Source organism: Hoplias malabaricus, unplaced genomic scaffold (genome assembly GCF_029633855.1).
Source record: "Hoplias malabaricus isolate fHopMal1 unplaced genomic scaffold, fHopMal1.hap1 H_5, whole genome shotgun sequence".
Classification (NCBI taxonomy): Eukaryota; Metazoa; Chordata; class Actinopteri; order Characiformes; family Erythrinidae; genus Hoplias; species Hoplias malabaricus.
The window spans coordinates 61410-203244 of NW_027101328.1; the positions used below are offsets into that span (position 1 = coordinate 61410).

At 42.2% G+C, this 141835-nt stretch overlaps 5 protein-coding genes across 8 annotated transcripts in view; 3 read left to right on the plus strand and 2 right to left on the minus strand.

Moving 5' to 3' along the window:
* The window catches only part of LOC136686076 (rho GTPase-activating protein 20-like), a 16954-nt gene extending 14236 nt beyond the window's left edge, over positions 1-2718 (plus strand). Inside the window, exon 15 of one of the 2 annotated variants that reach the window (XM_066659572.1) lies at positions 623-2718. In XM_066659572.1, coding sequence (XP_066515669.1) covers positions 623-1914 — 1292 coding nt within the window. In that variant the 3' untranslated portion in view covers positions 1915-2718. The remainder of the gene's footprint in view (positions 1-622) is intronic. The other variant, XM_066659573.1, reaches the window with a different exon arrangement.
* Positions 2719-9664: 6946 nt separating this feature from the next.
* LOC136686073 (dnaJ homolog subfamily C member 3-like) lies at positions 9665-18104 on the plus strand. Its single transcript, XM_066659566.1, has 12 exons — positions 9665-9788; positions 10804-10914; positions 12193-12317; positions 12409-12483; positions 13677-13829; positions 14071-14252; positions 14434-14553; positions 15025-15130; positions 15271-15391; positions 15850-15982; positions 16075-16223; positions 17261-18104. Exons 1-12 carry the CDS (start codon positions 9707-9709, stop codon positions 17416-17418), a joined length of 1515 nt encoding a protein of 504 aa, XP_066515663.1. The 5' UTR covers positions 9665-9706; the 3' UTR covers positions 17419-18104.
* A 1025-nt stretch (positions 18105-19129) lies between these two features.
* Positions 19130-56722, minus strand: LOC136686074 (UDP-glucose:glycoprotein glucosyltransferase 2-like). Of its 3 annotated transcripts, none has more exons than XM_066659567.1 (41): positions 56626-56722; positions 55490-55620; positions 55194-55276; positions 54100-54230; positions 53619-53731; positions 53051-53228; positions 52821-52917; positions 52650-52722; positions 51857-51957; positions 48981-49080; positions 47901-47961; positions 47125-47216; positions 46333-46483; positions 45725-45844; positions 45279-45364; positions 44427-44562; positions 43634-43765; positions 41902-42066; positions 41678-41801; positions 41325-41423; positions 40807-40901; positions 40268-40477; positions 38328-38459; positions 34592-34722; positions 34231-34326; positions 33723-33825; positions 31967-32046; positions 31055-31244; positions 30470-30628; positions 30297-30382; positions 29466-29550; positions 28565-28647; positions 28047-28070; positions 25996-26097; positions 25828-25912; positions 25523-25705; positions 24666-24826; positions 24125-24239; positions 23914-24030; positions 21255-21405; positions 19130-20518 (listed from the first exon to the last, which is right to left on the minus strand). In XM_066659567.1, exons 1-41 carry the CDS (start codon positions 56647-56649, stop codon positions 20493-20495), a joined length of 4611 nt encoding a protein of 1536 aa, XP_066515664.1. In that variant the 5' UTR covers positions 56650-56722; the 3' UTR covers positions 19130-20492. The 3 variants fall into 3 exon arrangements, with proteins under 3 accessions (XP_066515664.1, XP_066515666.1, XP_066515665.1); XM_066659569.1 differs by having other exon boundaries at positions 56615-56697; XM_066659568.1 differs by lacking the exon at positions 28047-28070.
* Positions 56723-58232: 1510 nt separating this feature from the next.
* Positions 58233-118628, plus strand: LOC136686075 (heparan-sulfate 6-O-sulfotransferase 3-B-like). Its single transcript, XM_066659570.1, has 2 exons — positions 58233-58768; positions 117917-118628. Exons 1-2 carry the CDS (start codon positions 58233-58235, stop codon positions 118626-118628), a joined length of 1248 nt encoding a protein of 415 aa, XP_066515667.1.
* Positions 118629-126607: 7979 nt separating this feature from the next.
* Positions 126608-128873, minus strand: LOC136686069 (2-oxoglutarate receptor 1-like). Its single transcript, XM_066659558.1, has 2 exons — positions 128846-128873; positions 126608-127617 (listed from the first exon to the last, which is right to left on the minus strand). The coding sequence occupies exons 1-2, from the start codon at positions 128871-128873 to the stop codon at positions 126608-126610; spliced, it is 1038 nt and encodes a 345-aa protein (XP_066515655.1).
* Positions 128874-141835: the final 12962 nt, after the last annotated feature.

Sequence of the window (141835 nt, forward strand, 5' to 3'; positions counted from 1 at the left end):
AGAATGATGTTAAAAGCATCTTTTTCTCCTTTGAGAGAAAATAAAACCCAGGCCCAGTAATGAGCTTAATGTAAAGCAAACTTCCAAACAAAAGTCTATTAAAGCTAACCAGCTTCAGGAGTAAAACTCTGGAGCCACGTGCTTTCACATAAGGGCTCTCGGGTTAAGAAAATAATCTCCCTTTCTAAGAAAAGCATTTGTGCATATGTGGTTAACTTAAAGTTAAAATAAAATGCATTAAAATAAGAGTAATTGTGCCTCAATTTGACCGTAAAATGCCGCCAGCTGCCCGCCATTCAACAATATTTTGCAATATTTTTCTATGTTTGAGATATACATCATTTGATTTAATATCTAATATGAATATATTTTATTGCCACAGCACCTTCCTCACTTTTATAAAAATCTTCATTGATTATATGTATGCTTTCTAATAATTTAATTATATTCTTCAAAATATTTTTGAAAAACAGATTTCAAAAGTGGTTCATCAAAGGGGGGGATGAACAGATACATACCATCCATCTCTATGGTCTTTATTTATGTAAGAATATGCTGATAAATCATTTTAAACTAGTGATTTTAAATTAATTTCTTTCTGTGTTTAATTCATAATTCCTAGTGGGATCTTTGCGGTATGTACCCGACTCCTGTTACGACAGTCTGGATTATGAGCTGAACACTGAACCTCAGGACACACCCTCGACCCACCTTCTCAAGGAAAACTCACTGAGCCAGGATTCGCTCACCTCCTTGAGTGATGGTGACCTCGACCAATCAGAGCTGGAGGCAGAACCTGATGTTCCCCGACCACTCGCTCGAATCCGGACTTTTACGCCAGCTGTACGTCAGTCTCGGCCTCAGAAAATCCGCCGCTGTTCTGAGCCGAGTTTGGTTGGCGATGGACCCTCAAACCTGGACGTACGGAAGGCGAGCTTTGATAGCAGCACCATGAGAGATGAGGACGTGTTCCTGGAGCATGGCTTTGAGAATCTGAGGCTGACGTATAGAGGTGGTGGAATCATACACCAGAGAAAACTATACCAGGGGAACAGGCGAATGGACACTTCTGGGTCCAGTTGGTCATCTTCGGCCACTTCATCCTCATCAGTGAGCTCAATGGACATCTCTTCAGACAGTGTTTTTTCTCAAAGTGGGGACCAGCCTGGCCCCTGTCCAGATGCCTTTGCTTCACCCCAAGGTTTATTTGCCAAGAGGGAGCCTGAAGAACATCTGCAGAAGAATTTTCAAGAATTGACCAAAGGGAATCTATCGCAAGAGTCAAGCAGCACTCACGTAAATGAAGGTTGTGTTAAGCATCTTTCTTGCAGGGCCAGCAAGCCTCCATCTTACCAGGAGGCTTTACAGTACCTTAACAAATGTTCACCACAACTAACTCCAGAAAATAGACTCATCAACTCATTCCCTACCCAAACCACATCTACTCTGCTCTTCCAAGAAGGGAAAAGCCTTTTCTACAGAGGACCAACACAATACCCAACCTTGGAAGCCAGTAATCCCTCAAATCCTCAAGCTCCCAACTCTAACAACTTCATGGCTCACATTCGGTCAACCAATGGCACTTCAAATCCAGACCCTCACACAGACAACGAGGTCATTCTACCTCAGAGTGTGTTTTTCGGACAAAGCTGCAGGCTTACGATGCAAAAATCCAGCCTTCGTTCTCAGGGTATTATACCTGGTATTCCTGACCCTTTCCCAGGGAAGGCCAAAGGCCTTGATTCACGTCATTCCAGCAGACACAATGGTCAGAACTGCTTTATAAAGTCTGTTTCTAACAGACTGGGTGTGGTCAGGAAGTTAGAGGATGTGGTCGAGCGTCTGGAACAAGGCAGTGGTCAATGGGTTGAAGAGCTGGAGCATGGATTTCACAAAGAGGAATCGTATGTTTGAAGAATACTGGTCATTCTGACAATTTCGAGTATTGAGTAGTATTTTCTAATAGCAACAAGAAAATAATAAGAAAAACACAGGTGTTTGAACTGATTGTGATTTGATGTACGGAGTGATTTAAAAGTTACACATAAATAAGTTTCTATTTCAATTAATAATCTGTTGCAGTATTTCCTTGTATATATATATTTGTTTGTTTTTTTGTTTGTTTATATGTTGGCATTTGAATCAGTGTAAGATGCAGTATGCAACTAACTGTCTTCTAAATATATCTGTAACGCCACATCATAATGCCATGGCAACAAGGACACACAGTGCCTTTCATACAAAGCTCTGAATAGTAGCCCCTTGTGGAGCAGCTGCTAAATGTGAGTGAGTATGTTATTGAGCGAGTGAGTGAGTTACAAGCCAGATATATTTAAATATTACATTAATTGATTTTATGTATTTATTTTCCAACCCACAAACTTAGTCTTAAGCAAATACACGATCACAAACATGAACACTAACATTATTTCTAGTCACATAATCTTGTCTATTAAACAATATTTTACACATACATTTTTTGAAACTTTTATTTTGTAATGTGCTTGTTATAATACAGATTGTCTCTAAGTCAGCGAGTTATTTTAACATACACTTGAAAATAAGTGAACAAATGTACAGTTTACTTTGTCTGACCCTTGAGTCCACACGTTCTGTAACTGAACACCTCAATAATTTAATTATTACACTACACTGTATATGTAACATGCAAATATTAAATGGATTATAATCGACTTTTGTGGATCTATGGACAATTTTTCCATGGTCTTTTATATTCCCATTGGGACCTAATAAAGTATAGACTGTATTATTTATATAACTGTTAAGAGTGTTAATATCAGAGGCATATTCTCTGCTAGAGTGAGTGGAGCCTCAGGAGGCTGAGTCTTGCTCATTGTTTTTTCTCGCATCACTCACAGCGTCGGGCACTCGCACAGTCACCCCGTCCAAAGCTTGACTCACGCACACCTGGCAACCTAGCCGAGACCTGAGAACACACACCAAGTGTCAGTGGGTTAACCATAGGTGAAAAGGTGAAGAGTAAATATGGGACAGTGGTCATTAAAATGGAAATAACTGGCTGTCACTCACGTGGCTGTGAGACCGTAGGCCAAGTCCAGCATGTCCATCTCCTCATCTGATATTGAGTCTTCAGCCTGGAGCTTATTGTAGACCTTCTCCTCAAAAATCAGATGACAAGTAGAGCAGGCTAACGTTCCTTCACAGGCCCCTAGAAACACACACACACACATATTTATTGACATTTTACATGTTTGATCTGAAAAGCACTCATGATGACCACAACTTACCAAATCCTTCAAAGTCTAAGTTGTGGTTGATCACAACGTCAAGCAGCGAGACTCCAGTTGTAGTGTTTACTGAGATTCTCTTGCCATCGCGGTTTATGAAGCGAATAGTTGCCCTCTCTGCCCTGTGAAAAGTAGTCATTTAATCCCATAGTTATCAAAATTAAAATGAAATAACAACAGAGGAACTATCATTTAACACGATGGACCCTATATATATAGCTATTTTGCTGTTCCGTTTGTTTGTCAGTGCCTCTTTCAGTTGCATTTAAACAGTAATTATGTGACATAGCCATATTCCATATGTTGTTTTATTTTCTAAAGAACCTTAGCTACTCAAATATGTAATCACTTGAGGTTTTCATGCTGACCGATAAATCAATTTTTCTATAAATTTGTCATGTTTTGACCAAAAATTTTACCTAGCGCCTGCTTTTTTTTTCATATTTCTCAATGTACAGCCTTGAAATCATATTCCCACATCGGATATCTTGACACAGATTGTTAGTGTGAGGTGTCTTTTAGTTGAAAACATAAGCATTTTTGATGTTAATTTATTACATGTCATATTACTGTGATAAAATAAATTTGTAGCATCAGACGGACATATTTTTCTTGATATTCTGAGCTCTGGGATGTATGACTGATAAAGTTCTGACAGTCACAGCAGGCCCAGACTTTCAGGAATTTAGTTCAGGGCAAATATGGACAATATCCCAACAAATAAAAAACATTTTGGTACTTTGGCAGTTTTCTCAGATGCTGATAATATTTACAATTATTATTATTATTATAATCTTTTTAAAAAATGATGAAATAATACTTGTTTATTTAGAAAACACACAATAAATAATTATTTAAGCTTTTTAGTTTATATTTGTTGATCTAATGCAGTGTTATTTGATGTGAAACTAAAAAAAAACCTTGAAAAACTATAAATCAATAGTAGAAATATGTTTTTGCTGATGACTCATATTTTTCTGCCCAGAGACAGCGTGGGTTGACGTTATGTGAGTCAAAACGAAACTGAAAGTAAACAGCATCTTTCTTGTCCCTTTGCAGCGTCTTTTTTCATGTTTTTAGCGCCTATCATTAGAATCTTTCATGACAAGGACATAAGACAAACATTTTGAAGGAGCGCCTTGATTTTTAGGTGGTTTTTCACACTGGATTACTCCCAGAGGCTTCACAGCACCGCGATGAGAGCGCTATTTTTAGAAACGGTAGGATCTGTGCTTTCTAACGGTATACGGAGCTCACAGACGCATTCAGACATTCAAGACTTACAAAGCTTATTATATAAGGTGTGTTTCTACCCCGCAAAATGCGGGGTTCGGGTTCAAAAGATAAATAAACCCAAATCACCCATCAACTTTAGTGAATTTAAGGTTAGGTCAGGCCTGTTTGTCTAATGAAGGACAGGTGCCTCCTCCAGGGGGTGGAATTCCCACCTTGGGCCCAGTGACTTTATAGACTCCAGACCTACCCTCACCCTGAAGTGGATAAGCGCTTACAGACAATGAATGAATGTTTGTTTCATGGTAAATTGTGTCAATGAAGAAAATAAATCCAGGATGAAGTTCTTACAATAACATGCTAGAGAAAGAATTACAAGAAAAAAAACATTAAAAAAACAAAAAACAAATCCCCTATAATTCCCCAGCCCTGAACTTAACCTGCAGGAAGAATGTCATATGAATGTCATTTACTTATATACTTACATATACGCATACACACACACACACACAGAATGTTAAAACTGAAATTACAGATACAAATTAAGTTTGTATCTGTAATTTCTGTCACAGATGAAAGCTTTAAGTGCTGTTTGTGTAACAGGGAGCATTACAGTGCTCCCTGTTACACAACAGTACCAGAGCTGAGCGAGAATCCTATTGGACAGTTCTTAAAACTGGGCTTCATTTAGCCAACTAACTGAGAAATCCTGCCCCCAGCTCTTGTTTAGTTGTTCTGAGTTCCATCTTCTCTATCTTTTTTATTTTTCTTAACTCCAAATTTATATACTTTCCTTACTTCTATTTAACATGTCTTCTACACTAAATATCCACTAAAACTGTGTGTGTGTGTGTGTGTGAGAGAGAGAGAGAGAGAGAGAGAGAGAGAGAGAGAGAGAGAGAGAGAGAGAGAGAGAACCCCACAGACCTGGGAAATAAAAGGAAAATGAAGCCCTATTCTGTTGCTTGTTGAGCTTGTGGTGGTGGGTGGGTGTGGGGGGTGGTGCTAGGAAACTGGGCAAAAAGCTGCATTAAGAACCTAATCCTAATCCAGATCCAGATCCAGGAAAAACTCTTTCTTTCAGCGTGAGCAGAAAACAAACCCTTTGTCTGTAGGATGATTTGTAGAAATGAATAAAACTCTTTATAACCCTGGGTAAAGAGGAGGGAATGGTTATTTTCACTCAGGTCCATGAAAGGAATTCATTTGAAAAGGTCCAAAGTCTTTAACATGGAATAAAATGCCTTTTTAGTTTTTTTTTTTTTACATTTAGACCAGTGGTACTATGACTTTGACTTTACTGTGGGCTGCTCACTGCATCTCTGTGATTTTTATTTATGTTTTTGTTGCATATTTTGACATATGTTTACATTATATAATGTAAAAAGTTCACTATAGTGTACATATAAAATACTAGCATTAAGAGTATACAGTCTAAATGACCTGGGTTTAAGCCTCACTGCATTTACTCTTTTTTTAAAGGTTCCATTCATTTTCTATTACACTTTTTTAAAAATCCAAAGTCTCTGACAATATTTAACAGCAGTTATTCCCTTTTAAAACACAATATCAGTGACAGTAGTTCAGACTACACAAGCAATTCTCTTGTATTTTCTCAGTGCATCTCCTACTAAATCTGATTAAATATAACAGTGACGTTTGCAAGAAGTTTAAATACAATGTCTTGAAATAACCCACAGAACATCGGTGTGTGTGTGTGTGTGTGTGTGTGTGTGTGTGTGTGTATACCTGAGTGCTGGACTTGTGCTCACTCTTCTTGTGTCTCTGAAAGCACAGCCGGCTCGTGGCGCGTATAATACACATGTCGCTCGGACAGTGCTCAGTCCCAGGAGCAGCCTGGAGGGCAGAAAAGATACAGACATCATGCACATACACACACATACACACACTGATCTAACAAGCATACACACAAACACACACATACAAACACACACTCCACTGCCAAGAGATGTTAGAGAGGGTAATGAAATGATTTGGGCTTTCTAGGCATTATTATGCTCCTCCTTCTCCACATCACATGCAGCTCTCTCTCTCTCTCTCTCTCTCTCTCTCTCTCTCTCTCTCTCTCTCTCTCTCTCTCGCTCTCTCTATTTTTCACTTTAGCTTCACTTTCTCTCCTTTTGTCTCATTATATTTATGAATATGTAACTCATTCCCTTTCTCTTATACATTGGCTCACACTCACTCACCCATTCATTCCTTAGTTTCTTTATCTCTCTCTTCATAAGGTAATTTATCAACTTTGGTTTGTTTTTATTTACTTTTTAATCATTTAATTTGATTTGCAGATCTCTGGAATGGTAGATAAAATAGTGGAATTGTGATAAAGTCAGGTAACATATACATTTCAGAGATGTGTCTAGCCAAAGTGGGATATGTCGGTTGCACTAATGCTCTAATTAGCGTCTGCTGAATACACTCTGGGGGCAGCACGGTGGTGCAGCAGGTAGTGTCACAGTCACACAGCTCCAGGGACCTGGAGGTTGTAGGTTTGAGTCCTGCTCTGTCTGACTCTGACTGTCTGTGAGTGTGTTTTCCCTGTGTCTGCGTGGGTTTCCTCCGGGTGACTGTCTGTGAGGAGTGTGGTGTGTTTTCCCTGTGTCTGCGTGGGTTTCCTCCGGGTGACTGTCTGTGAGGGGTTTGGTGTGTTCTCCCTGTGTCTGCGAGTGGCTTCCTCCGGGTGACTATCTGTGAGGAGTTGGTGTGTTCTCCCTGTGTCTGTGTGGGTTTCCTCCAGGTGCTCCAGTTTCCTCCCACAGTTCAAAAACACAGGTGTAATCCCACCTTGCGCCCAATGATTCCAGGTAGGCTCTGGACCCACTGCGACCCTGAACTGGATAAGGGGTTACAGATAATGAATGAATGAATATACACTTTCTTCTGTGCTCTACAGTCCTGTAGGGGATGTAGGCCAGCTGCAGATTACTGAGCTGAAGTTGTTCACTGGGTTACTGCCTCATGCCAAACAGTGAAACCTAAGACTTTTAAATTGATCCTGGGGTGGCACCAGGAATGTTGACCCACTTCCAGAAGTTTACAGGCTTAATTCAGGTCAGTTTTACTGTTGTTATATCAGAACATACCAGAATGTACATGCAACTCCAGGAAAAGTGTAGTGTAGACCTATGGCAAAACTTCATGATGATTTTAGAAAATGTACACTTTTTTATGGTTGTGGGGTTAAATAACTTACAAAGGATGAGTAAAATTGATACATATTAACATATCATGAAACGGGAAACCCCGGTTTCTTCCCATGTCTGCGTGGGTTTCCTCTGGGTGCTCTCCCTTAGCCCAAAAAAACATGTTGGTAGGTGGACTGGGTGCTTAGAAGTGTCCATAGGTGTGAGTGTGAGAGTGAATGTGTGAGTGTGTGCTGCCCTGCGAAGGACTGGTGCCCCCTCCAGGGTGTGTTCCTGCTTTGCGCCCAGGGATTCTGGATAGGCTCCAGACCTACGCGACCCAGAACTGGATATATTGTTACGTAAATTAATGAAAATTAATGTTATGAAACAATCACTGCCACCTGGCCTGGATTTATCAGGGTGTCTGTAATGTACTAAACATGATCACCATTTTGCAAACATGAGAAATTCAGTGTTAAATCTACTCTAAACATGATCACCCCCTTGTGGCAAAGAAAGAAACAGGGTTAAACCTGTGCTAAATGGGGACCAACTCTACGGAACCTGTACTACCAATCAATGTGATTAGTGCATTTTACAGATCAAAATGTAAATGAATAATGATCAGAAATATGATTTATTTTGGTAAAGGCAGCAGGTAGGTGTCGCAGTCACACAGCTCCAGGGACCTGGTGGTTGTGGGTTCGATTCCCGCTCTGGGTGACTGTCTGTGAGTTTGATGTGTTCTCCCTGTGTCTTTGTGGGTTTCCTCCAGGTGCTCCAGTTTCCTCCCACAGTCCAAAACAAAGTGTCAATAGGTGTGAGTGTGAGTGTGTGAGTGAATGTGTGAGTATGTGTTGCCTTGTGAAGGACTGGCGCCCCCTCCAGGGTGTATTCCTGCCTTGCGCCCAATGATTTCAGGTAGGCTCTGGACCCACTGTGACCCTGAACTGGATAAGCGCTTACAGATAATGAGTGAATGAATGTTAACTTGTGAACCTTTCGAAGGATAGGAGTTTAGTTTTGTCCAGAGTGTCTGACACTGGCCCTGGGTGTAATCTTTGAGATAGTAGAGGATAGACGTGTCATATGTTTATCTCGCAATAAAAGGGCTGCTTAATCAAACAGCACAGAAAATAACACAGAATGAAAAAGGCTTTCCATATTCACTTGTAAGGAAAAAATACATCTGCTTGGCTATTAGTGCCAGATTAAATCTGACACTGCTGATGGAAAAGAGTCAAAACCTTTTATGCCCTTTTAAATCAGCTACTGATGCTGCCTAGTGCTTCAGAGACTGTTTACAGTTTAAAATTTAATGAACAGACCAATAATCTGCCATAAAAATAAATACGGTTATTCTTGTAACTGACACTAAAAAGCTGCAGGCCAAGAGCAAGTGAGGACTAATTGCATGAATAAATTATTTTGAATAACATAATTTAATTTTGGCATTCCTACACTCCGGTAAAGTGGTTTCATATTCACATTTTCAGATTTCGTTCTTCAGTAGCTCTCAAACGGTGCATGCAAATGAGTTAACACTTGCAAAGTATTGTTTTGGGGATCCAAGACAAGAAGCTACAGCTCAGTTTATGTCAGAAATGTTTGCCATTTTACGAACACGAAATATATTGTTTTCTAAGATATCTTGTATGTGTTTGTGGTTATATTTGATTATTTTAATAAAGAGATAAAATGCTCAGGTTAGAATGTATTCTTGAAGGCCACAATAAATGTTCATTTTTAGCTGTACATGTGTTTATATACTCCAACACAAGCCCTGATTGCTATAGTAACAACGTGCACGTGCGTCGCGTAAGCACACGCTCGCGCCCGGAACGCTGCCGTGGCCGCTCTCAGTTGACCCGGAGATAGGGGGCGGGGCTTATGGAGGAGGGATAGGGTAAGACAAGGCGTGGACCAATCAGAGCACCACACGAACGAACGGAAGGCGGAGCGTTTGGCGAATGAAGAGTAGGAGGCGTGCATTTCAGCGCCACTGAGAAGGAGAGAGAGAGAGAGGTAAAGGGTTATTTAGATAAAATAGAAAGAAACATGCTCATATTAAGTCCGCTGTCGCAAAAATTATTAAGTTACCTCCCTTTTCTTCTGGTCCTGCTCGACCTGCGGTATGAAGGTAAGCGCGTCCCAGTGTCTGAGCTGTGTTTACGGGGGATTTAATAGAAGTAAATTTGAGTTAGCTTAGCTTAGCTTAGACATTCATATGAATAACTGGGCTTTAGCCTAGCCTAGCTTAGCATAACTACATGAGACGTGTCTGTTCCAGACATTCAAGCTGTCAGTGAGACACAAACAGGCTCGAACTCACAGAGTGTTATATTTATAATGTTCAACGATTTATATCATGAATTGGTGTATTATCACCACTTTATTGTATTTAAAGATACATTTTACAGCAGTGTCAATTGTAGTAAACTACAACATATTAAGCACATTATCTCTGTAGTAAAAAAAAAAGACTGATACATATCAACAAATGCATTCATTTACACATCCAAGCTATTTTAAGGCCGTTATTTTAGTGGCAGTATATTTATAATACATTTAGAAGTGTTGTTTTTGGAAAATATCCCAACTAAAAATATATATTCTGAAGAGTAGCTTTTATTAGGCCATGTACCAACATTTAAAAAAGCTTATTCCAACAAGAATAACGGTCGTAAACACTGCTTATGTCCCTTTTACCTTAAAGTCTATTATTTGTGACATGACACACTTATTATCCCACATTTGTTCTCATATCACTTTCTAGGGTAGCCTTGTCTAAAACATATTTAATGACAGCAGACTCTTGCTGGAATAGCCTTTCTGAATGTTTATAAGTATATCATGTATATGTCAGTGGTCTTTTAGCATCATTAGTGCTGCCTTACAGAAACGTGTTACCGCTAATCCTTGAGACACTGAACACATCTTATTTGTAGTGTTTTTAAATGACACGACTTGGACTAGATAACCGGTGTGACCACATTCTTTGCCGAGTTGGTTTCAGTTTGAGGAGTCAGATTAGACTTGTAGGGTTGTCTTGCACAGCAGCTGATAATTATGTGGAATAAAAAATGATATTTATATTCTTAGATAATTGGTAGGAGTCTATGTATTTCTCATTTTTATTACTCTTGTTTTTACAGGGGTGGTGTGTGGGAAGGACAACAGCATTGAGCAGCATCTGGAAATGGGGAAGAAGCTGCTTGCTGCTGGACAGCTGGCTGATGCCCTCTCCCATTTCCATGCAGCTGTTGGTGAGTTGGTGAGGCTTTGCAGAAAGACAGCAAAGTCTGAGTTTTTTTGTATTTGTTACACACTTAATAAAAATATTATGGTCTAGAGATAATATGGCCTTGTGTATTTTGAGGCCTGAATGTTTTGATCAGACTAAAAGATATTCATTCATTCATTGTCTGTAAGTGCTTATCCAGTTCAGGGTTGTGGTGGGTCCAGAGCCTACCTGGAATCATTGGGCGCAAGGCATGAATACACCCTGGAGGGGGCGCCAGTCCTTCACAGGGCAAAACAGACACACACACACACACACATTCACACCTACGGACGCTTTTGAGTCGTCAATCCACCTACCAACGTGTGTTTTTGGACTGTGGGAGGAAACTGGTGCACCCAGAGGAAACCCACGCAGACACAGAGAGAACACACCAACTCCTCACAGAACAGTCACCCGGAGGAAACCCACACAGACACAGGGAGAACACACCACACTCCTCACAGACAGTCACCCGGAGGAAACCCACGCAGACACAGGGAGAACACACCACACTCCTCACAGACAGTCACCTGGAGGAAACCCACGCAGACACAGGGAGAACACACCACACTCCTCACAGACAGTCACCCGGAGGAAACCCACGCAGACACAGGGAGAACACACCACACTCCTCACAGACAGTCACCTGGAGGAAACCCACGCAGACACAGGGAGAACACACCACACTCCTCACAGACAGTCACCCGGAGGAAACCCACGCAGACACAGGGAGAACACACCACACTCCTCACAGACAGTCACCCGGAGGAAACCCACGCAGACACAGGGAGAACACACCACACTCCTCACAGACAGTCACCCGGAGGAAACCCACGCAGACACAGGGAGAACACATCACATTCCTCACAGACAGTCACCCGGAGGAAACCCACGCAGACACAGGGAGAACACATCACATTCCTCACAGACAGTCACCCGGAGGAAACCCACGCAGACACAGGGAGAACACACCAAACTCCTCACAAACAGGTCCCTGGAGCTGTGCGACACCACCGTGCCGCATTAAAAGACATTTATTTTTTATATTACACAGTGTGTTTCTTACAGCTTGGGATCAAGGACATTGCTATTTTATGGAATAGGGTGCTATTATTGATGTAGTGCTTGATATTGATCAGTGAAACCGTACAAACAAGCATTATTGCAGAACACCAGAAACAGCATAGCATTAGAGACACTGTATAACCCAACACTGTCGTTAAGCATGTATACATTATTGCCTCTTGTCTTCTGTGTCCAGACGGAGATCCCAAAAACTACTTGGCCTACTATAGAAGAGCCACTGTTTATCTGGCCATGGGAAAGTCCAAATCTGCTCTGCCGGACCTGAGCAAAGTTATTGAGCTTAAGCCTGATTTCACATCTGTAAGCTTTGCTTCACTCTGATACAAATTTGTAGAAAATATAGTGAAATGATAAATGTTCACCACGACTTGTGCTTTGTTTCGGCTCAAAGGCCAGACTTCAGAGGGGGAACCTACTCTTGAAGCAGGGGAAGCTCGATGAAGCAGAAAGTGATTTCAAGAAAGTGGTGAGTTTTAACCCTTAAACCTCCTCATTCCATTCTCTGCTTAACATTACCTGCCCATTGTACCAGGTCCAGTACCCCCAAGTAATTAAGCAAAATCTGTTTAGCGCTCTGCTGGGATAATACTATGTCTGACTATGTCTGTTAAAACCTCATGCATGTGTGATGTAGTTAAGTGTGCTGATGATCTTTTTCTAGATACTGTATACAAAGTAAAAAACACTGATAAAGAAACTCGTAATACCTGTCTAATGTTTATGTTGTTGTAGGGAATATGTGCAATGCTACAGCCTCTAGTTTTTTAGCCTTGACATTTTCCTGCGATGGAACAGACTTTTAAAGGGTTTCTGAAGAATACCCCTTTGTTTGTGTTATATTTTTTGTAATACTTGTAGCGTACTTCGTTCATATGACACTACAGTTATTCTTTGGGTCTAACCAGCGTATGTATGTATTATCTCACACTGTGTGTGGCACCATAGAAACTTATTTGGTGGGGATGTGCTTATCCCAGTCCACTTTAGTTTTGGTTAATGTACAATATCTTGTCCTGATCCAATAGATGTGTTTCCCTAGAATACCGTTGCACAGTTCAGACCACAATTATTAATATCAATCCAATTTATATGCTTCACCTCTGAATAGCTCTGCAGTGCCTTAAGGTAAACAGCTGCTGTTTAATGTTTTTATTATTATTTTATTTTTACAAAATCACAAAATGAAAGTGTCATTATAAATAGCTCATAAAATTACACTTAGTGCATACTTCAGACATTTTAGCCGCAGCCTCCCACACACTGCACTCTCTGTTTATGACCCCCATGTGAACACTGATGTAAAACTAATGATTGTTTGTGCTCAATAAAGCGAACACCAATCAGTTAAAACTACCTTGATCGGCTGTAATCTGATCAGGACAGCCCTAATATTTGGTGTTTGTTTTTCAGGATCATTTTAGGAGTAGACCTGCGTTCCTCAAAGTACAAGAATAGTTTGTAGCTGAATAGTTGTATGTCATTGAACAAAAACACACTGAGCAAAACCCATATCCTTCAAATTGCTTCACCGTTTGTTTGTTTCCTCCAAAAGTAGAAGTGATGACTGTGGGTTTTTTTTTTTAAAGAAAAATTGCATAAGATGTTTCCTGTCTCCAGAATGATTGGTCAAATTACATAAGTCTTTACTGTGTTCTCCAGCTGAAATCCAGCCCCAGCAGCCGAGAGGAGCAGGAAGCCCAGAGTCAGCTGAAGAAATCAGATGAAATCCAAAGACTTGTGACCCAGGCCCGGAGCGATTTTGAGCGCAAGGATTACAACACAGCAACAACACACCTGGACATAATAATTGATGTGAGTTACCTGCTGCACTTTCTGCTCAATTTCTGTGCTCTGCGACTTGTTGGGGCTTGACTGTCCACACCAGTTCTCTGACACCATGCGTTATCAACAAACAAAAAGTGATAAATGTCTATCCACTTCAGAGCAACTTGCTTGATTAACTTGCTAACCACGTAGAGAAGAAAGCATACAGCTCTGGATAAGATTAAATACAATGTCAAAATGTTTCTGCTTATGCCTTTGATTCTATCAGACGTGTGTGTGGGATGTAGACTCCAGGGAACTGCGAGCCGAATGCTTCATCGAAATGGGCGAGATGGGTAAAGCCATAAGTGACCTCAAAGCAGCCTCCAAACTGAGGAACGACAACACACAGGCCTTCTACAAGCTCAGCACCATCTATTATAACCTGGGAGACCATGAGATGTCCCTCAAGTAAGCATCTATAGAATTCAGACAAATCACATTGTGTGCTAAATAACCACAGCAATATTTAAATTGTACTCAGTGTGTCGAGTCCTTTTCCACAGTTTCTTTCTTCTATTAAAAACACAAACATTTGATCAGATAAGGGGCTGTGAACTGATAGAGGCTTCTCTGGTATTTCCATCTGCAGCGAGGTGCGTGAGTGTCTAAAATTAGATCCTGACCACAAGCAGTGTTTCAGCCACTACAAACAGGTGAAGAAGCTCAACAAACAGATCATGTCGGCTGAGGAGCTGATACAGCAGCAGAGGTACGTCACACGTTAGAGGAACACTATGTAATATTTTTACCTTAAAATTACAGCTTCAAAATCATTGTGATGATTCGCTGACCTGTAATAGGGAGAACAGTGCTTTTGTCACGACTACTCTACGCTCAGCACTGCAGAAACTGCATTATGTAACTTTTGGAGGAGGGTAGGAAACCACCCTTCCTTCCCTCACCCAGCCCTTTGACTTTAATACAGTGCTGTAAAAATGAGTTGCAATATAGGGAGCCCCAGAAGCACAAAACCCAAATATTGCCTAGTGTCTCTGCTGCCCTGGGCTCAGCACTACAGAGACTGCACTATGTAACTTTAGGAGGCAGGCAGGAAGCTTTGAAGTTGTTTCCATTCGTGAATAGACAACTGTAAACCCAGTCTGTAATTCACATCATTACCATTGGTCCATGGCTAGACTTGTAGAACTTGTACAGCTCTAATGACCATGCTCTCAAATAGGTACGGAGATGCAGTGAGTAAATACGAGTCTGTTATGAAGACGGAACCAAACGTGCCTCAGTATTCGCTTCATGCAAAAGAGCGCATCTGCCACTGTCTGTCGAAGGTGAGTGCAGTTCCTCTGCTGACCACCAGGAGTCTCTGTCTGCCTGAATAACAAAAGTCTCTCAGGCATAAATCCCCCAGTCAAGCGAAGTGACTAAGTCTGCAGTAAGGGAATGTTCTTCTTGTGTGTTGTGGTCGCAGGATCAGCAAGGTGCCAGAGCCATCCCAGTCTGCAGTGAGGTTCTCCAGTCAGACCCACAGAATGTAAACGCTCTGAAAGACAGGGCCGAAGCCTACCTCCAAGATGAGCAGTATGAAGAAGGTAACACTGTATTGAGAGTATAGCTCCAGGTTCTGTTTGATGGCTCTCATTTATCAGCAAAGAGCGAGAGTCACGTGACATATGAGAGAGGCTGTAGACACTGTTATGGCCTTCCTTTAGCTCTTCATGAGATAAAGTTGTTGGTATTCGCTGGTGTTACTATGCAGTGTTGAGATTGATGCACTACATATGAAATATCACGTTCATCACTGAATATAGTAATACATTGTGTTTCATGTTGTGACTGTGTTGTTTTAACTTGGAGCATTAGCTTCAGACACTATCCTATTATTATTAGTAGTATTATTATCAAACAGTAAATTGAAACAAAGAACTAATCATACAAATATACCGCAGTACTCTTTTGCAGCTTGGTCTCAAACCTCAGGAAATTGTGATGCATTATCAGGTATTGTAACATCACAAACCCTTCTTTAAATCATCTTCTCTCGCTTCAGCCATAAAGGACTTTGAGAGCGCGAAGGAGCACAGCGATAATGACCGGCAGATAAAGGAAGGGCTGGAGAGAGCCCAGCGGCTCCTCAAACAGTCACAGAAGAGAGATTACTACAAGATCCTGGGGGTAAAGAGGTGAGCTACAATGTAAGCTGAGAGTTAACACACTCCACAGCTGGATATTAAAGCCTGGCAGGAGTAACTCTTCTCTTAAATGAACTCTCTAGGACAGCCCAGAAGAAGGAGATCATCAAAGCCTACAGGAAGCTGGCACAACAGTGGCATCCAGACAACTTCCAGGACCCCGAAGATAAGAAAAAGGCTGAGAAGAAGTTTATAGACATCGCACAGGCCAAGGAAGTGCTCACTGATCCAGGTAAACACTAACACTATGGTCAGCAAACATGAGATAAGACATTAAGTTAGAATTGCACTGCCTCTTCGTCCGAGTCTTTCCAATCACAGTGCTGGACCCACGTTTATGGTTAAAACCAGAGCCTCTGCTCCTCACTGCTGTGCACTCAGGGTGAGGGTGAACAGTGAGTGGCTCATTATCATTTAAAGGTACAGGTGCTGAAACTGGCCATTCTGAGCAGAGCTGTTTAGACAGGAAGAAAGCTACTGTGGTGTTTGATCCCTGTGGTGATTTAACCAAAGCAGGTCACAGATATTTAATTAAGACTCCAGAAATATGTTCCCTTCTAAAGATAATGAAGAAGCAGTTTATACAGGGTGGGCCATTTATATGGATACTGGAAGCCTATGCTAGCATTTCTCCTGCGGTGTTGCTCTCAGTGTGTGAAGAGTGTGAGAAGAGGGTTGCATTGACAATCCAACACAATGGGCAGCACTTTGAACACATTTTATAAGTGGTCAGAAACTTGTAAATAACTCATGAAAGAATAAAGTTACGTTAAAACCAAGCACACCATTGTTTTTCTTGTGAAATTCCCATTAAGTTTGAGTTGTCACATGACCCTCTTCCCATTGAAAAAACAAAAGTTGGATCCAAAATGGCTGACTTCAAAATGGCCACCATGGTCACCACCCATCTTGAAAAGTTTCCCCCCTCCCATATACTGTGCCACAAATAGGAAGTTAATATCACCAACCATTCCCATTTTATTAAGGTGTATCCATATAAATGGCCCACCCTGTATTTTAAATATAAAAAATATTAAAACATGTCCCAATGAATTTGATTTGAACTTGGACATGAGGTAAACAATTTCTCTTTTTATTTCACATTGACTTTACCAGGCTTTATCTTTGAGAGACATATTTAAATGGCCTATGTTTTGATTGGCTGATTGAGATGGCCCCTTAAAAAAAAAAATCCATTAAAACAAATTAAAGGCCATCTTTGCCACTTTCTAACAGCCATTCAACTTCAACATTCAATTTCTTCTGCAGAAATGAGGAGCAAGTTTGACCAGGGTGAGGACCCTCTGGACCCCGAGAGTCAGCAAGGAGGAGGACATCACCATCACTTCCACAGCGGCTGGGATAGCTTCCAAGGCTTTAATCCTTTTGGCTCTGGACCCTTTAACTTCAAATTCAGCTTCAACTGAGGCGTAGCAGGAGGACAGTTATTATTGACTCTGGTCTGGACCCTGTGTGCTCAGCCGTGGGACCTGCTGACACTAATTGACCCTAACAGGCCGGAGACACGGCTGCAGACGCTCTCATGGTATTTAAGAAGTGTCCAATGCTGTTTAAACTATCCACTTTAGTGGGGGTGGACGCCCATCTAAACTACTAAAAGTGGTCCCAAACTGTATTATTTGAAGCATCTCTGCCTTATCAGGAATCGTCTGATGTGAAAGAGTGTGGTTCATTCCAAAGCAAGCACTATGCACAGTGATATTTTCATCCATTCCTACAGGACTCATGCTCAGCGGAGACGGCACTACCTATTTTTCTATAAATGAGCTGATGCTACAGTGTAAATAGAGAAATAAAAGAGATCATGGCTTATTTAATTAACAGGAAACCCAGGGATTGTTTTTTTTTTTACACTCAGAAGCTATTAATAAAAATACCATCAGCTACAACAGCCCCCAGAAGAATAGCTACGACCTCAGAAAAGTATTTAGTGGCATTTTGAGGCCATTGCTATGTGAAAGAATGAAGAGGGAAATCAGGCAGAACATGAAATAATTATCACCAGAGACGCACAGATGTGTGAATCGTGGGCTGATGTTGACATCATATTTTCCTGCACGTATCTGCGGATACAGAGCTAATTAAATGTTTAGAAAATGTTAATCCTTAAAAAGACCTCATTATTTATTCATTCATTATCTGTAACCCTTATCCAGTTCAGGGTCGCGGTGGGTCCAGAGCCTACCTGGAATCATTGGGCGCAAGGTAGGAATACACCCTGGAGGGGGCACCAGTCCTTCACAAGGCAGCGCACATACTCATGCATTCACTCACACCTACGGATACTTTTGAGTCGCCAATCCACCTACCAAGGTGTGTTTTTGGACTGTGGGAGGAAACCGGAGCACCTGGAGGAAACCCACGCCGACACTGGGAGAACACACCACACTCCTCACAGAGAGTCACCTGGAGGAAACCCATGCAAACACAGGGAGAACACACCACACTCCTCACAGACACGGAGAACACACCACACAGACAGTCACCCGGAGGAAACCCACACAGACATAGGGAGAACACACCAACCCCTCACAGACAGTCACCCGGAGGAAACCCACACAGACACAGGGAGAACACACCACACTCCTCACAGACAGTCACCCGGAGGAAACCCATGCAGACACAGGGAGAACACACCACACTCCTCACAGACAGTCACCCGGAAGAAACCCATGCAGACACAGGGAGAACACACCACGCTCCTCACAAACAGTCACCCGGAGGAAACCCACGCAGACACAGGGAGAACACACCACACTCCTCACAGTCACCTGGAGCAGGAATCGAACCCACAACCTCCAGGTCCCTGGAGCTGTGACTGCGACACACCTGCTGCCCCACTGTGCCACCCAAGACCTCATTGTTTCTTCAGTTAATGTGTAATTTGTCAGCTCCACTGATCATACCGGAGCATTTTGAAGTTCTATGATTAAAGACTGTAGTCCAGCTGTTGCTGTGCATACTTTGTTGCTCAGGAGCCCCCATAGGACCACCACAAATGCAGCAACTGCTGCATCTGAGCCACTCCTACCAGCACAACACACCACCACCACCACGACAGTATCACTGCAGTGCTGAGAATGATCCTCCTCCTGTGGGGGTCCTGATCATTGAAGAACAGGTTGAAAGGGGGCTAAAAAAGGATGCAGAACAACAGATGGACTACAGTTTGTAATTACAGGAGGGCAAAGTGCAGTTGAGCTGGCTCATTTTAATGTTTTGGCTGATAAGTGTATAAGATTGAAAACATGAATCCCACATGAGTATATATTATGATGATGGTGATGATGATATCAGAGGAATGATATTCCATTTGATTTTATTCCTGAGAAAATCCACATCCTCCCAACATCAAGGCTTCATAACAAAAATCCAAAAAGAGCGTGTACTTCTTTAACATCAAACAGAATCCCGCACTTCCATTTTCCAACAGCTTGAAAACACAGGGCAAATGGAATGGGAATGTCGTGGCGGCTTTTCATGTGAATTCCTCTTATAGAAAAAACATTTTGTTTTATTTTTTATTTAAAACTGACCCACAGCTTTCACTGAGTTCATTTTTTCCCTTCATATTAAATATATAAACTACACCAAAAGTCTTTGGACACATTTCTGTGTGGATTTGATAAAGTTTGGACACACACTTAACGTCTCTGTCCAGAATTGGTGCATATTATAGCAGCTGAATTTTGTATTGACACTGTATCAAGAGTCAATGTGTGTATTTTCCAGCAGAAACAACTTGTATTCTCATGTTTTTCTTCTCTTTCAATCAATCTCAAAGTAACAGATGTGGAGAATTAGGGCAGACACAATTTCCCTTAAAGGTCCCTTTTTTAAACATGAAAACACAAGCCGAAGAGATTATCACGTGCTTGGAATGATTTACAAAAATATGTCCAAGACCTCACCTCTTCACGTAAAACTGATCCCATCCAGAGCTTTACTGAGGAATGTGGCGGACACCAGTGCAATCCTTATCCTTTTTTACAAAAACAAATACCTGACCACAAGGAGACGACAAACACTTCTTTAACCCACTCTTTCCTTCTGCCGTTTCTAAAGACGCGAACAGTGGAGAAGACATCAAAGAAAGAGAGGGTTAAATGTACAATAACTAATAATAAGTCTGAATCATGATGCTAGGAGTTGTTCTCAATCACTGATGAAAAAACAGGCCTCCTTTTATCTGTGTGTGTGCTTTCTCTTGTCACACGTACATGTGAAATTCTACCTATTGTGCCTTTAAAGTAGGGGCTCCATCCGCCACCATCAATAAATAGAAAAACACTTTGCTTTTAGTTCTTTTTTTTTCTTTCTATATATAAAACGAGTCTTAGTGTTCCCATATATACGCAGTCTCTGTAAGGCTGAGGTCCTGGTTCGGTTTCATGGAGAATGCCCTTCTCTGCGCAGTCGCCTTGCACCAGCTGCGCAGTCGCATGAGATGCAGGCATCTCCATCTACTCCTGGGCAGCTGCTAGAGTTCATCACGCTGTGAACTTGCTGCGAGAAACAAGACAAAGAGAATGTCATATCAGTGTCTTTAATGTTCACTACAGCCGATGACCAAAAGTATGTGGACGCAGCCAACGTATAGGTATATACACTTAATGCTTGAACATTTCTGTGAGAATCTGGCTGCAGGATCACAGTGTTAGTCAAACAGTTCTGGATCACAAATGCCACTCCAACTTATCCCAACGGTATTAAATTTAACTCTTATCTGCTCTACAGACGAAAATGCTGTGATACTGTACTCATGTGCAGCAGCTCCTGGGCGTCCCAGTTTCAAGGCAATGCTTTGCAACAGATATTATACACATTATGTGAGAGCAACAGAACATTTGGAGCCCTTAAGAGCATATGGTGACGTGTCACAAACCCTTTACAAGGTTTGGAAAGTTCCCTACGCAGCTTTATCCTTCACTTTAAAGTGACAATGACTGAACATCCATTTATAGAAGGAGGTGTTTGATGAGGACACAGAGACCATAGAAACGGGATGCCCTGGAGCACACGAGTATCACAGTGCCCAATGCCAAGCACTAGCTGGAGTGATATAAGACCCCCAGCATTCGTCTGTAGAGCAGATGGAGTTAGATTTTTGCTTCTAAAAAGTGCGTTCCACCTTTTTTTGTCTCTTGTTTACATTTCATTAATTGAAATTGATTTTATAGTGAACTGAGTCTGGGCTCTTATGGGTTAAAATAGCTGCGTATTGGTCAGTACACACACTGACCTGTGCTGTGCGTTGGTGTGCGTCCTGTGTCCTCACTCCGGTCAGGAAGTTGTTCCAGAAACTTCTTGATCTCGTTGTCGTAGCTCGACCACTCGGACACGATGCGCACGGCGGCGCTCAGCTTGGGTTCTTTAGTCTTGGGGTTGTTGCACTGCAGAGGATCAGCACACACACAGTTGTAGACACCTCATACAACATTAATCAGAAGTTTGCTGCACTGACATCTTCTTGTTTTCTGGTAAGGGCTTCACCTAGATAATAGAACATTGCTGTGGAGCCACAAGTGCATTACAGAGGTCAGGTCCTGATGTTAGATAATAAGTTCTGGCACACCAGCTCATCCAAGAGCTATTGGATGGAGCTCCATTATAGCGCCACTGCTCTGTAGCCTGATGCTGGGAGGCTTTATACCCTTCTAATCCACAATTAGCCTTGAGTATGTTGACATTATGCTCATGTGCAGCTGCTCCAATATCCCATTTGCTGTACTGCTTCTATGTGGATTATGCTGTCTCACTAAAATCCCTATAGATTCTAGTGAGTGTGGGCTTTCTGTTCCTCCCGCCGGACCCATCGCTGGAGAAAGATGTTTAATGTCTGGATTATGCTCATCTCTCATGTAGTGTGTGTATCACCTTCCACCAACTGACCTACAAGCCTGGGCTTTTACTTAAAGACTAGGTAAGACTAGGTAAGAATGTTGGAGGGAGAAGGAAGGGGTGGTTAGCTGCCCTCCTCCAAAAGTTACATAGTGCAGTTTCTGCAGTGCTGAGCCCAGAACAGCAAAGACAGAGGCTCCTTTCTGCCCATCAGAGGTCAGCGAAGCATCACAATTTTTTTGAAGATGTGATTTCAAGTAACAAATACAGGAGGTCCTCGGGTTACGACAGTCCTAAGTTACGATGTTTCGTGGTTACGACACATCTCCCATTTACTGTATAAAGCCTTGTTTCGACTTAAGTGTTTTGCGTTGTAAACGTCGTAATGCGAACTTCGTGTTTGGTGTGCACTGCGGAAGAATACACGGTTACGCGGCTCGGGACCGAGGAGGATAGGTGTTAGGATAGGATAAGTGCTTACAGTATGTTATTTACGTACAGTATGTACGTATGTTCCGACTGAAAAACGGTTTACGACGTGACGTAGGAACGGATCAACGTCATAAGTCGAGGACCCCCTGTATTACACAGTGTTCCTTTAAAGCAGCACCAAGCAGTATTTGTAAAATTACAGCAAAAATCATTGTGATGTTCCACTGAGCTGTAATAGAATAGCCTCTGCTACTCTGGATTCAGCACTTCAGAAACTGCACTACGTAAATTTTGGAGGTGGGTAGGCGAACACCTCCCACACAGATCCCCTTTGCTCCCCCTGAATTTACAGATTTTCCGGCTATGCACCAGACCCACCAGGACCCTCACCTGGAGTAAGTGGTTACTGAATATTAATGAATTAATGCGTAAATTAATGAATTAATGCGTAAATGTATTTACTAGTTTAGGAACTAGGGCTGAAACACAATAACAGAACGGTTAGAGTACTAGCTCTGTGCAAAGTAGGCTGATTTTTGTATTCACTCCTGTAGGAACAGTAAATTAAACAATATGAAAAATTGGGCACTGAAAAGAGAGTAAACATAGAAATAAAAAATGAACAGCTCCGTGTGGTGAAAATGAAGAGAAGGTAAAGTAAGTCTAGCCCATTTATCTGACGCTAATCATCAGAGTGTGGCATTGTCTAATGAGACATTTCCCCCACAGCCTCTGAGCGGGAGTGTAAATGAGAGAGCTATTCTGGTCTCGTAAGAAACCACTGATTTCAAGTCATTGCTGTGAAATGAAATCACACTATGCAACAGTAGGAGAGTCCAGGGGTAAAAATACCCAATCTTACCTAGTGTTTCTTTAAAGCTTCATAACCCCTAAGGGTCATTCATAGAATAGTAAGATAAGGTTTTTAGAACATGGCACTGCTGCCAACTTATCAAACCTTAGAGAAACTAAATGCTAAGGATCTAGAAAAGACCTTATAATTTTGGAATTATACATTTTTGCCACATATCTGAGATTTAAGGAAACAAAAGGTGTTTCTTTAGTTGCTTAGCTCCAAATAACTTGATGAGCCACTCCAATGATCATCAGCTGCTTCACAAGTTTAACCTGAATCCCTTCCATAATTTATTTGTAATTCCACTCTTGTAGAAGAGCTAACTGTAGAATAAACTCGTAAATCCCTGTGGTTTCTAAAAAAATCTCAGCGTAACTGGGGCCAGCAGCTCATTATTGATGCCTAGAAGCATCCTCCAGTCCATAGCGACCTTCCTAAAGGCCATAGTGGTGGACGTGTGTGTGAAATATGCACGCCAGTGCAGAAATGTAGAGAACGGTCCTTTGTTCTGCATTCTCTGCTGCAGAAATGACCACAGCCAATATCCTCACTGTTATCAGGAACTGCTTTGACATGGGCTGCTTCCACTGTATTTCTATGAAACGTAATCACTTCCACTTTCTCCACTGTCTTTCTGGTTTGTGATGCGTCAATCCAACTTTCTCTCCCAATATATCAGTGTTGATATGGGATAGGTTTCAGAATGGAGATGGTTATACACTGTGCATACTTTGTGGGAGGAGAGGAGGATCTTTAGCAGAAGGACACATACCAGGTCGATGGTCTTGGCCGTAGCTTTGGATGCATCATCACACCAGGTCTCGCACCACATCCACTCCTGAGGAAGAGACTTGATGGCCACCTGATGGATCATGTTATTGGGGAGGTCCTGTCAAACACAAAGGAGGAGTCCTCAGTAACCGAGTTCAGACAAAGAGCACATATTTGGCATTCAGCCTGCGAGCCCAAATAAGAGTGCTGACCTGGTCCAGATTGGAAAGACTGTTAGGATCCTGGCTCAAGGCTTGGTACTGTCCTCGTAAACGGTCGCCTGCTGCAATCTTCCGGAACTTCTTCAGATCCACCACATACAGAGCACTGAGAAGGAGGGGAGAGATTTATAACAATATGAAAGGGTACAGCACAATTCTTTGGATAGACGTAGTCTGAGACCAACACAATGAGCTTCTCGTTCATCAGTAGAAGGAAAAATATCTAGGCAGCAAATCACAGGCACCTCCTACTTTAGCCGATGCTTGCTCTGCCTCCAGTGGCTTAAAATCAGTGGCTCTCATTGAAAATTAATGAGTATTGTCCTCTTTGTCACATGTCGCTCAGGTGTGAACGCAGTGTTCCTGAGACTGTATCCCTACCCAAGCTGGTTATGGAACACCCATCTGTGCGGTAGGTAGTGGAGTTGTGAATTACTCGCCAAACGTTTAGCTCATGCACGTATCCACAGCTTATCCTAACTGTCACTGAGGGTAAAGTTAAGTAGTTTTAAGTCATGCTTCTTAGACTAACCTTATGTGATATTTCCTGTGACCTAGATGCGAGGCCCAGTAACCGGTTTTCCAGAAGCGGTATCCTTCCATCTCTTTGCGGCTGTCGCAGAATGGAGTGTATCCATAAGGGGCACCTTCCAGGTCCAGATCCCTCAGCTCCTTCAAATCCGCTCGGACAATCTGAGAGAAAAAAAAGGAGGGATTCTGTAAACAAAGTGTGTGTGTGTGCGCAAAAGCTCTTTCTGAAGAGCCAGTCAAGGGAGCTACAGCCTGTACATGCACAATCAGAACTATTTGAGTGTACAAAGTGTTCCTTGCCCAGGCAAAGCCTCCTTCACCCAAGTAAAACTACCCTCACAGGTGAGGAGCACTACTCTTGTGCACAAGGCAAATTGCACCAACACTGGACTGCCTACGTCTGGTCAGTATGAAACTTCTGCCAATGCTACTGACACATTTATATCTGATAGTTGTGGGTGGATTCCAGCTGTAACCTGAGGTATGAGAGTTTTCGCTCACTCACAAATTAAGATTAAATCGATGCCATAGATTTAGTTATTCACCCCATCACTGCATAGAGTAGCCCAGCATTTAAATGAAAAGTGGAATATAAGGAAAGATCTCTATTCATCTGTCATTACTAGTAAACACAGCCTTAAATACAGTTCAGGTTAGGCCAAGGATATTCAGTCCCAGCCCTGGAGGGATGAGCTCCTACAGAACTGGCTGATCTTCTAAAACACAAAGTACCTTTCACTTTAATGAGTGAATTCAGCTCCTTTAAAAGAACCTTTTGGTATTTTTGCCTTTTGGTATTTTTGGTATCTCCTGGGCTCCCCCTACTGAATGCCATCAAACCTTCACAGAAATGTTTACCTGGTCAGCGTCCACAAAGATGATCTTGTCCACAGCCAGAGGGAAAAGGACATCCAGGAAGAGGATCTTGTAGCCCCAGATAATGCGCTGCTTCTCCGTCTGCTGATGGAGCCAGCGGGGCCATTTATACTGAACCAATTCATACTGGAAACCATACGCCTTGGCCATGTGTGGAATCGACTCCTATACATGGGTAAAACACACACACACACACACAAACAAATCAGATGAGCCCATGTATCATATAGAAAACTTTTTTTTTATTATTATTATTTTGTACATGGAAATTCACACAGTGGTTTCACCTTAAAGGAGGGGGAGAGGTAGTTCTTCAGGAACCAGAACTTGATGGGGGTTTTGGTGTGTTGCAGGACGGACAGCATCATTATCCTGAAAAGAAAATAAAGTGAGGGATAACGGAAGGTGTGGAGAGGAGGGGGAGTTTGTGTGTGTACAGTGTGTGGGCATCTGACCTGAGGAAGCGTTCGTACAGGTGACCAGACGCCACTGAGAAGATGTTGAGAACGTTTTCCTTCTTTTTCTCTCCTTCTTCTGCGCTGGAGCCGCCTGTGAAACTGACACATGCACATGTACACACACACACACACACACACACACACACACACACACAAAGAGTAAGCATCGTTCATCTGCAGCAAGAGTATACCAGTGTTTATAGCTACAATCACATTACAGGGTTAAATGTAATATTACAATCTTCCTCTGAGATTTGTGAAAGCACAACATCTCAACACACTTGGAGGACAACACTAACCGGCCAGATCCACATTCCGCTTGTGATCAGGCTCAATCCACACATGACAGCTCCAAGATACATATCCAATAAATGGCCTCAAGAACAGGCAAAAGCCTGAAACAAAATGGGATGCTCTGGAGCAGCTGCACATGAGCCTCAACCGTCAGCTAGCAGGGTTTAAAGCCCCCAGTGATAGGATGTGGAACAGTGTAATATATCATTTAAAGAGAGAAAATAGATGGGATGTAATGTGAACATAGCCTAAATATTTGGACAGAATACAACACTGACACCCGCAAGCAAGCACAAACAGACACACACACACAAACACAATTTTAATAATGCTCTCTATTTTCCGCAACAGATCCCATCCTCTTGTTAAATGTCTGAAATGACCCGACTCAGAGAGCCAAATACCTGCTCAGGAGCTTTCAGCTCATAAACTGAAAAATGAAAAAATACAGGCAGCATAGGCCACAGGGCGGCTGGGGGGCAGCAGTACACCGCTTCAGGCCATTTCAAGACACTGCGCTTTGGAGCTTTAAATGATAGAAAACATGTACTGAACTCTTATTAGGATATAAACTGCGCTGAGCGTAATTTATGACTGAGGTTATATATAGTCATGTCTGACTCATAAACAAAGTGAGACCTCACAGGCTACAGAAAAGCTTAAACTGTAACCTTCCAGCAGGGGGCGGCGATGGGAAATGCCTGTACCAGTAGCATTATTACAGATTCTGTTTAACTATTTAATATCTACTATGTGCTTATGGTGAGAATCCCTGAATGGTGCATCCTTACTGTGTAGCTCTTAAGTGCATATGAGTGAGTGAGTTATAAGGGAGTTAAGGCAAAAATCTGAGATAACCGATGTGAAGGAGCAACGATGTAAAAAACAGAACGCTCCTATTATAATCAATACAGCTGGCTGCTAGTGTCAGTGCCAGGTTTGACCGACCTGTTTTTATCTCTGATGCATCACGCCACAAGGACTTTAGGCAAAGCTTCAAGCTGTTTTCTGATTGGTCAATAGTTGTTTAAAGTCTAACTTGATGCTAGTGGCGTAAACATACTGAAGGCTTTGTGATGCAACGTGATACACTAAAAACGCTCGCTGGCAGTGAGAACCCTGTTTCAGTGTTGCCTCAAGTGGATCCCAATTTGAGAAATCAAATGTGCACAAGTTTTTCCTCAAGTGTATCTGATTAGCCACAATACACATTAATATTTAATGAGATCAATACAAACAGATAAAGCCATACGCAATTTGAATGTTTCAGATGGCTATGTTTCTGTTGGATGGCTTTATGGTTATAGACAATATATTTAGGTCCATTTTTATAGAAAACAGTGCTATATTCAGAGCTGGAAAGTGAGTTTCCCTAAATGTACCAAACGAATTCTACATAATAATTCAGCAGTTGAGATGTAAACAAAGTCAGAGTGGGTTGTTATGAAATGGTTCACTGTGGACAGTGACGTAGCTTACAGTGGTGGTGATAGGAGTCAGGGCTCGTAAGGTGTAGAGCTGAACAGAGATGAGCTATTTTAGCAGCAAATTTAAAAAAAGCAAATCTCATTTCTTTAATCTGTATTGTTCAATTCTGATTGGTTCAGAAACTGCAGGGGTACCACTATTCGTGCTCCCGACAGGGGATACACAACAACACAAGGGAAAGTACACTCTGTACCCAAGAGTGCTTTCCATATTTATTGGGTTGTTTAAGGGTGGTATGTGATAGAGTTAAAGTTTTAGCTCCCTACCTTTTCTCCAAAGAACTCCACATACTTCACAAAGACAGCGGTGAGCGAGGAGACAGATCACAAAGTTAACACAGTTGTTCATTAAACCAAACACACAGACACAGACACACACAACTTGTGATCACACAGTCAGAGTGTTTGTGTGCTAAAAGACTTCAGCAGGATACAAACACCCCAAACACACACACAAGCAGCTTAAAAGAGCATGCACAGATCTCTGTGTTAATTAAAAGGACAATTAGTCATTTTCTTCAATGGCTCCTATTCATATTATGAAACAGCCACTGTACTAACAAGTAGTGGCTGAATATGGCCGCCATCCACGTGGGGCCCCACTCTAACGATCATTCAGGAGCTACCAAGTGGTTTTCTTTTTTATTATTATTTTTCCCCCCTCTGGTTGGAAACAACATGTCCCCAAGTCCAAGAATCCAGCACAAATCTGATTTCTCTCTCACCCTCTCTCTCTCACACACACACACACACACACACACAAAAGCTGTCTCTGTTGGACTCACCTTGTAATGGAATCCCACAAGCCTTTGCTCTCAGCAGCCTCGCTCAGAAGGTCTTCGTTAAGTTTGTCTGGCTTTTTCTGAACCTGAAAATCAGAGAAGTCTGAGATTCTGCTTCTTATGAAATTCCGAACTACAGACATGAGCTAGAAAATATCGCAAGACTGTGACTGATTATTTTAAAGTTCTAACGTATAAAACATTATATTGAATATCCATTTATTCTATGAGATACAAAAAGCCCAACGAATGCTTCTCCTTCATAATCACATAAAAAAGACCCTTTTTTGCTTTTTTGTCGTCACAAAAATGTTTTACCAATTTTATTACTATTTTTATTACTATATTGCATAAAAGCTATTTATTTAATAAAGTTAATAGCTTGATATTACTATATAACTAAAATATAACGTACTACATTTAGGGAAAGCTACAACAGTATGGAACACAATACAGGGGGTCCTCGACTTACGACGTTGATACGTTCCTACGTTGCGTCGTAAACCGATTTTCGGTGTAAGTCGGAACATACGTACATACTGTATGTAAATAACATACCGTAAGCACTTATCCTATCCTAACACCTATCCTCCTCTGTCCCAAGCCGCGTAACTGTGTATTCTTCCGCCGCGCACACCACACACGAAGTTCGCATTACGACGCAAAACCACTTAAGTCGAAACAAGGCTTTATACAGTAAATGTGAGATGTGTCGTAACCACTAAACATCGTAACTCGGGACTGAAGTAACCCGAGGACCTCCTGTATTACAAAAGAGATACACAAAAATACTTGGACACTAGTTCTGTCAGTAATATTGCTGCATTGTAATCACTGGCCGTGTATACACACAAATACAACAGGCACATTTCATTAATTCATTCATCAATGGGTAAATACTCACTCGAACTTTGATGATCTTGCTGTGGAAGCTGTTGAGCACCACTATCACATCTCCAGCATCTGTAGGTGAGTCCGTTCCATCATGTCTGGAGCATAAAAACAGCCGCTTTAACAAACACATACTGCATTACCATCTATAAAACTAAGCTTGCAGTCCAGAAACTCTATGATAATTACAATGATGTTACAGTGTTCTCTCTCTCTCTCTCTCTCTTTCCCTCTCTCCCTCCCAGGCGGGACATATATTAAACAGATGAACAATGGCACTGCCTGGGTGAAAAACGATATCACTTTCAGCTTTACCCAGAGAAGTTGGGGAATAAATCTTAGTATCTGGGATCATTTTAAAGCATTTTAGTTCCAAACACCTGAAGAAACCTGGAGCAGTGTACCTTGTAACTTTTAATGTGCTTTAAACACTCCGCATTTTTCACACTGTATTTATTACCAGGTTTCACCTACCCGTGATGTGCTTAAAGTGGATATCCATCATATTTAGAGTCTTATGTGGGTGGCTGTAAAATGTAACAGGAGGAAATAAACTTCTATTTGAATCAGCTGCTCTTTTAATCTGTTCATATTTTTCTTTTATTACATGTGTGGGTTTATTTATTTATTTATTATTTGAAGCAAAAAGCAAGAATCTTTCTTTTTTACGAGACCATTTTCTAACTGTTTTGATCTGGTAGGATATAGTAGTTTTGGTGATACAAAATTGATTATGACATATGTAAATGAGCTTGATTCCGATTGGACATGTGAAAATTGTGCACACGCCATGTTTGAAACTATCATAATATATATATATATATAATCAATACCAAATACTTACGCTTGTATCTGATAGATGTCCTCAGAGCGACCCTTACGCAGTCTCAGGATCCAGGCCCCAGGGTTGGCCTTTAGCTGGAAGTAACCCTTCAGAACACAAAAGGAACAAACCACAAACGTCAGAACTTTGAATGTGCACACATACAGTTACTTTACAGCACGATTGGGGCTCACCAGGTTGGCCATGACGATAGTGTCCTGCATGAGAGGGTCCTGCTTCATGCCCAGAGTGAACTGCAGTCCCCTGGGAGGCTGACCATTCGACAGGTCAAAGCAGTGCCCCTCCAGCAACAGATACTCCAGCTCATATTCCGCATTCACCACTCCACTGACCTGAGATCAGACGACAAATCATATGTCAGACTGGTATTTATTCTTCTAGAGTGAAGCAGCTGATCTGGGGTAAGCTTTTTGTCTTTACTATCCAACAGAACCTAACGATATGGACTGTGAGAGCTCCTTCCCTCCTCTAAAAGTTACACAGTGCGGTTTCTGCAGTGCTGAGCCCTGAGTGGCAATGAAAGAGGCTCTATTCTCCCTTAAACAGGTCAGGGGAATATCACAATGATTTTGATTCTGTAATTTTAAGGTAAAAATATTATGTAGTGTTCCTTTAAATAGGAAGAGAATAGTAATGGACAGGTTTCTTAGAATGTGTCTTTTTATTTCTATAGATTTGACGAATGCCTCTTTCAAACTGAGATGTAATTATTGGTCAAAAAAAAGTAGAAACACACATTTTGCTGAATGTATAGGTACCTCTTGTAGATGAATGTTGTCCAGGTCGTACGAACTCCGAACTGCTTGCACCATCCAGCTCTCCGGAGTGATCATGTTCAGAGTGAGCAGAGGGGATTCTGGGATTTCTGTGAAGCGGGCCACAGGACCTGGTGACATGGTATCATTCCCCAGGAAAGACACCTCCGCCTCCAGCACAAAACGATAGAAACTGAAGAAAACACAGCAGAATATATCACCTCCACCTGTCATGTCTTTATATTTATTTTAGTAGTTCAAATATAAAATTCCTGGTCAAATGACATGCTTTAATGACCTTCTAAATGAAAAGAAATGGAAGAAGCAGTCTGCAGAGAACATACCTTCACACATTTTAATGCACAATTTAACAAACTGGGAAAACAAAGCATGAAAATTAAGCAAAATTTTGGGTACATCTTAATATTTTATGTTTGATATTTCCAGTGTGTTAAACCAAGTGAGTAATAAGATACTGTGCACTGAAAGTTTCCCTAATTCATTATTTAAAGGGGATGGTTGAGTGAGGGTTAAGATAAATTTCTGGCAACATTAAATGTCCTCAAAAACTCATTTTATTTCAGTAAAATTCATCAAAATGGAGCCAATGTGGTCAGTAAATGCACACAGTATAAAAATACAATCAACTGTTTTCTTTGTGATGTTTCATCTGAAAAATCAACAGCAAAGTAAGTGTAAACCGTGTGTTTTTAACGTCTCATTAATTATAAGACTTGATATCAAAAATGTAACATTTTATTGAACTCCAGTCGCTGTGTAGAGTTCCAGAATCACTTATGGAGAAAACCAAGTGGCCTCTGGTGATAAGGCCTGCATCTGAGCAGGTGGTATGCTGCTGTGTGGGCTTTGTGAATGTGTTTGTGTAATGTAATGTAATTAGCCGCCGTGTCTCACCTCTTCAGGGGCATCTCGGAGAGCTTGGCTCGGCAGTTCATAAACACCTGCACTCTCATATTGACCACTTGACCAAGCACCTGTGGGAAATCAAGGAGAGCGCTGCCATGTATTAAAAAAAAATTATATATATATATATACACACACGTGACTCATTTTAGTACAGTGAGCTCATGTACGTGTTTGTTTTTCTTGGCTTTTAACACAGTTAGGACTTTTAAAGTCCCAAAATTGAACTGAAACTACAAGGTATAAGTAGATTCACAAAGAGATCTCAACCCAAATCTTCAAAATGTCACTAAGTAGCTCTCTCCACTCCCTTATTTCCAATTCTTTCTGAATCTGGAGAACAAATGCCCCACAGAACATGGAGTGGGCAGAAACTAAACCACCATCAGCAGCTCATCACGATTAGAGCACACTGTAAACTTACTTTTGTGAGTTGCTCTGGATATTTGTAAATGTTGTAAATGTACATGGAGCAGAATAAACTACACACTACACACACACACACACACCATGTTTCATATGATATCAGAATGTGGAATCATACCGACGTCACATATCTGTAACTCATTTCTTTCAGGGAACTTTAAGTGTTATTATATATCGCAGCTGTTCAATGAAAAATGTGTCTCCATTTTTGTGGATTTTCAATTTATTACATCATTTGAACAGAGCGGCCGTCGTGTGAAAAACACTGTGTGAAAATTTAATGATTAACGGACCAATAGAAGTGCTCCAAAATTACCTGGAATAAAACAGTTCACATTAACTTCCATTGACAGTTAAGGTTTTTTCTTTCTCCTATAAAGTTACTATTATTCGTTCATTCATTCATTATCTGTAACCGCTTATCCAGTTCAGGGTCGCGGTGGATCCAGAGCCTACCTGGAATCATTGGGCACAAGGCGGGAATACACCCTGGAGGGGGCGCCAGCCCTTCACAGGGCAACACACACACACAATCTGCAATATCTCACTCTCTCTCACTTACACACACACACACACACACACACACACACACACACACACACACACACACACACCCACCCTACGGACACTTGAGTCATCAATCCACCTCCCAACGTGTGTTTTTTGACTGTGGGAGGAAACCAGAGCACCCGGAGGAAACCCACGCGGACACAGGGAGAACACACCAACTCCTCACAGACAGTCACCCGGAGCGGGAATAAAACCCACAACCTCCAGGCCCCTGGAGCTGTGTGACTGCGACACTACCTGCTGCACCACCGTGCCGCCCAGTTACTATTATGTAGATAAATAATTTGCAATAACACTAAACGTTTCCTAAAAGAAACAAAGGGAAACATCCAGCCAATGGTGTCTTGTGTCTACTGATGAAGGACTGGAGGACGATCAACACAAACTGGGAAAACCGATGAGCTACTGTCTCTGACTTTACATCTGCAAGGTGGACCAACTAGATCAATGTGTCTGATACAGTGGCCAATGAGTGGGACAGTGGCTCATCTGAAACAAGGTCATTTTAATGTTTTGGCTGATTGATGTGTGCAAGTGTATGTATGTATTGACATTCCATCATTCCATATGTATTATATAAATCAATACCTGAATATAATACCTTGTTTATAAGATTAAGCTTAGTCCTACAGTGAATAAATAAACACTTTTTGTTCTTCTGGTCATTTTTTTCTTTGTGCTGGTCATGGACATATGAAAATGCCTGTAAACACACACAGACACACACACACACACACACACACAAGCTTACGATCAATATTGGAGCCAGCTTCTGAGCATCTCTTGTGAGCGGGTCTACGATTGCAACCACATCATAGAACACCTCATCTTCCCTCGGAGCAAGGTGCAAAACACTGCGGACGCAGGAATAAAACAGACACAAAAAAATCAACCACAGTAAGGAAACTGAAGAAGCGTATAAAGAGCACTTCAGTTAATTCCGTTAGCTGCAACACTCTGTTTACTAAAGACACAGTTTAAAGTTACCTTCAGATGTAAGACAGTGTTCTAAACTAGAACGTCATTAGAAAAAGCCTAGTGTTAAAACCAAAGTGTATGAAAACAATGCAACTGGAAAATATACAATTGCAACAGAATATGGTACACTTCCTTTCTATAAAAATAAAAGCAGAAAGACGGATCCTTCGGGGGACCATCACAGTGACGGGGAAGGCACTCAGTCTTTCTGAGAGTGTAGTACGAATATAACTGGAACGATGTGGGTAATGATGTGCAAATGCTATCGGATGGGAATTCACCTGTGTTTGTCTTTTGCAAATTTGACATCCTTCCGAGCCTCTGCTTTGGGAGCAGCTGAGAGAAGAGCATCCACTTTCATAATGAGATCAGAGGCTCTAGAAAGGAAGCACACACTTGATTCATCACTGAGATTCCCCACACGCTCTGTTCATATTTGTTTGATTGGATAAAAATATGCCAGACAAATCCTGAACAGACTACATTACACTGAGGATGGTAATGAGGGCTGTTAATGAATGTTTACTTTCCCAGTTATTGGTCAATAATACATTGGTCACCAGTAGAGAGTGCTTTTAATTAACCCCAGCTTCATGTTTGATGAATATCAACAGAATGGAAATTATTTGAAAGACTGCATACTTTTTAGGAGTCAGGCTCATTTGCTTGACTTTAGCTTTGATCTTCTCGGCCGAGGTGCTCACTGTGATCTTCTCCAGGAGGTGGAAATCATCTGCACTGAAGTCCTCCTCTTCTTCAAATGGACCCAGGATCTAGTTGAGGATGGGAAGTGGGGAGAATCAAATATAAAAGCTCACATAACATCATTCAGAGAAACTTTCTATTAAAGTGATTTTAGAAATGCAGGATTTTAAGAAAACTAGACTTCAGCTTTGTTTGTGTCACGTGGGGTTTGAAGGAAGAAGGAAGTATGGACAGAGACCAACACCATCTAGAAACAAGTAATCACTATAACAGTAATACTGAGTAATACTGAGTCACAGATATGAGAAGGTTACAGGTCTAAAGACCTAAGACCTAACTTCACAGGACTACAGTATGGTGATAAATGATCAGTAAATAGAGGAAACACATGAGAACTAATATAACATACATATGCACAAGATACTAGAAAACACTTAAGGAGAAGCACAACAGAATATAAACTTACATCTACACAAGATACATGAAAATGTCTACAAGAGAGGGATACTTCTGAATAACTACAAAAGAGATTAACATCAAAGGGTAATAGAGAAGGAGACACACAAACACCAGAAACACCTGTGATAGTCATGAGACTCAAGGAAGGGGGTGTGGCTACAAGATTTCTAAGACGTTGAAACCTTACAGTTTAAGACAACTGAGTTACATCAATCACAGACTAGGAACTGCCTGCTTTGATAAAACCCACCTCTAGAATCTGCCTAACTGTAGATGAGTAACAGAGCTAACTGGAACAACACTGCAGGGGTATCAGTGGCGCTGCTAAGACTGAAGAACACCCAATCATTGTGTATTGGCCCCTGTGGCAATTTTAGCCATTAAAGTGTCTATGTAGCTGTGGTGGTGAATCTGGGCCTAGGCTAGGAATAGTCCAGTCTGCTTATAGTGTGAGCTCCACATAGTGCTTCTCAAGGACTTTTGTTCCTCTGCTAACAGAAGCTTCCCACCACAAATGACACCATGAAAAGCCAGTTGCCAGTCCCTCTCCAGAACACAGAGATGGTCATCTGTATGCAGGGCTGTTGTAGATGGTTTATAATGCTAATCAGGAGGAGGGAGACTCTCTCTCTGCCTCTCCCAGATGGCTGTTCTGCATAGCTATATATCCACTGTATCAAGAGATGTTTGAGGCCACTCCAAGAGTATTACCAGCAATGTGTTCTTGCCTTAATTGTTGTCTCAGGATAGTGTCCTTGGATTAATGTAGGTCTTTAAAAACATCCAGAGCAAAACCCCGCTCGGCATAATGTACTGCTAGGTCTCCATTTTGGACCATTCTGCAGATTTCTCCACATGGAATAAAACCTGGCAACCCTCTCTGCATATTCTTGGCATTCAGAGCCCTAAAGCCATTAACCTCAAATACCTTGAGTATTAATAGCAGTAACAAAAAATTCAAAATGGTTCTAACATTTAAAAGCCTGAGAAGTGCAGCTCAGAATGGAATCCCTCTGAGGAAATAACAAAATGTTCTTAAAAATAACAGAAAGCCCTTTAAAACACAAACCCATGGGCAGCTAATTATTTTCCACAAGCATCTATAAGAAAATTGTATAGATGAGTGATTCTTATATTAGGTGGTGCACAGTAAGGCAAATAAATATATAACACATATACAATTCATGTCTCTTTTAATAATTAGACTGTAAACGGGATGTCACTTTGTAAGTTTTGCTCAATAAGACGGAGAATTACAGTGCTTAGATTATATTCCAGTGGAGTTTGGAGTGGTGGGTGGCCTTTCAAGTATTATTTTGTACCAAAGGAGAGGGTGGGGTGGGGTTATAAGGTATGCTTATTTACCTCTGTAGTATCTTAAGAGTACTTCCATAAAGAGTTCTGGTTACGTCTTTCTCTAATGTTTATAGTTATCAGTAACTCTCACATGGCTGATTCGGTTTAGGTATTCTTGAGACGGATTACAATAAATTCTTCCACCTAAAAATGAATCAAATCTCTGTAAATTATCCTGATTAACAAGTTCATTAGCATATATCCGACTGAAAAAAAAATCCTAAAGGTTCCTCCTAGTGTGTGGGACCAACACATGCAGGGAATAACATCCAAATTACCACCTGTGGTGACCCAACATACTTTACTGACGCAGCAGATACAGAGGAGGTTGAAAACTGCTGGGGTGTTCCTTTAAGGCTGCTGTAAATGGAGAGTGACAGCCAGTGTCAGAGTTTCTCAAGCTCTAGGCTGTTCATGGCTTCTCTGCTGAGGCTTCAGTTGCCCCACCTGTGACCCTCACATAATCGGCCTCCAGCTGAGTGAGCAGTACAGAGGATTGGGACACAGCCCTCAAGTCCATAGGGCTATGGATCAACATTAAAATGTTGAGTCACCACACACAGGACCACAGCTCAGAGACTGGACTGTGTTTGAATGTAAAACAATTCAATATCTGTGAGTTTCTGTGGCCATGACAAGTTTCTATATTCTCATGAGTCAAGCAATAAAATCAGTGGTGGGTACGGAAACTTATATATTGGAAGGCTTATTTTACTAATTCTGATGCAAATAAAACACAGTTTTGAGTTTACCCTTGCTTTCCCATGAGAGTGCATATTTAGACATATTTCAAATTCAAATCCAAAAACGCGTATTTGCATTTCTGTGTACAATGGCTGCCAAAGTTAAAATGAAAAGGTAATAACAATCTCCTACTTGCGATTGCATTTCCTCACCATTGCGCTACAGCTCTCTCAAAACGAATGTTATTGCATTTCTACTGTCAACAAGGCCATCCTGCCAATCAGTGGGACAGTGGGAGGGACATCAAGAGGGATTTACTGCTCGAAGACACTAACAATAAGTGGTTATGAGGCAGTGTGTGTGTGAGTGAATGAGGGGTGTGAGTAATTGCGTGAGAAAGTGATTGACTGACTTGGTTGCTATGTGAGTGAATAGTGTGTGTATGAGTGAGTGACTGCTTTGCTTTCACTCTAATGAATGAACGAGTGTTTTTGAGTGAGTGAATGATTGGACTGTGAGAAGTTTGGTGTGTTCTCCGTGTCTGCGTCGGTTTCCTCTGGGTGACTGTCTGTCAGGAGTTTGGTGTGTTTGGTTTCCTCCCACAGTCCAAAAACACACTTTGGTGGGTGGATTGGTGACTCAAAAGTGTCTGAGAGTGTGAGTAAATGTGTGAGTGTGTGTTGCCCTGTGAAGGATTGGCACCCCCTCCAGGGTGTGTTCCCGCCTTGCGCCCAATGATTCCAGGTAAGCTCTGGACCCACCTCGACCCTGAACTGGACAAGCGCTTACAGATAACGGATGAATGAATGAATGTATGAATGAATGATTGGAGTGTGAGTGAATGAGTAAGAGAATGACTGACTGAGTGATTGCACGATTGGGTAGGTGAGAATGAGTGAGTGCGTAACTGCAAAAAAGACCATAATTGCATCAGCGGGTGAGTGAGATCACCGCTGAGTGAATGAGTGAGTGATTGTATACATGTGAGTGAGTAATTGAGTGAGTGATCAAATGTGACTGTGTGAGTTACCGCACTGAGTGAGAGTTACTGAGTCTTTTTGGATTAAGTGAGTGAGCTTTTTAAATGGGAAAAGTGGACCTAAGCTGTTGGACCGAAGGTGCCCTGAGGTCCAGAACACAGAGTGAACACGTCAATCCAGAAGCAGTGTCTCACCCGGCCGTTGCTGACCACAGCTCTCTGTCCAGTTTTCAGCTTCAGCACGTCCTGACAGAAGCTCTGCTGGCTGCGCAGAAAGCCCACCTCCAGCGTGTTGAACTTCTTCTCAAAAGCATCCTGGTCCATTCCCTGGAGCATAGCGAAACGTACACAGTTAAAGGGGAAAATCAACCCAATTTTAAAAATTAAACCTTATCGCAATCACACAGCTCGAGAACTGAGCAAAAATGGCTAAAAACCTCGCTCCTCATTGCTGTGTGCTTGGGTCAGGGTGAACTGCGAACAGCTCATTATCATATCGTTTTTTTTTTTTATCCTTGTGGTGTTTTGATCAAAGCCACAACATTTCATTAAGACCCCAGAACGGTTTTCACCAGTGGCAGAAGGGTTGAATGCGTGTAAGGTCCATTTATTATGGTTATGTGGTTCATAACTGCTTAATCACAGGTAAATCTGCTGAAGACTGTATCGACTGTTATTTTTAAAGGAACACTAGCTAGTATTTTTTTACCTTATATTTAAGGCTTCAAAATAAATGTGATTCTCCACTGTGCTGTATAAGTGTTTCCTTATAGTCTAAGCACCAGCTCTATGAAAGTGTCAAACAAATAAATACAGTGGAATTTGAGTTCCTAACTTGTGTTTATTGATAGTCAGAAAACATGTTATTTCTTACTAATTCAAGGAATAAGGTTTAAAAGACCGTTGGTTCTCCCCACAAACGGTGTTCGGAAACTCTAATAGGCGTCTTGCCTGTGACGTAGATGGTGGACAACAACTCTAGAAGCTGCACTTAATTTAATGCAAAATGATGAAAAGGTGTGTTGTTTTTGGCTGCAATCATTCAATGTACAGTGGGACATCTGTGCACAAATGGCCCAAAGATCCCAAAATATCCAGAAAATGGACTTAATTTGTCAACTTTAAATGGGCACTTTGGAAAGGACCATCCGCTCACTCCGTTATCTGTAGCTCATTTCACTGGCGCTTTTCCAACAATATGGACATGTAAGGACACCAACGAAAGGTGATCAAGAGCCTCTGTAACATGGAGGTAAACAGGGTAAGGACACTCACTTCGCCTGTTTTAGTTGGTGTTAGTTAACGTTAGCTTGACTTGCTAAACTCGGTGGCTCAGATTATACTCGGCTACGTAGCTGCATTACGGAGGTTTATAGTGTCGGATGAATTCGAGTTCGACTTCGATCACATTTACAAGAATAACGGTACCTCTACATTTGAGTTTAGCTTATTGCTAGGCTATTGTCATGAATAATGTTGGTTATTTAGCTAGCTAGATACTGTCATAACAGTGTTTTACCGCGGCGTTGTTCAGCTGTTGTCCACCAGTGACGTCACTGTTGCGTTCAAGAATTTCCGTAGCGAGCTCTGGTTTTTCCATCAATTTAATAAAATTGTCAGTTTTAAAGCAAATTAAGCTGCTATTTTCATTTTAATTCATACTTATATATGTCAGTAACTAAAATAATGTTAAATATTCATGGAGGTCCATTAAGTGGTAATTAGCCTTTAAAAGAGTTGATTTAAGGCATCAAAAACATTTAAAACCTTTCACAGCAAATGTGCTCTTTAAGATGATGTCAAACAGACAGATGCTCATAGAGAACACTTACTGGCTCCATACCTTATCGCGTTTGGGTCAAAGTGTTCACACCGAGTGAATATGTGTTGAGTGCTGCATGGCCACTTAAAGGTACCGGAGGGAAGGCAGGAACAAAATCAATATAGTGAACATGCAAAAGACGCCAGAGTCTATAACACTGAAATGTACTCAAGATGAAAAGAATAAACCATGGTCTTTGGAGAAGTATGTGATTCAAAGGCATAAGCAGGGATGAGAAATACAACACGGCCAGGCAAAGCGTAGCACTTAGTGCTGGTATATGGCCAGCGTCAGTGTTTTATGCACCACTAACCTGCAAGATCAGATCTTTAATCTTGGTACCCTGTGAGAGGAGATGAATGCTCTCCTCTTCAAGGAGTTTGAGGGTGAATTCCAGTGTGTTTTTGGAGGTCTGGGTGAGTAAGGAGGCCCAGATGGCTCTGTATAGGCTGCTGTTTTCCTCTGTGGGCTTTCCGCTGGGGTGATTAATCACACCAACACGGCTACTGGAACCACCGGACTTCTGCGGCACAAAAACTAAGGGTTACAGATTTGCAGAAACAGCAAGAGCCTGCAGACATTTTTCACACGATAAAGCATAATTATTTTAAGAGGAATCCGCAACGTACCATAAAATAAATAAACAAACAAACAAACGTCCTTTCGAAGGCATGACTCGGCAGAACGTTCTTGCTTGTTCATTACCAGTGCCACAAAAGTGTACCCAGGGAGGGGTTCCGGTGATAAATTGTTCTCAAATTAATTACTGAGGAGCCTACGCCTCGTGCTCTCTGAAGATTATATGTTTCTTGTGGCTACAACTAATTGGAAATAAAAACAGCAGCAGCTCACCATATGTTTCAAGGCATTCAGCAACATCTGCCTCCCGGGGGCCTGCTCAATATCCGCAATAATCCAAATGGTCACTCCGAGCACCGTCTCCTCTTCTGCAGGAAAACAATTACTTATTCAAAGTGCTGCGGTGCTCACCGGAAAAGGCCATGCAGTGTATTTCTGCAGCCATAAATAAAATGAGTAGTCTCTGCAAGATCTTTAAAAAAAAAAACAGAGCTCAAAGCATGCATCAATGTCACAAAATCTGCAAAGAGGAAAAATAAATATGCCGGCAAACATCGCGGGTAAATATTGAACGATCCGCAAACTGTGACAGTGGCTTCGCAAACGGAACAACAAGCAGGAGTAACAAAACAAACAAATCAATTTGTAGGTGTTTTATTCATGAAGGAAAATCAGAAGCAAACAACAAATCAGCTTCATGATTTCATCAGGGAATTTCTCTTCGAAGCACAACACAAAAAAAAAATGCTTCGCGCTCTTTGAAAAGCAAAGGTTTTTTCTCAGATGCTCACCGTGCTTGGTTAAATACTTCATTCTCTTGGAAACAACTGCAGTCTTGTCCTTGGAGTCCAGGAACGAAAACATTGTTGAGTCATCCCAGTCATCAGCAACTGTCAGTTTAACACAAAAACAAGAGGCAGTCAAGCAGTAGCGCGGAGACACTGACGTGAGCGCTGCGAGTTCACCTTAAGCCTTAAAATCCAGCTTTATAAAAAGACTCACTCTGTCACACACACTGAGAAACGTTGGGGGGTTGCACATTAACTGAGTACCAAATTAATAACAACAACCATAGCCATGACCACAGACAAGACATTAAGGGTAAAGTTTGTGTAATATCGTATTCTCTGACTTGGATTTTTACCTGGGGACGCAGTGAAGTCCAGATATCTCCGCTCAGGACTCAGAATCATGGGATTGATACGTGGCACTACGTTAGCCTGCTCCATTAAAAAATCCACCACATCCACACCTTCAGAAATCTGACCCTGTGATTTGAGGCGCAGATTCACCAGTAACATTACAAATGTTTTTCAGTCTTCAGCATGAAAAAGATGCAAATGAAGGACATGAAAAACCCAAGTCTACCATGAAGACAGCTCTCTGGAAGAAGTTGGTTGCATCCATGATGCGCTGGAGGAGGATGGTCTCCAGCTCGTCCGGATCCATCTCCTCTTTGCTGAGAGGGACCCCATTAAACAGAGCCAAGGGGAGCGGATCCAGGCCACTCTTCCTGTAGAACACTCCTCCAGTCTGAAAACATCACAACAGATTAGCAATACAATTAAACCAGAGCATTCTTTACTTAATGACCCCAGGCTTGTGAAAATAACACACACATAAAACATTATTAACTGGGACAATGGCTTTGTAAGTCCAAAAGCAGTTGTTTGGGTGGATGAATGGATGACTTGAGATGTACAGAGGTATGCATAATCAATGAGTAAGTTACATCCTCAGAGAAGTACACTGACCAGAATAGGTACATATCAGTACATTTTAAGCTGGTAAACTGTAAGAACAAAATGAAGTGTTGATAAAGTGATTGTGCACTGTCGACTGGACCAATAAGACCAAGTCACATTCACTGATTAAATGATGACAAAGTTACCTGAGAATATATAAGACAGCACATTTTAAGCTAAGCTGTTAGTTGAATTATGTACCAAAGAAGTGTCTGTATACAGGGGGTCCTCAACTTACGACGTTGATCCGTTCCTACGTCACGTCGTAAACCGATTTTCGGTGCAAGTCAGAACATACGTACATACTGTACGTAAATAACATACTGTAAGCACTTATCCCATCCTTACACCTATCCTCCTCGGTCCCGAGCCGCGTAACCGCGCACACCAAACACGAAGTTCACGTTACGACGCAAAACCACTTAAGTCGAAACAAGGTTTTATACAGTAAATGGGAGATGTGTCGTAACCACGAAACATCGTAACTCGGGACTGACGTAACCCGAGGACCTCCTTTATAGCAAACAGTACCACCCACATGTTTTGACACATCTTTCAGTGCTTTTCTGCACACACATGGGATAAAATAAGTTTTACTATCAAAATCGCAATCTGAGTGCAATTTTCAAATTCAATTCTAGCCTACATTACCTAGAGCAAAGCTTTCAAAAATGAAAAATGGAGACAGTTGAGGCCAAAAAAGTTGATGATCTTCATGTTTATAAAAACATGCCTTGTTCCTAACTTTGAGAAAATAACTGCAAGTTGAATTACAATAACAAAATTGTTCCAACATATATGCAAATCATTACTTTCCGCTAATCTTTCAGCCCTTGACATATACCTGTTATTCAATAATAATAATTAGAGAGAAATACACTAAGCTAGACACCTGAATGTACTTTATGTTTGCATGTAATACCACAAATGATAAGTAATTTTTCTATTAATAGGGCTGCACTCTTTACCCTCGGACTTAAGAAAACATTGTCAATATGCTGGAAACACTGCATTGCATTCCATAATTTACACAGAATATTTTACCTCCGTATGTGTTATTCCCTTCAGAAATGTATTCATGGACTCCACCCCTCCTCAGACAACATGAGTGTGTGCTGCATTACAATCAGTTTACACTTTACTGTCAAAGGCTGCTGATCACACTGTGCTTCCAGAAGTTAATCTCACAAAATATGATTAAATAACTCTTAACCCATATGATATACAAGCTACCAGTACTAAATATATAGAACTTCATGTCTTGGACTGGAGTAAAAGAAAGCCAGCACATTTTCTTATCTCTATGTAACACCCAGAATCATCATTCTTTATTCAAAATAAATTAAATTGAATACCTTTCGATTGTCATCATATTCTGAGTCTGGCCCGAGAATTCTCGCAACGTTCGCTTTTGGAAATTTCTTCTTCAGGTAGGAGGTCACTTTGTCGACTGATAAGGAATCTCCAACATTGACTTTGTTATAGATCTGCAGAAGCATAAAAGACATTTGGATGTCATTATCATTGTCCATTGCTTCTAGAACTTCGAGAACTTACATTTACGTTTCGGCATAGCTGCTCGAGATGAGGGTAGGTACATGAGCTTTGCCTGACGTAAACAAGGACTACTGACGTGCAGACTGACCAATTACATGTTTACAGAGAAGGTTATCGACCAATAATGGTAGCATCCAGAGTTTGGTTTGTGAGAGACGAAAAAGCAAAGCAGCTGATGGTAGTCTCAGAGCAAAGTATTAAACACCCAAGAGCACTGTCTTGTCACAAAGATGTATGTGTGTTTATTAAGTGGAAGGTGAAAGACAGAAGCTGCAACCAACTTCTCAGACTGAACACTGGAGAAGCGGCTTCAGATTTCTTTGATAGGAAATCAAGTTTCCAAAAAATCAATGGAAGGAGTTTTAAAAAGGCAAAGATTGGACATAATTAATGTTGTAGAAAAAGATTTAGTAGTTGAGACTTTTCTGTTAAATATATGCCTTCTTCCCTGTTTCTTACACTAAAAATAAAAATATAATTTACTTATTAGCCGTTTAAATGAGAGCGTTTTAAATAAAACACTGAAACCAAAGAAACAAAACCACAAACTACATTTCTGCCAAAATCAAAATGAATCCTATGTCCACTTACAGAAACCATGGATAAGAAAGCCTGAGTTATATCATATTCTTCTGCGATGTAGTTCAAAACTCTGAAGAAAGCAACTCCAGCATCTTCAAACCCATCTACTTTGTCATCCACATTCACAACAAAGACAAATCCAATCCTAAAAGAAAGAAAGAAAGAAAAAACAAGCGCATTTACTTTAAAATGTTTTGCTCTGACAACAAATAAAATCCCATTAAACAGTTACAGCAGCAATTAAGTGATTAGTGGCACATTCCCACAATCAGAGTGATTAGCGATAACAGACCTGCATTGTTTCAAATCACTTTCACATATGCTTTAAATCAGAGTTTCCCCCATCTCCAGTGCTTTAAGAGTTTTCCTGATCATTAGCTCATCATTAGCTTTGTTTACTTTATGCAAATTAAAGCCCCATTAGATAAGGCTGAAGATTTTCTTGTTGTCCTGTGATTTCATTTTAGCCATTTATTAGTAGATGCACAGCAATACACTATTTTTATTACTATATTTACTTGTCTTTTAGTCTTAATGTATTATTGTTTGAATTCCCTACGTCTCTTATAGGCTCAATGTCCACGTACACACTTTAAATTACATTTATGTAAGACATTTCCCATTATCTGTTCATTTAATTTAATTGGACCTGAGCATTGGATAATGTATCAGATACAAAGTGTGTCATAATATTATTAAAGGTAGGTAATTTTGCTCCTGGGCTCCCCCTAGATTTGCAGAGAGTAATTCACTTTTACAGCACTCACCTGGAATCCTGGGGTGTGTGGTAATAGGTAGTTCCTATTACAGCTCAACTACCCAGGGTCCTTTAAAGTGATTATTATTTACATGGGTTCTCACCTGAGGGGAATCTTATGCTTGTAAAAGAGCTCGGCCAGTTTGACCAGCTCAATGCTGTCCTCCTGAGCTGGGTCCAGAAACAGAACCTGGAAAACATTTATGTGATAACATTTAAACATCCACAGCAGATAGACAGAAAAGGAAAACATACAACAGAAGAAAGACATAATCTTGAGCCTGATTTACGCTTTCTAGTCCTTTCCAATTCAACCCACTAGTTACGTCTCACCCAATCACACCATGCTACGCAGCTGGGAGAGAAAAAGCAAGCTCAGGCAACATGACTGGAGCAGAACAGTAAGAGCACGTTCTGTTTCCCATATGGCCAATGATTACACGGAGTGATGGGAGATGAACCGTTCTACCAATCCAGAGAGTGTGGGAGATAGATAGGGAAAAAAGTAAATAACGCAAAATTATAAATAACGTTGAAATAAAATGCTAACCAAATTAAAGAAGTTTCTTCGAATTTGACGAATGACTCCAGGAAACGTGGCTCTGAGGAGCTCCTGCAGACTTGAGGGCCAGGTCCGATAGGTCGAGTCCCTCTCAATATCGTTGATCCACTGGAACAGAAAATTAAAACATGTTAAGCCTTAGTATTTATGTAGTATTTACTAATAAATACTTTTTTTTCCCAATTGCTATCCGTTTCAAATACAGGGACTATTAAAGGACCATCCGGATGTGTAACAACATGTACAAATTCAGTATCACAAAATTATGCAGGACATTTGCATGCCTAAGAAATAGGCATTAATCTCTCACTGTGAAATTTGAATGTGCACATAGTAATGGGACGCAAAACATGCAAATATATTTTTAGTTCATTACTTTACATATACACCCCCCTGGCAAATTTACATGAAATCACAATCTCTGCAGGTTCCTTTTCATTTAATTTTCCACAGTATGATCATTCCGAAACAAATCAGATATGTAAAATAATCACTTATTTTCATTTTAAATATAATAATTTAAAAAAATCTGTAAATTACTGTAAATACAAATATAAATTTCCTGCAAGTGTTACCACTAAAATGATCACTCTCACCATTATAGCCGAGTGCCTGATGTCCAGAGCGTAACTGTCCTCCACAGTGGTCAGAGGTAAACGCAGGAACTTGCTCATGCTGTTTCCCTTTATGCCCAGGTTGTGAAGCCCCTCCAGGAGCTTGGCCTCTCCTCGGATACTGTCCAGGATGCTTTTCGAAGAAAGAGAGAGAAAAGTACTTTATCTTAGTGAGGAAAAGTACAATTATTATTGAGGGTGTAAATATTTTAATATAAAAATCACAAAATCAAAGAAGAATTTTTTTTTGCATTAATATGTTGTAGCAGCATATATTTGTAATGCTGTTTACACATCTTTGAACTGTTCCTCTTGTAAACAATACCATAATTTTAGGCTAACATTATACCAAGTGGGTGTTTGTTATAAATATGGAGTAAACAATTTGGTGCATATGAATCAGAACCAAAGAAGGTGAGGTCAGCTCTTTCCTAATTGGCAAAATGCAATGAACCTCTGGCACACCCTGGCTCCTTCTGGTTTGTGTGCATTCGATTATTTACAGCTAGGGCTGTAGCCTTTGAATCCACTCCCTTTTTTAACAATTCATCGCTGTATTTATAAAATATTATAATATTGCTCCATTTTACTACATGCACATAGTTTTTTTCAAAGACATTTCTACAATTCTTTTATTTAGCACTGAATATTTCTCACAGTGAGCCACATAAAACTCTTCTTCTCAGTGTGTGAACAGCCCTGGTTCTCACAACGCCAACCGCATAAAGCACTTGTGGGTGCTGAAGAATGGCAACTGACTAAAAGAGCTTTCACCTGAAAGGGTTATGAAGGTCCAGATCAATGTGGATCCCATTAATGAAAAGACCAGCATCTCCAGGGTGAATTCCCATTGTCTCACTTAGTCTCTACAAAACAAGAAAGAGCTGTCATCGACCTTTGTTTCCGTAGTTTAACATTTATGTGGGAAAACTCCCAACCTCCGATGTGCAAAATAATTCAATGAAACCACTCTTCATTATTTTAACAGCCAGGCAACATGGCCTTCACGTGTTTATTAGTTTATTAGAACTGTCACTCTTTTTGAGAGAGTTGCTATGATATTTTAAAACAAATGTACAGTGGGTTGTTCGACACCTACAGCTTTCTTTCTGTCCATGATGCAAGTAATCAAAATAGACCACAAAATCGATAAGCAGCGAAGGTCCAGTGCAAGCACTTTTCATATTGTTTTATTGCATCAATATAAATATTGCATCGTATTTGTTAGGCATCCCAGTTCTTCTAAATCTTTCAATATATTTTGCAAACATCTGACTTTCACCATTTTCCTTTGGCTTTCCAACATTACTACACAATAATGAATGAATCTATTTTAAAAAAATGAATCTAATATCGAATATCCCCAGAGAAATCTCTTTAAAATGACTTCACGGCCAAAAGAAAAGCATGGCGTCTGGCTTTCTCACCCTGCTGTAAATTATGTCATATCAGTTTCTATCTAAAGCTGAACAGCCACACAGCTCATGAACTTTAGGATCTGTCTCATACGCAGCTGTGTATCAAAAAAAGAAGAAGAAGAAAAAACACACCTTTTGGTTCTCCTCGATTTCCTTCCTCATTTCTGGGTTTACAGCCACTCTAGTCAGTGATCTGTGTGACAATAAAACATGCACAGTCACTATCATCTACTTCCATAGGCCCGGACCAGTCGTAAAAAGACATTTTAATCTCCCAAACCTGCGCATCTTTAAGATGTTATATCTGCTGAGCTGACTCAGTGTAAACTCCCAAAAGCCAGCACTGACTCAGCATTTTTCTCTCACACACACATAAAACTGTCTGGAGTTCCGCTAGCTCAATATCCCACATTAAAAACAAGCCAAATTTACTTCATAAGCAAGCTTCCTGAAATGTTATCTGAGTGCAAAGAAAGATGTGCTCATTAAGATGTGTTCCAATAAGTGAATGTATTTCTCTATTTCAAAGAGCATTTTATGGAGTTATTCAGCATAAAATGTACCAAACAGTTTGTAATTTGCGTTAAACATTACGTCCTTTCATCCTTTTTCAAGCTTAAAACACAAACGTGGAAATATTACAAATTATTATTAATAATAATACATTTGTACAGCACTTTTCATGAACCCAATGTGATTACAAAATGGTACACAGAGCCAAGAACATCAAAAAATAGCTTCAACACTAAGCATGCACAGCAGACAGCAGTGATGATAGCAGGAAGACCAAGAATGGCCTATCCAGACCTGAAACCTCACATATTCCTCATTAATTAATGGTTATATTAATCACGAATGATCATAAAATGGCATGTGAAATACATTGTCCCTTTTCTCCTGTGATTTTTAAACTAAATACCTTTTTTTTATATCCTAGTCTCCGCAATACTTCCATTTACCAAATTCGAAGAGCCACAAATATGGACGTCAAGAACTTCTTTTCCCAATCTAGTTCCCTTTCTTTACCAGAGGAGCCAACGATATGTTTCACTGGATCATCATTGGCCCACAATTCCCATACTGGTGCATCCCTTATAAAGGGGATTTCATTTAACTGTATTTATGGATGTAAACAGGTCTAATTTCTGTATCTCCTCACCGCTGTGCTGCAACAACATTCACCCTCTGAAAGGCTGAAAGAAATGTATTTACCTGGCTCTGCTGGGGAAGTTCTGGCTGAGGTCCCGCATCAGTTTGAGGGAATCAAATTTTGGCACCGACATGATCCGAGCGGCCGCCTGGAAGCTCAGGTCTGTTTAATGCAGAGAACATTCCAGAACACACTTCAGAAACTCCAGACTGTTAAGGCTTATCAAAGCAATTCATTATGAAGACGAGCGCTCCAAATAAAGCAATCAGGTTACCAGCCACTTATTTCATTTCATAATGGCATAATGGAAGGTACATGAATATACAGCTTTCAAATATTCACTCTGCGCCTTTCAGGGGGAGGGAATGAGGAAATAATTGGTACGTTGGAGAGGAAGAGGAGGACGTAATGAGACTTTATGACTGGTTTTGATGTAAAAGTCAGAGTGGAATAATAGATCCTTTCAGCACTCAATGTGGTGATAATGTGTTATGAATAATGGGCCTGGGTTCCTAATAGACTTTATAGACTTATACAAAAGTTCTGATTTAATGGCATGTTTTGTTGATTGTCTAAGTGCAGAAAGAAGTTAACACACATTGTATGTTTCTAATATATTTGATACAACATATAAAACGGAAAATGCACCCTGGTTTATGTTATTTTATTCCAGCTACATGAGGCAACAAGTAGAGTCACCGCCACACAGCTGCAGTGCACCGAGGTTCTGGGTTCAATCCCCCACCCCCGGGTAGGTCACGGACCCACCGTAACACTGAACAGGCGAATGGATAAATGGATGAATGAATGCTAAATTCAGCTAATGTTATATGGGCATTAAAATATTCTCCGTAGACAATGGGCCTGTCCCAAAACCTACTGAGCTGTCTAACTAGAGAGCATTTTACATCATAGTGTGCACGCTCCCAACACGTAGACTGTCCCAATTCATAAAAACTTCATTATGCTCTCTACTAGAAAATAATCTGGCTGAATTTTCAGGCAGCATCCAGCACTTCCTCAGCAGTGAAGGCAATCCCATGACACAACGTCTGTATCGCTCTTTAAATATAAAAAATATTTAAAACCGCAATAGAAATGTGAAGATTAGAATCCACCACTCAGAAACGCTGAGGTAAAACACCGGTTGAGTGCGGTGGGCGGGAACAAGCAGTGACCCAGTCGCTCTCTAACTAAAGGGTCTCAGTAATCTTCCTCATGAGGACAGACGGCCGTTAGAACGATGCCAACTTAAAGGCTAAGCACCAGCTCTATGAAAGTGTCAAACAAATAAATACAGTGGAATTTGAGTTCCTAACTTGTGTTTATTGATAGTCAGAAAACATGTTATTTCTTATTAATTCAAGGAATAAGGTTTAAAAGACCGTTGGTCCGCCCCCCTCCCCCAACGGTGTTCGGAAACTCTAATAGGCGTCTTGCCTGTGACGTAGACGGTGGACAACAACTCTAGAAGCTGCACTTAATTTAATGCAAAATGATGAAAAGGTGTGTTGTTTTTGGCTGCAATTACAATGTACAGTGGGACATCTGTGAACAAATGGCCCAAAGATCCCAAAATATCCAGAAAATGGACTAAATTTGTCCACTTTAAACGGGCACTTTGGAAAGGACCATCCGCTCACTCCGTTATCTGTAGCTCATTTCACTGGCGCTTTTCCAACACTATGGACATGTAAGGACACCAACGAAAGGTGTTTAAGAGCCTCTGTAACATGGAGGTAAACAGGGTAAGGACACTCACTTCGCCTGTTTTAGTTGGTGTTAGTTAACGTTAGCTTGACTCCCTAAACTCGGTGTCTCGGATTATACTCGGCTACGTAGCTGCATTACGGAGGTTTATAGTGTCGGATGAATTCAAGTTCGACTTCGATCACATTTACAAGAATAACGGTAAATTTGAGTTTAGCTTATTTCTAGGCTATTGTCATGAATAATGTTGGTTATTTAGCTAGATACTGTCATAACAGTCAGTCATAACGGTGTTTTACCGCGGCGTTGTTCAGCTGTTGTCCACCAGTGACGTCACGGTTGCGTTCAAGAATTTCCGTAGCGAGCTCGGGCTTTTCCATCAATTTAATAAAATTGTCAGCTTTAAAGCAAATTAAGCTGCTATTTTCATTTTAATTCATACTTATATATGTCAGTAACTAAAATAATGTGAAATATTCATGGAGGTCCATTAAATGGTGCTTAGCCTTTAAACAGCTGTCTATGCAGTCAGTGCCTAGGCAGCTCACTAGGTTTTGGGACAGATCTAAACTGTGCTTATTTCACCTGAAAATGAAACAGGCCTATATTTGTGGACACTTGAAATTGGAAGGCACTTAATTGTGCACACATAGTTTGTATAATCACCATATAAAAGCTTTGCAAGTGGCATGGGATGCTCTGGGACCAATTGAACATGAGCTTTAAGGCACCGTGCCATGGGACTGTGCTCTCTGGGGTGGTGGAGCTCTATCCAATACCTTTGGGATGAGCTGGAAATAAACCAAAACTCATCATTCAACATAAATAGTTGACTTCACTATTGTTCTCTTGGCTGCCTCCAAATCTTAACATAAATGTTTCTACATCTCGTCTAAAACCTCAGTAGATGTACCAAATGTGGAGGAACAGGTGTTCACAAACTATCAAAATATTGGCAGAAAACTTTATGCGCCCCTAGTCGACTTACAGAACAGTCTCCCACCCTCAAAGAGCAGGTAAAAGCCAGTAAACTTGGCTCTGGCCATTAGCATCTGTTCAGCAGTCAGAGCATGGAAGCAGAACAGATCGCTGTACCAGAGATGGGCGGAAAACACCACATTTCCACCCCCTCTCCATTCATCATCCAGACACCTTTCTGCAGAAGCTCCTCACACCCACAAAGAGCCTGGGATTCTGAGTCTAACACAGAGCCATTAATAAAAGCTACCTTGCAGCTCCCACACTTTCAGAGGGGCCATGTCGTTGGTGCTCTCCAGTAGATGCCTCCTCAGCTCCACTAACTGCTCCCTCAGTTCTGGATGAGACTCCCTGAACAAGGCAGATAATGGGTGTTATGACACTGCATGAAAATTCATGAGGAAAAGACCAGTAGAAATGCATCAAAATTATCTGGAATAAAATTTATTTTACACTGCCTTCCACTGAAAATCAAGAAGGTTTTTTCCTTCACCTGTAAAGTTACTATTTTGGGAGATACATGTTTTTAATTAGACAGTGATGATATGTATCTTTTATGATGTTTATGTCAAGACAAGCAGCTGGGTCGAGTAAAATGAACTTAAATAAAAGAAACAAGTTATACGTTCTCTAAGATGGCAGCAGTGAGCGATGTTTGTTTATTTGAATTTTTGTCAATTACTCCTTTAGAGAGCCGCGATGTCTGTTCAATTGATGTTTATTAGGAACACCAGTAGAGGGCAGTGGTGATTAATGTTTGTTTATATGATTTTTGTTGATAACATCTTTAGAGGATGGCAACGAGCGATGATTATTTATTTGATATTTATTAATGGCTTCTTTAGAGGGCGGTAGTGAGCAATGTTTGTTTATTTGATGTTTGTTAATAAAATTTTTGTTTGTTTGATTAGTTTTTGTTTGCTTTTATTTCTGTTTATGTTCACTATTGTCACTGTCAATAAAGCTGTGAGGCTGGACAAGCTTTGTGAACTATTTCCTATGAAACAACAGACATTTAATGAACATATCGTGAATGTGCTTACTTTAATTTTCCAAACAAGAAGCCCTGGACCTCATCAGTGTCATCTTCCTCATAGGATGTGGATGACTTGGAATCTAAAGAAGAGAAGCAAATAAAAAGATCTCTAATCATCGACTCATGATTAAGAACAACCCAAAGCATGTATCTATCAATTTTCTGCCACAATACACACCTTTAACTTTGGTGTCATCCACTGCTTTGTATTCTGTACTTTTAATAGCGAGCTCGACTCCATAACCTGACAAAAATATGCTCTGCTTCTTTGGCTCCTGTGGTGATAAAAAGCACCAGTTAATTTATATGTAACCACATATAAAATGTAATACTTCATCAATACTCTGAATGGGGTAAAGAGGAAGCATATAAAGGAATTACTGACCAAACAAGCCTCGAGATACTCACAGCCACGAAATGACGCAGCACATAGACCAGCTTCCCTAGTTCAGCCTTCTCAGAAAGAACCTTATGGAATGTGTTGAACTTTTTGGTGCCGATCTCAGCATAGAGGATTACCACAGGAAGATCTGTCCCATTGGCCCCTGGGTACTTGTGATCATTCTTGTAAAGGTATGGCTTTGGCCTGTAAATATAAAACTGAATGCACATTCCTAGCTAAATACTGGACGACACAATACTGTATTTACACTGCGGGATTAGTCAGCATCTTTAAATCAGCTATTCCAGCTCACATCAAAGAATCCAGTAACCAGAGCACAAGCATGGTCTACTTTTAATCAACTCTTAATGAAAACTTGGCTAAAGCTATTGATCACGGCTCTTCTGGAGAGATGGGACTCCTGCCTGAGACTTGAGCAAGGAGCAGATTCAGCAAAGCATGGACTAATATAATTTCCGAATAAAGAAGCTTAATATCCAGGGCAACTGCGGAGTTAAAACCCCAATATACAAAAGCGCTCACAAAGAAGAAACAAGTCCTGGTGTAAATGCCTTGCGGATGAGAGTGTGTTACCTGCCTGCAGCTGTCTTCAGGAGTTTCTTCATGTCCTTGGTGCTGCAGGCAAGCTCACCGTGAACAGAAACAAACGCAGAACAGGCCTCGGGTGGAGGCTCATCACTGGCAATCTACAGAGGATCATACAGAGGAATGAAGAAATAGATCAGTCTATTTCTATTAAAGAAATACAGCAATGGAAATGTTTAAGGATGCACAAATACAAAAATATTAGTAAGAAATTACCGATAATCAACATTTTGAGCATTTTGAAAGAGTTTCAAACAAGGTACTAATATTTTTGTTGAACTTTTTGAAAGCTACAATTTCAATATCAGTCATTTAACAATTCACTCTTTCATTCACACTCCACAGTAAAAGAAATTAAGTGGGTGCCTATTTAGAACCTGTAATTTAAAACATAAGTCTTTGAATCAACTGTGAAAACCTGACACAATCTATTACACTGTACATTGTGTGTATATGGAGAGTGCCTCACCTGTTGGAATGCATGTACAGCAGGTGAGTAGGCCCTGAGAGACAGAGCAAGCTTCAGCAAACTGACCTGGAGACCAGTGAAGAACTGACCAGCCTTTTTTATGATCAGGTTATAGTACGATCTGACAGATTCTGTTGGGCAAATGAAAATAAACGGATTCATTTCCAAAGTTATTTCAATCTCACACAGAACTGACCCCCACTACTGGCCACTGATGTGGTCAAAACTGGCTAAAATGATGCAACATTGAAAATATTCTTTGGAAGGGTACATTCACAAGTATCACAAGTAAATCCCAGTACCAGCTCATAAGTCTGCAGAGTCGGCAGAAATTTTTAAATTGGCACCACGTAAGAAGCTCCTCTGCTTGCTGTTGTGTTGTGCCATTACTCCTTTTCACCAGAGAAGCCTCCAAAGACAACCTAGTCACAACTGCTAGAAGGAACTAACGGCCTTTTCCACTGCATGGACCCTACCCGACTCGGCTTGGCTCTTTTGCTTTTCCACTGCTCAAATCTGGTACATGGTCCTTCTAACCAGGCACTTTTTCAGCTCCTGCTTTGTTACAGTTCCAACCGAGAGGAGTAGGTACTAAACCGTGATGTGTAAACCCTACAGAGTGCTGACTGGCCAGAGGGACCTGTCAAACACCACAAAATGTAGAGCTCCAGCATAAACTCACCACTTGTAAAATCCCTGAAGTCACAGCAGCTTTCGCATTTATTTTTATTCAACTCACAATGGAGGCTCGTAACATTCCCCTGAGGTTTTTGGGCCAATGGCCGACGGAAATCTCCAGCAAAGATCAAAAGTGCAACAAGAAAACCTGATAAGTGAGAACTGTTCAGTTCAGAAAAATAAAAATAAAAAAAACACACTCGAATACACATCTAGTAAACAGCGCCTAACTTTACAGCGAGTGTTGTTGAGGTTTTCAAGGCTGCAATTCCCTTTAGGGACTGCTTTTCTTGAGGGAGCTGTGCTAGTGGAAAATAAATAAGTTCAATGTGAGCCGAGTCGATCCCACGCAGTGGAAAAGCACCATAAATTGTCCTGCAACAGAAATCCAGAACGAATGAGTTCCTTACACTCACCTCCATGTTTATACACTGTCAGCTCCTTCACCGTATCGACAAACTGCCAAAACTTCTCATCTCCACTTTCACTGAAGAATTCACTAGAGATCACAGAAAGAATCATATCAGTTTGTTTCTGTGAGAACAGACAAGCAGCTGAAACACTGGAGTCATGACTTTTAAGATTAGAACCATTTCCTAAAGTCAATCTGAGAAACAATTAATTCACAACAAAGTCAGATATCTATTATATCTATTACAAATCTCTGACATGGCACTTTGGCTTTGAGATATTTTCTGTGACTGCAGTTTACCTGGTCTCCAGTAGAAGCGGAGTTTGGGGCCATTTAGCTTTCAGACTGGCGGTCACTCCTTTCTGTGCGGCGTGAACGTAATGAAGCTGAATCAGAATCAGCAGCAGCCAGTGGATGCTCATGTTCTTACACTGAGAACAAGCACAAAGCAACAGTTGACCATAACTAATAAGCGGAAATTGCTGCTTCTACAACTCCAACAGTTCTCATGTTTTTCAACATGTTTTCTCAAGTTTTGTTTTAGGATTCTTTTGTTTTTTGGTTCACTCAATTTATTTAAACAATGTGCATTTGTCTTTTTAAAGTAAACAGATAAGGTGAATAACTTATATAATTATGGCCACAAAAAATAGAACCCCTGAACTGAAAGTATAGTGTTTAACATTATTAGCAAGACTGTGTGGTGCTGTTAAAAATATATACATATATATTCGGTGGCATGTGTTCCAAAAGCAATCTCAAAAACCTAGTTTCAGACAGCCTGTGTTTCTTACATCACAAACCTAAAGAACCAATATCCTGAACTTGCAAGGGGGGCTTTCAATCTGCAGGAAAGGGATTTTTTTCTTGAAAATAACTTCTAAATCTGATTCTGACGAACAGAGCTGAGATTGTAGGTGTCTGATGATGGGAGGAAGACTTTAATAAAATGTGTACATATATTCCTGGTTTTTCCATTGAAAATGAATAAAAGCAAACGTTTCTCAACAAAAACGACGAAAATAAAATATAATGGAGATCATGTAGTCTGTCCTGGTGTTAGGAGTTTTTATGTAAACGGTGCTAAGTTAACACTGGTGCCACGTAGCTGGTCTAATGTTAACGAGTCAAATAAACATTTCCACAGTTAGGTGTATGTCCTCACATAAAAACGACCGTTGAAAATATAACAAAGAACAATACAGTGTACCAAAACAGGTAAATGTAGTAAAAGCTTCTATAACAGAGTAAGAAGGTAATTCTACAATTAAAACCAGACTGAAGTCTATTGAATCGTCTGTGTTTATATGAATTATAGCTAACATTGTTCACTATCATCGACAGAAACATAAGCGACTGTGGTTTTCTCATTATCGTAAATAAAGGCTTCTTTACTCAATAAAAACCCACAGACCGACAGTTTACCGTTATCTTACCCCGGTTTCCCTGCGAGCCGCCATTAAACGGGTCCTGCTTCTTTAACTCCTTCTCAGCACTAATAACACCCAGAAAACATTAAATCGCACAGTATTCACATAACAAACACATAAACCCCCAGATGAACTGTATTTATATGATATTTATATTGATATCTGCTTATATAAACTTAATGAAAAAAACAACAATATGATTTCCAGGCACTTTCCAGGACAACTATCCTCTGAAATCCACGAGTCGATTCCTTTTCCCATTAGAGTAATGGGAATCGATTCCTACTCCAAATTCACGTGATCAAAGTCGATTAAAAGAGTCAACTCCTTTCACAATTAAAGTGGAAAGAGTCGATTCCAGACATTAAAGAGATGCAGTAGAACTATATAATTCAAATAAACCAAGTGAAGTATTTAATTTAATATTTTTTATGTGATATGCACTGATCAGTCAAAACATTAAAACCTTCTTCCTGTCATTTTTGTCAGCTACCACTGACTGGTTAGGATCTACAAACAGCTCTGTTGCTGTGCATATTTTGTTGTGTACACACTTTATCATGGATCAGACACAGCAGTGATGCTGGAGTAACGTTTCACCAATAAACAAACGAACGAACGAACAACTAACAAATAAAAAAGGAGCGTCCTGTGTCAGCAATAAATAAATTTCACATCCTTTCAGAATAACTTTGTTTAAATTTTAACGATTTAATTAAGCATGGGTTTTGATAAATCTATGTAAATTCCACAACGCGTTATGTCAATATAAATGTTCATTTATCACTGTAGTTACTTGGTTGTTTATGAATTTAAGCGCCCATTCCTATAGGTGTAAACGCTACAGTATTCATTCAGCACCATCGATGACTCCGCACATAAACCCCGCCCTCTTGCGCCTTGATTGGCTGACATCTTCCCTCCAGCGCTAGGATTGGCTGATCATTTAAACCCTAAGTTCTAAACCTTAGTTCTAGATCCTGCAGATGGTTTCTGAGTTCTAGATGGCGGTGGCATGTCAGAATTCTACAACGTGATTCCTTTTGAGACAAAATACATGACAGTGATCTGTACTAGCCAATCGTTGCACGGCAAGGGCGGAGCTTGTGACAGCGCAGCTCATGAATGGACGAGGAGTTCCTGCATGTGTGAACTTCTAAGCCAATCAGAGCTCGAGACGGCGTTTGAGGGCCGGGATACAAAATAAATAAATAAAAACGAATAAATGTATAAATAAATAAATAAATATATAGACGAACGAATGAATAAATAAATTAAATAAATAAATAAGTAAAACGCCAGTGAGTGCTCGGGGCTGGTGCGCGCGCTCAGCTCAGAATGGAGCACGCGGGATGTGAGGTTGTTTTTCTCACATTTTCTTGAGTTGTTTATTTGCTTTTTGTAGTTGTTTTTTTCGTTTTCCGGGAAAGAAACGTCAACTCCAGCGTTCGTTTACACGTTTGCACATATTTACTGCGAGGAAACCATGCGTTTTTACCAGCTTTCGGCTGCGGTTTGTAAACTTTGCCAACTCCCCCCTGACTGAAGCGAATGGAGAGAATGATAGGCGCGTACCAAGGCACGGACTCCGCGTGTGTTCTCCGCTTGTGAGAATGAACGAGAGACCGAACAAGCTGCTGCTCGTGCCCGTGCTCGTGCTGCTGTTCGTTATGATCGGTTATCAGTACCTGTGTCCGGCCGGGGGTCAGTCGTGTTCTCTGGGCGGCGGGGAACGGCTGAGGGGCTTCTCCACAGCTGATGACCAGGACCAGGATAGGGACCCTGACACGGACTCCGACACCCCCGCCGTATCCGCCTCCCGGTTCGGCTTCACGGAACGGGACGTGTCGCGGCGCGTGGACTTCGACATGCACGGCGGTGACGTGATCGTGTTCCTGCACATACAGAAGACCGGCGGCACCACGTTCGGCCGCCACCTCGTGCGGAACCTGCGGCTCGAGCGGCCGTGCGACTGCAGCCCGGGGCTGAAGCGCTGCAGCTGCCGCCGCCCGGGCGCCGACGAGTCGTGGCTTTTCTCTCGCTTCTCCACGGGCTGGAGCTGCGGGCTGCACGCGGACTGGACCGAGCTCACCAGCTGCGTGCCGCTCATCATGGACAAGAAGCAGCAGCGGGAGAGCGCGCGCAAACGGTGAGTTAACGGAGCTGTGAAGTGCGGCTCGTGGACGCGTTGAGTGAGGCTGAAAAGAGGGAGTGTTTCCATTTGTTTGTAGAAAGTGGGAATCTTTTAAAGCGCGTGAGCTGCATCCCTTGCACTGTTAACAACAAAAGTTCAGTCTGCCAGACGGGTTTAACTTTGACTGGGATGCCAGCTGTTCCTTTAGAAAGCATACTCATGTATGACGTAGTAGCATATGATAATGGTTTATTAGGCCATAGACAAGACGTATTTCATAAATATGATGTAGTGTCTAAGAAACATACGAGTGTCTCATATTCATTATTAACTATCTCATAGTTATGACAAAGTATCTTCTACTAATTACTAATTCATGTGTCACCTAGTATCTCCTGATCATGACTTGCTATCTCATACGCATTATAGTTTATTAAAATGAGGACTTATCAAATATATGACAAATGACTTAATATCTCAGTATGTTGTTGCATGTAAAATGGTAACTATCTAATAAATTTGGTGTAGAATCTCATGATTTACTATCTCATAGTTAGTTTATCAAATGTATGACTTATTAGATGTATTATCTAGTACCTCACAATCATGACTTGCTAGTATCTCACACAATGACATACTATCTCATGTTTATGACACAGCATCTCATGTTAATGACTTACAATATCATGTGTATCACCTAGTGTCTCACGAGAATGACCTGCTATCTCATGCAGAGTATCTCATAATGATGATTTACTGTCTCATTTATAAATATATATCTTACAGTTGCATAATAAAGACTTACTAAATCTTAAGTATGACCTATAGTGTGTTATAATTATGACTTACTATCTCATAAGTATGACCTAGTAGGCTATCTATCTCATAATAATGACTTATTAATTCACATGAATGACATAGTAATTAATGACTTAGTTTCTCTTAAGAATGAGATCAAGTTTTTGTATTAATATAATAATAATTTGATGTAATGTGTAAACTTTTTAAAGTTTCAACAAATGTACAAAGATGTGCTGAAGCACTAAACCAACCCAATGCATGTTTTTTTGTCTTGGACTGAGTCAGACAACAAACAACACAACAAAAAACTCATACTAAGAAAAAAAAAAATCAGTCAGTTGCATATTCAGACCTGGATATGTAAGAGATTATTGTATTTAAATTATTTTAAACATGGCTGCCCCCATGTGGGGGACCCACTCTATGGACAATAAACAAATTAATTCAGGAGATTACAAAGCTTTTTAATTCTTCATTTAATGTAACCTGCTTTTATTATTAATCATTATTTTATCAATTTTTCTTAAATTTCGGGATGGTAAATATGACTGACTGCACCTGTAATGATACATACACTACTGTTATTCGGGGTGGCGTTATGGCTCCTTTAAGCCACAGTGCCATTAGTGAGAGAAAATCAAGCAAATGGAGCTCAGTTCTAAAGTCGAGTGCAAAAGAGCGGCCATATGGGTCGGGCTGAAGAGAGCTCGCTTGTTCTGCTTTGCTAACGGGGATTGATCTGAATTAAAAGGGCTCTGGACTCTGTGGGCTTAATTAAACGAAATGGTGGCTGTGGCAGTCGCCCAGCAGTTGTTTCCGAGCGTCTGAAGAGATGGAGAATGGCAGGAGATGTGCCAAGGAAAGTTGAGAAATCCGAGAGGTGAGTCATTCCCAAATCCACAGTCTGGCTGATAGGAGCTGATATAAATAGCCAAGTTGTGTTTTTTCCTCACACCAGAAATCCATATTTGGACCATGACTGGTTTATTTATTTATTTATTTATTTATTTTTTAATCTGGTTTTATACGTCAGTAAACCCATTTTTTTGTGGTGTAGGGGTATAGTGGATGACATCAAGGCCTTCTACACAGGAAACTAGGGTTTAATTCCCTGCTCGGGTAATCGCATCAAACTACCTTAATGTGTACACACTCACCTTTTTAGTTTCTCATAATTATGACTTAGCCTCTCATAAATAACCCACATTTTTAACACTGAGACTCTAACTCTATAAGATCTCATACTGACGACGTACGGATGATGATAATGATAGGTGATGAGATTCTAAATTGTAATTATAAGACATATTTATGATGTTCAGTCACAATTATGAGATACTAAGCTATAACATTTAGATATAAATATGAGATGTAGTATAACTATAAGATGCCCAGCCATAACAATGCTAGAATAAATAATAATTTTTATATAGTAAGTTTTATATTGTGATGCTGCACATTGGGGCAGCAGGTAGTGTCGCAGTCACACAGCTCCAGGGACCTGGAGGTTGTGGGTTCGAGTCCCGCTCCGGGTGACTGTCTGTGAGGAGTGTGGTGTGTTCTCCCTGTGTCTGCGGGGGTTTCCTCCGGGTGACTGTCTGTGAGGAGTGTGGTGTGTTCTCCCTGTGTCTGCGTGGGTTTCCTCCGGGTGACTGTCTGTGAGGAGTTGGTGTGTTCTCCCTGTGTCTGCGTGTGTTTCCTTCGGGTGACTGTCTGTGAGGAGTGTGGTGTGTTCTCCCTGTGTCTGCGTGGGTTTCCTCCAGGTGACTGTCAGTGTGGAGTGTGGTGAGTTCTCCCTGTGTCTGCGTGGGTTTCCTCCGGGTGACTGTCTGTCAGGAGTTGGTGTGTTCTCCCTGTGTCCACGTGGGTTTCCTCCAGGTGACTGTCAGTGTGGAGTGTGGTGTGATCTCCCAGTGTCCGCATCGGTTTCCTCCGGGTGACTGTCAGTGTGGAGTGTGGTGTAATCTCCCAGTGTCCGCATCGGTTTCCTCCGGGTGACTGTCAGGAGTGTGGTGTGTTCTCCCTTTGTCTGCGTGGGTTTGCTCCAGGTGACTGTCTGCGTGGAGTGTGGTGTGTTCTCCCTGTGTCCGCGTGGGTTTCCTCCGGGTGACTGTCTGTGAGGAGTTGGTGGGTTCTCCCTGTGTCTGCATGGGTTTCCTCCGGGTGTTCCGGTTTCCTCCCACAGTCCAAAAAACCCACGTTGGTAGGTGGATTGGTGACTCAAAATTGTCCGTAGGTGTGAGTGAATGTGTGTGTCGCCCTGTGAAGGACTGGCACCCCCTCCAGGGTGTGTTCCCGCCTTGCAACCCGTGATTCCTGGTAGGCTCCATAACTGGATAAGCCCTTACAGACAATGAATGAATGAATAAATCCTTATTGATTAAAATATTATGTTTTAATTATGTGAATATTTGAACAGATTTACCCTTATTTGGTTTAGTACAACGTCGATTTTTAACAAGTCAAAATGTCTAGAAAGTAATTTAAGGGGTTTTCATGTCTATAACAGTGCAGTAAAAGCCTCTAAGTATTGAACATATGTGGCCTGTTTGATGTAATATATTGTTATATGCCATTCTGCATATTTTACCATTTCATTCCCAATTATAATTCGTACCCTCAAGATTTAAAACAAAATAAAAGCCTGTTTTATTGGAAGGGATGAGGAAACATAGCCATTTTTCTCCGCAGTTGGTTCTGGAGTAAATCCCCCTCAAGACGCCGCTCTCCCTCCGTTTGGATGATGGAGAGGGTGTGTAGTAATGAACTTTAAATGAGGCATCATAAAGCCAAGCTGAGCCGTGGAGCAGACTTGAGCATTCCCATCTATAATCCTGACACAGCCCGTGCATACGTGAGCTATTAAAAGGTTATTTTGCTTGTTTACTGTCTGTAATGAGACTTTAATGTCTACACATTGCGCAGACTTTCACTTTCAGAAGACAGTGAAAAGAAAAGAGTCTGTTTTGGGGCCTAAAATCATTTACTATTACAGCTTTTCCATCAATCTGCCTTGGATGTAATCGTTTTTATTCCTTAACTCATTCACCATGTGTCCATGTTGTCTTTGTCAGTTTAGAGCCTGCTTTAAACTTGTCAAGAATACGTCAGTGATGCAGATTTGCAATGGCCATTGAGTTATATGTTATTTAGTAGTAAAATGTAAATTTTTAGATAATTGAGGGACCACAATTATATTTATTAAAATGTCCCTCACCTCTCATTGTCTCTGGGAATGTAAAAGACAGTTCTGGTGTATGTAAATGACCTCTATTCTGATTGGACACTCTGTAGCAGGCATCACTCCAAAAGCTGTCCTCCATAAAACTCTCTTTATTACATCAGTGTGAATAAGCAATAAGTGTGAATCTGTAGCTCGTGGTTGAGGCAAATCAGCTGCATCCTAGGCGAACAATGTTGTGCTTTCAACCTTTTGGTGGAGATTTATGTGTGTACAGAGTTCAAACAAAATCAGCTCTTGGCTCATGTGATGGTTCTGTGTTTGAGTTTGTGTTGAGACATGTGCACTGTTTCTCCTCCTTTGTGACCACGCCCTCTCCTTTAGCCACACCCCACATCTAAGGGTTGTTAGTCAGTCATGACTGAGCTCACAGGTGCATCCTATTGTCTCCTGTTATTTAAGCTCTGTGGGTGTAGTCTTAGTTTGTTAATCATGCTCAGTGTTTGTGTCGTTCTTGTGTCCAGGTTCTTTGTCTTAGTCTAGGTTATGTTTTCAGTGCATATGCTATGTTAAGGATCCATGTTTGTGTATTAAATATTGTGTGAAATAATGTAGAGTGGCATGGAGGCGCAGCAGGTAGTGTCGCTGTCACACAGCTCCGTGGTCCTGGGTTTTGGATTCGAGCCCCGCTCTGGGTGACTGTCTGTGTGTTCTCACAGTGTCCGCATGGGTTTCCTCCGGGTGCTCCGGTTTCCTCCCACGGCCCAAAAACACACGTTGGTAGGTGGATTGGTGACTCAAATGTGTCCATAGGTGTGAGTGTGTGAGTGTGTGTCGCCCTGTGAAGGACTGGTGCCCCCTCCAGGGCATGTCCCTGCTTTGCGAACAGTGATTCCTGGTACACTCTGGACCCACCGCACGATGAATGAATGAATAAACGATTGATATAATGTACTACACCTTCATGTTGTCAGTCGTTGCTGTGAGGACCCAGTCTGTGTGTCATTCTCTTATCAGCTTTAAAATGATGTGAGTCTTATTCAGAGTCTATTAATTTCCCTGGACTTTCCTGCTCTGCTCAAGCTAGTGTCTAGTATTAGATATGGCACTCAGTGAAATACAAAAACATACATTTCACATTGTGCCAAAGAGTGCAGACACACAACAAACCGTATGAATACTAATGAGATCACCAGCGGTCTTTCACAGCCATGGAGCCGTTTTATCGGGGAAAGCATAATGACTTACACACTATGTGTCCATATGTTGGAGGACACACTTGCACTCAACTGCATTCATAACTGACACAGGTGTTTATCTAGAAGATGGAATGGGGCAGTTGAGCCACCATCCAGTGCCACGTGTCGGACATCGGGGTATAAAGCCACCCCCGGGTGTGGGGTGGAGCAGTGGAGCACGAACTCCTGTGTCTATGTGTTGGCTGTGGAATCAGTTCGTGGCCCGGTGTTTGGGAACCTCTGGATTAATTAGACAGTCAAAGTTATAAAACCCAGCAAACAGCTGGAGAGTCTGTGGCCTGCTGTGAAGGTCTGGACAGTGCTGAGAAAAACTGACCTGAGCCCCAGAGTGCGAGGCCATGGCCAAGTGATTCATCTACACACAGCCAGGGAGTATCTTCTATTTCTTCTTTTTCTTCTTCTTCATCATCTTTTTCTTATTCTTCTGCTTTTGTTTCTTTTTCTTCATCTTTTTTCTCAATTTTTCCCCCCATTCTTCTTCTTCTTCTTCTTATTTGTCTTCTAGACCTTCTACATATTTTCTTCTTCTTGTCCTTGTTGTTGTTCTCTCTCTCTCTCTCTCTCTCTCTCTCTCTCTGTTGCTGTAGGAGAGCATCAGGCAGCCTCACCTGGAGGGAAAGGATGAAGCTTTGTCACTGCAGAGAACACAGTACTGCTTCTTAGTGCAGTGTTAGTGGTGCTTCTTAGTGCAGTGCATAATTCAGCACTTAAAACAGCTGAATTCAAAAGTGATTGGACGTGCTATGCACATCCCGTATCTTCTGTAGCTCATGCTTCTATGAGTCTACCATGTGAAGGTTAATGTTCTTGGATGATCCAGTGCAGTACGTCCTGGGATTAAACCTTTTTTCCTCGTTGTTTATTAAGCTGAGCACAGAGCTGTGGTGAGAGCGTCTGCCGAGTGTGAGATGAAGCTGAAGGAAGCAGAGACAGAGAGCTCTGTCCTGGCCTTTTCACAATGGTCAGAAGTGGACGCATGAGCCAGAAAGGTCAGACATGTCACAGCAGATCAGCAGGCACTCGTGCAGCGGCCGGCGAGAGAGAGAAAGAGAGAGAGAGAGAGAGAGGGGGGAGACAGAAAGTGAGACAGAGAGAGGGAGTATAGAAGTAGAAAGTGAAGGAGAGATGTAGATCGAGAAATAGAGAAAGGATGAGAGAGAGAGGAAGAGACAAATAAAAGAGTGACAGAGACGAGAAAATGATGAAAAAGAAGAGAGAGAGAGAAATAGAGAGCGAGATAAAGATATTAATAGTGGAATAGAGAGAAAAGTAGAGAGAGTGAGACCAAGAGAAGAACAGAATAAAACAGAGAAGAGAGAGAGAGAGAGAGAGAGAGAGAAAGCTACAGAGAGAAAGAGAGAGACAGTGAGGGAGACAAAAAGTGAGACAGAGGGAGAGAGAGAGGGAGTATAGAAATAGAAAGTGAAGGAGAGATGTAGGTCGAGATATAGATAAAGGATGAGAGAGAGAGAGAGAGAGAGAGAGAGAGAGAGAGAGAGAGAGAGGAAGAGACAAAGGAAAGAGCGACAGAGACAGAAAATGATGAAAACAGAGAGAGAGAGAGAGAGAAATAAAGAGTGAGATAAAGATATTGATAGCGGAATAGAGAGAAAGCAAGAGGGGCAGAGACCAAGAGAAGGGCAGAATAAAATAGAGAAGGTAGAGAGAGAGAGAGAAAGAAAGGGGAAGGACACTATCCCACCCTCCTACCCTCCTCCAAAAGTTACATAGCACAGTTTCTGCAATGCGGAGCCCAGAGTTGCAACAACAGCTTATTGGAGCATCACATTGACTTTGAGGCTGTAATGTGAAGGTAAAAATACTACCTAGAGTTGCTTGAAACCCCCTGATTATGGGATGTCTGTAGCATCACCCAGGATTGAACCCTGAAACTCTCCAATGTTACACTGCTATGAATGAATTCACTCAAGTCTGATAAGAGTTATTCTAAGCACTCCCATAGCTTTGCTACTCTCTGGGTGTGGGACCCTGCTCCCTGGCACTCTGTGTTAGCGCTGATTAAATCTGCCAGCTCCCCTGGTATTACCACCAAATGTCTTTTCTGGGCAGCTACAAATGACCGATGTGCCAAATGGAGCCATAATTAACTACAGCAAACACACAGAGGTTCCAAGATTTAAGGAGCTGGGCGTGATCCTCGCTTGTTTACTTACGCAGCCTTGAAGAAGTTAATCGAAATTCATTTCCTTTTAAAAGCTTTGCAGCTGGTTTGAGAGTTGTAGCTCTGGAAAAACAGGCACTTACCTAATTATTATTTTTTTATTTTTAGGTGAAACTGGTGCTCTCATCAGAATTTAATTACAATTTTCCATTCCACCTTAAATGGTGCAGCAGTTGCACACCGGCACTTTAAGTGCTACAGCATTTAAAGTGAAAGTGTCAGCTTTGTTTGATGATGAAAAGAACCACATGGACAGGGAGGATAGGGGTGGAGCTACGTAGAAAGACTCCCAGCACGCCTACCATAAAAGGGGCTAGATGTGTTGCTTGTATTGCTATTGTTGCCATTGTATTACTTACAGTGTGTTCCTTACATAGGCTCCAGGTGTCTTCTTGGTGGTTGACACCTAAATGTTAAAATGTACATATGGCAGACGAATCATTCATTCATTCAATTATTCATTCATCTTCTTTAAGCATGTTCAGGGTCACGGTGGGTCTGGAGACTACATAGAGTCGCATCATTGGCCGGAAGTACAGTGGAACATTTCACACACTCACTCAGTCACTTTCTCACACACACCTGTGGACAGTTTCACACACTCACCCTGTCACTCTCTCACACACACCTGTGGACAGTTTCACACACTCACCCATTCACTGAAACACTCGCCATTGGATAGCTTCACACACTCACCCAGTCACTCACACACTCACACCTCTGGACAGTTTCACACACTCACCCAGTCACTCACACCTGTGGACAGTTTTACACACTCATCCAGTCACTCACACACTCACCAGTGGATAGGTTCACACACTCACTCAGTCACTCACACACTCACACCTGGGGACAGCTTCACACACTCACCCAGTCACTCACACACTCACACCTGTGGACAGTTTCACACATTCACCCAGTCATTCACAACTGTGGACAGTTTTACACACTCACCCAGTCACTCACACACTCACACCTCATAGACAGTTTCACACACTCACCCAGTCACTCACACACTCACACCTGTGGACAGTTTCACACACTCACCCAGTCACTCACACACTCACACCTGTGTATAGTTTCACACACTCACCCAGTCACTCACACACTCACACCTCTGGACAGTTTCACACACTCACCCAGTCACTCACACCTGTGGACAGTTTTACACACTCATCCAGTCACTCACACACTCATCAGTGGATAGGTTCACACACTCACTCAGTCACTCACACACTCACACCTGGGGACAGCTTCACACACTCACCCAGTCACTCACACACTCACACCTGTGGACAGTTTCACACATTCACCCAGTCATTCACAACTGTGGACAGTTTTACACACTCACCCAGTCACTCACACACTCACACCTCATAGACAGTTTCACACACTCACCCAGTCACTCACACACTCACACCTGTGGACAGTTTCACACACTCACCCAGTCACTCACACACTCACACCTGTGTATAGTTTCACACACTCACCCAGTCATTCACATCTGTGGATAGTTTCACACACTCACCCAGTCACTCACACCTGTGGACAGTTTTATACACTCGCCCAGTCACTCACACCTGTGGACAGTTTTACACACTCACCCAGTCACTCACACACTCACACCTGTGTATAGTTTCACACACTCACCCAGTCATTCACATCTGTGGATAGTTTCACACACTCACCCAGTCACTCACACCTGTGGACAGTTTCACACACTCACCCAGTCACTCACACCTGTGGACAGCTTTAAACACTCACCCAATCACTCACACACTCACACCTGTGGACAGCTTTACACACTCACCCAGTCACTTACACACTCAAATCTATGGATAGTTTCACAAACTTACCCACTCACTCACACACTCAAATCTGTGGATAGTTTCACACACTCACCCTGTCACTCACACAGTCAAGTCTGTGGATAGTTTCACACACTCACCCAGTCACTCATACACTCACACAGTGGACAGCTTCACACACTCACCCAGTCATTCACACACTCACACCTGTGTATAGTTTCACACACTCACTCTGTCACTCACACACTCACACCTGTGGATAGTTTCACACACTCACCCAGTCACTCACACACTCACATAATGGACAGCTTCACACACTCACCCAGTCAGTCATACACTCACACAGTGGACAGCTTCACACACTCACACCTGTGGATAGTTTCACACACTCACCCTGTTACTCACACTGTCAAGTCTGTGGATAGTTTCACACACTCACCCAGTCACTCACACACTCACACCTGTGGACAGTTTCACACACTCACCCAGTCATTCACACACTCACACCTATGGATAGTTTCACACACTCACCCAGTCACTCACACCTATGGACAGTTTCACACACTCACCCAGTCACTCACACCTGTGGACAGTTTCACACACTCACCCAGTCACTCACACCTGTGGACAGTTTCACACAGTCACTCGTTCACACACTCACCCAGTCACTCACACCTGTGGACAGTTTCACACACTCACCCTGTCACTCACACCTGTGGACAGCTTTAAACACTCACCCAATCACTCACACACTCACACCTGTGTATAGTTTCACACACTCACCCACTCACTCACACACTCAAATCTGTCACTCACACCTATGGACAGTTTCACACACTCACCCAGGCACTCACACCTGGGGACAGCTTCACACACTCACACCTGTGGACAGTTTCACACACTCACCCAGTCACACACACACTCACACCTGTGGACAGTTTCACACACTAACCCAGTCACTCACACCTATGGACAGTTTCACACACTCACCCAGTCACTCACACCTGTGGACAGTTTCACACACTCATCCTGTCACTCACACCTGTGGACAGCTTCACATACTCACACACTCACACCTGTGGACAGCTTCACACAGTCACTCACTCACTCACACCTGTGGACAGTTTTACACACTAACCCAGTCACTCACACCTATGGACAGTTTCACACACTCACCCAGTCACTCACACCTGTGGACAGTTTCACACACTCACCCTGTAACTCACACCTGTGGACAGTTTTACACACTCAGCCAGTCACTCACACCTGTGGACAGTTTCACACACTCACCCTGTCACTCACACCTGTGGACAGCTTCACACAGTCACTCACACACTCACACCTGTGGACAGCTTCACACAGTCACTCACTCACTCACACCTGTGGACAGTTTCACACACTAACCCAGTCACTCACACCTATGGACAGTTTCACACACTCACCCAGTCACTCACACCTGTGGACAGTTTCACACACTCACCCTGTAACTCACACCTGTGGACAGCTTTAAACACTCACCCAATCACTCACACACTCACACCTGTGTATAGTTTCACACACTCACCCACTCACTCACACACTCAAATCTGTCACTCACACCTATGGACAGTTTCACACACTCACCCAGGCACTCACACCTGGGGACAGCTTCACACACTCACACCTGTGGACAGTTTCACACACTCACCCAGTCACTCACACACTCACACCTGTGGACAGTTTCACACACTAACCCAGTCACTCACACCTATGGACAGTTTCACACACTCACCCAGTCACTCACACCTGTGGACAGTTTCACACACTCATCCTGTCACTCACACCTGTGGACAGCTTCACACAGTCACTCACACACTCACACCTGTGGACAGCTTCACACAGTCACTCACTCACTCACACCTGTGGACAGTTTCACACACTAACCCAGTCACTCACACCTATGGACAGTTTCACACACTCACCCAGTCACTCACACCTGTGGACAGTTTCACACACTCACTCTGTAACTCACACCTGTGGACAGTTTTACACACTCACCCAGTCACTCACACCTGTGGACAGTTTCACACACTCACCCTGTCACTCACACCTGTGGACAGCTTCTCACAGTCACTCACACACTCACACCTGTGGACAGCTTCACACAGTCACTCACTCACTCACACCTGTGGACAGTTTCACACACTAACCCAGTCACTCACACCTATGGACAGTTTCACACACTCACCCTGTCACTCACACCTGTGGACAGTTTCACACACTCACCCTGTCACTCACACCTGTGGACAGCTTTAAACACTCACCCAATCACTCACACACTCACACCTGTGTATAGTTTCACACACTCACCCACTCACTCACACACTCAAATCTGTGGAAAATTTCACATACCCTATCAATCACACACTCACACCTGTGGATAGTTTCACACACTCACCCTGTCACTCACACAGTCAAGTCTGTGGATAGTTTCACACACTCACCCAGTCACTCACACCTGTGGATAGTTTCACACACTCACCCAGTCACTCATTCACTCACACCTGTGGACAACTTTACACACTCACCTAATCACGCACACACTCACACCTGTTTATAGTTTCACACACTCACCCAGTCACTTAAACACTCAGATCTGTGGATAGCTTCACACACTCACCCAGTCACTCACACACTCACCAGTGGACAGTTTTACACACTCACTCATACACTCACACCGTGGACAGTTTCACACACTCACCCAGTCACTCACACACTCACACTTGTGTATAGTTTCACACACTCACTCTATCACTCACACACTCACACTGTGGACAGCTTCACACACTCACCCAGTCACTCACACACTCACACCTGTGTATAGTTTCACACACTCACCCAGTCACTCACACCTGTGGACAGCTTCACACACTCACCCACTCACACCTGTGGACAGCTTCACACAGCCAATCCACCTGCAAACGTCTGTGTTTGGACTGTCAGATACAAAATGAGAGCCCCTCGGATGAAACCCCCACAGGCACAGTCCGGCGTCTGTTTTCCAGCTGTGCCAGAACCAAACCCATCATCCCTGCTTTTATTACTTCACCTCAGAGCCAAAAAAAAATAAACCCTCTCACCTGCAATAAGCAGTGGATTGACTTCCTAGTAATCTCCGCTTGTGTGTTTAAGAGTGGGAGTTCCTTCCCTGACTCACCGCAGCTATCCGGACACCAGCAGCTCCACTCCACAAGCTCCTCATTCCCTACACAATCAGAGTAATGAGGGACCAGCAGCAGCAGTAATGGACCATTATTACTCTCATAGAGTGAGTGATGACATGCTCCTGGCACAATAATACCCCTGCATCATATTTTATTCATTATACTCAACACAGAGCCCCGCAATTACTGTCTGGCTCTGTGTCTGCATCCCAGCTCTGATCACATGGCAGTCTGTCCCTTTGCCTTCCATTCACTTTTAGAAACATCCCCTCACAGCTTGCCTTCCTTCTCTTTATGAAGGGGGCTTTATTAAAAGCCTTTTTACAGCCTTTAAAGGAGACACACCACTTTCTCATCCATCGTGTGAGGGGTATTTTTAAGGAGTTTGTCCTTCTTGATGGCAATAGCAGCTTCGACATTTATGGGACGGCTTCACATCATAGGTTGATTTATGCCTCTACGTTGACTCAGCACAGAGTCTGCTGTAGCCTGTGCCAGAGCCCATTGTGAGCGTTTATACTTCTGCACTCTGCAATTACACCGCCACAACACTAGGGTTAAATCACATACACTGCCCTCAGTAGTGGTGGTAGTAATATCAAGCCTAATTTATATTCAAATGTGAAACCTACACCGTAGCCTACGGCACAGTCTGACACGCATCTCTCCTGAAATCAATGCAGACCACACCGACTGTGATTGGTCAGAAATTGGATGGACATTGTTTAAGATGAACCAAAGGAGTACAGACACATGAACTCCTCTGCTCCACACAGACCGCAGACAGCAGCAAATCCATTGCAAGAGATTTCCTCAGACATAGTGTGGACATCAGGGATGGATAAAAAGATTGAACAAAGGAAAAATACGGATGTCTTCTAAGAAAAAGAATAAAACCTTGCATGGAGAAGCAGGACCACGCGGGAAAAATGTGATGGCTTTGAATTTGTTTGTTTTCTGGTACCTCATATAAATTATGCTCTGTCCCAAATAATAACCTACTCCCTACATAGTGCACTTTGAAGATTTATTAAAGTAATACTACTACCCCACTACATCATATACCACATAGTAGAGAAGAAGATGTTTGAGATTCAGACCTATGGTGTGGCGGTGTAATTGCAGAGCGTCACAGACACCAACACATAAGGATAAACGCTCACAATGGCGTAGAGGTCTTGCATAGCTTATGGCATAGTCTATGCGTCAAGTATAAATTGGCTTTTAGTCTACTGTAAAGTGCACTATGAAGGGAATAGGGAGCTATGAGGAACAGATAATAGTTTACATGTGGTGCCAGGAAAGCAACAGATACAAAGTGGCACTTGTTTCCCGCATGTTCCCTCTCCTCGTAGTGAGTTTTATTTTTTCCCTTCCTTACACCTTATTATTTGTTCCATGATGTCCACACTACGCCTGAGGAACTCTCTCCCCATGAATTTGCTGCTGTCTGCAGTGGAGAAGAGGAGAGAATCAATGTATCTAGACTTGAACAATGTTTGTCTGACTGTGGATCAGTCACAGTTGTTGTGATCTGTGTTGACATGATGCGCAGTTACATTTCCTGGGAGGTGCGCATCAGGCTACAGCACCAGGGTTCTTGTCGACATGAGACCTACATGTTTCTTACACCGTAGGTTTGATGCAGAGGCATTCATTTGCCTTGTGCTATGCTATTCATATGTTAGCTATTGTACAAATGGGCAATAAGTGTTCTCCTGCAAATGTGTTTAGCTCCATTGACACAAGAAATGATATCTTTGTCTTGTATTTTGACCTGAATAAAACAAAACAGAAAACGTGCATCATTACCCTCTGACAAATGGACCTCATCCTAAAGACAGGTCCAGAAAGTTCTGTTCCGAGCCGGCTGAAGATGAGGTGGTTTATCGTGAGGGATTTACAGCCTCCAGGTCCTCTGCGTCCTGGGACAGTTATTAGGAGCTTGGGCTGAGTGTGCCCTTGTGGGCTGGAGGGAGTAGGGTCTGGAGATTGCTTTTCACGTGTCATTAATCCAGCTCCTCATAGCCTCTGAGGCCGAGCTGTTATCCAGTTGGTGCGATAATTAAGTGCTACCTGAGAGGGGAGTGCCGCTACATCGCTCCAACAATTCCTCCTTTCTCTGTTGGACAAAGAAAGTCAGAGGGAGCTTAAAACATGTGAAAGCACACTCTCTTAGTGAGTGGGAGGGCATTGATTCTGTCACGGAAAACCTGCTCATTTCACTCATTATATGGACGCTATTCTGTTTTTTACTATTTTGCATCAGCTTGTTGTTCTTTTTCATGCTTTTACACTAGTGACATGGTTCTGCTTTATGGAAGTGCCTCTATTTTGTTGCGGCAGAAATCATTTGTCTCTGTTCCAAAGACGTGGTGTGTTTTTATTGATGCACAAAAATAATTCTTGGCCAAATCATATTCTGCTATAAAATGACCAAAGCTGACAATAACTTAAATAAAATAAAACAGAGCTTACCATTATAGGCTACAGAGAACAGTCCCCAATGACACTGGATACAATTACTAACAAAGTTGAACCAAGTTTCTGTTTTGAATGTTCCATTCCACCTTAAATGTAGCAGCTGTTACTTTCTAGAACCCAATCTTTTAATATCAAAATTGCCTGCAGGTACTTTTTGGAAACTATTCATTTTATTAGAATTGTCCAATCCACCTTATATGGAGCTGCAGTTATTTTCTAAATAAATTATTATAATTGTCTAGTCCACCCTAAATTGAGCTGCAGCTGCTATTTAGAAACCTATCTGTTCCACCTTAAATGATGCAGCACCTACATTCTGTTGTCTTAGTTTCTTGTTTAAATGTTCACAATAAATTGTGCCGTAGTTACCTCTTGGAATGTGAACTTCCTCACCAAATATTCCATTCCACCTTAAATGGTGCAGCAGTTGCATTCTAGCATCCTAAATTCTCATGAAGATCCTCCATTCCACCTTAAACAGTGATGCAATCCATAGTCTCCCTATTTAAGGTGGAGTGGAAATAATCAGTTATCCTCAGCATTATATATAACCGGGAGATGGTGGTAAGATGCTAGTAGGGATTTTTCTTCTTATGCTTTGTGCTCTTGTGGCAGAACACCATCAAATCCTCACAGCAATATTTCAACATGTATTCCAGTGTATATTCATGTCATTGCTGAAGATTAGAGGTTACTGCAGGAAACAGGGGATGAACTCCCAATGAATAATCCCTAATGTCAGAAGAAATGGTGGATGAGCAGGTTTGCCCCAGTCTGTGGCCATGTGCTGTGCTGAAACCTCAGCCACAGATCCTTACGCTAATGGCGTTTCCTTCTAAAACCTGATGAAACAAGGCTGAAAGTGAGAAAGCCACTCAGGATAATGAAGCAGAGTTTGGCAGAGCATGCACACACAGCTTTTTTTAACACTGCTGTGAAAGACTTGCTGCTCTGGCAGATATTAATCTGACCGTCTGATTCAGAGCTTACTCAGATGGTCCCTTTATATTTGGGCGGCTGGGGGAACACAACGGAAATTGTCGCTGCACGTATTTGAGAGCTTTGGTGTACGTATGAAGTGTGAATTAATCATCGCTTCAGTACTATGAAATGTTGTATTTCATATTGGTGCATTGAACAGACCAATGGCATGAACACACACCTACATACCCCCCCTACACACACACACATTCAGAGCAGTGGGCACCAGCCTTGGCAAGCAGGATCAGTCTGGGGTTAGGTGTCTTGCTCAAGGGCACTTCAGCTGTGAATGTTGAGGGAGAATAAATCATTGTTCCTTTTCTTCACCTGTCCCTTATCATCCTGACAGTCCAGGGAATTTTACCCATGACCTTCCAGTCCTAAGGGCACTTCTCTAACCTTTAGGTCAGGGTCTTACTCTCATAGGTTTACAGAGTACTATCATGACACTGATGCTATAGAATTGCTGTGAGGGTTTGATTGTGTATGGCCACATGAACATTACTGAGGTTGGGTGATGCTTAAAGGTGAGTTCTGGATCACAAACATCACTTTAACTCCTAATAAAGACTTTGGATAGATATCATTCACTTCAGAGGATTTCAAGTGACACACAACCCAGCTATTTTTGGTTTTAAACCCCTGTAGTTAACACTTAGCACTGGGAATGGTAACATGTGTGCAGTGTCTGCTTCCACCTTCCACGGTGTGTGCACAACTGACCATGTTCCTGCTACGTGCTTCTTAACCTTCCTCTTGTGTTAGAGTCTTGACCGACCCATTTTTAGGTTTTAAATGCATACGAGTACTCCATAAATTTGTTTATTGCATTAAGACTTTTGACTTTGTTAAGAACTTCTATTTAAACAAAATAATTAAAACAAGTGCCAAGTCTGGAATCATAAACACACTGTACACCAACAGCCTACAGCCAGCTCTTCCCACAACCACTCGAGCTTCAGTTAGGGGCTTCTATCTTTGTCTGTTTCACAAAACAGGGAAAGACAGACATGTCCAGACATGTAAGACCCAGTTAGTTTAGAGTTTGTGTTTTGTAGAGTGTACATCTCCAGTTTACAGTCTGCAACAATGAACAATTAAAACTAATTCTTTCATGGATAAGGAAGAATAACAAGGTCAACAATAGGTAAGAAACTAATTGGTTGATAATGAATAGTTTTTTGAGTGTCTTATGGCTGATTTAAGACGTGGGTCAAAACCGACACATTAACATAAGTGTTGATAAAAGAAAGCTAACACAGGAGGAAGGTTAAAGAAGCTGAACGTACAGGACTACAGTGTATTATACAGTATTTATCATTAGTGAAACGTTAACGCAGTTCACCATAAACCCACCTCAGGAGGCAAAGCAGCACCAGTGCAGATGTAAGACTTAGCCTTTGCAAAGTTAGCAAGTTGCACTCTAAACAAAAAAGCATTAAATCATTATGCAAAACTAAGCAGCACCAAACGAGAGGCAACTATTTATAAACATGTGAGTTTAAGACTCAATCTGGACTGCAATCTGTTCTCAGAGATCATGCGCAGCTCTTCATCCCTCGCTCCAACAGCTACTTCAACAAGAGCATCCCGACAACTAGTGTATGTCTACAGTAACTCAGCAATGTCAACAGATTCCACACGACTGTGTACTCACTGACATGCATCCATCAGCCGTCTCTGAGCTCCTGTTCATTTCCAACTCATGCCTCAATGGCAGGCACAAGCGCAGTGAGGCCCCAGAGGGAAAATGTATCGCTCAAAACTGAGTCAGTGATGTCTCAGGAGACAATGGTGATTCTACTAAAACTCCTCAGGGGATGTGAGACACTTGTGTCCAGGTAAATATACCACAGATGAATGTATGAGATTTTATTGAGATCTCCACCAAAACTGGAGAAAATATGAGACATTGCTAGGCTGTTTTTATCCGTCAATTCTCTATTGCAGTAGTTCCCACATTAGGGGCAAGAGCACGAAGAGCTTGGGAGTGGGGTGTTGGGAGGCAGCAATGTATATATAGTAGTATATATAGTGCACGTCATTTGTAATGTGTAATAATAATGTTTTAATGTAGTTTTGAGGCTGGAATGAAAAGGGTGGGGTTGGGGTCAGCTCAAGTATGCTCATCTACAAATTGGGGGCACTGCAAAGCTAGAGGACCAACTGTTCTATTCTATGTTGAGCTGCTAGCGAGCAATGAGCCAATGAACAGTTGTATGAGATAAAATGGACAACGTGACATCTACCTATATTCTGAAAGCGATTTTGAAAAGATCCCTTCTTAGATTTCTCTTCACGATGAGGCGGTATAAGGCTTAATTTCCAGAGCGGTGGTGTTGTCAGCGCCTCACCTCATGGGGGTGGAACAATAATGGCAGCGAAGCGGTGAACAATGCAGTGCCAATACAGGCAGGGACCACAGGGAGATTAGACTTTATGAAGGTGACTCCCGCTTGCTCGCCTGCCACATAACTTACCTGTCAGACTGTCACAGCCAAATAAGGGAGTATGACATTTTGCAGAGAGCCGTGATGAATCGGCCTCGTCCGTACTTCCTCTGTACAGATCGCTTTGGTCAGGCCCTACTGCACACGACTTGAAAAATAACACACAGCGAGCTTCTGAGCTGGCATTTTCCCTGTCACTGTTTGATCTGTCACTCTGTCAAATAAACAGAGGGGCCGCTGGAGGCCTGGGTGAAAAAAAAATGAAATAAAAAGAGCAGATACAATATCTCAGACCACATACAGATGAGCCAAAACATTAACACCACCTGTGAAATTCCAGAACGTTCCTCAGGGCATTCCACTCTTCGTACCAGAGCAGGGAATGGAACCCTACTGCTCACCCGGCTGTAATAGCCCATTAATACAGTGATATATTCATTCATTCATTTATTCATTTTCAATAACTTTCATCCTGGTGGGTTTGAAGCCTACCTGGATTTGTTGAGTAAAAGGATAGGGTGCCACAAGGCATTACACACTCACCCACTCACACCTGTGAACAGTCTCTCACACTGATCCTGTCACTCACCCACTCACACCTGTGAACAGTCTCTCACACTCATCCTGTCACTCACCCTGTCACTCACACCCGTGAACAGTCTCTCACACTCACTCTGTCACTCAAACACTCGCACCCACGAACAGTCTTTCATACTCACCCTGTCACTCACACACTCACACCCATAAACAGTCTTTCACACTCACCCTGTCACTCACACACTCGCACCCATGAACAGTCTCTCACACTCACCCTGTCACTCACACACTCACACCCATAAACAGTCTTTCACACTCACCCTGTCACTCACACCTGTGAACAGTCTCTCACACTCACCCTGTCACTCACACACTCACCTCCGTGAACAGTCTCTCACACTCACCCTGTCACTCACATCCGTGAACAGTCTCTCACACTCACCCTGTCACTCACACACTCGCACCCATGAACAGTCTTTCACACTCACCCTGTCACTCACACCTGTGAACAGTCTCTCACACTCACCCTGTCACTCACATCCGTGAACAGTCTCTCACACTCACCCTGTCACTCACATCCGTGAACAGTCTCTCACACTCACACACTCGCACCCATGAACAGTCTTTCACACTCACCCTGTCACTCACACCTGTGAACAGTCTCTCACACTCACCCTGTCACTCACACACTCGCACCCATGAACAGTCTTTCACACTCACCCTGTCACTCACACCTGTGAACAGTCTCTCACACTCACCCTGTCACTCACACACTCGCACCCATGAACAGTCTCTCACACTCACCCTGTCACTCACACCTGTGAACAGTCTCTCACACTCACCCTGTCACTCACACACTCGCACCCATGAACAGTCTTTCACACTCACCTTGTCACTCACACCTGTGAACAGTCTCTCACACTCACCCTGTCACTCACACACTCACACCCATGAACAGTCTCTCACACTCACCCTGTCACTCACACCTGTGAACAGTCTCTCACACTCATCCTGTCACTCACACACTCGCACCCATGAACAGTCTTTCACACTCACCCTGTCACTCACACCTGTGAACAGTCTCTCACACTCACCCTGTCACTCACACACTCGCACCCATGAACAGTCTTTCACACTCACCCTGTCACTCACACCTGTGAACAGTCTCTCACACTCACCCTGTCACTCACACCTGTGAACAGTCTCTCACACTCACCCTGTCACTTACACCTGTGAACAGTCTCTCACACTCACCCTGTCACTCACACCTGTGAACAGTCTCTCACACTCACCCTGTCACTCACACCTGTGAACAGTCTCTCACACTCACCCTGTCACTCACACCTGTGAACAGTCTCTCACACTCACCCTGTCACTCACACACTCGCACCCATTAACAGTCTTTCACACTCACCCTGTCACTCACACCTGTGAACAGTCTCTCACACTCACCCTGTCACTCACACCTGTGAACAGTCTCTCACACTCACCCTGTCACTCACACACTCGCACCCATGAAGTCTTTCACACTCACCCTGTCACTCACACCTGTGAACAGTCTCTCACACTCACCCTGTCACTCACACCTGTGAACAGTCTCTCGCACTCACACACTCGCACCCATGAACAGTCTTTCACACTCACCCTGTCACTCACACCTGTGAACAGTCTCTCACACTCACCCTGTCACTCACATCCGTGAACAGTCTCTCACACTCACCCTGTCACTCACATCCGTGAACAGTCTCTCACACTCACACACTCGCACCCATGAACAGTCTTTCACACTCACCCTGTCACTCACACCTGTGAACAGTCTCTCACACTCACCCTGTCACTCACACACTCGCACCCATGAACAGTCTTTCACACTCACCCTGTCACTCACACCTGTGAACAGTCTCTCACACTCACCCTGTCACTCACACACTCGCACCCATGAACAGTCTCTCACACTCACCCTGTCACTCACACCTGTGAACAGTCTCTCACACTCACCCTGTCACTCACACACTCGCACCCATGAACAGTCTTTCACACTCACCTTGTCACTCACACCTGTGAACAGTCTCTCACACTCACCCTGTCACTCACACACTCACACCCATGAACAGTCTCTCACACTCACCCTGTCACTCACACCTGTGAACAGTCTCTCACACTCATCCTGTCACTCACACACTCGCACCCATGAACAGTCTTTCACACTCACCCTGTCACTCACACCTGTGAACAGTCTCTCACACTCACCCTGTCACTCACACACTCGCACCCATGAACAGTCTTTCACACTCACCCTGTCACTCACACCTGTGAACAGTCTCTCACACTCACCCTGTCACTCACACCTGTGAACAGTCTCTCACACTCACCCTGTCACTTACACCTGTGAACAGTCTCTCACACTCACCCTGTCACTCACACCTGTGAACAGTCTCTCACACTCACCCTGTCACTCACACCTGTGAACAGTCTCTCACACTCACCCTGTCACTCACACCTGTGAACAGTCTCTCACACTCACCCTGTCACTCACACACTCGCACCCATTAACAGTCTTTCACACTCACCCTGTCACTCACACCTGTGAACAGTCTCTCACACTCACCCTGTCACTCACACCTGTGAACAGTCTCTCACACTCACCCTGTCACTCACACACTCGCACCCATGAACAGTCTTTCACACTCACCCTGTCACTCACACCTGTGAACAGTCTCTCACACTCACCCTGTCACTCACACCTGTGAACAGTCTCTCGCACTCACACACTCGCACCCATGAACAGTCTTTCACACTCACCCTGTCACTCACACCTGTGAACAGTCTCTCACACTCACCCTGTCACTCACACCTGTGAACAGTCTCTCACACTCACCCTGTCACTCACACACTCGCACCCATTAACAGTCTTTCACACTCACCCTGTCACTCACACCTGTGAACAGTCTCTCACACTCACCCTGTCACTCACACACTTGCACCTGTGGACAGTTTTTAACACTCACCCTGTCACTCACACACCTGTGGAAAATGGCACACAGCCACTCCAACTAATATCGCATTTATGAACTGTGGGAGGAAACCACAAGAATGTTCATGTCTTCATTAATGCATCGTTAGTCGTAATGTTTTCAAGCTTTTGGTTCTGTGATTTGCAACAAAGTTCCCTTTATTCAAAGAAAGCTTGATTAAATATCTGACATTTTCATTTTTCCTAATGGAGCAGAAAACCTTGTGCCAGCAAAAACGCCTTGTTCTGATTAGAGTGTTTCTTTAATCGATGAGAACCTGAGAAACACCGCTGCTCTCAGAAGATGAACTGCCTGCAATTTGTTGCGAGGAACAAATTGGAGTGACAGACTCTGGAGAAGACGCCGGCTTGAAACGTCGGCCTAATTTGTTCCTACAAGAAAACAAGCGTCGCTTATTTTATGAGAGATCCAAAAAGTAATCTGAATCAGCTGCCTCCACACAAAACATGAAAACCTCCGTACACTGGCGGCGGATACGCGTGTTTGGAGGCTTTGTGGAGCCTTCGGTGTTTTCTGATCCATCCTTTACTCTGGATATTCACCGAGATTTTTGTGGCAATGCAACAATAACCCAAAGTCTCCGTTAAATATCTAAACAATGGCTTATCTGTGCGACGCCTGCGAGGAACGTGGTGAAGTTTGAGGACATTGTGCTGCGGTTAAACATAGATATGAGTTTGATGCAAATGAGTCACACTTGGAGGTGAATCAGAGAAGGAGGGATGTATGCGGTGTGCTCGCAGGACCCTCTGGGGACTGAGCTAAAGCTGCATTGAACAGGTTTGCTGTAGATTTGCTGGAAAATGGGATAAAAATAACCTTAAACTTTAAAAATATACTGTGAGGCTGCACTGGGGAACCAAAACATTAAGAACATTAACAGACGAATTGGGGGCAGCATGGAGCACTGCAAGGAGTGTCACTGACAAAGCTGTCTCTGTCTGGGAGGAGTGGGGGGGTTCTCTCTTTGTCTGGGTAGGTTTCCTAGGGTTGTTTCCTCCCACAGGTGATTTCAGGTTGGCTCTGGAACCCACAGAGAACGAATGATGCAGATTTAGAAGAAGAAAGACAAAATGAATGAGATAGCCCCTTATGGAAACAAATGTGTAATTAAAGTATGTTATTTTATCACTGATTTGTACTAAATCACTGCTAATATTTAATTTAAATGAAGTTACACTTAAAATACACTAGGTATAGTTCTCAGATGTTATTTTCACCACATTTCTTATAAGTTTACAGTAAGTATATTTCTCTGAGCTGTCTGACTGAAATCTAAAACACATGAAAGTGTGAAAATTACTTATAAAATATAAAATAAAAATACATTTCACTAATACAAATGCAGATCTTGTCAAAATAGTCACTAATAAAATGACAATATCTAGTATTATAAATTACAGTGTATAATGTAATTTGCATACATTAGATTATATGTAATGTATATGACTTATACTACTAACTATATAAATATATTTTAATTGTATTAGAATGATAGCCAAAATACAGTATGACTAGTACATTAATACATTTATTCATTGTCTGTAAACACTTATCTAGTTCAGGTTGCGGTGGGTCCGGATCCTACTCGGAATCACTGGGCACTGGGCACTGGGCGGGAACATGTCCGTTCACTGGGCAACACACACTCACACATTCACTCACACACTATATATATATATATATATATATATATAGTTAATAGTTATATAATTAATTAATTCATTCATTATCTGTAATCGCTTATCCAGTTCAGGGTCGCGGTGGGTCCAGAGCCTACCTGGAATCATTGGGCGCAAGGCGAGAATACACCCTGGAGGGGTCCTTCACAGGGCAACACAGACACACATTCACTCACACCGAGTCACCAATCCACCTACCAACGTGTGTTTTTGGACTGTGGGAGGAAACCGGAGCACTCGGAGGGAACCCACGCAGACACAGGGAGAACACACCACAATCCTCACAGACAGTCACCTGGAGGAAACCCACGCAGACACAGGGAGAACACACCACACTCCTCACAGACAGTCACCTGGAGGAAACCCACGCAGACACAGGGAGAACACACCACACTCCTCACAGACAGTCACCCGGAGCCGGAATCGAACCCAGTATAACTTAATATAATTTAAAATACTTATTAGTAGTGATTTAGTACACATTAGTGATTCCAAAATAACATCATTAAATTGCAGGTCTTTTTCCACAAGGGGTTGCCAGGGATGGCCAGCAAATGTACACACACCTTAAGTGTGTGTAAGTGTGTGTACATGAATTTGACAGTTTGTATTTAAGAAGATGACGAAGCCGTAAACCCTGATGGTGAGGGAAAGTAGTGTTAGTGCATTAGAGCTTGCAGCAGTGGCTTTGTGTTTGCTGTTGTGGCACGGATTACTGGAAGCTGCGAGTTGTTTGAATCTAGTCCAGATTTTCTCACTTCCATAGTCGCCTTTCTTTTTGTTCTCTCCTCTTTGCCTGTGTTTGCTGAGAAACGGATTGGTTTAATTACATTTTGTTTTTTTTATATTTGAAAAGCACTTGGCTGCTGATCAAGACGTCTGTGATTTTAAAGCAGACTGATAACGTCCTGTGTGTACTGATGTATACATGTACTGTACTGTGCAGAACGTCCGCTACTACCTTTCGTTATTTTCTTCACAGTCAGTTATTTCCTTTGTGCAAAAAAGCATTCTTAAATTGTACTGAAACCATTATGGACTTGTTATTTTGGAATCACTAATTTGGACTTAAAATGTAGTGAGTAAACTAGTCATGTTATATTCTCCAATCTTCTAGTACAATTGAAGTTTATTTTTCTGAGCTCCCGGATTGAACTCTAAAAACACATTAAACTGTGATATTTCATGAAATATAAACAGAAGTCAGAAGTCAGAAATACAAATGAACAGAGCGTCAGAAAACATTACAAGTAAAAACGAAAGCAGTAACAAAATAAAATAACATACAGTATTACAAATGACTATATTTGTATATTAGAAGTATATGTCTTATACTGTACTAAGCATAGAAACATAGTTAAATTGTATTAAAAGATTGGCCAAAATAACAAAAAATATCAAGTGTAAAGCAGATTAAGTGTTACTTATTATAATTTAATTTACGTATTAGTAGTAAGTCTAAGAACATATGAATTTACATATTAGCAGTGATTAGCAGTAGTACACTTTCTGTTTTTCTCAAGGACTATACGTTATATAATGATGAGAAAATGCAGAAACTTCAGACCATAATATAATTTCAGGGGGCTTGTTTCTGAAGGGTATTTCTTCCAAAGTTGGTTTCACTCTAAATGTGTCTCTATCATCAGCATCAATGATGATTCTGTCATCCAAGGCTGGGAGTCCTCTAGAGTAGAGCCTTGCTTTATGGGTGGGTGTGATGGTTCCCCTTTCTCCATCACTCAAGCACATTGTAGATGTCATAACAAATCTGGCAGGTAGTGTTCTCTAAATGTGTTGAACTGCCTACAAACTGTTAATGTCAGTTTGAAAAAAGAAGCCCCGCCCCCAGGCTCAGGGACATTTTGGAAACAATAGAAAAGTCTTCTTTTTTGTCTATTTCCTTTGTTTGATATAAACATATAACATTTATATCTTACGCTGCTGTATGACAGGTTGCTGTTATAGTGTCCTTGTTTTCTTGGTAACTGAATGCTGCACTAAAAGCTGAAGAGAACGGTCCACAGGCCTGTTATTAAATGATTCTCAGTGTTTAATTTGCTCTCTCTGGCCATAAAAACACAGTGGGGAGTGTGGCAGCCCCCCTCATGGAGAAGGTGAGCTAAAAGCCACTTTACCAGTCTGTGGTCAGTCATGTGAGAGGTGTTAAAGCCTTTAATTGGGAGGTGAAATCATTCTTCTTTTGCTCCATTTGATGGAAACACACAGAGAGAGAACTTCACAGGTATTGATTAGAGGATGTTGATGAAACAGAAGGTATCGCAGACATAGTGTTTTTTTTTTTATTGAAGGGAGGTACAAAGACAAGCAGCAGCTGTTTGTGCTGTTGATTTCATGACTGACATGGTGCAACAATTAAACAATCCTGTTTTTATGGTCATTAAACATGTATTCGCAGGATGACAATCATTAAATGTCATTGCTGTCTGTCACACCCTTGTTCTGTCGTGTCTGTTTTCCCTGCCATGTGCTCTCTCAGCACATGGCTCTGTTTGTTATTGTTCATGTCTCCGCCCTCGTCCTCGTCAGTCTTGTTGGTGATCTGTCCCCCTCGTTATCTGTTCTAGGTGTGTCTTGTCTGTGTCAGGTATTTAAGTTCCCTTGTGTCACTCCCGTTTGTCGGTCATTTGGACTGTTTCGGTCCCTGTTGTTACCGCTGTCTATCTCCGCTGTTTTTCCGTCATTGTTTTCCACGTCGTTGTTTCGTTTCCAATTCTAGTCTGTCTCTGCTGTTCCTCGTTTCATTTCCTCTGTCGTGATTTGTTTTTCAGTCATCGTGTTTCCTTTCTTTTGAAGTCTATCTGTTTTGTATGGTTCTGTGTTGTTTAAATAAAGGTCGCTGTGTTTTTAGCGAGTGCGTCTGCCTCCGTCAGTCCGCCCCGCGAATCCTGACACTTTCAGCATTTCATGTTCAGAAACATCATTGTTTATCATTATGTGTCAGTGTGTGTGTATTTTATGGTGAATGTTAACACTAAAAATGGAAAAATGTTTCTGTAACAGTGAAATATATCAGCCATATTTTCTGGACAAAATACATTATTTAAATTTTATGCATTGTGTTTATAAATGAAACTATTCAGTAATATTATATAACAATATAATATTGTTATATACCCAACACCTTCACCTTTCTGCAGACCAGAAACTGCCTCATTCATCAACTACCCCTCCCTCTCACAGTCCAGCTCCACAGAGACACCAGAACAATAAGGACCATCTTTAAAACCAATACAAAATCTACACCGAAGTGTGACTTCTGTCTCAGGATGGGCCTCAGGATGGGTTGTGTGCTGACACATTGGGCATCTTTGAGCGAAGGAGCTTGGACCCCATGAATTGCCATTTTTGGCTATATTTGTATTCTTATCTGGTGACAAATAATTGTGTCACTGTTAAATTCACAAATCATTCTGGGCAGTTCAAGTAGCCAAGGACCTGGAGGAGCTGGGACTCACAGGGGAGCTCCCAGCATGCCTAGCGGCTCCACATTTTTTTGTGTTTTTCAGGGGTTATTTGGGGTTTTTCATTGTGCTTGGGGCTATTTTGTTTTGGGGTTGAGTTAGTGGGGATTATTATGTGTACGTGTGTATGTGTGCTTTATTTATTTATATTTAACATTACACTTATATAGCTCCTTTGTAGAAACTCAAGGTCGCTTTACAACCAACACAACATTCAATGCACACACACACTGGTGAGAAGTGGCTGCCAAGTGCGCAGCGTACTCTCAACCAGCAACGACCGTCTACCTGGAGGACTGCATCAGGCACTAGGGTTTCACCCGGGATAGAGCGCCAATCCATATCTGGGCACACACACATTCACTCCCTACATCTACATTCATTCACATACACACTCATTCAGTCCCAAACTAGGACAGTTCATAGAGAAGCCAATTCAACTAACCTCCAAGTTTTTGGGCTGTGGGAAGAAACCGGAGACCCCGGAGGAAACCCACGCAGACACAGGGAGAACATGGAAATTCCACCCAGTGTTTGTGTGTGTGTTTATTGTTGGTATGTGATGAGATGTGTGTTGGTCAAGGAAACTGAGCACCAGAGTGTGGCACGCATTGAATCTCATCACACACCAAGCACAAACATTATCTGTTCTCTTTCTCTTTTCTGCACTACGCCCTGTATAAAGGTCACTGGTTCACAGTATGGCTATGCCTCAAACTCCGTTCATCAAGGCAAAGCTATGTTTCTTCCTGTGGTTAAAATTCATACAGTAAAATATGGAATACATTTTATGGTGTATCGCTTTTAATTCAAGATAATGTATTCTAAGCAAAAATGTTCTTGAATATAACATTTACAGTGGGTAAAAAGCATAAAAAGCAAAAAAAAAAAGTTTTGTGTCAAAATTCTAAACCAGTATTTTTCTGTATATATTTTAAAGATTTTTCTTTTTTTGCAATTTATCATGATTATTATAATGTTGTGGAGGGCAAAACCCTTTACACACTAACATTGTGGGGTGAATACAATTTTAAGGTTAAGGTAAGGTAAGGCACCTTAAGGTGAGGATTAGGGTTAAGGTTAGGGTCAGGCGAGTAGTACATATAAATACAGTAAGGCTTAGTCTCCACAAAATGAATGAAAGTCTATGAAATGCATACGATGCATACATTTCACCTACCCTTGGTCCTTTACAGTGTTTTCACTGCTAGGTGCATATGTGATTCATTCAGCTCCATCGTCCTGACTGCATTCCCCGAGGGCTCGGCCCTGAAGCCTGGAGCTGTAAAGCAAACAGACACTTGTTTACACGTGCTTGACAAACGGCAGGTCCTTGGTCTGTGCAAAGAAGACAAAATGGGGTCTAGAGAAGGGTAACTACCGCTGCTTTTAATTACCCCACCAGCCATAAACCTGTCAGACCCTGCTGTTTAATGAAGGTGCATCAAAGTCACAACTTTGGACTTGGTGTTTACAGAAGAGGGAAATATATCTCCCTCTCCTGCTTTGTCACAACACATTCAGAGGTGTCAGCTTGGTGGGGAAGGAGCTCTGAGTGACAGGCAGGTCATCTCCACGTTTGAATTCCCGAGTGCAGATGGACGTGGAATGAGCGAGAGAGGCATCCTGCCGAGCATGAAGCTTTTGTTGGTGTCAAGCTTGAGGGGGAAGCATGACATTTAACAGTGAGAACGAGGAGGGGTGAGCTCTACTCAGCTGTGAATGTGCTACCAATACCAAACACCATCCTGTCCACACCACCATGAACACTAGTGGCGAACACACCTTTAATGTGCCCCAAGGCCATAAGGTTTTTTTTTTTTTCCGAGGTTGGCCCATTTTGATCCCACTTTATTATCACTATATTATAGCTATGTACTTACACATCAACAACAATATAATTACTGTTTCTGTTTTCACTTCCATAGATTGGTTAAATGCATAAATGAATAAAATAACACTTCTCTTCTTGAGGGTTGCAGATTAATTACAATGTTAAAAATGCATATTTCAACTTCAGGTTTGTAGTTGTGTAATTTCAGGTAATTACATATTAACTATCTAAACAATGTCAGCAATTATTCAGGTCAGAACTATGAGTTAACATGCAGTAAGGATCGGGAGTGTAATGTGTGTATCATCCTAGCACACCAAGTATCGATCCTCTCAGTTTGTCCCCTGTCAGTCCCACTGTTGGTCAGATCTCACAGGAAGAAATGCTGACCACAGAGGTGGCAGCCCACAGCCAGCGGTCATTTCAGCACCACGGACAGAGACAGAGAGAAAGATCTAGTGCTGTATTTCCTATTTGGCCAAAGAGACAAGGGATATCCTCAATCACATGCAAATGTAGACAGTTAACATCAAGCCTTAAAGAAGAATGAACTATGTTAGTGTGTCTTAGGTGTGTGTTTTAGAAAATTAAATTCATCTACAAATACAGATTAGATATGGTCTTGGATTTTGTATCATACAGATATATTCCATAAACCTGGTTCGACCTCCAGCACAGGCATAAACTGGATTGTATGTTTACTGTCAGAGAGAGTTAACTAATGCTATTTATTTCACTACTCAGCAGTCGGTTACAGCCCACTCCGATGGTCTCGCCCTGTCCTTGAACTGTGTTTTCCACCTGCCTTTCATTAGTAACTGATCACTTGAGAGTAGCTGAGCAGCGTCAACTCTACGCAGCACTCCCATTGTGGTGTAAAATGGGCCAGAGAGAGAGAGAGAGAGAGAGAGAGAGAGAGAGAGAGAGAGAGAGAGAGAGAGAGCTGGCATGATAATGAAGCCACCACAGTATAAATGGCCCAGTCGCTCCTGATTAAGTGGCATGTCATGTTCAGAGTAATTGCCTTAATTAGCTATTGAACAGGTTTCAGGGGTTAATGGGACAACAGGTTTTTGGCCGAGCGTGATTTACCACTGGAACTTAATGATTTCGCTCTCATCTTTCTCCCCGGTTCCTCGCGATGATTTGATTAACACTGGGGGAGGACTAGATCCCACCCTTGTTTGTTATTACAAAATCAATTTCATGCTTGGATGAACTATCTCTGACGCTGTTTATGTTGAGGGTGAGCAAGGCCCTTTAGAGCACGGTAAATCGGACTCTGTCTTTCTCTCAGGAGCTGGAACACCCTCTGCTTTCACCTCCATAGCTGTCAGAGTGTCCAGTGTGGAGACTCTTTTGAGGTTAATAAGACTGGTGTAGAGGGACTCAGTGAAAAGGACAGTTGGGAAAAGTGTCTAAACGGCAGGAAGTTGGAAATAATTGGAGAAGTTACTCTACTCAGCTTGAGTAAGGCAGAATCAATGGGCTTTGAAATGTTAGGTGAAGCCCACAGCCCTGGAGGGAAGAGTGGTCCAGGGTTTAAGTTGGATCTGCAGTTGTCCAGTCAGGTTAAGTGCTAAAGTATATGTCCATAACCCCTTATTTTGAGCTGTAGAGCAATGGGAAAAAATACTTTTTTTTGGCATGGTGCAGCTCAATCCAATACATTTAGGATACTTTTCAGTGGTGTTTGTGATCCACAACTTATTATCCAACATCCATACCTTACCTCCCTAATGTTCTCAGGGCTTAAATGCAATCAAATCCTCACAGCAATGCTCCAACATCTAGTGTAGAAGTATTCTAGAAACACTTTCTTATTCATGGTGTGCCAGCCTGTGATTTGGAGGCATTCCACCAGGAGGTGGACAGTAAACAACACACAGCGTCCCCCCCTCAGGCCAGTTCTACCTCATTAATCTCTGTTTAATAACACTCAACCGTCTGCACTTAAAGGCATCCAAGAAGGTTGCATTGCCTTGAGGTCAGATTACACACCAGCGGTCAGAGTACACTCCCCAGTCCCATCCTGGAACCAAAACGAGAGCTGATTAGATGCCGCTGAAGCCAAGGGCTAGACAGAATTAATACTTTCTGCTGTTTGGTGACGGCAGATAAACGAATACAGTGAGATAAGGGAGAGATTTGTAGCTGATAGTGGTGAGTGAAGAGCACTGGCCTTGTCCCTTCTCTATTTGCACTGTATGAAGGTACCTTCAGTACCTTTACTTAGGAAACATCATTGAACCTTATTCTGTTATAATTGTAGATTTTAAAATTGTATTGATTTCACACAACACTTTTCATCTCTAGGACTTTTATTATGTACTTTTATTTGACACAGTTCTATAACGAAAGATTACAGATATCCCCCTCCCCTTCTGGAGAAGAGAATGTAATGAACCTTTAGGGAACAAAACTGGACTTTAACACCACTGCTGTACCATTTAAAGGTACATTACACTGTCTGTACCTTTAGTGTCAATAATGTACAGTATCAGTCAAAAGTTTGGACACATCTTCTCCTTAGTCATTGGTGGAATAGGGCTGATCACTGCATAGAACTGTGTACCAGCCCCTACCTCTGCACAACCCCAGTTATGGTCTCAGACACGTTAAGAATGCGAGCGGTTCTACAAATTAACTCTTGACAAGGCATAGCTGTTCATTGAAAACCATTCCAGGTGACGACCTCATGAAGCTGACTGAGAGAAACAGTGAGAGTGTGCAAAGCTGTCATCAAAGCAAAAGGGGGCTACTTTGAAGAATCTAAAGTATAAAACATTCAGGTTTATTTAACACTTTTTTGTTTACTACATAATTCCATATGTGTTCCTTCATAGTTCTAATGTATTCCATATTCATTTGCAATGCAGAAAAAAAATGAAGATGTGTCTAAACATTTGACTGCTACTGTACATTCACAATATGTGGAAAATGGCCCAAAACAAAGGAAACCCTCCCTAAGTGGGTGTGTTCAAACTTTTGACTGGTACTGTACCTCTGCCGTACCGTTTTTTCTAACAGTGTAGGTACCACTGTGAAACAAGACACACCCAGTCAGTTTCCTGTGTGATGCCCAAGTCATAAAACATGGAATAAAACGAACTGTTCCGCTTAAGATGTCAAGAGCGGAGACTTTAGAATTGCCCCGCCCCCTTGTCTGAGTCTGTCCAATCACAGCACTGGACCCGTGTTTATGTGAGAGCTCAAAGTCGGGGTTAAACACAACAAAACAGACACAACAAGCGCTGAGAGATAAGAGCACTGAGTACCAACTGAGAAGACGAGAACGGAGAAGAAAGAGAACCAAGTGAAAAAAGCTAAAAACCAGAGCTTCCGCTGCTCACTGTTGTGTGATCGGGGTCGGGATGGGTTTTTCCTGGATGCTCCAGTTTCCTCCCACGTTCCCAAACCAGAAATGTTCCTAATTGTATGATAATTTGATAAGGTGGAGTGTTTTTTAAGGACTGATAATGTCCACAACATGCTCAAGAAACCTCCCTGACACTCCCTGTCTTATAAAAAGTGTTTAAATGGGAAGGACAGCTCAGATAAATTCATCTGGAGCATCAGAACTCTTCTTTCAGGACATAGAAGCATCCCAGTTCTGGCCACTGCTGCAAGAGTGTGAGTAATGATAGACTTTTGAATGCTGCCTCAATGGGGCACAAGCTTAAGGACCCACCGAGTGCTGGGGGATCCATCTGGGCGTCCATCTGGTGTGATGGGTCAGCCACAGCGGGTTAATTCAGACCACACAACTCTACAGCGTGTCAAATAAAAAGCTCAGAAAACTGACAAACTGCTTTCGGATATCAGCTCACTGACACACTTCTACCCTTTTTCGTGTTTTCATACTCTGTTTCTGTCTTTCCTGTGTTTTCTGGACCGTGACCCTGAACTGGATAAGAGGTTACAGACAGTGAATGAATAAATGAATGTGTTTCCTTGTCTGTCTTTTGTTCTTGTCTCCTGCCTTTTCTCTGCCTTAGCCCCGCCTTGTCATCAGTGTTTCCACCTGTGCCTCCTTTGCGGTCCTGCCCCTTCGTTATCCTTCCCATGTGTTCTTGAGTGTGTGCATAGACCCTTGTTTGCATTACTCCTTTGTCTGATGTTGTATGTGTGTGTATTTGAGTGTTAGCCTATTCCCCACATCAGATGATGGTTTGTTTTGGTTTTGTGTTAGTTTGGTTTTGGATTGTTATCCTTTCTCGTTTGGTTTTGTTGGTGTTAATAAATGTCTTGCACCTACGTCTGCCTTCTTGTTTCTTGTCCTTGACTCTGAGTGTCCAAGGAATAGTGGGAAAGGAAATAGTTTCTGACCCTAAAATTAAACCCTTAATCTGAGCAATGGGACCAGGCCCAGACCTTATTATGAGTAAAAGATGAGGGCATGTGTAGCCCTGTTAACACACATGCCAAAGTGACAATGGGAATCACCCCTCATTAAAGCACTGCAAATTACACAGGTACATCTTCATAGGTTGTGCATGACTGACTGGCTGAGTGTGTGATGTTGTGCACAGGTGTGAGTGTGAGAGCGAATGAGTGAGTGTGTGAAACTGTGTGTGAATGACTGGGTGTGTGTGAAATTGTGTGAATGACTGGGTGAGTGTGTGAAACTCCATTAGATTGACTAAGTGAGTATGTGAAAATGTGTGTGAGTGACTGGGTGAGTGTGTGAAACTGCATGAGTGACTGGATGAGTGTGTGAAACTGTGTGTGTATGAAACTGTGTGTGTGACTGGATGAGTGTGTGAAACTGTGTGTGTGACTGGATGAGTGTGTGAAACTGTGTGTGTGAAACTGTGTGTGTGACTGGATGAGTGTGTGAAACTGAGTGAGTGACTGGATGAGTGTATGAAACTGAGTGTATGAAACTGTGTGTGAGTGACTGGATGAATGTGTGAACTGTGTGCGTGACTGGATGAGTGTGTGAAACTGAGTGAGTGACTGGATGAGTGTATGAAACTGTGTGTGAGTGACTGGATGAATGTGTGAAACTGAGTGAGTGACTGGATGAGTGTGTGAAACTGTGTGTGAGTGACTAGATGAGTGTGTGAAACTGCGAGAGAGTGACTGTGTGAATGTATATATAGTATTTATGACTGCCTCAGTAATATATTAGTGTAGGGATTAAAGACTTGGAAGAGTATCAGCCCAGTGCATATGAATGTGGTCAGCGTCATTGGTAAGTGATTTGCAGCTGATTAACCTCTCAACCCCTGATCTGTACAGTGGTGTTACAGCAAGCTGGTCACAGAAAGAGGAACCCAGGTCACCAGAGCCGCTTGATAATTAGCCATTCATGGAGCATTTTCTCTGTTTCCATGGTTACGAATTTCACTGCATCTGTGGTTCATCCTGGAAAAACTCTCTGAGAAATTGCACTGGCTTTGTCCTCCATCCCTGACCAGTGCTGCAAACTCAGGTCCCCCTCACCAACTTAATTCCAGGAGAGTGTTCAGACGTCTTTAAAGTTACTAGCATGTATTATACAGTGTTAGTGTGTAGTACACTATTGGGGCAAAGCCCGAGCCAGGCGTTTTCACACCTGCACTTTGTAGTCTGGTTAAACGGACTCTGGTTCATTTACACCTTTGGTGTGATTCGTTTGTGCAAGTGTGAACGCAGTAATCTGATGCAGACCAAAACAACCCTTGAGAGGAGGTGGTTAGAGGTTAGAGCTAAACGTCTCCTGTAGCTACATGTGCTTTGCGTTATGTACGAGCCCATAACAGAGGAGCTTCTTCCTGTATGAACTGTCTTGCTGCTGTGACACATTTTGGTGCACTTTGATTGAAAACAAACTAAGTTTAGGGGAAGACGCTCCAAGTTTACAATCTCAGGAATAACATCGGACCAGAGCAAATGAACTATAGGTGTGAAAAGACCCTTAGTTATGTCTATCGTTTATGTGGTGTCTCTCTCTTCATATGTTATTTAATATAGTTTCTCTTCATAGTGCTTTTCCTCGTGGAGTCACTCTCCTGGTTATCTTGTGGTTTACTGTATGTAGTGAAGGTCTGTGTTCTCCCTCTGTGTCTGTGTCCTCTAGTGTGTGTGTTCTGACTCATTCATTCATTCATTCACTATCTGGAACAGTTAGTTTATCCAGTTCAGGGTCATGGTGGGTCCGGAGCCTACCCGGAATCATTGGGCGCAAGGCGGGAATACACCCTGGAGGGGGCAGTGTTCTGACTTTTCTTAAAATAATAATAATAATAATAATAATAATTTGTTGTTATCTATTTTCCATTCTATTTTAATTAATAGTCTTTTGTTTTCCAGGTTTCTCATGTTTTTGTTTCTCCTCATAATCGTTTTCTGTTTTTAAACTTGTTTCCATGTCCCTTGTGTAAGTAGCTCTTAGTTTAGTTCCCTTCTCCTTGTGTGTACTGGTCTCTTGATTTTATTATGTTTTGTATTTCCTCTTTGGCCTGTTCTTTTGCTCCATTTTGGTTGTTCCTTTTCCTCTTGTGTCCCTTCTGAGTATACATTATTGTAGTGTTGTATTTAGGCCCTTGTTTCCAGGTCTCTGCTCTCTCTTATTTTGTTTATATCTTATGTCTAGTAATGTCCTAATAATAGTTTATGTATTATTTGTTCTTCTGCAATCGCACTAACTGTTTTTTCTCTAAATAAAATCCCTGCCTCGCCGCACATCCTTCCTTGTTCTTCATCTCTCCTTGCACTCATTCACGACACCAAAGCCCTGAGCAGAAACGTCTATATGCCATATTGACATTCTGAGTTGTTCTGGGTCATATTTTCTTCAGCCTTCCAGCTCTGGTCATTTCTGTGGTTTATCATCCAGTGGAACCGGTGAGTTATTGATCCCACTCAGACTGGAGATGTTTCGCCGGCTGAATTGGGTTCCTTTCTCCTTCTGGTCATGTTTTTATTTTTGTTAGTTTGTTTTTTGTTAGTTTGTTTTTGAGGGGACATTGTAAGAGCATTCCCAGGGCTTGGACTTTCTGGATCAATTCAGGGTTATTTTTATTTTTATTTCCAAAGAGAATTGGTCATAGTGTGTTTGATATCAGAAACAATTTTTTTCAATATTACAATCAGGTAAAAATATAAATACCATTATCATGTGATTAATTGGCAGTCTATATATGACTTTCTTCAATGCACTGATGTGGTGGTGGATAAGACACAGCAGTGGCTCTGGAGTCTTTAAAGCCCCAACCGAAAACATCCAACTAACAGCGATATGCTACTGTCTCTGACTTTACACCTACAAGGAGTGAACTGTGAATGGACACAGTTTAAAAACACTAGCAGCACATCAATGTGCAGCGCTGAGAAAGCTCCACCATCCAAATCATACCTGTGTGAGTCCTTAGCATTGGAGAACAAGGTTGACCATGACAAACAGAGTAAAGAGAGAAACAGATGGACTACAATCTGCAACTGTAGAACTACAAAGTGCCCCTTTGTGGTCAGTGGTTGGTTTTTTCAGCTGCAATGTATCCAGTAATGTCACACAACCCTGTATCTAATGGGAACAGAAGGCATTGGAAACCACAGTGGCGGTGGTAACATTAAGCGTTGTTTACTCATCATGTATAGGCGTGTTGTTGTTGTTGCTGTTGTTTCTTGGGACTGAACACAACACCATCATTAGTTCAAACAGATCAGCAGAGTTTGTTCCTTCCTTGTTCTTTCGTCTGCCACCAATTCAAGGAGCATTTGAACATAATTTTACGAGCTGCTGTTGTGAGTCGGATAAAAACAAATGTGATCTCTGCTGTAGCTGGAGATTTTACAGATGGAGAGTTAGTGCTGGTCGTCTGCGTTGCATGTCATAGAGTGACGACTCTCTCTGGACAAAGTTTACACGCCACGATTTAGTCCCTACTCTGCTCTCTCAGAACCACGAAAGAACGGGCTAAAAAAGAACCCCGGTTCCAGGACCAGGATCAGACCTACCTGATTGAAAAGCAGAGTAAAGTCGAGTAGGCACCAAGCAGTGGAAAAGCTCCGTAAGTGTGCACAATTGAACACCCACCATTGAATTCGGTGCTCCATCACATGGAGGAGATGTGGAAACTTTATGATGGAGGTTCCTTTTAGAGCTTTGGCTTTCATGATGTTTGGGTTAGTAATGTTTTTCTGTAAGTAGTGTTTATTCGGAGGCTCAGAGAGCGGGAATTCTTCTGCTGTGGCACTGTGACTCCTCATGTTGTCAGGAGAGTGGAGGCTGTTAGCTAAGGGATGGATTTGTGTAATGAGGTAAGGAGGAACCAGAGCAGAAAGGGGGGAAATGTGTCCTTGAGGGGCTTTCTACACATATTCTCTCTCTCTCTCTCTCTCTCTCTCTCTCTCTCTCTCTCTCTCTCTCTCTCTCTCACTCACACACACACACACACACACACACACACACACACACACAGCACTCATGAGGCTCTGCCACAGTGTTGGTGAATGGGCATGTAAGCAGACACCAGATGCGCAAGCAGTGGTGTCATGCGTCATGCTCTCAATTGGCCGCGGATGCTTTATCCTGAGATGATTTATGTGGTCTGTGTGTGGGTGGTTTTGCATGTGTGTGTGTATGTCTGTGTGTGTGTGTGTGTGTGTGTGTGTGTGTGTACACAATGCATGATTCTCAGACTATGTGTGTATTTCTGTGTGTCTGGAATGCCTTGCTCATACACAATACTGTGCCAAAGTCAGATACCACCCTTAATGCTTTTATTCTCCAATGTCTCAGCCTCTGATGCATCCACCCTTCACCATCCCACAGTTCCCTGGCTTTGCAGGACCCCCTCTTTTAGATGTAGAGTTTTAGATATTTGCTACATTTTTGATATTTACACATTTGACACATTTACTATTATCTTTCCATTGTGTAAATACATTCAGATCTCTCTGGTACAGTTTCAGAGACGTCTGGAGGTGTTCTCCTGGTGCAAAACCTCACATACGATGCTTTATTCGAGTATTCAAGGGTACTGCTTTAACTTTCCTGGCATTTGTAGATGCAGTAAATTGCTGGGATTCAACATGTGTGTGTGTGTCTGTGTGTGTGTGTGTGTGTGTGTGTGTGTCTGTGTGTGTGTGTGTGTGTGTGTGTGTGTGTGTGTGTGTGTTAGGCTCTGCAGGGCAATAAAGATCAGTCAAGTCTCCAAAATGGTGCAGGATTATCTGCAGGCTTCACATTGCTCTGCAGTGCCTTGAGTCACAGCGCCACTCCAACACACTGACTGCTCTCGACACACACACACACACACACACACACACACACACACACACACACAACACACTTGCTTAAACTCAAGTCTGTTTTGATCTATTGTAGTGCCCTAATCTAATGCGTTATTCCTAACCTTAAACACTCTAAACCAGCCTTTCTCAACAAGTGTGCCACCTGGCTTCGTTAAGGGTTCCTTCAAAAATATTTGGATGCTGCTGCCATTTAAACAAAATCAATAGTTACAAAAGATATCATGAAGATCCAACTATGAAGACCTTCAAAATTAAAGCCAGAACTTTCTGAATACTTTGAGAATAAAGTCCGAATATTCTGCCCTAATTTCTCAGCATCTAAAAATTCCCTGTGATGTTCTTTTTAGTCAGTGGTTTTCATCTGAGTCTTTTGCGCACTATTGGCAGAGTAGGTTCTCGTTGAGAGTAGACACAGCAGATGCGGCCAAAAATGCATTTCATTGTCAGACATGTTTTTCAATAAAAATTCCAATTAGTCTACTGTTGTCAAGGAGGTTGTTACTAACTAACCCTAACCCTAACCTTAATTTCCTAATCCTATGTAGTTGTCAAAATCTTATTTACAGTTTAGTTTTATTCAGAAGGGATGCCATGCTGCTAAAGTATGTGATTTGAGCTCAGAAATGATGTTGACTGCTCAAACACTGCATTAATTAATGATGCTCTATGAATTTGTTACATTTGCTGGAATGGTTTAAAATAATATCCACACACAGATGCTTCAACACACACACACACACACACACAGAGAGTTCTATATCTGCCTTAATTCCATCAGTTCTTTCCTCTTTGAGTGCTGAATCGAGTTCATAGCCACAGTAGAAAAATTATAGATGAATGTGAGATTTTTTATTTTTTTTTTTGCTGGTATTGGGGATAAAATGAAGCGACCTAATCCAGTTTGTATGAAAAGCGAATGGAAAGCGATCGTTCAGCTGCAGCCCCAGTAATCCCCAGGAATAACAAGCTTATGTGCCAAATCCTCTATAATTTTATCTGGAATCTTCCATACAGTGGCATTAGAATGACATCAAAGCTGGACTGTTGATTCATGGCTAACAAATCAATAGGCAGATGAGCCGCATTAATTTTAATACGAGGCGCAGTGAAGGGTGGTGGGCGGAGGGGTAGGGCAGGGCTGGCATTACATACGCCTTTACTCCATTGTGGACACAGGCCTTAAAAAAATTACCGTGGACAATGCCAAGTGTTGGCAAAGACAGCAAACTACACCCTGGAGAGGGCACCAGTCCACCACACACACACACACACACTTGTGAACGATTTCACATCCTCAAACAGTCACACACATACACTCAAACCTGTGGACAGTCTCACACACTCACACAGTCACATACACACTCACGCCTGTGGACAATCTCAGTGGGTGGAGCTTGAGCATCTGGTGGAAACCCAGACAGATACAGAGAAAACACACCACACTCCTCACAGGCCGAAACCTTAACTCAAACCCAGTTGAGTTGTGTTACAGTGCTACATTCTCACCATATGAATCCTGTTGATTTTGAAAATGTACTTGATCTGTGTTAGCATCTACAGTTTGAACATTACATTTCCCATGGTATGGGCTCTTTAATATGCAGTATTTCCCGCTAAAGTGGGTTTTAAAGGGAATACACTAGGGCTCGTTTAAGGCCTTGTAAAGTACGCGTCATTAACTTGTATTGGATCCTCGTGACGAGACTTAGCGATGTGGTAAATTAGTCAGTCATCCGAAGGGGACGCCCATAAGCGCTTGTGTTAACATGATCCAGAAGTAATGAGGTACCTACTGTATACTCAGATCACCCCAGCATTTTCACATGTGAGTTCTTGTTTGTCTGGAACAAACGAACGAGGACTAGACGCACAGCTTCTGCATGCAAAATTACGCGGACAAATTACATCTCCAGAGCCTTTGTTTAAAAATTAATTCACCTATCTAATTAACAAAACACTCATTTGTGTTGCTTATTTAGCAAAGTGACCTTCTACCCTGCGTGTGCTGTTGGTGCAGCTGTGATAAACAACATCTACCTCTCCTACAGGAATACACAACAATAGCCAAGGAGGGGAATGATAGAAATAATAATGAGGAGAGAAATAAAGGAGAGAAATGTAGAAATACGGAGTGAAGAAAAAGAACAGAGACCTAAAGAGAGAGTGAGGGAGAGAGAAAAAAGGACAAGAGAGATGTGGACAGTGTGGATGTTCTGAGGTAATTAGACCCCGAGGACTTAAAGCTAGCCTCATTCAAGGACACAGCAGTGCTTCCAGTCCACTGATACCACTACATCTCTGTGTGCTTTCATGAGTAACTTGAATTAACACAGTGCCTTCTTAAAAGTCTAGGGGATTAATGATTGACATATGCACTTAAAAATAAAGGTGTTATAAAACGTTCCTTGAGCGATGCCATAGAAGAACCACCTTTGGTGGACTTCATTCATAGATGGGATTGTGCTCTAAATGCGGCTGTTGAACCGAGCTGGTTGAACCTTCTCTGTATTCAGGGCTGTAGGCAGGTATCAAAAGGCCGCCTTCAGTAGGGTGTATAATTTAAAACAGTTTTAAGCATCTGAAAAGTCCACTTTGTATATAATAAATATATACAATTGTTGTAATAACAAATATCTTACTATAACATGGTTCAGACCAAGATATTAGATGCAAGGGCAAAACCATAGTTTATTTTACAGAAGTGAACATAGAGGTAAAGAAAAGCAAAAGTACAAACACGGGGCACTACAAGAACATGAAACCACTTTTACAACCATACAATGATTAACAAGAAAACAAGGAACACCTGTGAGCTCCACCAATAGATTACAGGTACTGGACGTGGCTTGAAGAATAGCATGAGGAACAGAGGTGTGGGATTGTGTCCAAATGGAACCTTTGCACATAGAAAAATAATAGATTTTGAAGTATTTCACCAAATATAGCAAATGGAAATTTAATTTCATTCAATTTCAGACGACAGCTCTGTCAGTCACTATTTTCAACACTGTAATAACTGTTAAAAGACTGACGTTTTTCAGACTTTCCTCTTTATTCTGGTATTATTTTTCCTGCACTTTGAATCAATAGACAGGGAGCAATTACCCGAAAGGCAGAAGCCATTAAATATGAATTCATGTCACAATTTTTAAAAAGCCACACAAACTCATTCCGTCCTCAGCAGCGGACCAAGACTTTAAGACCAAGTCTCAGCTCGAAGAGACCGTCACCAATCAATTCTGAGCAAGCTCCATTAGTCAAAATCAGTCCGATAGCTCCGCTGACGTCTCTCTGAAAAGCTCGCTGCCTGGGAGATAGGCTCGCGGAACAAAATCACTTATCTCTGTATCCTCCCAACTCACCACAGCTTTAGGCCTCTCTCTGTGAGCCTGCTGATTTTGATAGACTCAGAGGCACAGAGAATCACGTTTAGGAAAAGAGAGGAACTGGATGTAACAGGTAAACACCGTCCAGACAGAAACGAGTCTGTGGAAACCTCCTGTTTTAGTTAAAGAACTTCTTTTGACTTATTCAGCCTACAGTGCTTTGGCCTCATCCATTCCTGTGGATAATATATAGAGGGTTTTAGTTGGGAGGTTTTTTGACACAACTCATATTATTAAAGCTGGAAGAACAGGCACGTTGGTGGCTCATGAGTGCATCCCATTATGTTCTGGAGGACAGCAAACTCAATGTGATAATAGGATGAGAAGGTGAAAAATGCCTGCCGGTGTTTACTGCAATATCTTAAGAGAACTGCTGAATTCCAAATGTCTACATACTCCATTTGTAGGTCAAAAAATATTTCTGCACTCATGTACTGCATTGTATGTTAAATTATAAAACCATTTATAATCGGCCACAAGCTGCACTTCTTCCAGTTGAACTAGTGCCTTGTCTGTTGTAGTTTTTATAATCTGTGAAGTGCACGTATGGAGGTTGGCGATGTTTGGGACACTGAGCCTGAAAGCACTGTTTGTGAGCCTGAATTCCTCGGTTATAGATTTGCCTCGATATGTATCTAAGATCACATATGAAATTGACTGAAATCTGATTTAACAAAGCCTTACATATCTGATTTGAATTCCATCCATCCATCCATTATCTGTAGCCGCTTATCCAATTCTAGGGTCGCGGGGGGTCCAGAGCCTACCTGGAATCATTGGGCGCAAGGCAGGAATACACCCTGGAGGGGACGCCAGTCCTTCACAGGGCAACACAGACACACACACATTCACTCACACACTCATACCTACGGACACTTTTGAGTCGCCAATCCACCTGCAACGTGTGTTTTTGGACTGTGGGAGGAAACCGGAGCACCCGGAGGAAACCCACGCGGACATGGGGAGAACACACCAACTCCTCACAGACAGTCACCCGGAGCGGGAATCGAACCCACAACCTCCAGGTCCCTGGAGCTGTGTGACTGCGACACTACCTGCTGCGCCACTGTGCCGCCCTCTGATTTGAATTATTATATATAATTATTTGAAAATTATTATTTAAAAAATTAATTTGAATCACTTCAGTCTGGTAATGTGAACGTAGCCTAAGAGTTCTTGGGCAAGACTCCAAACCAAGGCTGAAACAGCAGATTTTCTTATCGGTATTTTATTGTGACTTATTTTTAATGAACTTTAACAAATTAACTAAAGTGTAAGCCTGTTGTTTTTGTACACGTTGGTAGGTGGATTGGCGACTCAAAAAGTGTCCATAGATGTGAGTGAATGTGTGTGTGTGTTTGTGTTGCCCTGTGAAGGACTTGCGCCCCCTCCAGGGTGTGTTCCCGCCTTGCGCCCAATGATTCCAGGTAGGCTCTGGACCCACCGCGACCCTGAACTGGATAAGGGTTACAGATAATGAATGAATGAATGAATAAATGTGAATAGGGCAATAAAAAAAAAACAACAAAAGCAAAGATGAAAGTATGAAAGTATAGCTAAAAATATAATGAAGTACATTTCATTTATTTTTATCTGTTCAAACTTAAACTGTGCAGCCTAGGCACTGGAATAAAACTGCTGCACTTTTCAATGTAGAATGGAAAATACAAATAAAAAGCAGAGACACCCGGATATAACCGCTGCACCATTTAAGGTGGACTGGTGCCGGGATGAGTTAGTACTGTTTTAAGGACTTGAATGAAACCCTGACCCAGTGGTGTCCAGCAAAAGGCCTTATGTGGTGTAACTTGACCACAGAGTACAGTCACTAATAGAGGGCATGTGTTAGTCTTCGGTTACAGCAGCTGTGGGTGAGGTCTTGACAAAGGGGTAACCTCTATTGATTTCCATCCATTTGTCCTCTAAAAAGCTTACAGTATTGATCTTTACATTAAACAAACACACTGTCCTGAGCAGTTTCAACACTGGTGTCTTTCTATGGCTCTGGACTCGGCATCAGCAACAATGGCACTTCATAATGTGGAAGTACTGCAACAAAATATAAAACCAACACTAAAACAAATGATCAGTCTGTGTGCTTCCATCAGTGTAATAGCTCTCAATTAGTCACAAACCACCTTAATATAAGCTTAATGTAATTGTTATTTTAATCGCAACGACGAGAAGTGCATGAAACCCTAACCAATGCAATACGTCTTCATCACATCTAAATACAGACTTAGAAACTGAGCACTAATGAAACACTGTGAAAAGTCCTATCATGATATCGCAACATTAATGAAAGACACTCAAGCCCCACATCACGCAGCTCTCATATTCCCAGAGGCAGTGGATCGATTCTTCAAATATCATCTTCCATTTTAAAACACTTTCCTCGCTGCATAGGGTTTAACCGCCCAGGCGCTTTTACCCCGATATGATAACGGTATTAATAATTCATAAGGCCTTGTTTCTGATTCTGACACATGTGCAGGGTCCCTCTTTCTCTCCTTCTCTCTCTAGCAGCCGTGGGTTTCGTCCGGACTCATGTCGTGTAAACTTTAATGCCCACTGCAGGAAATAGGGTGGACACAGAGTGCGGTCAGTGCTGGAGGACCATTAATAACTCACAAGTGATCATCACTGAACGTGAAAGGACACTGAATTTACTGAAGGATGGGCGAATGAATGAATGGATGGATGGATAAATATATACATGGATAAATATATGGATGGTCTATTGAATTTGTGGTGGGGTTGTTATATAGATGGATGGGTGGATGGATGAATAGATGATACAATGAATGGTTAGTGCCCTGTGAAGGACTGGCGCCCCCTCCAGGGTGTATTCCTGCCTTGCGCCCAATGATTCCAGGTAGGCTCTGGACCCACCGCGACCCTGAACTGTATAAGCGGTTACAGATAATGAATGAATGAATGAATGGTTGTGTGGATGGAAATATGGATGGATGAATGCATTAATGGATGAATAAATGATATAATGAATAGGTAATGAATATATGGATGGATGGATGAAATTGAGGAATGGGTAGATAATTAGGTGGATGGATGCGTGTATGGTTGAATCATTGGATGACAGGAAGAATGGATGGATGAATGAATGAATGAATAAATACATTGATATATGTTGATTTAGATGGAAGGGTGGATGCTGTTTTAAAGGTAAACTGTCATACCTGGAGTCCACTGCTGTGCATGTTCACTGTTTCTACTTTTTCTCTGCGTGTTACTCGTCTATTAACATAATCCAGAGTGACAGCTCTGGACCCTCCAAAAACAACAGAAATGCATTCTGAGAGTTCTTCGGTCTAGAAGCAGCCCTAGTATGCACAAATCAAAAAAACACTTCTGCTACATTAGGCAATTCTTTATGTAATCTTTCAGGAGAAGACAGTGGCGGCGAGAGTGACTTTGCAGTATTCTGCAATCCTTACTGATCTGGGGTCTGTTTTCTAGCCGCTTGGAAATTAATCTCTGTCTAATTCCACTAGAGATCTGATCTGAGACCTGTAACAGACTGACAAAACTCTGTCCAGTCAGATATGCACTCTTCAGACTGATCTAGAGCTCTTTATAATACACACACACACACACACACACACACACATTTTCTGTTATCATTTTAAATTGACTGCACAAGCCATGGAACAAAATTGTTTTGGTTGTTTCATCTGCACTGGTATCTCTGAAAAGTGGCAGTCTTTGAAATGTTGGCTATTTCAATAATTAAGCAATTTGTGAGGCCCCCAGTGAGAGAGAGAGAGAGAGAGAGAGAGAGAGAGAGAGAGAGAGAGAGAGAGAGAGAGCTTGATGTGATGTTAAGCATTTAAAGAAGCGATTGCTTTTTTAAGTGCACATTGCCTTGACCCATTTCTGAAGATAAGGCAGAGTACTGGGTGGAATTCCTTGCTGGTTGTCTAACCCCAGCCCCCACTGCCTGTCCGGATCTGGGTGTGTTTCTTATTTCTTAAACCAGTGTTTATTTAAATCGGAAATGTGGTGCTATAAAGAACTGGATTTGCTGCTTTAGGCTAAAAGACCCACAGAAGCAGGAAAATGAAAGAAACCAGAATAAAAGTGAATGAGTCATTATCAATATTCAGGGGAAAATGGTCAAATGTATTTGAAATATATCCAGTAAATCTGTAGGAATTGGACAGTACCCATTTTTGGAGCTGTCCATAGAAAAACATGTCACGTCTGTGTCCACAATATTCACCTTAATGTAGCTGTTGGCATTTTCCCACTGGACAGTGAGGTATGGGTTGGTTCTGTGGCTGATTCCATCCTAGAACTGTTAAGGCAAGAAGTCGTATGCAAAAATGAAGAAAAGAAAATTCCAAAAGTGAACACAGTTCTGTTTCTTAATGAAAAATTTGTGTCCCGTTATAAACAGTGCCTGTTCCTTTAAATGTTAATGAGCCGCTCACTGTTCACCCTGACCCCAAGTGCACAGCAGTGAGGAGCGAGGAGCAGAAGCTCTGGTTTTTAGCCATTTTTCTTGGTTCTCTTTCTTCTCCATTCTCGTTTTTTCCGTTTTTACACGTATGTCTCCACGCTCGTTGTGTCTGTTTTGCTGCATTTAACCTCATCTTTGTGATTTCAAATAAATGCGGGTCCAGCGCTGTGATTGGGCAGACTCAGAACGGCTCGTTTTATCCCATGTTTTGTTACATAGGCAGAACACAGAAAGCTGACTGGGTGTGTCTTGTTTCACTTTGTTGATTGGAGGGATCCGGATCCACACATTAATGGGCTAAAAGTGATTTATTTGTCATGATGTGTCCCCGGGCGGCACGGTGGCGCAGCAGGTAGTGTCGCAGTCACACAGCTACTGTGGCGCCCCCTCCAGGGTGTATTCCTGCCTTGCGCCCAATGATTCCAGGTAGGCTCTGGACCCACCGCGACCCTGAACTGGATAAGGGTTACAGATAATGAATGAATGAATGAATGATGTGTCCTCTTCTTGTCTTGCCCTGTCTCATTGTGAGTGTATTAGTTACTCCGTCTATCTGATCAGACATGTGCAATGTGAAATCCATCATTATTGCAATTATCGCCTGGTTTCATCCACAGCAAACAACATAATCAACCTTTTGACTTGTTTTCATTTCGGCATGATAATGGGATCTTGGCTTTGGTGCATTATCTAAAAGAAGCAGGGAGTGATAGAGGGAATGAGGGATAGAGGGAAAGAACAAGAGGCAGAGGAACAGAGAGAGAGAGAGAACATGGCGCAGGGCCTCTGTGGTACATTTCTATATCTGTTCGACTCCACTTCTGCCTCCTTGACAAGACGGAGTGTGCCAGCCTGGAAACATGCATTATTTGCAACAGATATCATCCCCTAATGGCGTCTGTGCTCCCTCTGGCAGACCATAATGGACCGTTTTCCAGCCGCTCTGCATCTCCTTCTGTCTCTTTGATGCTGACGGAATGGGGACATAGTGTCACCTGGGAAGAAACAAGAGGAATGAGAGGAGCTCCTATTGCCTTGTCAGGAAGCTGGCATTAGGGGCACTTGACATGGCACGCACATGGAAAAAGGCTTGCGCTGGCGACAAAATATAAACAACAGTCATCCAACTCCTGCTCGCTGCGAGATTGTCCTCAGTAAATCTCACTGTCCGGTGACTTTCCACTGGAACGAAGCGTTGGTCACATGCAGCTTGCTCAGATCTCATGGACTTTGACCAGTTTTCCGATGGACCCTACTTTTGTTCAAGAAGAAGAAGGTGCAAAAAGGTTTCGGCACAATTTCCAAGCATGGGCTCAATCATCTGATGATCCTTGATGGTGCCACCACCAGACTCAACCAGGGGTTGTGTCTGAGTGGATCAGATGGCCCTCCATCTCCCACCATTACTCACTGTGATGGGAGCCAGCACAGCTGTTAGCTAAGGCAACCAAACTGGTAGTTAGTTACCAAATTAGGCTTTACATTCAAAAGACGTATGCTCTACATTTATCCTCCGAGACGTATCCTATGAGCCCATAGTCAGAGAACAGCGGTGTGTGCCTCAGCCCTGTCACTTTCTTTAATACACAGTTTTAATGATATTAATCCTCTGGTCATTTCGGCTCATCGGGGCTGGCACAGTGTTTTCCACATTCTGCGGAAATGACCGTGGCATATTTCCCAGCTCTGTGCGCTCTCAGAAGGATTAGACCTGATTCTCTCTGGCTCTGCATCAGAAATACAAAATTTCCTTTATTAGAACTTTAACTGTGGGTTGTGTGTGTGGGTGTGTGAGGCAGCTCTCAGCTCTCTCTCACTGACAGTTTCAGAGTCCTGCTCCCCTCTAACCACCAGTGCAAGCTTTAATCTCCCATACTGACCGTAGAACCCAGAGTAAAACAGGACCAAGATGATGTTTTATAACACTCTGGACTGTTTATACATTGCTGATATGGCTAGCAGAATATGAAAAGAGGCGGAGGGCTCCTGTGCCTCTGGGTGCTGTGAGACTCTCTCCAGCGCAGGGAGAGGAGCTGTGTATGAGATCAGTTGAGCCATCTTTCCCATCTGTTTACATTAGTGATGCACTCTGAAACCAGACAATCTGTCCCCAATGTGGCACTCGCACCCAAAAAATTAATTTGCCTGAAATCCATGGATAGCCTAAGTTCAGGACTGCAGATTGCTTTTCAGAAGTTGTATGAGCACCATATGGCTTATTAAACCATTTTAATATTCAAAATAAATTTTAAATAGCAATAAAGCACAGATGCTTACTGCGAAATAATCCCTCACTGCTGTAATAGCCCTGATAGCAAAACTCGGATACGTTTTAGCTGCTAAACTTCATTAAGCTCTGAGATGTTTATGTGTATTTAATGATGGAGCTCAAGTGCCTTCAGATATCACTTAGGAATAAAGAGAGTGTCCCTGGTGACTGGAGGAAGTGAGGGGCACTATCCACTGCCTTAAGATTGTGTTGTAATATTGGCCTAAAGGTTAGTGCCCTAGCTTATTATTAGGCATTACATAAGCCAAATAAGCAGTGTAATTTCATATGCCCTAAATGTTTCCCTGTCTCAGCTCACTCTTTGTCAGGAAGACTTTTCCCCAGGAAAGTGTAATAGGAGCTCAGGGAATGAGGCGCTCACTTTTACAGGCCTTCTCCAGACGGCAAATGTTTCTTTGCTTCATTTCTTGAGAAAATGATGTGTGAATGCTGTCGGTGTTGTACACAAACAACATTCTCCCCCGCTGCTAAAAGCATTAACTCTTTCTGAGTACTCCATATAATCTTGCAAAAGGAGTGTGTGTGTGTGGAGTGTTTTATAGCCTTATTTAAAGCTATTAATATTAAAATATTGCACATTCTAGAATGAAATTAATTAATTGTTTATGTTTAAATGTTTGCTCACTCAGTCTTTCATTCACAAACAGACTCATTCAATCATTCACTCACTCACTCACTCACCCACATACTCGCATGCATTCATACTCACATGTCCGTTTTTACTCACTCGCTCATTCACATATTCATGACCATACTGATTTATTCATGCTCTCACTCACATACTCATTCACTCAGTCACTTACTCATGCACTAACATATTCATTCTTTCTCTCACTCAGTCACATATACATATTCACTCACTCACATGCAATCATTAATTCTTTCATGAACTCACATTTGTGCTTACAGCACATACTCACTTTCACACACACATAAATACTCACTCACTCACTCACTCACTTATTCACATATATTATCCTTCATTCACTCACAATTAGCAACTGCACTACAAGGTATGCTATATCTCACATACTCACTCACATTGAGGGAGGACTCCACAAGGTGGTGCTGTTGTGCTTCATGTAATATCCATGCATATTTTTGTTAATGAACTTAAATCTAACCAAACAAAAAACAAAAAGGGTACAGATTCCTTAAATCTCACAAGAAATGCTGAGCTGGCGTCCACAAACTTCTGGACATCAAGTGAACTTACATATTAAAATATATAACTGCTCAAGGACGTTGGTGCTGTTTTTGAAGGACACACACCCACACTCCATATCACCGGGCACTGAGTCCTGAAAAGCAGCCCTAGACTATTATTGCTCATCCGCCAAACTTCCTCTGAGACATGTGAAGCCACTTATCGCTCTTTTTAAACTGCTGCCAATACAACACCACTGGACAGCTCAACACGCTTGGAGGAGAATAACAACAATTATCTAGATCTGCTATTCCTGCAAACAGACTTAAGGGCAGACTGATGACCATCCTTCTCACCCGGGAAGCCATTGTGCTTTCTTAGACCCCCAGGCTTGGGCTGCTGAAGCATCCCCTGGGATCGAAGCATTAACTTTGTGATTTCAAGGAGAAGGACCTGATCATAGCAGTAGTGGATTATATTAAAGAAACTGAGCTGTCCTTGTTTGGTCTAAAGAAAAGAGTGTGTTCTGTTCATGTACTTGTGGCCTAAGGGCTAAGTGCTATAGTGCCACATTGACATTGCAGATGCCTCGTGGCCCCAGGCGGCACTGGAGGCAGCCATAGAACTTGTGTTTTATTCTATTTGACCTGTGGATCTTCACAATAGTGCAATCTGAACTGTGGTCCCCAGGTTCTACACACAACTATGTGCATTAGTTTTCATGCTGTAGTCGTAGCCCTAGATGTGTCAAATGAGAGTAGAAGATTCTTGCTGGATTTCAATAACCACTCCAGCTTTACTAGATGTTGGAGCATCACTGTGAGGATCTGATGGTGTTTATCCGTGAGATCATTAATGATTTTAAATAGGTTTTAGAAGGTGCTTGACTCTAGTAGTGAATTTACACCCTACTAGCTGATGCCTGACATTGAGCAAGGTGACTTTAGGCTCATGTGCAGCTGTTCTGTGGATGAGTGCTTTTCTATGAAGACTGTGTGTACTCAACTCTATGCACCATATTTTCCTGGAAACCAGCAGCTCCAACTGATATTAACATGCACCAAAATGTGCTGCTGCAAACACTGACTCCTGATCCCAGAGGTGTTGATTGTCGTTCCATGTGCTGATAAGGGGCTGCGACTATCTTCCGCTGATAAACACATGCAAACGAACCGGCATCGTTTATTTATCACGTCATTTATAGGAAAACTGTCAGATGTGTCTCTCTTAGGAGGGAAAGCTTTAACACATATATCTATAGATAAAACATCCTTTTATTGAACCCAAAACTGCTTGACAAGAACAAGCACCTGCTGTTTGTCGATCGTTACCTTCTTCTGATGTTTTAGGGCCTTCTTCACTCTTCACTGTCTGCAGGAGAAAAGATGGCGGGTGGATGGAGGAGGGTTAATGAGGGTGGGTTAATGTCTAAAATGTAAGTCAAATTAGTGCCAGTCTGTGATCTTTTGTCTTTAGACATTCCCAAAAAAATACTTCTATGATTAAGAGTCTGTATTATCTCTGGAATAAAGAAGCTACGCCTACTAAGATAAAATGCCTTGAAATAAATGATTAAGAGATGAAGTCAGAGAGAGAGAGAGAGAGAGAGAGAGAGAGAGAGAGAGAGAGAATGAGAGGAAGCCAGACACTGAAAAGAGAACTTACTTTTTAAATTCAAACCAATGATGCAAAGCTGGACTCATCTCACAATTTTATGATTTAGCGTTGTTGTTGTTGTTGTTGTTGTTTGTCTACAGTATTGGCTGGATTTTATACACTCCAACCATCAATGTATCTCCCCCAATCACATACAATGCCTTTCCCAATCACACAGAGTGTGGAGGCGAAAAGTTACTTGAGATAAGGAGGTGGACGCTTGTGTGTAGGCGTTTTATTTATTTATTTATTTATTTATTTTTGGATTATTTTGTTAATTATTTTTTATAATTACAAACACAGTGAGTAACAATGTAACAAACAAATGTGAGAACAATGCAATCTAAAAGATATGAGAACAGCATTTCCAGAGACTACAAGAGGTTAGAACAGTGACTTAACATGTACCATCAGGGGGCGCCACTCGGGGAAACGTTAGGATGGTTCTACACTCTTAAAAATGAAGGTGTTACGAAAGGTTATTTGAGCAGTGCCACAGAAGAACAACTTTTGGTTCCATAAAGAACCATTTTAGCTAATATTTCTAAGTGGGTAAAGAACTTTAAGATCCAGTGGTTGATTTTTAAACCTATAAAAGATTCTTTGCTCTCACACATCTCTTAAAGGAGAAGTTCACGACTGTAAACAAAAAACACCTTTAGAATTTTTAAATGACAAAAGAGCAGGAGAGTGTTTGAAACACAGTGGTGCAGCAGGTAGTGTCGCAGTCACACAGCTTGTGGGTTCGATTCCCGCTCCGGGTGACTGTCTCTGAGGAGTTGGTGTGTTCTCCTTGTGTCTGCGTGGGTTTCCTCCGGGGGCTCCGGTTTCCTCCCACAGTCCAAAAACACATGTTGGTAGGTTGATGGGCGACTCAAGAGTGTCCGTAGGTGTGAATGTGTGTGTGTGTGTGTCTGTGTTGCTCTGTGAAGGACTGGCGCCCCCTCCAGGGTGTATTCCTGCCTTGCGCCCAATGATTCCAGGTAGGCTCTGGACCCACCATGGTTCTGGCGCCGGTGCTGAATCATTGCACACTAGACCGGTTCCCACAACTTGGCACAGTTAGCTACTGTTGTGCCCCACTGTGCCCTGCTGTGCCCCATGTTCCCCTATGACATAGTAATAAGGGTAACCATTTGAATGCATGTAAAATAAACACATTTTTGGCTATGCTTTGGCATTTGATGGTGTTACCAAACACATCCAAAAATAACTCTCATGTCTATGCTTTCATATTAAGAACTTTAAACTCCTGGCTGGATGTTCTGGTGTGTGTGTGTGTGTGTGTATGAAGCCTGGCTGTAGCGGCCCACAGTGAAATACTGAGTGTTTGATGCAGCAGCTGAATAAACCTCTGATGGACTTCTAGCTTTGAGCCGTGTCCAGGTCGCAGATGAAAGGGTAGCGGACACATCTGAGCGAGCCCTGCCCCGTGCGGCTGGCGAGAGATTCCTGCACATATTCATACTGTCAGGCCTGATGAAAGACAACAAACAGGTGGTGTGCACAACTAATCAGCCTCGGAGCACACGTTACACCAGCGTTTACTCTCGCAACACACAACAGGCGAACGCTGAACGGGCTTCTGAGGAACAGATCAGAGAAATCGCTTTCATCTCCCTGTGTAACTCCACCAAACTCAGATCAGTGCAGGCTTTCGCCCTCAGTCCGTCCTTACTGTGTTAGCATGAGCTAATCAGAGCTGAGGTTCCAGACAATTTACAATTTACATTCACACATCAGCATTTGGCAGATGCTCTAATCCAGAGTGACTTACAAAACCCACTCATTTGCATATACCAGACTATAAAGTCTGCAGCAGCTTGGCTTCATCCGTTCATGTGGAAGTTATAAAGAGTGTTTCTAGGCTTTTAATGAAGGACAGTTCAAAACAGAACACATCGGCATGCATTAAACCAGAGTAATAAAAACACAAATGGGGTGCAGTGGTCTATTGCTGGCAACTGACCCCAAGCCTGCTGTGTGGAAGACAGTTAGTGCTACCCACTACACTATAGCATCCACATCTCTTATGTGCTTCATTTTTATTCATTCGTTCATTCTCCCTCATACCAAACACACATGTTCATAGGTTGGTATTGTCCACAGGTTTAAGTGTATAAGTGACTGTGTGAGTGTGTGAGACTGTCCACAGGTCAGAGTGTGTGACTGAATGAGTGTGTGAATCTGTCCACTGGTGAGTGTGTGAGTAACTGTGTGTGTGTGTGTGTGTGTGTGTGTGTGTGTTTGTGTGAATCTGTCCACAGGTGAGAGTGTGTGAAACTGTCCACAGGTGAGAGTGTGTGAAACTGTCCACAAGTGAGAATGTGTCAAACTGTCTACAGGTGAGAGTGTGTGAATCTGTCCACAGGTGAGAGTGTGTGAATCTGTCCACAGGTGAGAGTGTGTGAAACTGTCCACAGGTGAGAGTGTGTGAATCTGTCCACAGGTGAGAGTGTGTGAATCTGTCCACGGGTGAGAGTGTGTGAAACTGTCCACAGGTGAGAGTGTGTGAATCTGTCCACAGGTCAGAGTGTGTGAATCTGTCCACGGGTGAGAGTGTGTGAAACTGTCCACAGGTGAGAGTGTGTGAATCTGTCCACAGGTGAGAGTGTGTGAATCTGTCCACAGGTGAGAGTGTGTGAATCTGTCCACGGGTGAGAGTGTGTGAAACTGTCCACAGGTGAGAGTGTGTGAAACTGTCCACAGGTGAGAGTGTGTGAATCTGTCCACAGGTGAGAGTGTGTGAATCTGTCCACAGGTGAGAGTGTGTGAAACTGTCCACAGGTGAGTGTGTGTGAATCTGTCCACAGGTGAGAGTGTGTGGGTCCGTCCACAGGTGAGAGTGTGTGAATCTGTCCACAGGTGGGAGTGTGTGAAACTGTCCACAGATGAGAGTGTGTGAATCTGTCCACAGGTGAGAGTGTGTGGGTCCGTCCACAGGTGAGAGTGTGTGAATCTGTCCACAGGTGAGAGTGTGTGAATCCGTCCACAGGTGAGAGTGTGTGGGTCCGTCCACAGGTGAGAGTGTGTGAAACTGTCCACAGGTGAGAGTGTGTGAAACTGTCCACAGATGAGAGTGTGTGAATCTGTCCACAGGTGAGAGTGTGTGGGTCCGTCCACAGGTGAGAGTGTGTGAATCTGTCCACAGGTGAGAGTGTGTGGGTCCGTCCACAGGTGAGAGTGTGTGAATCTGTCCACAGGTGAGAGTGTGTGAATCCGTCCACAGGTGAGAGTGTGTGGGTCCGTCCACAGGTGAGAGTGTGTGAAACTGTCCACAGGTGAGAGTGTGTGAAACTGTCCACAGATGAGAGTGTGTGAATCTGTCCACAGGTGAGAGTGTGTGGGTCCGTCCACAGGTGAGAGTGTGTGAATCTGTCCACAGGTGAAAGTGTGTGAATCTGTCCACAGGTGAGAGTGTGTGAATCTGTCCACAGGTGAGAGTGTGTGAAACTGTCCACAGGTGAGAGTGTGTGAATCTGTCCACAGGTGAGAGTGTGTGAAACTGTCCACAGGTGAGAGTGTGTGAAACTGTCCACAGGTGAGAGTGTGTGAATCTGTCCACAGGTGAGAGTGTGTGAATCTGTCCACAGGTGAGAGTGTGTGAATCTGTCCACAGGTGAGAGTGTGTGAAACTGTCCACAGGTGAGAGTGTGTGAAACTGTCCACAGGTGAGAGTGTGTGAATCTGTCCACAGGTGAGAGTGTGTGAATCTGTCCACAGGTGAAAGTGTGTGAATCTGTCCACAGGTGAGAGTGTGTGAATCTGTCCACAGGTGAGAGTGTGTGAAACTGTCCACAGGTGAGAGTGTGTGAATCTGTCCACAGGTGAGAGTGTGTGAAACTGTCCACAGGTGAGAGTGTGTGAAACTGTCCACAGGTGAGAGTGTGTGAATCTGTCCACAGGTGAGAGTGTGTGAATCTGTCCACAGGTGAGAGTGTGTGAATCTGTCCACAGGTGAGAGTGTGTGAAACTGTCCACAGGTGAGAGTGTGTGAATCTGTCCACAGGTGAGAGTGTGTGACTGGGTGAGTGCACGGTGCCCTGTGCTGTGTCTGTGCTTATCTTACACCCATTCGTACTGAACAGGATCCAGATAAAGGAGTTATAAAAGATGAATGAATGAAAGAACAAATGAATGAACGGATGAACATTGTAATGAATGAATGAATGAATTCGCTCTATCAGTGAATATATCAGAATGGATACGGTTTAATTACCAGAATATTGATGTAAGAACCGTACTCATCTTCATCCCCTATCCCTGAGGTTATATTCTCAGACGGCAGGGCTGGAATAGCTTGAGGCTAATGTACTGTGACACTGATGGTGTTTAGCCATGGTGGGCTTTTTTTGTATGTGTGTGTGTGTGTGTGTGTGTGTGTGTGTCTGTGTGTGTGTGTCAGTCGTCTTGCTGCATGTGTTTTTGTTCCAGAGACAGCCTAATGAGTGTGTGTCTGCAGTCCACCCACTCTGGGAGGAAGATCCAGGATACAGCTGCTGGCAGAACTGAACTAATCACAGCCTAGCACCTCACATCACTGTCGTAACTGTGTGTGTGTGTGTGTGTGTGTGTGTGTAATCCTCCAGGCCTGGCTCCACTCCTGTCCAAATGATGCCTTGTAGGGGTACACATACTCTCAAATGGAGACAGTTATAAGTATTAATTAACCCTCCTCTTTCCCATTGTCCACTGGAGGGGTAACGATACACATTCAGAACCCAGTCAGTACAATATGATTGTGTACGTGTATCAAATAAAACATTATAATGACCTCCCTGTCAGCTTTTCAGCTTCAGTTGAAGACTATAGTGCTGTAACTGTTGCTCTGCATACTTTGTTGGTCTATGGCTATGATTTGGGTGTTGGATCATTCTCAGCACTGCAGTGACACTGAATTTGTGGTTGTGTGTTCGTTTGTGTTGCGTTGGTACAAGTGGATCTGACACAGCAGGTGCTGCTGGAGGTTTTACTCACTGTGTCCATTCATATTTACTCTGTTAGACACTTCTACCTTGTTAGTCCACCTTGTGGATATAAAGTCAGGGACAGGATGCTGACCATAGGACACTGCTGGCTGTGTTATTTTTTATTTTTGGACTATTCTCAGCCCAACAATAGCACTGAGGAGTGTGGGGGTCAGGTGCAGGTGATTTTGGTGGGTCCTGACTATTGAAGAACAGATTTAACGAGGATAACAAAGCATGCAGAGCAATCACTGGACTATAGTCTTTCGTTTTAGAACTACAGAATGCTCCTGGGTCAGTGAGGATGATAAAGTATAGTAAACAGGCTTAAATTTACCTTTTTTTAATTATTTAAGTTTTAAATTAAATAGTATGGTGGCACGGTGGTGCAGCAGGTAGTGTCGCAGTCACACAGCTCCAGGGACCTGGAGGTTGTGGGTTCGATTCCCGCTCCGGGTGACTGTCTGTGAGGAGTGTGGTGTGTTCTTCCTGTGTCTGCATGGGTTTCCTCCGAGCGCTCCAGTTTCCTCCCACAGTCCAAAAACACACGTTGGTAGGTGGATTGGCGACTCAAAAGTGTCCGTGGGTGTGAGTGAATGTGTGTGTCTGTGTTGCCCTGTGAAGGACTGGCGCCCCCTCCAGGGTGTATTCCCGCCTTGCGCCCAATGATTCCTGGTAGGCTCTGGACCCACCGCGACCCTGAACTGGATAAATGGTTACAGATAATGAATGAATTAATAGTATCAGGTCATCTTTACCTGGATGACGTTCAGGAATGAGTTTAGGTTCAAGCTCTGCTTTCTCAAGGGTAAAAAATGCCCATTCTAAAGGGTAGTGACTATGTCATGGCCACCTCTTCCCAGTTCCTGAGGGAGATGGAGATGGATGGGAGAATTTAGAGGAGCTCTCTCCCAACCATTTTCTCCTCACTCTGGGGAAGAATCACACTATCGCTGGCTTCAATCTATATTCTTTCCAGCTCAGAACATACATCTCCTCAGAGAGACAGTGGTCAGTCACCACATGTACTGGCCATTTCTCCAGTCTGACATTTCCCCCCTTCATTAAGTCATCAACCGTCTGCTAATGCACCACCAGGAAACCCTTCAGGTGCAGACTGGGGTCTTTTCCAGAGTCCTTCCCCTTTCACAGATGTTCAGAGATGGGCTCACTTGACCCCAAAGCGTTACAGACTAGAAATTGAGAGTGGGAACATGGTCGGTTGGTCTTCTTGGGGGCTGTTGAACAGCAGCAGAGAGTAGAAAAACACACTCTACTGAAAAGAGTTTGAAAGCAATTCGAACAGATGGAAGTCTTTGAGAGGGGTTGCACTGTAGGGCTCCTGGGGAGAAGGATGGTCTTATCAATGTACTGCGTGACATAATGGTCATGCGGATTATACCATAGCACGCTATTGGTGGATAGAAGCAGGCACACATACGTGACTTGAAGGATCTACACAAGGAAGACATACGCAAAACATGGGAGAAGCAACACATTGTCCGAAATGTTGGCATGACCCATCAGAAATGACTGGGAGTATTCAGTGAACAGTGATGCCCTGAGGACACCATGAGTTGCCCTGTTAGTACAACACCATTGGCAGATGGCTGCAAGATGGAGGACTGTTACCACGGCTGCCCTTAATGCATTCAACATCGCCAAGGACTCCAATGGTGTGGTGCCAGACTGTCATGGAGTCACCTGGCAATGGGTCGTTTTCACGGACGAGTCCCGCTTTAGTCTTTGGTGGACAACCAACAAGTCCACGTGTTGAGGCACCATGGTGAGATGAGCAAACTGTGGTCACCTGTCACACGTCCAGAAGGTCAGGTGTCATATTGTGGGGTTCAAAACTCTGCCTGATGCCATACTGATAGTACATAATGTATCAGTCTAAATTTTTAATCATTTATTGTTCCTGATAACCTTTATCTTCCTTCCACATGTCACTGCAATCCAACACTTCCTTCTGGCTGCAACAATTTTTTTTGATGATGAGTGTATTTAACTATGTAAATTTTTATATATTTTTTTTACCTCACATTCAACCCAGCAGTTCCAGCTTGGAGGCAAATTCCAAACCCTTTTGATTTTGAACCAAATGTCCTCTGCTGTCATTTGTGAGATGTGGGGGACTGTGGAATAGGAATGAAAAGTTCTGGTCAGTGTGCAGTGGCTGTTCTGAGGTTTATTTCTCTCTCTCTCTCTCTCTCTCTCTCTCTCTCTCTCTCTCTCTCTCTCTCTCTGGATGAGGGGCAGTGATGTGTGGAAGAAAGAATATGTTTGATTTAACAGCTGCTCTCTCTGAAAGTGCTGGTGAAATTCAGTGTTTCTGGATTGTGTTTGTGCTGATGGCTGTTGGATGAACGACCTGATCACAGAAATCACATACATCACAGAAATAATAAAGAAACACCAAAATGACGGTCAGAAAACATTAGGAGAAAGAGAATGAGATGAATGTGGGGCTACTTCCCTGACGTCTAATGCTACTAATAGATATTGATCAGTACAGTGCTGAGAAGACAAGCTGTGTTTTTATGACTAAAATCATTCTGCTGTTATTATTTCTGCTGTTTATTTATCTTCTCTGATGCAATTAATACATCTCCAGCTGCTTAACAAAAATTCAAGACATTTTTGCACATAGACTTCACTGTAGATATTATAGCTGGATGTGAGTGTCTTTTAACATTGTGATAAAGTCCTAGACCTAGTTTTGAATGGTGGAGTTTTCCTAAAGCAGGACTAAAGCTGGTAACACATACATTTGTCGTCCTGAATTAAGGTCATTCTCACGTTTTTGGGCCATTAAAGCGTGACCTGCTTCTGTGAGTGACACTACAATATGATGTAAGTTTAGGGTTAAGTTTAGGGTCTAAGTGATGGCTAATGTTGAGGTTAGGGTTAGGATTAGCTTAAGTTTTAGGGTAAGTTTTAGCTTTAGGGTGATGTTTATGGTGAATCCCATTTCACCACTTGCCCCTTTCAGGTTGTCCCCAGGTTGATTTCAGGTTGTCCTTGAAGCTGATTGCCTAAAATGAACATGTTTCTATCTTGTTTTTACAGGAACTTCTACTACATCACGATGCTGCGGGACCCAGTGTCCCGTTACCTGAGTGAGTGGAAGCACGTGCAGCGTGGGGCCACCTGGAAAACGTCTCTGCACATGTGTGACGGCCGGGCAGCCACTCGGGCCGAGCTGCCTGCGTGCTACAGCGGCGAGGACTGGACGGGCGTCTCACTGCGGGACTTCATGAATTGCCCATCCAACCTGGCCAGCAACCGGCAGGTCCGCATGCTGGCCGACCTGAGCCTGGTGGGCTGCTACAACCTGTCGTCCATGAACGAAAGCGAGCGGAACCCCATCCTTCTAGCCAGCGCCATGCGCAACCTCAAGAACATGGCCTTCTACGGCCTGACCGAGTTCCAGCGCAAAACCCAGTACCTTTTCGAGCGCACCTTCCGTCTGCGCTTCATCTCAGCCTTCACGCAGCTCAACAGCACACGCGCCGCCAATGTGGAGCTGCGGCAGGACGTGCGCCGGCACATTGAGCGCCTGAATGTTCTGGACGTCCAGCTGTATGAGTTCGCCAAAGACCTCTTCCTGAGGCGCGTCCAGCTGGAGAGGCAGCGAGAGAGACAGGAGGAGCGGCTTAAACGCAGAGAAGAACGTCAACGGCTGAGAGAGTCCACCAGAGCAGTCCATCAGAGTGGACGGCAAGAAGAAGAGAAGACCACCACCACTGAGGACTACACCAGCCAGGTCGCTCGCTGGTGATGACCACACATGGACCCAATAAGAACTGGAGACCATTAAAGATGTCTTTCTATTACTGTTCTTTCTGGACTTCTGTGTGGAGTTAGAATACTGGGAAGCATCTCACAGAACTTGGAAACATACACACAGTCAATATTTGGAATGCACTGGATGTGTCCCTCAAAGACTTGGTGGGAGGGGCCTAATGGCACTTCTCCACTGCATGGCCCCAATTCTACTTGACTTGGCTGTATTTGACTATTGTGTTTTTGCATTAAGTAAATTTGGTCCTGGTTCAGGAACCGAGTTCTTTTTTAGTCCCTGTTCTCTCATGGTCCTGAGTAAGCCAAGTAGGAACTAAGCCATGACGTGTAAACCTTGCAGAGCACTGAGTGTCCAGAGAGAGTCGTCACTCTACGCCACGCAACGCAGACGACAGGCACTAACTCTCCATCTGTAAACTCTCCAGCTGCAGCAGAGATCACATTTGTTTTTATCCGACTCACAGCAGCAGCTCGTAAAATTACGCCGTGGTCTTTTGAAGAGGTTCAAAAGCTCCTTGGATCAGTGGCAGACGAAAGAATCAAGCGAGAGCTGGACGCTGCAACAAGGAAGAAACAAACTCTACTGATCTGTCTGAACTGATGACGGAGCTGTGTTCAGTCTCAAACAACAACAACAACAACACACCAATGAGTAAACAACGCTTAATGTTTCCCATTAGAGACAAGGTTTTGAGACATCGACAGCTAAATTTTGAGGAGGAGCTGTAGTATTGGAAAATGAATAAATGAAGGGAACAGGGACCAAACAGAAAGCAGATTCCAGTGGATTAGGGACCATGCAGTGAAAAAGCACCATATTTCAAGGGTACAGTAAGCCAACATTGACTTGTTAAGAGTTTTAAACTGCAGTATTAAGTCAAGACGCAGAGAAAATTCTCACAAGACTGGTACCTTCTGAGAACCTGAAACATTCACACAGTCATGTTAAGTGTGAATGAGTACTGCATCTGCCCCTAAAGGCCCTGGAGCCTAATGTATGTAATAGGTGCAGTTTACCACTCAAGCTTGCTCAAATTCAGTAAGCACTGTAGCTACAGGACACAAGCTGTAAAGAGAAAGAGAGCATGTGTCCAGTCAGTTCCATCCAAAGAATGGTTCACACAGCAATTTTCAATGTGCAGAGACTTGTTGTCAGAATAAGGATATGTGCGTTGAGAAGCAGAATCCATCCTTCACCAGTGAATCGATGATTTGAAAACATGAGCACAGGGCTTTACACTTGGTACTGGAACATTGCTGTGAGGATTTGATTGCTCAATGATTTTCAAATAAGGTGTTGATTAGTTAACAAAAAAATATCTTATACTCTATTAATCTACAGTCATTGTCCATTCCATCACTTCCACTGAACATATACATGCATTTTTATTTCTACAATTACAGGCTGTAGTCCATCTATTGGCCATTCACCTGCTTCTTCAATGGTCTGTACGTCCTCAGAGCAGGTGGTCTAAGATTTGGGTGGTGAATCATTCTCAGCGCTACAGTGACGCTGACGTGGTGCTGGTGTGTTAGTGTGTGCTGGGAGTGGATCAGACACAGCAATGGCTGCTGGAGTATACAAAGTATACAGAGCAACAGATGGACTACAGTCTGTAATTGTCAAACTACAACCTGCTCCTAAATGGACAATGGACGATGGTTTTTGTGCCTAAAAATCCATTTATCTGATGCAAAATGGCAAAATAACAGAAAGAAATGTTCAAGTCACATACTTTAAACATGTTCTCACCTCTCCTAATGATCTTAGCAATCCCAGTTGTACACGTTCTTCTTTTGTGTCTGTTTCCTTTTTTCAGCGTGGATATTTTAACAGCTCCACGTCTTTTCAGACCCATAATTTTGAGCTGTTCTCCTCACAGTGGAAAGATGGACATAGACAAATGTGGGTGTGCTCAGTTCCAAAGTGAGAGTGGAGCTTGATTTCCTGTTTTTATCTCAAGGGGGCAGTGTTGCTGTGAATCCAGGTCTTGCACGGCTTTCATGGGTTCCATTTTCTCTGTGTGTTTTAATGAGGAATGCCTCCTGGAATATAACTAGCTCTTACCTAAAGGCTGAAAATGACTGAAAGAGAATGGCAAACTTTTCCACAATACTGATTTTATTGCCTAGAAATGTGCCCACGCATAATGTTCACATTTGAAGAAGTTACAATAAGGAACAGCCGTGAAATATGTGGTCAGTTCGCTTTATGCAGGGATGGAATATGAAAGGCCAGATTGGTATTCCTCTCGCCTCCTTACCTCTGTCACACTGGCTGATTTTACACGTTTCTGGTGCCCGCGCGAAGGACGTTATTGCCTCGGAGTGGATTTCCAGTGTCTGAAAAATAGCCGTTAGAGAAACAGAAAGACGAGCAGAAAAGATCACGCCCTTTTTTTTTCAGCATTGTGCTCTTATTCTCCGGCAGAAGAACCTACGGTACTTTCTCTGATTGCTTCATCTTTGCACGTTTTCAATCACGGACCCCATTCTCAATGGCCAGTTATTTTCAAAGAATGCAGCACCCCCCCACCACCACTACCCCCCAAAAAAATGGTCCTTCACAAAACACAGCAGGAGATTTTTGATTTTTGTTGTGCAACCCAGTTCCAAACAACTGCTGCCATGTCTGAACTGAAATGCTGCTTAAGGCAAAAAGCAGGGATTAGTAAATAGTATTTAATGCCTCATGAAACTTACGGTGGTTTGTAAATATGCGCTCATTAGGAATGTGATGCCTACAACACGTCCCAGAAAAGATCTCTGTGTTACTTCACATCTCTTTTATCCACAATTAATTATTAACCTGGGTTTCACTGAGAAGTGTGTAATACACACAGGGCTAAAGGTTAGAGAAGATAACTTGGTACAAAATGGTTGCTGCTTCAATACACAATTTGGGTGGTTTGACTGTAGGAACAGTGCTTTCACCTCCATCAACATCCACAACCACAGGGCTCATGAACAAAGCACCTAAACTGCCCACCACTCTGGGTGTGTGTATGTAGGTTCACTGCCCCCATCATTAGTGTGTTTGTGTGTGTGTGTGTGTGTTCACTACCACATATGGGTTAAGTGCAGAGTCCAAATTTAATTGTACTGTTCTGCAAAGAAGATTAAACCATGTTTTGCTAAAGTGCACCATTATTTCAGTGTCAGTTTAAAACCACTTAAGTGATATATGCATGCACTATAATAACATTAATGCAAAATGAAGTGCATTAAATGGAAATACAATAACATAACACAATAATACTGAGCCTATCCCCAACTGTATCACTTGGAATGAGCCAAACCCTAAGCCCAACATCAATTCCTAAATCGCTGACCCCCATCCCTAACCCTACAACTAGAAACGACCCATGGGTCCATGTTGGTGAACATATCTATTACAGATTATAAGCCAGATCATGTTGTAATAATTGGAATTTCCAGTAACTTGGAATTTCCATCTGATTTTCTGATACTACACTTTAGTTGCTTCCAGATCTTCACACACAGAAATTTATCCAGGTTTCAGAACGAGCACATATTCATTCATTCATTATCTGTAACCCTTATCCAGTTCAGAGTCGCGGTGGGTCCAGAGCCTACCTGGAATCATTGGGCGCAAGACGGGAATACACCCTGGAGGGGGCGCCAGTCCTTCACAAGGCAACACACGCTCACGCCTATGGACACTTTTGAGTCGCCAGTCCACCTACCAACGTGTGTTTTTGGACCGTAGGAGGAAACCCACAGCTGTGTAACTGTGCCACTACCTGCTGCACCACCATGCCTCCCCTCTGGTGATACAGTTAATAAATAAATCTGATCTCGTCTTTGTTCTTGGGTTTTGTTAAATTGAGTCTAAGTGAATGTTCAGAACAGTGTTTTCAGTTTTTGGAGCTGGGTTCATGACAAGAAATAGGATTTGGAAATGAATCATGTGCTGCTACTCTGTGTTTGTTTATTCTTTTCTTACTTTGCCTGCACTGTATGAGAGAGTGATTGAGTGATAGTGAATGATTGAGTGAGTTATTGATCGACTTAGTGAGCAATTGAACGAAATGATTATGTGTGATTGAATGAATGTTTATATGATGAATGTGATGACATAGATAGTGTTGATGTAATGTACTTTTAACTGCTTTGTTCACTGAAGTGCAATACAACAAAGGTAATGTAATGCTGATTTAAATGCAGATGTTTGGCGGGAATGCGGAGCCGTGATTAGGCAGTGGATGGGTACGGACTCCATTCTTATATCACAGCATTTCAGTAGTCACGGAGATTTGAAGGTGGAGCAACTTTATTTATTACAAAATAAAACTGCCGTGTGAAATGTTCTGGTTGTGAAAATAAACTTGAACTGCATCACAAAAAGGTTTCTGTTAATGTTCCTGTTGCTAGTTTTCAATGTCAGAAGCATTTTACCCAATGACACATAGTTCATGGTACCTGCTCATCATCCCTGTTTGGTAGAACATTGCTGTGAGAGTTTGAGAGCATTAGTTGATTAGTTCTGGATCACAAACATCACTCTTTCATATTCACCAAAAAGGTATTGGACTGTGCTCCATCACTCCAAAGAACACAGTCCCACTGCTCAACAGCCCAGTGTTGAAGGGCTTTATACCCCTCTTGCCAACACTTGGCACTGAGCCTGGTGGAGCTGCTGTACAGCGTTAGCTGTCTGGTTCCTATCACCACCGCTGTGAAAAACCTCTTAGGTTTATAGAACCTCAGACTTTTAAATCAAATCGCTCTCAAAGAGTTTATGTCTTAAATACTGAATCCTTTCACTGTAATTTCACTGTCTTAAAATCCAAGTGTTAATTTCCCATCACTGGAAACAATACACACCTGACTACACTTTGTCTTACCTCAGAGCTGAAGCATAAAACATCTGTTGTTTTTTTAAGGATTTGAGTGTTTATGGTGTGCCTGGGAGGCAAGTGCTTAGGAATTACAGCCAATCTCCAGCTTGCAGTTCTCAGTGATTAATTACTATGCCATTAAAAAAATGCTTCATCCAAAACAACAACAACAAAAACAAAGTGCACACAGCAATGATTCATTAAGTGTCACCAACACTGTTTAATGTGCATCCATGAATTCACATATTCACATAAATAACACAAATTAACAAATTAAAGAAAAAAAATCTTAATCATGCATCCACTGCATCCACTGCCCATGTCTGAATTGGTTGGATTTTCATCTTTCATACAGTGAAGGTCACTAGTGCCCTCTACTGCTCACTGTTTGATGTTCACTGCCCTTATCAGTAAACGTACACTAAGACATGTCAATAATGAGTTCCCTCAGTGTCACCACTGGACTGAGAATAGTCCACTAACCACAAACATTCAGTCGGCAGCGTCCTGTGTCCACTAATGAAGGACTAGAAGATGACACACACTAACACCCTACTACCACATCAGTGTCACTGCAGCGCTGAGAATGATCCTGTGGGGGTCCTGAGCACTGAATAGCAGGGTGACATGGGGCTAAAAGAACAGCAGGACAGCAGAATAACTACTGTCTGTTGTTGTAGAATTACAAATTGCATCAGGGGAGCTGATTAATACACAGTGTAGAATGAGTGTTGATACATGAAGATTATTGTAATGTTATGGCTGAGAATTAGCTTAGAAACTGGTTTAAAAAATTATGAACAATTCCTTCAATAAAAAATATAATTTCAAAGAACCAGGCACCCGGAAACACCCGGAAACTGTCCAGAACAGGAAACTTGGACCCGCACACACGAAAACAGACACCTGGAACCACACAACTGGAAACAGACACCCAGAATGGGACACACTCCGAACCAAGAAGAAGGACACCCACACAGACACAGGGAGAACACATCAAACTCCTAACAGATAGTTACCTGGAATGGGGCTCTCTCTAAAAACATATTTAAGTCTCAAAATCTACATATAGATCAGTCTGTGTATTGTCAGGAAAAATGGTCATTAAAGGTACAGACAACTCCAAGTTCAGCAGTGGTGTTAAAGTCCAGTTGTGTTTGCTAAAAGTACACCACAATCTATTCCCCAGAAGTAACTTTTCATAAAGGAATAGTTTGTTTCAAATAATAAATAAAAAAATATTTCAAATAACTGGAGCCCCCTCCAGGGTGTATCCCCACCTTGCGTCTAATGATTCCAAGTAGGCTCTGGACCCACCGCGACCCTGAACTGGATAAAGGTTACAGATAATGAATGAATGAATTAAATAACTGGGATGAGATTTTGTAAGAGACCTGGCTGCCTGCTAAGCCACCCCCAGCCATCAGAGGGAGACATAGAATCACTACTTCTAGGCAATCAGCTCCACCTGGGCCACTCTTATTTAAGGGAAACCAACCCTCATTTCAGGTCTCAGTCTTGGGTTTCTCTTTTCAGAGTGCCACACAAGCCTGGTCAGTAACTTAGCAAAGCCCCTTGAGTTTTCTCCTGGGTCTCCCCACTCTTCAGTTTCTATTCTTTTGCCAGACCTTTTCCTTTAAGCTTCCCTCTCAGTGTTTCTCTGGCTTCCCTCTTTGACATTTAGACAGTTCTTTTGTCTCACTCATTTTACATTGGGTTTGGGGTTCAAATCCACCCCTGGTTGAGCTGCCACATTTGATTTATGAAATTGATGAAGAAAAAATCAATCCACAATTAATACAACAACATTTGCGACATTTGTTCCGAAGGTAATGCTACTGAAGATGTACATTTGAGGCTACCACATCAGTGACAGTTTTCCTGACAGTGTAATATATGACCATTCTTTGCATCCCTTCGTTTTAGGATATCTGCAATTGTTGTTACACAATTCACATTTTAATACATTTCTGGTTCATTTGTTTTGAGAATGGCAGCACATTTGTGCCACACTTAGCCCTTTCCTTTTTGAGTACTCATAACTTGAAACACATAAGAATAAAAAAAGTAAGACAAGATATCTTGTAAAAACATCTTGCTCTTACTTGGACAGCTGTGAGGGGAGACAGGGTACACAGATGTTTATCAGTCAGTAACAAAGGAGGTAACAAACCAAACTGGGAGTTCCCAGAATAGCTAGCTCACTGTTGTTTTTGTCGTCTCCAGCCAACAGAACTAGACTAGTGTTTGATTTCTCTCGGGACTGAGACTTCTAATGACTGTCCAGCTTGTAATGACAAACACAACAGTCTTCCAGATCACACAGGCACTCTGATTCACCGCTCTCAAATGTGACACAGAGCAAGCACTGCTACCTTATAGTGTCCTTGTTAATGTCTAATCTCAACCCGTCATGACAAGGAACTTCTATTGAATGGACCCTTCCAAGCACCACTTCAAAACATTTCCTTAGTTGTAGGTTATAAAACAGAGCTGGCAGTGTGGTGCACACATGTAATGATTAGCTTCCACTCTGATCACACTCTTCATCATGATTAGATTCAGTGTTTGCACAAATGTTTAAATCAACTTTAGGAGATGGTGCTCTGAACCTGATGTTGCAAGACTTTTAGGTCCCTGGGCTGTTAAATGGGAGGCCTCTATTTTTTTTTAGGACCAGGGCAGACACTAACACATCCAGAGCTTATTTACTCAAAATCATGTACTGTGAGTAAAATCTTGGTGGGGATTCAGTTCCAAGCAAAAGATGAAGTTGAGAACTTTAGATCCTCACTGCCATGATTTTCACTTTAACACTCGACCTCTTTGATTCATGGGATTTACTTCAAAAGTAAAACAAATAAGTTCAAATATTTCTATAAGTTCTGCTGTCAAAGGTTCATCAGTTGTACATTCACCATCATAGAAAGTCACTATTTCAGGTGCAGCTGCAATGTATGCCTTTAATAGATAAAGTTGAATAGTTCCTTCTTCATCAGCACGTTTGAGAAATTCTCTACTCTTTCACAGAAAGTTACACCAAGGTTCAACGTTAATAAACTAAATGAACTTTAGATTCCCCAAGGTTCTTTTTTCAGGTCCTCATTAGCTCAGTCTTGGAAATGCTGCTGGGCAACTGGATCACGGACATATTGCTCTTCCTCGTGGTCTTCCTCTTGGACACCAAGCTGCTAAAAGCTTGCTGGAACTTGTCCCCCGCCAGCGTGTAGAGTGCCAAATTGAAGAAAGTGTTGAGACCTGCCAAAGGCCGAGACAAAGTGTAAGCTGCATTGATAACTCTCTTCTGAAAGCATGACATCAAGCTTGTCCTCCGACTGGCCACTCTCAAGACCCTCAGGACGTGGTAGGGGAAGAAACAAGCAATTAAGACCACCAGGATCATCACTGTGAGCTTGTGACTTCGCAGCCTGCTGGGTCTTCTTGCAGAAAGGCTATGGCGCAAAGCATTTGAGATGTTGCTATAGCACCAAGTCACCACTATCAGTGGCAGGACGTAGCCCAAGACACTTAGCAACCATCCATACCCCCAAACAATTTCTGGGTCATTGCTCGCAAAGTCCAGGCAAACTGTGGATTTGTTCATTTTCTGGGTTGTGGTCATGCTCAACATTGGAGAAATCTCAGCAAGTGAAATTGCCCAGACTCCCAAGCAAGCTGAGATGCCCCAACGTTTCCTCTGGACCTGAGAGGCTCTTAGAGGGTGGACTACCACAATATATCGGAAGACACTAAGGCATGTGAGAAACAGAATGCTCCCGTACAAGTTAAAGTGGAAACAAAAGCGCAGGAAACGGCACATGAACTCGCCAAAGGTCCAGTTCATTGTGGCGTAGAACTTGACCAGGAGAGGTAGACTCAAAGCGTACAGCAGGTCAGCCACAGCCAGGTTGACCATGATGATGCTACTACTTTTCCAAGGTCTCAGCTTCACCAGATACACCGTGATTGCCATGAGGTTCCCAGCAAATCCCACCAAGCAGATGATCCCATATGTGATTGGGAGGTAGTGTTGCTTTATGTGAAAATCAATGGGGAAGCAGTCCTTGGAATCACTGGCATTGATTTCCACTGTTTCTTTGAGACCTGAGGATGGAAATGCAGTTTCAGAATTAATTTCAAAATGGTTTCCCTGGTGATTTTATGTTTAATATGAACTCAGCAGTTTTAAGACACTTTGTCAAATGAGCCAGTTACATAGTGAAATCACAATAGATTTTTTTTTTTAAAGTAAGCTCTATCAATCTGTCACTTTTATGGCTGTTGCCTAGACTGCATCATTTTACCTGGGAATAGATCATTCCTGATCAGGCTCTTCCCAGTCTCCACCCCTTGGCAATGACTCACACCTGCAGCTACTCAATACACCCCTGACTTCTATTATTATTATTTTTTCTGTTAATTATTATAATTATTATTTTTTAAACCCTTTTTAGTTAAGCTTCATCCTTATGTAAAATCCTGTGGGGTACCAAGCCTAGTTATTGAGAGCCTTTTATCTTGTGCTGTTGACCCTTGTTTAGTGTCTTGTTATTTGAGTATGGATTTGCCAGCCTTGCGTGTGACATCCACCTCCCCCATCCTGATGATGTCCAGAGGTAGAAGTACATTAAAACATACAAAGCACCAAAGCGGAATTCAGCACCAAAGACCGACACCTGAGGGACACCAACAGCAGAGCAGTGCTGCCTGTTATCACTGACCACTGGACAACCAATAAATCACAGGTGCAGGACAGGACAAAGGCAGAGGATACATGTAGCAGGACAAGGAATAAAGGGGTGGAGATAAAGACCAATAAAACAGAAAAACATGTGTAAAAACAAAGAAGGATGAGGGAGACAAAGAGAACAAGACACAGGCAAAAGTTTAGCAGTTAGCAGTTTTTCAGCATGTTTCTGAAGTTCCATGACCATTTTCTCACAATCAGTTTACAGATAAAAAGTTTTATATACAATTTCCAGAGTTAATTTACTTCTCTTATTACCTGTTTAGCCTTTTATCTGTTTCTTTTCTTCAGTTCTCATTTTTCAGTTCTCAGAATACCAGCTAAAATCTTTTTTGTCTTTTTTGTAAGGTCCCAGAAACCACTCAATGGATGCCTTTTAGGCTGTTATAGTTAACCAACACAGGATGCTGTATGTTCATAGTTCATGTCCGCTGAATGTTGGCTCTCCAACAGTTGTCCTCTTAACCTCTAAGCATTATGTTGTGAAACAAAACAGGACCTCAGTGAACATTAAGGAGACATTGCTTGATTTAAGATCTCCCTGTGTTGTTATTGTCATTAAAATGCATTGTTTTTGTTTCTTACCTGCTACTGCTACTCCTTGTGTTGTCATGTTGAGGGTAAATACTTTAGACAACAGTTTTCAGTAGAAAACCTCAGCTGTAGTGATGGCCCTCTGTCCAGTACAGGTCCCAACTTATTTCCAGTTGCTCATACCTACACAGTCAGAGTGGTGTGGGAAATCTCCAGGCAGGTTCAGACTGAGCCATTAGTTAATCTTTAACCTGTTTCCTCCTTAAACATCTCCAGTCCCATTTCCTTCAAGAACTTTTTTACACATTTACTGTAAGAAACTTTCATGGCGTAAACACATTCGCCACCCTCCCCCTTACTGTTTCTCCCTCCCTGGAATACTGAATGTGTGTGTTATGTGCAGTTCACACTGCACTACTGATCAAGAGTCTACACTATTCTTTTCATTAGCTTCATGATGTGGTTTCTCAAACTGTAGAAGCTCTTCTTTTCCCCAGTGTTAAAGATCTAAGTAGCTTTAAACAGTGGGTTGGCTGTAGGTGCCAGACACTCATGTTTTGAGTGTGTCCAGTTGATGCTTTGAGTCCAGGCCTGAAGCTCTACTGGGGTTTGAAGCCGAACAGAATCCAGTGTGGATCTGAAATCCCAAAACCCAAAGCTCTGGCTCAGAGCCGAGCGATGGTCAGAATATCTCACAGATGAAAGAGGGGAAAGGAGGCTAAAACAAACTATGAAGATCAGCAGATGTTCAGATAACAACATAAATATAGGATGAAGAAAATGTTATATGAAGGAGTTGATAGGAACTGAGTATTTTGTATAAATTGTTTAGTCTGTGGATTCTTTAGAAGGGTTAATTATGACAAATACATTCTGATTTATTTGGGGACTACAAAGCCATTACAAATGTAAACAAACTTCCTTTTACAGTCCTCTGCTGCCACCTAGTGGGAAAGAGATCAACACCAATGTCACAAACTATTTCCTGAACCACACGAGATCTGAGATTTCCAACAGAAGAACTACATCTAAACAACAGAATTTCTATATAACTCTGTTATTTAGATGCAGTTCTGCTTATTTCTACTCAAGTTTAAAGTACAGTAATATTACAGATGCTTTGTATGATGTAACTTCTATGAAGTATGCTTTATAACAGTGTTATAAATAGAACAAATGGACTTTATTTTAAAGCACAGGAATTGATCATGATGTTAGATTAGATCTTGTCATAATGCAATGGCAGACATGAGATCTATTGTACTTACAGTTTAGCAATATGTTATAAAGTAGTTATGCATGTGTTACAGTGTTCCTAAAAGGGTAGTTTTCAAATAGAAGGGGTTTCAAATATATCAAAGTCTTATAAATAATGGCCTGGTGGTAATCAGAACACTAGATGGCAGGAAAGGGACATTTTTTTTTATAGAACTGTGCACGCAATCATGCACAAGACTATTATTATTGCTTTTCCCCTTTAAATACTCTTCTATTTGGAAATTAAAATCCCCTTTATCTTTCTTGAGGTGTGACAGTATGTTAGAGGACACTTTTGACAGTGGAACTTACAGTGTAGCCTAGGAACTATTTATTTAAGAATTCTGCTTTAGTGTATACGTGATAAACATAGCTCTAGCATTTTAACAAACTGCAGAAAACCTGTGTAGAGGTGCATAGTAATTTTAAACCAAACAGGCTTTTGTTTCCTTTATGACACTGTTATAAAGTATGTTTCATAGCAGCAACATCCTATTAAACATCTTTAAAATACGAAGCTTGAGAAGAAAGGCACCCAACCCCCCAACTAGTCACTGGGCACTCTCTGCTCTGGGGGTGTGTTCCCTGCCCCTAGTGTGTGTGTATGTGTGTGTGAGTGTGTGCTTATTGCAGGACATGTATTTAATGCACATTTTTGTATCCCTACATCATGCGGTAGTTTTAGTAGCAGTGTGTGCAGCTTTAGTGCTCAGTAAAAAGTGATCAAATCTGGCCAGAGCGCATATTAAAAGATTTCGTCCTGATACTGAGGCCCTGTCCACAGGTTTATTTTTTAGTTTATTTTTAAAAACAGAGGTTTTCCTTTCAGATTTTGAAAATATCCCCGTCCAGACGAATACAAAAATGGCTGCATTATCACGCCAGTCCAGTATTGGGTCAAAGTATACCTTAAAGAGAGGTGTCAAAACACCACGATACATTAGAGAAAAACAGGTTATAATCCCACATTGCTCCATACTCTCTATAGAGTGCACTACACAATCTAGCTCTTAACAATGCATTATATATTCCTAATACAGCATCATTTATATGTATTCATATGTGTGAATCTGAAATCCACAGCTAGCTGCATGTACACTGCAGTTTAATGACCGCTGAACTTCACTAAAGAACTTCCATTCACAAGAGAACAGTCTGAGGCCTAAGTTGTCATTAAATAGTTGTGTGTAAACTCAGCCATTATTCTAGTGATGTTTTATTTACTTATTTACCCCCCCCCCCACACACACACACACACACACTTATATAGCACTGTTCACATACACAATTTTGCTTTACAAGTGTAAAGTATTATTATTGCTGTGTGTAGAGTTCTTGTGTTGTGTTGTTTCTGTGTGTAATGAGATGGTGTGTTGTTTCCATGGTGTTTCATGATGTAGTCTCACCACTGACTGAAGCTTCAGCTTGTAATTTTAGACTACAATAATGCAGATCAAGTGATTCACATCTCAACTCCTGGGCTGATGTTCAGAGACGTACCTGTTCACTTTAAAAAACGTACTCGCTGTTTGTACCTGCATTGAAGCAGCTTTCTGGGAAAATGCTTTTACTTTTAATGGAAGATGGATTCAGACAGAAGTGAGGAGAGTCACCTATTCCTCTACTCACTTATATTCTTTAATTCCCCATTTTCTGCTGCCTTCTCTCTCTAATGATTAGTTATCTCCTATTCCTGCAGTGAGCCAAGGCCCCCCGATCACTCACAAATCCCCAGCCTCAGAGAGCGGGGATCTGAAAATGTGTTTGAGCTGCTGCTAAGCTCCAACACCACTGAACTGCTTTCATGCGCTGGAGAATGCAAACTACCCAGATCTGTCACATGATGAGCTGACAGATGCCCACGTGAGCTAGCACGCCGTATAGTGATGGGGAGAGAAGGAGGCTCTGTAGAACTGCTGGCCTCAGTTGCCTGAGGCATCACCAGGGATTGAATTCATTGAGAGCTATTCGCCACTTAGGAGCCCCTCACTAATATACTGCTGAAATTGAAGTATTACAACTTGAAACTACATAGGGTGTTCTGTCAGGGCACATCATGATATTTAAAAACATGCTTCATGAGACTATCCCCCAGTAAATTAGCTTTTCTTTAACTGCAGATGGATTATTCCCAGGGCAGCATGCTGTCAGGAATATAGAAGTGTTGACCTCCACCATCAGAAAAATGCAGATATTTTGTGTACTTAGAGAATATTCTGATGTTTTCAGGTCAGAGATGATCACAGATTGTGAAGGATCTGAAGGGTTTAGTGTCTCTAAAAATGCTGCTCACAGATGGTTATAAATGCAAGGTTATTAAGACACTGCTTGATGCCTAAAAACACGGGCTGTTTCTCAGTATGTGTTCAAAGCTCATTATGGTCCTGTTAGAAGTAGTGTTCCATTGATCTAGTTATGTGCTTATACTCATGATCACATGCCAAGCATGGTTAAAATACCTGGATGTTGTTTTTTAAACCCTTTGGATGACTCCCGGGTTGCACGGTGGTGCAGCAGGTTAGTGTCACAGTCACACAGCTCCAGGGTCCTGGAGGTTGTGGGTTCAAGTCCCGCTTCGAGTGGCTGTCTGTGAGGAGTGTGGTGTGTTCTCCCTGTGTCCGCATGGGTTTCCTCCGGGTGCTCCGGTTTCTTCCCACAGTCCAAAAACACACGTTGGTAGGTGGACTGACAACTCAAAAGTGTCTGTAGGTGTGAGTGAGTGTGTGTCGCCCTGTGAAGAACTGGTGACTCCTCCAGGGTGTGTTCCCGCCTTGCACCCAGTGATTCTGTGTAGGCTCTGGACCCACTGCGACCCTGAACTGGATTAGGGTTACAGATAATGAATGAATGAATGAAAGATGACTCCCCAAGAACATCCTTTCTTAAAACACCAGTGCGTTCTTGCTAATGAGAAACAGCCATTGTCTTATGACAGTTCTTAATATCAGCCAATCAGAAGAGATATGATGTACATATGTCATTGTGCCTTGATAAGGAATATTCAGCTTAAAATGTAATGGCTGAACAAAGGTCAAAAAATGACCACTGTTTTTTATATACACGATATAAACCCTCACAATGTTTAGAAGGGGTCTTGAGGAAGGAAATAAGGAAGGAAACAAAGCTGGACTCATCCTACAGGAGCAATCAGAGCAATGGAGGTGTGTAGCCCTCTCCGTCCAGCACTCATTGATTCTGAAATGTGTATGAGGGCAGTGTATCTGCTGGAATCAGCTCCGCATTGTGGGACACATCATTAGCCAGAGCTGCTGCTGTGAGCCAACACCGGAGAGGACACGTCAGCAGTTTAGTGCCGAGCTACTCTCAGGCCAAATTATCTGGACAAGTCCCTCCACTGTGATCCTGTGGGACTTGTTTTGAATCCTAGTTCCTGACCCGAGAGCTTCGTTTCCAATGCATACTGGAGGAGAACGGGCTTATTGAAGGTTTTGGTGCCCTATGAGTGGAAATCTCAGAGCTCCAAAGCTGCTAATCCCTCTCAGTCAATATTTTACTCAGAATATTGTATTGCATGAGTTATAGACATTTATTACAGCAGAGGTCATCCCTCACAGCCCTGGAGCACCAATGTCCTGCATCATGTTTCTCTAATAACTATAAAGCTAGTTATATGTTAAAAACATATATGAAAACAGTGTTAGTGTTGGTGATCTATTCATTCCTACAGTACACAACTTGCATTACTGCAATCCATCGTTGTCAGTAATTACATTGTTATTTTATGTAATTGCAACATATAATTACAAAGCTATTACAAACGTATTATGCTTTGTATTAAAGTTATTGTATGCCTTGCTGTATAAGACTTACCTTGTCTATTATGAGGTAATTACATTTAATTAAACTAGCAAAACATAAAGCTAGGGGTGGCACGGTGGCGCAGCAGTTAGTGTCGCAGTCACACAGCTCCAGGGACCTGGAGGTTGTGGGTCGATTCACGCTCCGGGTGACTGTCTGTGAGGAGTTGGTGTGTTCTCCCTGTGTCCGCATGGGTTTCCTCCGGGTGCTCCAGTTTCCTCCCACAGTCCAAAAACACACGTTGGTAGGTGGATTGGCGACTCAAAAGTATCCGTAGGTGTGAGTGAATGTGTGTGTGTGTGTCTGTGTTGCCTTGTGAAGGACTGGTGCCCCCTCCAGGGTGTATTTCCGCCTTGCACCCAATGATTCCATGTAGGCTCTGGACCCACCACGACCCTGAATTGGATAAGGGTTACAGATAATGAATGAATGAATGAATGAATGAACATAAAGTTAGGTCATTTATAGGACTTGTTATATGGTTTGAGTGGATATATAGTTCCACAGTGGTTACAAACATTGTAAATGAGTAATTACACAGTTATCAAAGACACTTAATATGAAGTGTGACCTAATATTTTGTTGTGATATATATATATTATTTTTTATGGCCCAATATTTCTTACTGTACTCTGTCAGTGACACTGGTGGCCTGACTTGCCTTTAATTCAGTGTGGAAATGTAATTAATTACACAACAATAACTTTGATTAGCCAGACTTATATAATGAACAGCTGATACTGGCCAACAGCCAATGCCTTGAGTGCTGCATTATAAAAGTTGCTGGTGAGAAATGACTCAGTGTGAAACAGTGCCCTGACACTGCATATGTGTAGAGCCGTTTTAATCAGAGTTATTTCCCTGTTGGGGTTACTCAGAGACATCCCGAGTGCACGTTCCTCATCTCTGCTTCTTTAGGGATTGATTTCAAAGCCTTTCTGATTGAGAGTGAACTTTCAAATCCACCCATTACAGAGACTCAGACAGGAAAGTTTAGAGCGGACTTCAAAACTGAGCTTTACTTTGTTATTAATTAGGTTTAATGACAGTTTTACTTTTGTAAGGAGTCGTTACACTTCTTTAAAATTCACAAGAGTGTCTAAAGTGAAACTCATGAATCAAATTCAGGGCAATAACCATCTTTTAATTTATGGCTACTGAGCTGTTTCAATAATGACACAGTGGTGCTACAGGAAGTGTCACTGTCACATAGCAACAGTCTCAGGTTCTTGGGTTTGAACCTCATTTCAAGTCACTGTCTGTGAGGAGTGTGGTACATTCTCCATGTGTCTGTTGGGGTTTCCTCCAGGGGTGGGAGTGTGTGAGTGACTGGTGAGTGTATAAGACTGTACAGAGGTATATATGTGTGTGTGTTTGTGTGTGTGTCTGTGTGTGTGTGTGTGTGTGTGTTTTACATTTTCCACAAGTGAAGATACCAGATTAAAGACTAGGTGCACATCAGCCTAAGATCAACATGCTTGATGCCTCTAAGCTGTGTTTTTGGAGTTTTTTTGAAGCTGAACTGGAGTGATCCTACTTCAGCACCTGACCTTATACATGCTCTCATGGCTGAACACCATCAAATTCTAACAGGAATATTACAACATCTAGAGTAGAGCCTTTCCAGAAGAAGTTGTTTCTATGTAACAATCAGCAGTAATTATTTTGGTCCAGAAGAAATGGTGTTTTGTCATCATCAGACATCTAAATAATTACGACCTCCTCACATGCACACTAACAAGCCAACACAGTTCAGATGCGGGTGTGTGGCCCCATAGATCTTCACACATCCAATTAATGGCATGTTGCTATGGTAACAGCAACTAACACAGAGTTGCAATTACCCTTTAAAGTTAAAGAGACAAATATGACCTCGGCAATTAAAGCAGCGTCTGGAGCAGTGCTGAGTTAGACGCTGAGGAACAAGAACTTTCCCAAAAAAAAAGTACATTTCTAGCATGTTGTTGTAAGAATGTATGATTCTGAACTTGAAGGGTGGCATCAAAACTAAGAATTTATAAAGCATTTAAAAAAGTGAAATACATATTTGCCCCTGAGTTTGTACAAAGTGTAAGAAATATAGATTTGTCTGTGAATTTCTGATGGTTGTCAGTCTGAAAACCTACCTGTTTCGTTACTTTATCCTTAAGCTTAATGCTAAATCTGACCTTAAAGCTAACCCTAACCCTAAGCTTATCTCTCCTTCCAAAAGGCTGCAGCGTAATCTCCTGTCTAATATTCTCCCACAAGACTTTACAGCACCGTTCCTGTGATATTTCTTCACATAAGAGTGTTTGTGTGGATTCACTGAAACAGCGCCACCAATGGATGGGAGCTCACTTAGTGATTGTAAAATAGCTAATCTCTATTTGATAGTATAGTTGTTACATTTTCAAGGTCTGTAGATGCATACAACATGGTTGGTAGATCAAAGTGGATAATCGCCTTCTTTGCCATGACAGGGGTTTGATTCCCGTCCTGTGTAACCACACCATACTATACCAGTAAACAGCTCCCTACACTGCATTCATCTACATGCATCGTTTTAAACCTATGCTAATAGTGCTCACTCTAACCTATCTTTGTTTGCATAAATAAAACGGTAGGAAACCCTACACTTGCTCATTGTTTTCCAAAACAAAACATCTCTAGGCCTATGGCCCCGCCCACTGACACTGAAGTCATAAGGAGTGTTTCACCTGTTTTGGCGGGACAGTTCAGGGCAGTCAGGACAGAGTCTTTTAAGTTTGCAGCAGAGATCAGGGAATTTGGACACAACCCACTTCAAACACACTGCTGTCTAACATAAATCTACTGTGTATACTGGGGGGTGTTTCTGATAAAGTGGCCAGTGAGTCATAGACTAAAGAAACCGTAGAAGTTCATTCAGGTGTGACCACTCTCTGACCACTTGTTTACTTTGTGACTTTTTCCTTTGCTTGCCTCGGCATGGTCTGTCACAAAACGCTTCGTGAACATTTGACAACGACAATGACTCACTGAGCTAGGGACCATCATAATCACCGGAAAATAGTCACTCACTCTCTCTCTCACTCTCTGTACCTTCATGAAAATGGAGTGTTTGGCATGAGCCAGTCCTACATGCTAATCACTCTACCTGATAACAGCAGGAGTAATTGATGGGGAAAATAAGCAGGAACAAATGGAGTATTTCCAGCCTTTTCTTGACGATAGGATATATCTCTTGTTAAGAGGTTGCCTCTACATGTTGTTAAAGCACAGCTGGCCTCCTACAGCTCTTTCCGTTGTGTAGCGTGACGGCTTTGTGTCACAGACAGACACAGAGAAACAGCTCTTTAATGACTCCTAGGGCTTCAACTTGTGAACATAATCCTTTAAGAACAGAACTGAGCCTCAGATAAAAGATTATTTGTGTCAAAAAGATTCCAAAACTGAACTTTTAGAGCGGCAACAACATTGGCATGACAAAGTGTTGTACATGTGTAAATGCAATATATAAAACCTTGTATCTCCCTAAATGTATAAAATGTCCTTAAATTTCCATGACATTAATTATGACAAGGGGCGGCACGGTGGCGCAGCAGGTAGTGTCGCAGTCACACAGCTCCAGGGACCTGTGGGTTCGATTCCCGCTACAGGTGACTGTCTGTGAGGAGTTGGTGTGTTCTCCCTGTGTCTGCGTGGGTTTCCTCCGGGTGACTATCTGTGAGGAGTTGGTGTGTTCTCCCTGTGTCTGCGTGGGTTTCCTCCGGGTGACTATCTGTGAGGAGTTGGTGTGTTCTCCCTGTGTCTGCGTGGGTTTCCTCCGGGTGACTGTCTGTGAGGAGTTGGTGTGTTCTCCCTGTGTCTGCGTGGGTTTCCTCCAGGTGACTCTCTGTGAGGAGTTGGTGTGTTCTCCATGTGTCTGCGTGGGTTTCCTCCAGGTGACTGTCTGTGAGGAGTTGGTGTCTTCTCCCTGTGTCTGCATGGGTTTCCTCCAGGTGACTCTCTGTGAGGAGTTGGTGTGTTCTCCCTGTGTCTGTGTGGGTTTCCTCCGGGTGACCATCTGTGAGGAGTTGGTGTGTTCTCCCTGTGTCTGTGTGGGTTTTCTCCGGGTGCTCCGGTTTCCTCCCACAGTCCAAAAACACACGTTGGTAGGTGGATTGGCGACTCAAAAGTGTCTGTAGGTGTGAGTGTGAATATGTCTGTGTTGCCCTGTGAAGGACTGGCGCCCCCTCCAGGGTGTATTCCTGCCTTGCGCCCAATGATTCCAGGTAGGCTCTGGACCCACCGCGACCCTGAACTCGATAAGGGTTACAGATAATGAATGAATGAATGAATGAATAATTATGACAAGGTTTTTTGTTATAGGGGTTTTGAAGCATTCATATTGCTGCATTCAAAATAAACTTGGCACAATTAAAACAACAGGTATGTGAATGAATGAATCTGTGGACAATTACAATCACCCAGTCACTCACACACAAACACCTGTGGAGAATGTCACAGAGCCAATTCATCTATCAACATGTGTGTTTAAAATGTGGCAGACCACACCACCCTCCGCACAGACAGTGCACCGATGTGGGCATCAAACCCAGGACTCCGAGACCCTGCAGCTCTGAGCATTGACACCACCTGTAGCAAAAAAATCGTTAAAAAGATCAAAGCCATCATGGTGAAATCTGTTCTTTGATGTCACCTGGACTTTAAGAATGGATCTGGCAGCTGCTGTAAGCATCAAACAAAAGGTCGTTTGTGCCAAGAACAGTTAAAGAAATTAAGCTTCAGCACCGTAGAAGCATTAGCCAGGAGAGCTTTAAGAGTGGCAGAACATTTTGTACATAAACAAATAGCAGGAGATGCTATTTACAGACTCGGGGCCAATCTGATGCCTATTCAGAAGTGATTTTCCACAAGGTTTATGGACGTATTCCCTTTTATCAGTACAGATCGAGTTAATTTACAGGTACAGTTTTGTTCACTAAAGGTACAAACAGTGTAAATGTACACTTACTTTTACAACAGTGGTCTTTTAAAGGTACACTACATTCTCACTTCCTGATAAAAGAGTGGATTTTGTGTTTTCATTATTTAAATTTTGGGCACCACTTTAGAATAAGATTACACTTATAAAGGTTTATAAATGGCTTACAATCTGTTTCTTAATGGTTATTAATTAGGTTGTAAATACATTAATTATTAATTATGCAACAGTGACCTGCTATTTGCCAAATTGTGAACCCTCATCCATCTACAGTTAAACCTCAGATCTCAGGATATTGACCTTATTTGTCTTCTCCATCAGTCGGGAATCCTATCCATCAGATAGGAATACTTTTATGCTTTTTACATCTGGGCTTCCATATTCATTCTGTATCTAGGCATAAAAAACTGTAGGGGAATATTTGGTGAGTTTTTTGTTTGCCACAAATGGCACGCAAAAAACAGCAGATGACACAGAATAGGTTTAGAAGCTCTACTCAGAAAGACATAATAAAGTACATGCAGAGTGTTCAGTATTTATTTTCCTCAAAATTGTTTACCTTTTTTATTTTCCCAGATTTTAAAATAATGTACTGTTAAAAGATCATAAAAAACGATGAAGGACTAGAGGACAACCAACACAAACTGTGCAGCAGATGAGCTACTGTCTATGGACTTTACATCTACAAGGTGAACCAATGAGGGACTGTGTCTAACAGAGTGAACAGTGAGTGGAAACAGGATTGAAAAACTCCAGGGTCACTGCTGTGTCTGATCCAAAAAAAAAAAGAGCTGCAGTGTGTTGGTGCATCATCTGTGTCCAGGCGAAATACGTTTAGAAGTTCAGCCTTTGTCTGCATCCCAGTTTGGGTAAAGTTTAATGATTTCTGAAGCTGTTTTTTACCGGATGCAATTATGGGGAAAAGAATAAACCTGTCAGCCTCAAATTGGAAATGGAAAATTATTCAGATGGAAGACAAACACGCACCGCAGCAGGCTGAGAAATCTACGGCAGATCAGAGAACATCCCACACTGATATTAAATCTTCCTCCCAGTTGATTTTACTAATCTGAATGGCTTTATCCCTCAGGGGGAACCAGGCAGCTGTGGAGGCTTTTGCTAACGACTCTCTGCATGTGCAAACCATCCACGACACCTCAGTCAAGCAAGGCCTTCATCTAAGGGGTTAAGCTTGTTTCATCTCCATAGGAGCACCTGCACATGAGCCTATGGAAGGGCTATTTAATTAGGTCCTCAAGCCAAGGCCTGGAAGATTTATAATGGGACTTTACACATAACCAGCTAACTGATTGGCTTTCTTTGCTGAAGGGCGGGGCTTTATCTGTACACAGCGTTATGAAAACTTCATATTTCAACAGGTGACCAGTCTCCTTATTTATAACTTGTCTGTATTTATGGCACACAACACCATTGTCCCGAAAGTGCCCCAGTAGAGCTTTTATCTATTTGTATTGGCCCCAGGACAGCGGCGTCTAAAGCCCTGCCCTGTGTGTGTCATTCAGTTGAGTGGCTGCAGGCATCATAACGCAGAGGCGCTCAATCCATACCCTAATGACTAGAAAATATACACCAATTAAAATAAACACTCAGTTAAATCAGTTAAAGGTCCAGGTCTGGGTCTGGACCAAGAGCACAATCCGCCAATTAGTGAGCCCTAGCCTAAAGTCATCATGCCCAATGCCAAACCTTGCCTAGAGGGCTACACGTTACCAGGAGGGTTTCAGCTCGCTGCTTTCTGAAATAAAAGGTAAATAGTCAGTCATATCAGAGGCTGGAGTGATGGAGTGCTGATGAATACATTTAAAATGAGCAGGAGTGGTGTTTTCAGCCTGATTTCATCATCTGATATCCGTATCTGACCTCAGGAATGTTTGACTGTTAATTAAATACCAACAAATCCTCACAGCAATGTTCCAGTATAGTGTCATGAAGCCAAGAGTATCAGCTTATACTCACCTTGCTCCAAATACTAACAAATGAATTCAGAATTCTTTGCAAGTATTGTTGGAAAAACAACCAGCATGGGTTTGGTTCATTGTGATTTCTTTTCATGGAATATGGATACACACACACACACACACACACACACACACACACACACACACACACATATTTCGAGTAATTTATCTGTGAATAAACTCAATAAAAGAACATACAATGCTCCAAACAAGAACATACGGCTGCTGGAAATTACCCCTGACAGATCCCATTGCAAATGCACAGAAGCCTTTGTGGACGCTGTCTCGGCTCATTATATCTGTGTGGGTGCCATTGGCTGCTGAAGGACATGTTTACAAAATGCAAGACGCATATTTCAGTGTCATATCTGTAGTAATAGACTGCTTATGACATTCTGTCAGTCTGTGTTTGCATACGATATTCATCTTATGGTTCATAACTGTGTAAATTGTTAATACAGCACTGTGAATAGACTGCATTGTGTGTTGTTTGCAGAAATGGATCAATGAAAATCATATACTGTTATTATGAGGTGAGTTCATTCATTCATTCATTCATTCACTGTTTTCCTGCCACAGTCCAAACACACATTGGTTGGTGGTATAGGTGTGTGGAATTGTCTACAGGTGTGTGTGTGTGTGTGTGTGTGTGTGTGTGAGAGAGAGAGAGAGAGAGAGAGAGAGAGAGTGTGTGTGCCCACAGGTGTGTGTGTGTGTGAGAGAGAGAGTGTGTGCCCACAGAAGTGAGTGTGTGGGTGACTGGGTGTCTGTCAGCAGAAGATAAACACTCTTCCCTCTCTCCTGCTCTCCACTCCACTCTTCCCTTCCCAGCTCTAGAGCACACACCTCCAGTAAGCTCCATTTCGTCAAGGTGCAGAGAGATCGAAGATCAAGTCTTTGAACAGCAGAAATCACCAGGATGAAGGGAAGACTTATTTCATCAGGACTTTGCATTTTACTTCTGTGACTGACAGATACCTTCCTCACTGCTCTGAAAGAACACGCTGCTCCTTCACACACAAATCTGATAGAGTGTGT

What these genes read in the sequence shown, in the direction of transcription:
- LOC136686073 (XM_066659566.1), top strand. Translation starts at nt 9,707, where the DNA reads ATGCTCATATTAAGTCCGCTGTCGCAAAAATTATTAAGTTACCTCCCT. An exon ending in GCTCGACCTGCGGTATGAAG is followed by an intron (nt 9,789 to 10,803) that starts GTAAGCGCGTCC and finishes TTGTTTTTACAG; the next exon opens with GGGTGGTGTGTGGGAAGGAC. An exon ending in AGATGAGCAGTATGAAGAAG is followed by an intron (nt 15,392 to 15,849) that starts GTAACACTGTAT and finishes CTCTCGCTTCAG; the next exon opens with CCATAAAGGACTTTGAGAGC.
- LOC136686069 (XM_066659558.1), bottom strand. Translation starts at nt 128,873, where the DNA reads ATGACAACACAAGGAGTAGCAGTAGCAG. An exon ending in ACAAGGAGTAGCAGTAGCAG is followed by an intron (nt 127,618 to 128,845) that starts GTAAGAAACAAA and finishes TTCCATCCTCAG; the next exon opens with GTCTCAAAGAAACAGTGGAA.
- LOC136686074 (XM_066659567.1), bottom strand. Translation starts at nt 56,649, where the DNA reads ATGGCGGCTCGCAGGGAAACCGGG. An exon ending in CTGTACATGCATTCCAACAG is followed by an intron (nt 53,732 to 54,099) that starts GTGAGGCACTCT and finishes GATCCTCTGTAG; the next exon opens with ATTGCCAGTGATGAGCCTCC. An exon ending in CACACCAACGCACAGCACAG is followed by an intron (nt 20,519 to 21,254) that starts GTCAGTGTGTGT and finishes TGTTTCTCGCAG; the next exon opens with CAAGTTCACAGCGTGATGAA.
- LOC136686075 (XM_066659570.1), top strand. Translation starts at nt 58,233, where the DNA reads ATGAACGAGAGACCGAACAAGCTGCTGCTCGTGCCCGTGCTCGTGCTG. An exon ending in CGGGAGAGCGCGCGCAAACG is followed by an intron (nt 58,769 to 117,916) that starts GTGAGTTAACGG and finishes TTGTTTTTACAG; the next exon opens with GAACTTCTACTACATCACGA.